Raw genomic sequence first — 129,922 nt, 5'->3', positions numbered from 1 at the left:
GATTTTTTAAAGATTATTTCTTTTTAATAGTATTGATTCGTTTTTAAGTAAAAAGTATATAAAAGTATAATATCTAAACCAATAATTTTCAAAACCGTGAATAATAAATACTGATATCGTGAAGTCGAGTTAACTTTAACAAAACCAATGAATTTCTATATTTTTGTGAAGGTAACATGAATATTCAAAAAACTCATTTTTAAATATGAAAATATCTATCAAACCATAGATGGTTGAAAGTTTAGTATATGATATGAGATTTTAGTGGAAAATTTATATATGATATGATTACTTTATTATAAAGGAAAGAGGAAGTTAGAATGTACACATATATGTCGTGTAACTTCTCTTGCTTTAAATCATATATTATATATATGATAAAAGTAATAATATAAAACATTAATTTCAATGCTTTTACGATTAAAAATCAAAATGGTAAATATAATAATAGTAGTCATAAGGATTTAGGAGTGAAATTTGAATAAATAAATAAATTGAATAAATTATTGTTAGAGAAATATATGGTAACATAGTGTTAGTCTAAATATAAGGTAAAAACAAAAAATAATAAGATAAATAAAGGGTTCAAATAACTTTTATAAGTAGATTTTTTAAGATTTCTTTCTTTTTAATAGTATTGATTTAAAATGATTTTGTATGGAAATGAGATTTCTAACCACGATAAGCTTTTGCATTATGCATATGCATAATTTAATACGTATCACGTATTTTTTTGTGGCTCGTATATTCACGTATATTCGTGCATGAAGACAGGCATCATAATAAAGTTCAGAAGATAGTGTCCTAATATGCATGTCATTGTCTCATTTATTTGACTCGTATACGTACAACTTACTTAAAAGCGGATCATAAAGCATATATTATACACATGCTATTTATTTATTTTTATTTATATACACTTTTTAGTTATTTATAATCACATGTTTGAGTTAAGATGTTTTTTTTTGAAATCTCTACTAATAAAAGGGAGCTTTTGAGGCTCCATAGGGCGTCCACATCAGCGGAAAAAATTTATCCCGAAAGATGACACGTGGCATAAAATATAGTTTTACATTTTAATATTAATTATTTTCGAAAATTGTAAAAAATATGTAAACATACAGCATTAAAAAATGGAATCTAAAATATAGTTTTACACTTTAATATTACTAATTTTCGCAAATTATAAATAATATGTAAACATACAGCATAAAAATAGAAAAACTACATTAAACATATGTAAGATTACCATTTTTCACTTGAAAAAAAGACGGCTTATCTCCATAATGTAACATTACCATTTTATAAAAAAAAACAAAAAAACATTATATATAATTTCGAAAATAATAAATATATGTAAACATACAACATAAAAAATGGAAATACTACATTAAACATATGTAAGATTACCATTTTACATTTTTAATTTAAAAAAAAAAAATATATGTAAACATACAACATAAAAAATAGAAAAACTACATTAAACATATGTAAGATTACCATGTTTCACTAAAAAAGACGGTTTATCTCCATAATGTAAAATTACTATTTTGCAAAAAAAACATTATATATAATTTCGAAAATAATAAATAATATGTAAACATACAACATAAAAAAAATGGAAATACTACATTAAACATATGTAAGATTACCATTTTATATTTAAAAATAACAATAATATGTAAACATACAACATAAAAAATGGAAAAACTACATTAAACATATGTAAGATTTCCATTTTTCACTAAAAAAAAACGGCTTATCTCCATAATGTAACATTACCATTTTATAAAAAAAGAAAAAAAAACATAAATATAACTATTTGACTATTTGTCCAAGTTCTTCTATTAAACATTGCCGTTTTACATTAAAAATGTAAAAATACATTAAGATTTAAACATCCATCTTAAAATATAAAATATAGATATTAACTAAATATAAAGTATAAGAAAGAGAAATACTCAATATATATAAAAATAAATAATAAGTAAATATTATAAATATTTAAATATACGAATTAATTATATATACAATAATAAGTACATGTACAATTTTTAAAAAATGGAAAGAGTACATAAATATTAAACATCTATTTTAAAATGTAAAATATAGATATTAAGTAAATAAAAAGTATAAGAAAAAGAAATACACAACTTAAAAACAATCGAAAAAGTATATTAAGATTTAAACATCTATCTTAAAATATAAAATATAGATATTACGCAAATAAAAAGTATAAGAAAAGGAAATACACAATTTAAAAAATGGAAAAAGTACATTAGTATTTAAACATCTATCTTAAAATGTAAATCTATCTTAAATTATAAAATTATTAGTAAATAGAAAGTATAAGAAATAGAAATACACAATATAAAGAAAAATAAATAATAAGTAAATATATATTATAAGAAAATACCCAATTTAAAAAATGGAAAATTACATTAAGATTTAAAAATATATTTTAAAATTTAAAATATAGATATTACGTAAATAGAAAGTATAACAAATGGAAATATACAATTTAAAAAAAAAGGGAAAACGTACATTAAGATTTAAACACCTATCTTAAAATGTAAAATAGAGATATTAAGTAAATAAAAAGTACAAGAAATGGAAATACATATACAGGAAAATAAATTATAAGTAAATAATATAAATATATAATATATGAATTATATATATAATAATAAGTAAATACACAATTTTTTTAAAAATGGAAAAAGTTCATTAAGCATTAAACATCTATCTTAAAATATAAAATATATGATAAAAGTAAATACACAATTTAAAAAAAATGGAAAAAGTACATTAAGATTTAAATATCTATTTTAAAATATAAAATATAGATATTACGTAAATAAAAAATATAAGAAATGGAAATAAACATTTTAAAAAATGGAAAAAGTACATTAAGATTTAAACATCGATCTTAAAATGTACATCTATCTTAAAATGGTAGTAAATTATATAAAAATGGAAATAGCACATTTAACAAAAAAAAAAAAAATGTATAGTTTTACATCAAAAAGTCCTTATAAAACTCATTATTCCATCAACATCAACCTCACACTATCAAGGAAAACTTCAAAGCACTCGAGCAAAAAAATGGTTCCACCATCAACTCTTGCCGTCCCAAAAACCTTTAATGATCTTGAAAGAGATTTTTTATAACAACGAACTTTTTGTTAGGTGGATTCATTGTTGGAAAACCCGCAACTTTCAAAAACCAAACTTATTCATGGGAATTCAATTGCTTTTCATAGACTCAAAGGTATTCTTACAAATTTAAATTAATCAAATCCATAATTTTATTGTTAATATTCATACTAACTCTTTCATGATCAAACCATTACAGTTAATAATCATTTAAGCGTTTATCCCGAAACACTTCCTTCCTCGCCAAATCAGGTATTGGTTCATGTTGGTTTAGTATTGTTTTTGGTTTATTAACCAGTTTAGGATGGTCCTATTGTAAATATAATTTAAGTTGGTTAGCATATATTATGCTTAAAATAACTTAAATTAAATAATAGTAATATTATGCTTAAAATATAATTTTAGAGAGTTTTCAAATATAGTTTACAGAATATTATAGGTGATGAATTTAATTTATTAAATTCGTTTATTACTTAAAACTAAGTTTTTTTAAAACATACTGAGTTATAAATATGAGTACAACATGAAGACAAAAATATAAATATTTGATTTTCAAGATAAGAAATTCAGCTTTTATTCAGTTACTCAATATATAATATCTTAAATTTTTTTTTAAATATACATAATTTATATATATAAATTAATCTTCCAAACTTAAACTAATATATTATATATGAATAATGTTTTTAAATAAAAATAATTTCTGATTTAAAAAAATAAAAAACAACAAATTGTTATTTTCAAATAATGGATGTAATTTACATTATACTATCATTTAACAAGTATTAGATACTTTTTGATATATCATTATTTTCTATTTCCAGAAAACAATAAATTGTTAAACATCAATATCATCTAGGTTAAGTATACGAACAACACAAATTCAAACATCACAAAAAATATTTACATAAACATTATCATACAATAATTTAATCAAAAAATACAATTAAAAAAACAATATTCAAAAGAATAGTTATATACTTAATATTTGAAAATCAAAGATATTTTTGCTAAAATTTTACTTACCTGGCCAAGGAGATCGTCCATCTTTTTACGGATCGATAGATTGTTGAGCATGTGGTCGAACCGAAAATACTCTGCAGTTTAATTAAATATCTAAAACATTTATTCAAATACTCAACAAATAGTTTTGCTAAATATGATAACTAGATAGCCAACAAAATTACATATAAATATTTAAACAGTAAAAAATATGTTACTTTAACGTGTTAAAATTTAAAAATAAATTTTAATTATGACATGCATCTTAACATTTATATTAATATATATCATAACCTAAATATAAATAATTTAACAACTTAAATTAGAAAAAAATAAAAATCCCGGGCGTAGCCCGGGTTAATCCCTAGTCTCTACTAATAAAAGGGAACTTTTGAGGCTCCATAGGGCGTCCACATCAGCGGAAAAAATTTCTCCCGAAAGATGACACGTGGCATAAAATATAGTTTTACATTTTAATATTACTTATTTTCGAAAATTGTAAAAAATATGTAAACATACATCATAAAAAATAGAAAAACTACATAAAACATATGTAAGATTACTATTTTTCACTTAAAAAAAAAGACGGCTTATCTCCAAAATGTAACATTACCGTTTTATAAAAAAAAACAAAAAACATTATATATAATTTCGAAAATAATAAATATATGTAAAACATACAACATAAAAATGGAAATACTACATTAAACATATGTAAGATTACTATTTTACATTTAAAAATAACAATAATCTCTACTAATAAAATGGAACTTTTGAGGCTCCATAGGGCGTCCACATCAGCGGAAAAAATTTCTCCCGAAAGATGACACGTGGCATAAAATATAGTTTTACATTTTAATATTACTTATTTTCGAAAATTGTAAAAAATATGTAAACATACATCATAAAAAATAGAAAAACTACATAAAACATATGTAAGATTACTATTTTTCACTTAAAAAAAAAGACGGCTTATCTCCAAAATGTAACATTACCGTTTTATAAAAAAAACAAAAAACATTATATATAATTTCGAAAATAATAAATATATGTAAAACATACAACATAAAAATGGAAATACTACATTAAACATATGTAAGATTACTATTTTACATTTAAAAATAACAATAATATGTAAACATACAACATAAAAAATGGAAAATTTACATTAAACATATGTATGATTACCATTGTTCACTAAAAAATGGTTTATCTTCATAATGTAACATTACCACTTTATAAAAAAAAAAGAAAAAAAAACATAAATATAACTATTTGACTATTTGTCCAAGTTCTTCTATTAAACATTGCCGTTTTACATTAAAAATGGAAAAATACGTAAATATTTAAACATCTATCTTAAAATATAAAATATAGACATTAACTAAATATAAAGTATAAGAAAGAGAAATACTCAATATATAAAAAAATAAATAATAAGTAAATATTCTAAATATATAAATATAAGAATTATATATACAATAATAAGTAAATGCACAATTTTTAAAAAATGGAAAGAGTACATTAAATATTAAACATCTATCTTAAAATGTAAAATATAGATATTAAGTAAATAGAAAATATAAGAAAAAGAAATACACAACTTAAAAACAATGGAAAAAGTATATTAAGATTTAAACATCTATCTTAAAATGTAAAATATAGATATTACGCAAATAGAAAGTATAAGAAAAGGAAATACACAATTTAAAAAAAAATGGAAAAAGTACATTAATATTTAAACATCTATCTTAAAATGTAAATCAATGTTAAAATATAAAATTATTAGTAAATAGAAAGTATAAGAAATAGAAATACACAATATAAAGAAAAATAAATAATAAGTAAATATATAATATAATCTCGAAAGATGACACGTGGCATAAAATATAGTTTTACATTTTAATTTTATTATTTTCGAAAATTATAAAAAATATGTAAACATACAGCATAAAAAAATGGAAAAACTACATTAAACATATGTAAGATTACTATTTTTAACTTTAAAAAAAAAGACGGTTTATCTCCATAATGTAACATTACCGTTTTATAAAAAAACAAAAAACATTATATATAATTTCGAAAATAATAAATATATGTAAAACATACAACATAAAAATAGAAATACTACATTAAACATATGTAAGATTACCATTTTACATTTTTATTTTAAGAAAATAATATGTAAACATACAACGTAAAAAATGGAAAAACTACATTAAATATATGTAAAATTGCCATTTTTCACTAAAACAAAAAGACGGCTTATCTCCATAATGTAACATTACTATTTTGTAAAAAACAAATTATATATAATTTCTAAAATAATAAATAATATGTAAACATACAACATAAAAAATGGAAATACTACATTAAACATATGCAAAATTACCATTTTACATTTAAAAATAACAATAATATGTAAACATACAACATAAAAATGGAAAAACTACATTAAACATATGTAAGATTACCATTATTCACTAAAAAAACGGGTTATCTTCATAATGTAACATTACCATTTTATAAAAAAAAAAAAAAAAAAAACATAAATATAACTATTTGACTATTTGTCCAAGTTCTTCTATTAAACATTGCCGTTTTACATTAAAAATGGAAAAATATGTAAAGATTTAAACATATATCTTAAAATATAAAATATAGACATTAACTAAATATAAAGTATAAGAAAGAGAAATACTAAATATATAGAAAAATAAATAATAAGTAAATATTATAAATATATAAATATACGAATTATATATACAATAATAAGTAAATGCACAATTTTTAAGAAATGGAAATAGTACATTAAATATTAAACATCTATCTTAAAATGTAAAATATAGATATTAAGTAAATAGAAAGTATAAGAAAAGGAAATACTCAATTTAAAAAAATGGAAAAAGTACATTAGTATTTAAACATCTATCTTAAAATGTAAATAAATCCTAAAATATAAAATTATTAGTAAATAGAAAGTATAAGAAATAGAAATACACAATATAAAGAAAAGTAAATAATAAGTAAATATATAATATAAGTAAATACCAAATTTTAAAAATGGGAAAATTACATTAAGATTAAATATATTATGCTTTAAAATAACTTAAATTAAATAATAATAATAATATTATGCTTAAAATATAATTTTAGAGAGTTTTCAAATATAGTTTACAGAACATTATAGGTGATGAATTTAATTTATTAAATTCGTTTATTACTTAAAACTAAGTTTTTTAAAAAACATACTGAGTTATAAATATCAATGATGGATTGGTGAGTATAACATGAAGACAAAAAATATAAATATCTGATTTCAAGATAAGAAATTCAGCTTTTATTTAGATACTCAATATATAATATCTTAAATTATTTTTTTTAAATATACATAATTTAATATATATTAATCTTCCAAACTTAAACTATTATATTATATATGAATAATGTTTTTAAATAAAAATAATTTCTGATTTAAAATAAAAATAAAAACAACAAATGGTTATTTTCAAATAATGGATGTAATTTACATTATACTATCATTTAACAAGTATTAGATACGTTTTGATATATCATTATTTTCTATTTCCAGAAAACAATAAATTATTAAACATCAATATCATCTAAGTTAAGTATACGAACAACACAAATTCAAACATCACAAAAAATATTTACATAACCATTATAATACAATAATTTAATCAAAAAATACAATTAAAAAAAAATTAAAAAGAATAGTTATATACTTAATATTTGAAAATAAAAGATATTTTTGCTAAAATTGTACTTACCTGGCCAAGGAGATCAACCATCTTTTTACGGATCGATCGAATGTTGAGCATGTGGTCGATCCGAAAATACACTGCAGTTTAATAAAATCTCTAAAACATTTATTCCAACACTCAAAAGATAGTTTTGCTAAATATGATAACTAGATAGCCAATAAAATTACAAAAAATATTTAAATAGTAAAAAATATGTTAATTTAACGTGTTAAAATTTAAAAATAAATTTTAATTATGACATGCATTTAACATTTATATAAATATATATCATAGCCTAAATATAAATAATTTAACAACTTAAATTAGAAAAAATAAAAATCCCGGGCGTAGCCCGGGTTAATCCCTAGTCTATATATATAAAGAAATGTTCGCCTCTCTCCCGTGAAGCCACGTCATCAATTCGTGCGTTCTGGGAGTGACACGTGTTCCATTTCATATTTAAGGCCAAAATAAATTAATGCAGTTAAGGGTAATCGAACCCAGCACCTCTAGCACTGATAATTTCTCTTAGAACCACTAGGCTAAAGTAACTTTTTATAAATATGTGGCCGCGAAAATACTTATTATCGTGTCAGCTGGAAGCTCATGCTTCTTCTGCTTGTGGCCAGGGCCGACACTGAACTGACGTCAAGATGAAGATCGTGAAGTTAAAAACTTTGCTCCAAACAATTTTGCAGTGTTTCCAACCTTTATAACTTGATGCATATAATATATATCAAAATACATTTGTTGTACACGCTTTTATTAGTTTTGCTTTTTTTGCTTTTAAAAGAAGGTATTTACAGTTATAAATGTTTTGTGCCAGTGAAGTAATGGTTGAAAAATCTCTATACATATGTCATTTTAAAATAACATTCAATTTCTATATATATAGTCAATACATATGTCCATGTTATATTCTAGACTAAATATTTTCTCTTTTAAAAATATAAAAAATAATTTTTTTAGTCTACAAGTAAATGTTGTAGAGCAAGTATGCATTATACAAAATAATATATATTTAAAATCCATACACAAAAACATAAAAGTTGTTATAGGCATCTTTCTAACACATGCACACTCCACTATGAATAAGAATTAAAAAAACAATATTGTCATCAAACTTTATCACAAATCCACATTTGTACATCTATAATTATGAGTTGGACAATTAGTTAATTTGATATAATACCAAAGCAAGAATAATCGAAAAACAACTATACCACCGTATACTAATAAGTAAGACATAACAGATAACCAAATTTTTGAATCTTAAAACAAATTTCAACTCGAGCATTTAGTGAATATCAAATTACTAATATCCCGCCCGTAGGGCGGGCCGACCCTAGTTAGTTTTAAAAAGATTTAGATTTAAAGAGTTGAGATGGTTTTGTTGTGAATTTTTTTTGTATAGATGGTTGGGTTTTGTGTGTCTCGCGTCACTGGCCTTTGAGATTTACTTTTCTTATTAGAATTAAATTCAAATCCATGATATATATTTTAATATTTTAACTATTATTTTTTGCTAATATTTTAACTATTCTTTCTTTAATGCATTTTCACATTTAGAGATAAATGTTCTGCGTTTTATTGGTTGTTGATCGGAATGTACTCCTTTAACTTCTAATAATCAGATGATTATGTGTAGTTTAATATGAGGGATTATATCTTCCAAAAATCACCGTCAGCTTGGTTAACAAAAGTCAAAAACACACAGAAATTACAATCAGTTTACATGAATATATAATTATTTTCTTTCGCATCATAAGCCACGTGCTTGGTGATAAAAGAATTGTGAATTATGATTTCTTTTTATTTGTTTGTCAAAGATTATGATTTCTTATTAATTTGAAAGACTACTCATTAACATATGGTGTAGTTAATGCGAAAGCACATTCTCTTACTTTCTCGACATTAATATTAATCATACTAGTATTTCATAACACTATTTTACTCCACCACTCTTTTCCACGATCTATGAATGATCAGCTTGTCGCCACGCAAGCACAAACAAAACTAAATTAAATTGAGATTACAAAATCTCTTAGTAATGAATTTTCATAAATACTAACGGATTCACTGAAAAACAACTAGTAATAATTTTCCATCTAGTGTAGATGGTGAAATCGATGTAATACTGACAGTGTCTGGACTGAAATTCTGAATATTTTATCTCTCTGCTTACTGCGTCAAAAAATTATGATAAATAAGACAATAAAGTTATACAGTCTAAAAAAACAGTTTCGTGTGTAACAATAATACTTGCACTTCTCCTAAAACAAAGTTTGATTATTTTTGAGATGTGAATATTCGTGCTCATGAGAATATGCCCACTGCATATCGATTCAGGTTCTGGTAAATATAACGAACTAGTAGATGATGTTATGCACTTATACAGTGCTGATAATTTATTGGGCTGATTTAAAAGGGCAATTGTCAATAATAGCACCTTTTGAAGTTTATGTCTCAAAAAGAACACTAGAAGGAGAAAGTCACAAAAATGACATTCATTAAAGGGTAAAATGTCTCTAATATCCTTGGTTTAAATTAAATAAACAAACAAAAATAAATAAAAAAATAAATAAAATAAAAAAATAAAAAAATAAAAAAAAAAATTTATAGTTTCAGATTATATGTTTTCAGATTCGAAATTTTTATAATTTTTTTTTTAAAAAAAATTTTTGAATTTTTTTTATTTTTTTTTCAAATTTTCTTTTTATAGTTTGAAAATAATTTTTGAAACTGTTTTATAAATTTTTATTTTTTATTTTAGTATTTATTTTTTATAAAATTTTAAACCCTAATTCCAAAATCCCACCCCCTTAACTCTAAACCCTAAGGTTTGGATTAATTAACCCAAGGGGTATAAGTGTATATTTACCTCTTTAATGAAACCTATTTTTGTGACTTTGAACCTTGAGTGCTACTTTGGGAACAAAAACTTGGTTTGGTGCTATCCTAGTCTTTTTCTCGATTTAAAATCTACTAAAATACTCGATGGGCCTTTAGCGCATATACGTGTAGTTTTAATTACCAGTCACTAGTCCATCATGAATTCGGCGATGGAAGGAATTCTTCCCTATTTTCTCAATCAAGCGTATATCAAGAACACAAAATAAAATGACAGGACAAGTTTACAAGCGGTGCTAAGAGTTTTCTTTCTGTTATGCTATATATTGATTCAATATGTCCGGTTTGGTTATCTGAATTGGTATATGTCTATTTAGTTTTAGTTATTATTGTAAAAAAAAATTGAAGAGGTGGAATGTCATCCACATCAACAATCATTAATGGAAATTAATACAAATTTTAATAATTGATCATATTTCACAAAGTTATGTAGCAAATTTGAATATTTAAATAGTGAACGTTTTCTATGGTATTCTTCAATAAGTTATCTATATACAGTCGATAAATAATGGATTTTAACAAAAAATAACTAAATTTTTTTTGTTTAAACTCCTTAAACTAAACTAAGTATTCAACGTAAAACTTTCCAAACTCACTTTATTTAACGAATTAGCCAGTCGATCTACAGTGTCGGTTAAACAAATAGGTCATACCAATAAAACATTAGTTTAGGTGTTTTACCCTAAATAACCTTAATTTAGAGGTTTTTACATTAAAAAAAAACTAAATAAAAAGTTAAAATAAAAAATTAATATAAGATTCAAATTTACAAAATTAACACTTCAAACAATTTATGTAAATAGCTGAGTTAGATTTGCTTTAAAATTAACAGTAGATTCAATATAATTTGATATTCTTTATCAAATTACATGCTTTTTTAACTCAAATGGAACACAATATCTTATGTATAAATATATGAAGGAGGCTTAAACTTATGCTCTCAAAAGTCCAAGACAAATGAATTTAAATGAAATGTCTTAGTGAGAGACAATAAATGAGAGACAATAAACTTATGCTCTCAAAAGTCCAAGCCACTCAATATACCACCATGAAGACCATAAGAAAAAGATAGTGATTAACCTATAGGTCGATGCGTGTGGGCATGAGTCTCATACTTGAAATCCTTTATAAGGAGAAGCTTTTATTGGGGGTGAGCGAGCACTCATCGTGCAACTAGGTGTAGTTTTTGTATATCTTATATATTAAAAGAGAAGTCATGACTTCTTTCATGTGTGATTTTTTAATTTGGACCATCACTTATAAATATTATTAAATGTATTTTTATTAAAACTAATAATACATAGAATTTTTAAAATACTTAAATCATAATATCTTTTGATATCTTTTCATTTTAATTTAAAATTTTAACAAATCTGTTTTAAAAGATTTTTACAAGATCTTCATTTTCGAAATTATATTTAAATATTTATACTAATTTTGAAATTAGTTTGAAATATAATTATACATTAATATATTCAGTTATCGTTTATAAAATGAAAATAAAATATTCTATAATATTTGATCTATTATATAATCATAATCAATCATATTAAAAAAAAATTATTATATTGAGGTAAATATAATAAAATTGTATTAAAATTATAAATTTTATTTTCGTAAGTATAAAATGTTTATATTCAAAATTAAAATCTAATATGTTGGTAAAATGGGTTAACATTAGCAAACTATATAATATATGTATAAAAATTAACACGTATTTTTTTAAAGCTAATAATATAAAATCTTTGTAACTACTTTAATCTTAATATATTTTCATTTTAAATATAATATAATAGTTATTATATTTTCATAATATAATATATATTATATTTTCATAATATAAATATATTTTCCTTTATATATTATATTTTAAAATTCTAATAAATCTGTGTTAAAAATATTTTAACAATAACATTATGTATTTTAAGTTATCATTTATAAAATGAAAAATAAATAAATTATATTCTACTTTATCTAATTTATAGTCATGATCATGTTAAAATACAATTATTATACTTAAATAAATATGATAAAAGTATATTCAATTGATAAATTTATAAATTTTATTTTCATAAATATAAACTGTTTATTTAAAAAAATATAATATGATGATAGAACGGCCTAAAATTAGCAAACTATATAATACATGTCTAAAAAATAACACATCTTAGACTTTTGTATATACAATAATATATTATTTAAAATGAATAAGCATAAAAAAGTATTGGTAAAAAGAAATCTACCTTTGAAAGACGAGTTAGAATTTAACATAAATTAAATACAAAATAATTTTCAAATATGTTATCTCATAAATATATTAATTTCCTTAGCAACTAAATGCAAATACAATAAGATAAAAATATAATAAGAATTGACAAATACATACGGTTTTAAACAATTGATTAATTATAACATGTAAATTATAAAATTATTGTATTTGAAATGGTTATATAAATATTTAAGTATACGGTTAACGTTAAAAATATATACACTTATGTTCTACACCAATAATTTAAGTATAGAAAAGTGAAAACAAACACCTGCACGGTTGCGCGGGTCAAAATCTAGTTAATTAAGGTTAATTTATATTTACTATATGCGCTAAGTCTGAATTCATTGACTTACAAGTTTTTCATCCCATACCAACTCCCCTATTACTCACCCTTTGTCTTCCCTTTTCATGTGAGACTGAAAGAAATGTCACAATTTTTTAGGAATACATTCGTTTTGGATTTTAGGAGTATATATTAATCTTCACTCGGATATTTATACATAAGACATTGAGTTCGTTGAAATCCAAAAAACATATAATTTATATATAAGTGTGGATTAAAAAATCTAATTTATTTATTAATTATGAAGTTCTAATTTTGTAAATTTGAATTATTAAAATTTTACATAATTTCTTTTAAATCTTATTTGAGGTTTTAATGTAAAAACTTAAGTTAGGTTAAAAACTACCAATCTAAAAATTTACCGGTATCACCTATTTATTTTACTGGTACTGTAGATCGAGGATCAAATTCATTTAATAAAGTAAATTCAAAGAATTTTATGTTAAATACTAAGTTTAGGGATTTTATCAAAAATAAACTTTGTTAAAAGGGGGTTTATTGTTAAAATCCATAAATAACCTATAAAGAAATAAGATTTTTCCTCATTTTTGATAATTTATTTGATAAATTGTTTTAATGGACGCACCAACACAGTTCAACAAAAAATTTATCGATGGGGAAAAACTTTAAATAAAATCTCCGGCTCAAGCAGTTGTGCGACATATATGATATCCCTATGTTTCTTGCTCCCACAAAGCATTATTGAAAAAAATAAATGTACGATTTAAAATTTCTGGTAGAGTTCAAAATAGTGTTACACTAGTTTTCATAAGATAAAATTTGCATACCCAAAGATATGGCATGGTTAATCTTTCTACATCTACATGATTTCTATGTGAAGCTTCAGAAGTAATTCAATTTCCCTCATTATTATTAGTATGTGCCCATAAGAGAAGATACTGTAATTGTGAGTGTAGCATCATGGATGTTGTGGAAGCTACCTTGATCCAGTGGTTTGACTAAGGATTCATTAATGCTTCTACACCAGTGAGTTTGAGTTTCGATTCCTAAAAAAAAACAGAATTATGCAAAACAATGAAGAAAAGGCTTACAAAAGATCTGCAGTATAGCGCAAAGAGTACCGTCAAGCATGGATTCCATAGAGCGGCTCAGGTGATGCAGTCAGGTGTGGATCCTTACAAGTCAGGTAGAATTGTCGGCTAGGGTTTGGAGTGAGCCATGGGTTCCATATACAACAACTCCCCCCCCCCTCCCCCCGAAGAGCCTTAAAACGCATAGTTTACAAAGAACCCCAAACCCTTATTCATTCCTTTATTAGGAATGCTACCAAGGAGTGTGATCTTCCCTTTTTACATGAGTATTTCTACCCTGATCATATACCATGGAACCTTCGGTTGAGACCTAGTCGCTCTATATCCTTGGATGGATATGCTTGGAATCACATGAAGTCAAAGATTTACTCAGTCATATATGGATATGAGCTACCTAGAACATCTAACATTCAACACAACCGAGAATATGTTCTCGATCCGAGTAGTAGAGGCTTACATATTACATATTTCACGACACACCCGTCATTGAAGCTTAATGGGTCCTTGGGCTCCGTTTTTCTCAGTTACAAAATTATCCATATTATCCTACATATTACATATTTCACGACACAACCGTCATTGAAGGCTTGTGGGTCCTTGGGCTCCGTTTTTCTGTGGTTGGATTTTTTTGTATGTTCGGTGATGTGGCAGGGTTGGCCTCTTCCTCTAGTTCGAACAAAAGCGTCACTAAAGTTTTGGTTGTTGTGGTGTCTTCCGTTTAGAGAATATTTATTAAGTGTTGATATTCAGATTCTTTTCCTCTAATGTAGATACATTATCGTTAGACCACCATTATCCATGGTTGCTTAAGGAGTTGTTAACAATTTTTTAATTAAAAAAAAGAAGGAAAGAGAAGAAGAAGAAGAAGCAGCAGCGTTTCTGATGCTTCTTTAAGCGTCGTTGTTTTGTTCTGTTTGCGGGCCCCACCGACACGTGGCGGCCCGCTATTGGTCGCTTTTTAATATTTTTTTTTTAGTCAGGAAAAAAAACTAAAAAAAAAAGAAAAAATTTAAGCACCTCTAATGAGTTGTTAGGGTTAATGATGCTCTTAGATTGTAACAGCTATTTTAGTGAGTTTAGGCATGCCTAACTCTACTTGCTTGTATATCCTGATTTCATTGAAGCCAATTTCCATTGTGACAGTTGCCGCTGTTTTTTTTGTATAAGTTTCTGTCTTATTTTTACCGTCTACTCGATTTGAATCAGGTAGTCGCGTTTTCAAATTTGTCTTTCAGTATTTTTTCAGCTTATGTTAATTTTGTCCGCTCCCGGTATACTTTGTAATTTCTATAATGAAAACTTAAAATGTATAATATTTAGCATTTGATAAAGAAATTTTATACCGATTAAATTATATATATGGGTAATCCTTAAAAACTTTCTTTTTTACTTTCACAGTTTTTCACCTTCCATTTTTTTTTAAACGTCAAAATCAAAATTAACGGTAGAACAAAAGCTGCAAGGCGGGAATGTCTTTGTAGAACCGATGGTCCCACAAATAAACGTTTTTGCGTAAAGCAAACTCATATATATATATATATATATATATATATATTTTATTCTGTTAAGTTTCCCGTAAAATTTTAGTGTTTCTAAATATAAAATAAAAATAAGATAACCGATAATTTCCCTCCATAATTAGCTTTTTCCCCTTTTTATTTTTATTTTAGGCCAAAACAGAGAAAAGTAACTGGAAGTTTTGAATTTTTTTTTCTGGCAAAATGACCTGTTTCCTCTTTTCACCACACTAATAATTTTTCTTCGAGACCATTCATGTGGGACAAGGGTTGTTTTCTTAGAACTTATTTTCTGCGAAATTTTTGGTATTTTTTCAGCTAATTAATGGTTGATGATTTGTTCAGTATTGGTTATAGTTTTCTGTGAATACTTTTTCTTTTGTAAGATTCTTCCATTAATTTCACAAACATTGATGTTTTAGGGTTTTTTTTTTTTTTTGGTTTTGTTTATACAAATCGATATGATTTGTAATTTTCCATGCAAGTTTACATGACGTCTTCAAACAACACATGCCTCTGTATGATAATTGTTGTTTTAGCTGATATCTGTAATTGTATAGTTTTCAAACGAAAGGGTATATAGGTCGTCAGTTGCTTGTTTTTATAATATGTATGATAAATTTAAGGTCTCAATTTAAAGATATAAAAGTATTATTAATTAAGCGTTTGTATTTTTTTTTTTCAGAAAACACGTATAGAGCTTATATGAGCTCAATTGGTATGAGTTTTGAATGTGTTAGAAAAGTCTGGTTATGCCCATGAAATGATGTATATATTTTTATAGGTCTAGAAATGAACAACCGAATCAAAGGAGGATCCAGCATGATTGGTGTTTATGGTCGACCATATGGTTCAAGTAGCATTTTGAGTTTTGATGGATCAGAAAGTCGTCAAAGTATAGATGATACTAAGCAAGGCAATGTTTTTTTACTATCTTCTTTGATTTTTATGACAATAGTTAAAATTTGTATTTGTTCTTATAACCGCTTTTAATTTGACTCACAGGTCATCAGAGTTTAGTGGAGTGGTTAAATGAGACACTTCCTTATTTAAATTTACCATGGGAAGCTTCAGAGGAAGAACTAAGAGCGTGTCTGATGGATGGTACTGTCTTTTGCAATCTCTTGAATCAGCTTAGTCCCGGTTCAATGAAAATGGTACTTGATTTTTGGGTAAACCTATTGGTTTTTCTATATACTTATGCATATTTTAGATTTACTCTCTTTTGGATTATCGTATAGGGGAATACTTTTGAACTTGCTTCTATAAATATTGAGAGGTTTTTAACAGCTATGGATGAAATGGCCTTGCCCAGATTTGAGGTTTCAGACTTAGAACAGGTTTGAACTCTTTTTGATTCATTTTTATTCATATGTTTAGGTGAGTGTATTTGATCAAACATTTGAAATGATATCATATTTAATAATTTTGTAGACGATTTAATGATTTTGGATAAATTAACGAAATTTATTATGATTATTGATACAGGGGGATATGATTCCAGTTTTACAGTCTCTAAAGGCGCTTAAAGCTAGTTTCTCTGATGCTGGATATGATAAGAATACACTTAGCTCAATGAGAAGGTGGAGTTTGCCTGAGGATCAGTCAAAGGGACTTGATGGCAACTTTAATGATGGACTACAGTCTAAGGAAGTCTCTGAGATCAATACATCTCATGCTAAAATTTTGGACTTACTAAAATCAAACACTTTACAAGTAAAATGTTCTAACAAAATTAAATAAAACTATGTTTTCTACATCACTTTAGTTTTTTTTTTTTTCAAGTTTGCTAATCCAGCCATATTCTTAAACACAAACCCTCAACTTGTAATTCTGACTTCCTTTTCCTCTTCTCTTATTAGAATACTTCTACTCGATCCTTGTTTGATATGCTCGATAAGCTTTTTGACGAGAGTGTATCTAAGATGAATGTGGATGTGTCTCATGTAAGGAAGTGATTTTAAATTATTAGTTCATAATTTTTTTTTAAAAAGTTCTCAATCTTTATTTTTGTTTGCTTGATCTGTTTTTTTTTTTCCAGGATTTTGCATCTATCTTGAGAGGCATTGTGCAAGTAGTGGAACAAAGGATCTCAAATCAAGCTGAGAACCTAAAGAATGTATGATTAACTCAAGTTTTTATTATTACTTTTTCGCTTACACTATCATACCCTAGTACTTACACAATCAGGAGATATGCTTGTGCAGCAAAACATACTCTTTAGGGTTCGGGAAGAAAAATATAGATCAAGAATAAATGTATTAGAAAACTTAGCATCTGGGACAACAGATGAGAATGAGGTACTCTATCAAATACAGTCTCTATTTGCGAAAATTTATTTTGTTGCCATTTTTCAAGAAAATGTTCAAATGTATTACTATCTTCTGCTCTGTAGCTAGGGTCAGAAGAACAAGATGTACTCCAACTGAAAAGGAAAAAAGAGCGCAGTGATGCTGAGCTTTCTAAGTTGAAGCAAGAACTTCAAGTTTTGAAAGAGACACATGAAAAACAATTTTTGGAACTAGAATTATATGCTCAGGAAACTAAAACTGTGTTGGAAAAGCAATTAGAAGAGTCAGAGTTACGTGTAGTAGACTCAACCAATAAAGTGAAAGAACTCGAAAAGTTATGTGAAATCAAAACGAAAATATGGGAGAAGAAAGAGCAAACATACAAGAGCTTTATACACAACCAGTCAGAGGCTTTGCAGGTTATTTGACTTTAGTGATGGTTTTGTAAGCTCTTGTAATTGGGTTCTTAATACAATTGTGTAGTGGACCGGAACCAACAAGAGTTATAATTCTTTACCTATCATCAACTTATGTGATTTCTGTAGGAGTTGAAAGCTACCTCAATGTCTTTGAAACACGAAGTTCTAAAGACAGGAGAAAACTACTTCCAAGATCTAAATTACTATGGTAAGATCATTTTTCAGTTTCTTTTTGACTTCAGTGTTTTTTGATATGTTCTAATGCTCTACTTCTTAGGCTTAAAGCTTAGAGGAGTGGTTCATGCAGCAAAAAACTACCAGGTAGTTGTTGAAGAGAACCGAAGGCTTTACAACGAAGTACAAGAACTAAAAGGTATAAGTTGTAAAATCGTGTTTTGAAAGAACATTTTTGACATATTTTGAAATATAATCTTGACACAAGTATTTCGGAATATTTGAACTTTTTATGTTGAAGATATATTGTTACGTTGCTAACTCTACTTCACTTGTTCAAGCATTTTGTAGACTGATAAATTTGCTTCTTGCCATCTTATAAATTGTATTTCATATCTCTTACATAAAAGGAAATATTAGAGTCTATTGCCGGATAAGACCATTCCTTAAAGGACAAAATAAGAAAGAAACATCAATAGAGTACACAGGTGAGAATGGTGAGCTTGTGGTTGCAAACCCCTTAAAGCAAGGCAAAGACACTCATCGATTCTTTAAATTCAACAAAGTCTTTGGCCCTTCATCAACTCAAGGTTTTAGCCTCTTCTGTAGTTTTCATACGAGGAAAATATAGTTACAAAGCTGTACTGAATCTCTTGTTTATGCAGAGGAAGTATTCTTAGATACTCAACCGTTGATTCGTTCCCTTCTTGATGGCTATAATGTGTGCATATTTGCTTATGGGCAAACAGGTTCTGGAAAGACTTATACAATGGTAAGTAAACATATCTAAATATAAGATGATTTCATTCTTTACGAGTTTATATCTATAATATGTTTTCCATTTTATGTTTCCAGAGCGGACCAAGCATAAATTCAGAAGAACATTGGGGTGTAAACTATAGAGCTTTAAATGACTTGTTCCACTTAACGCAAAGTAGTCAAGACACAGTGATGTATGAAGTTGGTGTTCAAATGGTTGAGATTTATAATGAGCAAGTTCGTGACCTACTTTCTGATGATGGTCCCAGTAGAAGATATCCTTCTCTAATCTAATCTAGTATTCAACATTTACCATTTTTTTATTTTCAAAAGTTAATCTTCCTTAATTTGCACACACTTGGGATTTGGAATACTGCTTTACCAAATGGTCTCGCAGTTCCTGATGCAAGCATGCATTGTGTAAGATCAACTGATGATGTTCTTGAATTGATGAATATTGGATTGATGAATAGAGCTGTAGGTGCAACAGCTCTTAATGAAAAGAGTAGTAGATCACACAGGTTTAAAGACATTTTTAAATATTTTCTTCTTGAAGTGTATATATATGCATTGCATAGCTAAGCCAAAACATTGTTCGGTCCTCTTTTTTTTTTGGCAGTGTTCTTTCTGTTCATGTACGCGGTGTTGATGTCAAGACTGACTCCGAGTTACGTGGCAGTTTGCATTTGGTTGATCTTGCTGGAAGTGAGAGGATCGATCGTTCTGAAGTAACCGGAGATAGACTCAAAGAAGCTCAACATATAAACAAGTCACTGTCTGCTCTTGGAGATGTTATATTCGCTCTGGCACATAAGAATCCTCATGTACCTTATAGAAACAGCAAGCTGACTCAAGTCCTCCAAAATTCCTTAGGTACTATCTCTGAACAATGATGAATATCTTAAGACTATGTGACATTTTTGTTTGTTTTATAACGCTTTTTTTTTTTAATTTGTTAGGAGGACAAGCGAAAACTCTAATGTTTGTTCAGATAAATCCTGATGAAGATTCATATGCTGAGACAGTAAGTACTTTGAAATTCGCCGAAAGAGTTTCGGGTGTCGAGTTAGGTGCAGCTAGAAGCTATAAGGAGGGACGAGATGTTCGACAACTCATGGAACAGGTGCTTCTAATATTTTTTTTTCAAACCCTCAAAAATATGATTGAATCTTAATATCTATAATTGATAATTCTTGAATCTTGATATTGCATTCAGGTATCCAACTTGAAAGATATGATTGCCAAGAAAGACGAAGAACTTCAAAAGTTTCAGAATATAAACGGTACCAAAAGAAGTGGTTTAAACAATCTAAGGTTTGAGTCTACTTCTCCAAGAAGACATTCTTTAGGAGGAGCGTCGCCAAATTCTTCAAGGCAAAGACAAGGATCTCGTTTACTCGGAAGAACAACTTCAGATTCAGCAGATGAACGTATACAACAAAATGAATCCAGATTATCGCCTAAGTTCTCTGGTAAGGCTAAAGACAATAATATATAGAAATATTAGGCCCTTAATTTTTAAATTTTGAAGAAACACTGAGTGATATTTCTGATATTTGTCTTTCAATGGGGACAGAAACTGATGGCTCGAATCTCTTCTCTGAAACCTCAAGTCCTCTTGAAATGTGTGAACAATCAGAACAAAATGAAAAGTGGGTATATATCATAATTAAATGTACTTTTAAATCCTATGATTTAGTTAAGAGTTAAACTTTGTTTGGTGTTCATTGTGTATCTGTTGATTGCAGAGCTAATGTTGAACCATCAAAGGTACTAAAGCATACTCTAAAAGCAGACCAAACTAGACCTTCTCGTCTGTCAATTTCCACATCCTCCTCTAAGGCATTAACAGGTAATTTCACCATTGACTCTTACAACCAATAATGGTTGCGTTGTATGGAACGAACGTAGAATACCCAAAATATCACTAAAATATTACTCCATGTATATGTTGCGAGTTGTAACCATTCAGATCCATAGTGTTCGGCTTGGAGTCATGATGTGTTTTTCTTTTAATCGCAGGTTCTAAAAGACAGATAAATGGTTTTTCAACTTCAGGAAAACCTCTTACCAGAAAGCGATGAAGAATATAATTGCTGTAAATTTGAAGATTCAGGTCTATGCTCAAAGCTTTCTTTCTTCTACACTACATGAACTAACAATGTTTTGTTTATCAGAAACTCGAAAGTAAGTAATGATCAAATGTATCAAAATGGAAAATGCTCTGTGATGATGTGTATGGTGTAACACACAAGCAGAATCTAACAACCTTGAAGGGAAACTAATTGTGTAACATATTTTAGTAACTATTACAGTCTTGGTTCAGTTACTTGGTCAGTTGTTCCTAAATCTTTTCAGATGGAAAAAGACAAATTATTATAAAATTTAATCCTTACAGAAACTGAATATAATCTTGTACAACATTGACCATATTATTAAAAGTACGAGAGATCTAATAATGTTGCAGCTGTTTTGTATTTGAAATATAATTTTTAGAACCTGAAAGCTGGTTACGTATCGTCTACTCTCTAGATATAAACCCATCATTTTATACACAAATATATATTTATATTTATATTTATGCTCACCTCTGATGGAGAAGGAACCGCTGCGAGTAGGGGATGTAGGTATCCAAACTCACAAGACATTTAGGAGTCCAGATCATAGCCCAACGCTTATCACTACAACACTCAGTGATATCTTGAGACGCAAGTTTCAGGCATGTGGTACAGTTTACAGGATCCAAATAAGGAGTGCACTGACTGAACAATAGATTGAAGATCATACAAGTTAACGAACCTAGTCGTATCCATAAGATAATATGGAGTAAGCGACGAAGATAGCATAGATGATCTGACGATAATTTCACCCATTTTATCAGACAATCTCTGTCTAAGTTTGCCAATTGTTTTGGGTATTCGATCGGTAGACCACAAAAGGTATTAGCCTGTGTTCCTAAAGCTGAGAGGAGGAACTTATCAGAGTAGCGAACCATACAATCGAACTAGTAAATAATTGCTTCACGGTTGTTGGTACAGTTTTTGGTGATCTCGATTGTTGCGGTCTTGACACAGGAGTTGCAAGTTGTTCTGTTGACGTCTCCTGTGCACAAGAACATTCCATGGACTGTGTCTGAAGCTAGACCGGTCGTGAGGTTATAATAGTTAGCGAGGGAGGACTGGTTGCTTACTTGCTTAGAGAGGAGAGAAGAGTGTTTGAGATTTGTGTTGTACGTTGAGTTGAGAGTGAAGTTTCCGGATGTTTTGTTGCAGAAAGTTGTCCATGTGGTCGGATCCGGACATAGTTTGGTTAGTTGTGATGAGAAGACAAAAGAGAAAGGAGAAGGAAAATAAAGCAGAGAGTTTCTTTGCGGTTGCCATGCTTTTACTTTTCTGGTTATGAGACGAAACTAAGAAGAAACAAATGATTTCTATAACAACTTAACAAGTTCGCTAGTCCATATCTGACTTGTTTTCTGTTTATGATCTTGGTCTTTGTTTAACGTATAGTTTTGTTTTGTTTATTTTTCTTTGGATTCTCCAAAACAGAGTTGACTAATGGGTGAGCATATATATAAACTTCGAGCAGGTATTAATTAAGGGTCCAAATTAACTGTGAAACCGATATATCTGTAAAATATATGAGAATGCAATGATCTTAAAACCAGTCTAACGTACTTGATGACCTATGAATCTATATCTCAGATAATAATAATTGAGCTTCATATTGATAACTGACCAGGGCATGTAATTTACTGGTCAGTGTTAGTGTCACTAACACTAATATGTACTCCATATACTCGGTTTTACAAATCAAAAGTGAGTTTTATATTGACAACACATTATACTGACTAGGACGTGTAATTGATTAGTCTGTGTTAGAGTCATTAATACTAACAATTAGTAATAACAAATATACAAGAGGTAGAAGGTGATGAAAACAGAGACAAGAGATGGGACTAATTCGAAAAAGCTCATTTTGTGTTAGGTCAGATATCACACAGAAGCAGATCACAAGAGAAAAGGTATTTTAAAGTTTACAGAACTGGAACTCTTGCTTGTTGTTGTAGTCTCAGACAACTCCTTCATACTTGTCCATGCTTTTCTCTTCCTCTTATTCGATCCACCACCACCACCACCAACTGTTGCTTTTTTCTCGGGAACACTTTCGGGCTCAATAGGTTTCTTACTTTTGGATTTCCTTATCCTCTTCTCTCTCTCCAGTGTAAGCATTGGCTTTGGCGTATTCTCCACATTACTATTATTCTCCACCTGATCATTCTCAACTCTTCTTCCAGGTGAACAAGGAAGTGTGTTACTACTTTGGATTCCTTGAGGCACTACCACCATCATCTCTTTATCAATCTTGGGACGTGGACGAGTTGTTTTAGGCTTGGGCGGGTACATGTCTTTCATCTGACCTTTTGTAGTTCCTCTCTTGAGATTACGGTGAGAACACAAGTTGCAGTAGTAAACTACATTGTTCTGAGGGAGAAACATGTTAGGCTTCTTCTTCTTGCACCTCATGTGTTTCTTCTTATTAGCAGAAACCTTCTCGATTCTAACATTACAATTGAAGCCAGGCTGGAGAACAGTCTCACATCTACACGAGAGAAAATACATATAAATCCAATTTCGATAAAAATCAACATTAAAATGTAAAAGATGATATCTTTTGTCAACATTATTAAACAAACAGACTCTCTATCTGAATAAATAAGCAATGTTAGCTAATCGGCAAAAGGTAATACCTTTGACAAGAGAAGAGATCAGGATCATGAGGAATGTCGGAAGCTTCTCCGTCCGCAGCGAGACGCCGACCGAAAAAAGTAGCTAGCGACGGGATGGGAGTATCTCCAGCGGTGGACCAGAGAGCGAGATTCTTCAAGTGGTCGTGTCTGAGCACAGACTTGAGACTCGGTCCTCCTTGAGCTTTTGTAAGCTTGTTAGCTCCCCGTTTCCCCATCTTGCGCAAACCTCTGAGATTTTTCTGAGTTCAATTCGGTTGGATTTTGCAGGAAGGGAAATTGAGAAAATTAGGGTTTGATGGAAAGAACCAAAAAGAAATCGTGCAGCCGCCTGGAAATATGCAGAAACAAAAAGACCTAATGAAGAAGAAGAAAGGTTAATGACTATTTTATCCTTCATTAAAGGGGAAAATTAAAAAAATAAATCAGCAAAAACATGAAAAATGTTACGAAAGTCAGCAACACTTTCGTGTGAGAGTTGATATGGAGCCCATATCATTTAAAACTCACAGTAACAATTGTCGAAACCTCTTCTATATAAGGAATTGTATTGCGATCATTTTATGACGCCCCTTTCGAACGTAATAACATCAATCTCTCTTATTTGGTATACTACTTCTTCTTCTCATTTATTAAGATTATTATTCTTTTCTACTTTCTATTATTTACGTAACATGATCAAACAAATAGACACCTCTTATATATGAAACAATATATAATATAATTATAACACGTTATCAGCACGATCACTCTATTATTATAATTCTTTCTTTTGATTATTATGTTCGGAGTGGGGCCTCCATTTTATTTGTTTATGATTACCGGAGTGCGGCCCTGCCGCCCCGCCTTTTATTGTTAATTTTACAATGGTTGCTTAAGGCACCATGATGGCCGGTATACCGCCTAAACATTTAACTTGTTATTTTATATTTGAGTGCATTATCATAATTTATTATTTTACAGATTTGATCACCTTAATATTTTTGCTTTCAAATTTGACGGATAATTTTATCCCCATAGATAACTAAATATATTTAAGTAGGCACATATATTTATATATATGTTTAAATTGATAAATTTTATAATTGCTCACTGATTGTTTATGATTAATTTTTTTTCTATCTTATGTTTTTCTTTTACCTCCAACGGTCATATATAAATTTAAAAAAAAAAAAAAAAAAAAAAAAAATTACTTTCTAAACGGCTAGTTAACGGCTATGAACAGTGTTTTTATCTATAAATATACTCATTTCTCACTCATTTACTTCATCCAAAACATTTCATCTTCTCTCAAATATTTTCAAATCGCTCCATTACGGTTTATCATTACAAAAAGGATGATTCGCATATTTTTGGTTGTATGTGCAATTCTAATTTTTGCTTCTATGTACGGTCTTTTTATCGGAGAATTTGCTCCTGAGGAATTTACGCTCAATGTCGGTTTACTTTTCTATGCGCTGTTTCTCCTTGTAATTGCGTGTATTATTAATATAAATGGTTCATTTTAAAATTATGAAATTCTAATATATTATTTGATTTTAGAAATCCAATGGCAAACATGGAGAAGCTCCAATTCCCCGCTCTAGACATCACCGGCACCAACTACATTTCATGGGTTACAAATGTCGAACTTCATCTTGAATCTCTTGGTCTATCCGAGACCGTTAAAGAGATTAATACTTCAACGCCTCAAGAAAAGGCTAAATCGGTGATCTTCCTTAGAAGACACCTTGATGAAAGTATTATTTATGACTATGCCAACATGAGAGATCCTAAAGAGCTATGGAAGTCTCTGAAAGATCGTTTTGATCATCAGAAAGACATAACACTTCCACTTGCTCGGGATGAATGGCAGAGTCTGAGATTTCAAGATTTCGACAAAGTGATGAATTACAACTCGGCTGTGTTAGGGATTGTGGCCAAATTGAGATATTGTGGTGAAACAATCACCGAATCTCAAATGCTTGAGAAGACATACACCACATTCCATAAGAGCCACATCACCCTACAACAACAGTACAGGTTGCGGGGATATACCAAATTTTCAGAATTAATTGTGGCGCTTCTCATAGCAGAAAAAAACAACGAGCTTCTGATCAAGAATCACATGACTCGTCCAACTGGTTCAAAACCGTTTCCTGAAGCAAACGCGTTAGATGCAAAGAAACCAGTCAAGGAAAATAAAGCCTATTGGGGTCGCGGTCGTGGTCGTCAAAACTACCGTGGACGTGGACGAAAGTACAATCCACAAGATAGGAAGTCATTCCAGTGGGTCCGCTCTGAGCAAACCCCTAAGGGAAAAGAACACCAAGGAAATACCTCCCAGAAGCGAGAAGAAGCTTGTTTCAGATGCGGTACTAAGGGACATTGGTCTCGTTTATGTCGTACCCCTGCACACCTTTGCGCTCTATACAAAGAGTCCGTCAAAGGAAAAGAAAAGGAAGTAAACTTTGCGGAACATTCTGAGGGTACAACGCACCTCGATGCGTCTGACTTTGTGAATGATTTCGAGGAGACCGCTATCCCGGAAGCCTAAGTGCCCATCATGTGACTCTTGAAATTCCACAATTATACCATAAATAATTGTTGTTTGTGGAAGATTAATGTATAATTATTGTGTGCTTTTCACCTTCTTATGTATAATTATTGTGTGTTTAATGTTTGCTAATGATGTATAATATTTTATGAATAATATTATCTTATGTTAATTCTTTTTGTTTGTCTCAGAAATGGACATTACAAATGGAACATCAACCAAGATCAATGCTAGAGATATTTGTATACCAGATAGTGGAACAACGCACACTATTCTGAAGCACAGAAAATATTTTTCTGAACTAAAACCGACAAATATCACTGTTCATACAATATCGGGTCCTGCAGACTTGATCGAAGGAATTGGTAAAGCCCATTTCACGTTACCCAACGGGACAAAATTCTCGATAAATAATGCACTATTTTCTCCAAATTCTAAAAGGAATTTGTTGAGTTTTAAAGACATATATCTTCAAGGATTTGATACTCAGTCTGCAACTGAGGATGGAAAGAAGTATATGTATATTACTCTTGAGAAATCGGGAAAACAAAAGGTATTGGAAAAATTACCAAAACTCTCTTCTGGTCTACATCATACATATATAAGTGCCATTGAATCACATTTGGTGATTAAGGAAAATTCTAGTGATTTTACACTATGGCATGATCGTCTTGGTCATCCAGGCACTACAATGATGCGAAAAATCATCGAGAACTCACATGGTCATTCACTGAAACCCCAAGAAGTTTATCAAGGGAATAAAATGACATGTACTGCGTGTTCTCTTGGAAAGTTGATTATAAGACCATCGCCAACCAAAATAGATAAAGAGTTACCAAAGTTCCTTGAACGAATTCAAGGCGATATTTGTGGACCTATACATCCACCTTGTGGACCATTCTATTATTTTATGGTAATGATCGACGCGTCGAGTAGATGGTCACACGTTTGTCTATTGTCCTCTCGAAATATGGCATTTGCGAGATTTTTATCTCAGATAATCAAACTAAGAGCTCAGTTTCCTGATTATCCGATAAAGAGAGTTAGACTGGACAACGCTGGTGAATTTACCTCCCAAGCATTCAATGATTATTGTATGGTAACTGGAATTGATGTTGAACATCCTGTTGCTCATGTTCATACACAAAATGGTTTGGCCGAATCATTAATTAAACGTCTGCAACTGATTGCAAGACCATTGATTATGAAATCTAAACTCCCAACTTCTGTGTGGGGACATGCTATTTTGCATGCAGAAGCATTGATTCGAATAAGACCAAGTGCATATCACAAATACTCTCCAATACAGTTAGCCTTTGGACGAGAACCAAACATTTCTCATCTAAGAATTTTTGGTTGCGCTGTATATGTGCCGATTGCACCTCCCCAACGTACAAAGATGGGACCTCAAAGGAGGTTAGGGATATATGTTGGTTGTGACTCTCCATCAATTATACGATACCTAGAACCACAAACTGGTGACGTATTTACGGCACGTTTTGCTGATTGCCACTTTGATGAAAAAGTATTCCCAGTTCTAGGGGGAGAAAATAAACAAGTAGGAAAGGATATCAAATGGTGTGTACCATCTTTACTACACCTTGATCCTCCTACAAAACAATCAGAATTAGAGGTCCGTCGGATTATGCATTTACAAAGCATCGCAAATCAACTACCCGATGCTTTTGCAGACACCAAATTGGTTACAAAATCCCATATACCGGCTGCAAATACTCCTGCTCGCTTAGAAATGCCACATGAACGTGGAGTAGAAGATAATACACGAGAGTCTAAAATACGCTTGAAGCGTGGTAGACCTATTGGTTCTAAGGATAAGAATCCTAGAAAAAGAAAGGAGTCAGAAAAACAAAATTCTTCCAATATAGCAGAAAAGTTGGAAGAGATTAACAGCGAGGTCAATGAGAATGTTGAACATCATGATTCTGAAGAAAATCATGAGATTTCTATTAACTACATTCATAATAGAAAAATATGGAATCGAAACAAAGTGAATGGTGTTGATGATCTTTTCTCATACTTTGTTTCGAAGGAAATAGATGAAGAGAATGATGACCCTGAACCAAAATCTATCTTGGAATGTCAAAAGAGACATGATTGGATAAAATGGAAAGATGCAATACAAGTTGAACTCGATTCACTTAACAAACGAGAGGTATTTGGTCCTATTATAATCACACCTGAAGCTGTAAGGCCAGTTGGTTACAAATGGGTTTTTGTTCGGAAACGAAATGAGAAAAGCGAGATTATGAGATATAAGGCTCGTCTTGTAGCTCAAGGATTTTCTCAAAGACCTGGAATCGATTATGAAGAAACATATTCTCCTGTTATGGATGCAATCACATTTAGATTTTTGATGAGTCTTGCGGCTAATCAAAATCTAGAGATGCGTCTAATGGACGTTGTTACTGCATACTTATATGGATCTTTGGACACTGATATTTATATGAGAATCCCTGAAGGATTTAAAATGCCAGAATCATTAAGTTCTAAACCTAAAGAGTTATGTGCAATAAAATTGCAAAGATCATTATACGGTTTAAAACAGTCTGGACGCATGTGGTATAATCGTCTCAGTGAACATCTAACTAAAGAAGGATATGTAAACAATCCTATATGCCCATGTGTTTTCATCAAGAAAACATCATCTGGATTTGTTATCATTGCCGTATATGTTGATGACCTAAATATTATTGGGACTAAAGTCGAAATACAAAAGGCATCTGATTATTTAAAAGGAGAATTTGAGATGAAAGATCTCGGACAAACAAAATATTGTCTTGGCCTACAAATTGAGCATTCTCAAAAGGGTATATTTGTACACCAGTCTACATATACGAAAAGAGTGTTGAAACGATTCAACATGGACAAATCGACTCCACTTAGTACTCTTACGGTCGTCAGATCACTTAATGTCGAAAATGATCCCTTTCGACCACACGAAGAAAATGAAGATATACTTGGTCCTGAAGTGCCATATTTAAGTGCAATAGGAGCACTTATGTATCTTGCTAATTGTACTCGGCCTGATATATCATTTGCTGTTAATCTTTTGGCAAGATTTAGTTCATCCCCTACGCAAAGACATTGGAATGGGATCAAACATGTCTTTCGCTATCTCCAAGGAACGATTGATTTAGGATTATTTTATCCTAATAATACTAACGGAGAAATAGTTGGCTTTGCAGATGCAGGATATTTATCTGACCCTCATAAAGCTCGATCACAAACAGGGTACGTTTTCACGGTTGGAGGAACCGCTATATCATGGCGATCCCAAAAACAAACACTTGTAGCCACTTCCTCGAACCATGCTGAAATAATCGCTCTCCATGAAGCAAGCAGAGAATGTGTTTGGCTCAGATCAATAAGTAAACACATCCTATCAAGTAGTGGGATCAACGTCGACTCAAAACCGACCATCATATATGAAGACAATGCAGCATGTGTCGCTCAAACAAAGGAAGGATACATCAAAAGTGACCGAACCAAACATATTCCACCAAAGTTCTTCTCATATACCCAAGAACTCGAGAAGAATAAAGAAATTGAAGTGAGATATGTTCGATCCTGTGATAATGCTGCAGACCTCTTTACGAAGTCACTATCCACTACGACATTCAGAAAACATGTTTACAACATTGGAATGCGTCATCAACAAGACCTGTAACGATCGTCTATTCGAGGGGGAGCTTCTGAGTTGTACTCTTTTTGCCTTACTATGGTTTTTCCTACTGGGTTTTCCAAGAAAGGTTTTTAATGAGGCAACAAGAGATGATATACATGAGACATTAATGATACTGGTCTCCAAGGGGGAGTGTTACGAAAGTCAGCAACACTTTCGTGTGAGAGTTGATATGGAGCCCATATCATTTAAAACTCACAGTAACAATTGTCGAAACCTCTTCTATATAAGGAATTGTATTGCGATCATTTTATGACGCCCCTTTCGAACGTAATAACATCAATCTCTCTTATTTGGTATACTACTTCTTCTTCTCATTTATTAAGATTATTATTCTTTTCTACTTTCTATTATTTACGTAACATGATCAAACAAATAGACACCTCTTATATATGAAACAATATATAATATAATTATAACAAAAAATATATTTTAACCAAAATATGACTATTTTTACATATTTACTATTGTATAAATTTTTTATTTGTCAAATATTAACAAATATCTTGGTTATTACATGATTTTCTTTTTCTTATTTTTTTTTTATTTTGCTTACGAGAAAGTATCTTTTAGCATAGTTATATTCATTATCTTTAGCAATTTCTTATAAACACATAATCTTTGCCATAATTTTTTTATTATTAAATCGTAACTACCTAATCAGGCATCATACTATCACAAAGTTATATTTTCAAAAAATTGCTTGAAATGCATTAAGTTAAAATTTTCCAAAAACATTCAATCAAAAATATTTTACAATTCAGATATAGGAATTTAGTAATTTTTATTTAGGGATAATATTTAGAGAGATTCAATTTATAAACTTCTATAAATAATTTTTAAACACTTATAAATGATTTAAGAAGACTAATTTTATCTTTTTTATAATAAATCTAAAATATTATAAAAATAATTATAATTGAAAAGTCAATATGAAAAGTGTATCTTGAAATTATAATTTTCCTATATATTTATTTATAGCTAGTAAATCCCTTATATATTATTTGAGAAGCATTGCAACATTTTTTTGTAGCCACATGTCATCATTAAAATGATTCTTAGAATCCTTAGAGAAATATGTTGGTCAATCTAAATATATAATAAGCTTTTTATAAACCACAATAAATACATTATTAATGTGCTTCATTATTTCCTTAAATAAGATTACGGAATTGCCTAATGTGGCTAAAGTATATATAACAATTAATGATTTTGAATAATAAAGATTTGATAAAAATAAGTGTGTATTATAATTATATTTGTTTCATTTTAAGCTATTAAAATAAATTAAACAATCATAGTAATCATATAATAAAAATTAAAAAATTTATTTATATACTCCCTCCGTTCCTAAAAGATAGACTTTTTAGTATTTTTACACATATTAAGAAAACACATTAAACTACCATAATAAATGTATCGTTTTCTGTAATTTTCGATTTTTAATAACTTTTAACCAATAATAGTTCAATAAAGACAATTAATTTTTTTGAAGTTTACAATTTTTTCATAGAAAACACAAAAATACATCTTTCTGAAACAAACGTTTTTTTTAGAAAGTCTATCATTAAGGAACGGAGAGAGTATTATATTTTGAATTTTTAAAAACGAGTATAAATTACTAAAACTGTTAAAAGTTTCACATTCAAATTTTGTGATCTATGATTTAAAACTTTTGTTATGACATGATACAAATAATTAAAAAATAATATAAGTTGAAAGTCTCATTTAATAAGTATCAAAAATAAAAGATATATAAATATATGTATCATTTTAAATTAAACTATATGCCATATAAAAATACATAAATATCTTAATTTTGAAATTTATTTTGAACATTTTTTTGATTAAAATTTTGAAAAATATTGACAACTTAAGTTTTTAAAATATTATAAATTATTTAAACCATTAATCTCACAGTGAAAATTTTGTTATCACTAATTAGCCTTTTTGCTATAACAGATATAAATGATAAAAAAAATATGAGCAAAAAGCATCATCTAATAAATATTAATATTAAAATATACCACATATATGTTACTATCATTTAAATTTAATTATATATCATATCAAATATAATTTTTTTTTTTTTGATTTATAAAATTTATTTATATGTTCGCACATATTTAATTATATAAGTAGTATATAATGACTTTTTAATTATTCAATATATATTTATTATATCATAATATGTTATAAACATATAATATATAAAATAATTTATATATATAATGTTCATTCCGTGCAAAGCGCGGGTCTTAACCTAGTTAGTAAGTGTTTGTATTACACTTTTCTTTATTGTATTAAACGAGTTAATGAATAGTTTCCCAGAATTAATGAATTATCTCTAATTGTTTATAAAAAAGAAAGAGAGAGAGAGAGTAGCTTTGCTGTTCAAGTCTTTTCAGCCTTCAGTTCAGAGAATGCTTTTAACTCAAGAGAAATTGCATTCTACACACAAAGAGTTTAGCATAATTAAGGGAATACACATTTAGAGTTTGCTTAGTTTGTGTCGAAATTTTTCGGACCGATATACCCCTACTACGTACGTTATTATTATACAGCCTCACTCCTAAACTATATCTTCTTAATATTCACACGCAAAGTACTCAGTCAGACAAGTGGGTATATTAAATATTTTTATATTATATATTTTTACAACTTTTTCCCCATCAGTTTGGTTCATATTTTAAAGATTTCTCTATCTTCTGCTTCACCTCCTTTCTCCATTTTTCTCTCTGTATGTTCCCAGCAACCTTCAATCTTATACAAACATATGAACTTATTCTTATCTTAATTGGTGATTCATTTTTCTTTAACTACAAACTACATGTATTATTTGTGTTGTTGTTTTGGATGATTCGTAGATCTACAACTAACACAGCACCTCTCACTGATCTTCTTCTTTCTTCTTTTTCATCTTGCTGACAACTTGATTCCATCTAACAAGTTAAACTTGGTCGTGGGAAATATGGTCAAGCTTTTGCAATGTGAATCAAGATAAGGGACTCTAGCTTTTAACAGAAACTAATTGAGTACGGAGACATATCCCTTTTATCTTGAGATAGCCACACATAACTTGTTGGTGCATTGTAATAAACCAAAATAGTATACAGTTACGTTATATACTAGACATGATACATAACATTGTTGGATGGCTAATAAAATTTCTTAACCGATTCTGGATTAAATGGTGGTTAATAATTAAAGTTTTCCCAAGTATATCAAAAGTGTCACTCTCTCACTCAGTTTAAGATGAAATTCATGTATTACTTGATTGTCTTTAAATTTGAATCAAAAAGTTTACATATATAGTTTGACAATATATCAGATGCAAAATTAACTGAGTTAGCCGGCAAACATAATTTTGTAGCTTGTATTTTTTACCATTTATATCAAGGGAAATCCAGTAGATGGTTAAGTAATTTAAGGACAATAAACATATATTTGTTACCCGGCTAAACTCATTTAGTATTCATATTATGTCATATTTTGTGTTCATTGCTATAACAAATTTCATATTTTCTAACAAAGCGAGGTCGATATATGGCGAAGGTTTGAGTTTAATTACAGTTAAAGAAGCTTGAAGCTGCTTATCTTACTAAAGTTAAATGGTATAGGCAACACTTTGCACAGTAAAACAATTTCATTACATGATAATATATTACATCATTAGTTACAAAAAAATTTAACAAACCAAAAAGGAACGCAATTATGCTAAACTTTCTTATAACCGGTTTTTAAAAACCATCCCTCGTTGGGTACAAGAACGTTTCATTGCTATAACAAGTTTCCATATTTTCTAACCAAGCAAACTCGATATATGTGTAAAGTTTGAGTTTAATCACACTTGTAAAAGTTAGGACATGTTATCTTACGGAAGTCAAATGGTACCTACAATAACTTGACAATATGACAATTTCATTACATGAAAATATATTACATCATTGGTTACAAAAAAATTTAACAAGCCAAAAGGGAAAGCAAACAGGCTAAAAATTCATATAATCTATTTTTAAATATAATCCCTCATGGTTATAAGAAAGATTATCAAACCAGAAATAAACTTAACCAGGCTAAACTTTTCCGTAACCGAAGACTACACTCATAAGACATTCTTGCTTGAACAAGATACGTTGAGGGGCGTATAAGAAATTTGAGAAGGAGATTCTCGAGGTCATTGTTTACCATATTCACCATTAATATTATATTCTAATAGATAGCAGCTGACAAAGAAGATCCAACCCACCAGAACTTTCCAATTCCATCACGTGAGGAAGAAGTAGATTCCAATATAAATTTACCAAAAGCTTGAGCCTTTTGCTAGAACCAGTAGGTCGTCCTCTCATCTTCTTAACAGTAGGCGAGGTCCCCCCCCCCCTCTTTCGGAGCCACTACTAGATTGGCGAGCGGTGAAAGAAGGACGTCCGGGAACAAAATCCAGTGATGCCGTTCTTATTCACCGATCTTCATCCACCTACCTTGCCACAGTCGGACACACTGGACCATTTCTTTAAAAATGTACATATAAATGTAGTTATTCAAAGACAAAACAAGAACACAAAATCACCATAATCTGATCGGGAACTATATTTCTGTAAAAGTAAAAAAGAAACAGAGGAAGAAGATGGAGAAGAAAACAAGGACAATGAGAGAGAAAAACGTAATTTTAATTTAATTTTAGAAATTAAAATATGTAGAGAATCTTTACAATTTACGTGACACCTAATAATCTACAAACTCAAACCATGAGTAATATATCATAGGGCTATAAATGTAAATGTACATACTTTTTATGCACAGTCATCGCCTTACTTTCACTGTATTAGGTATATTACTAATTTCCCATTTCTTTATGGGTTTTGAGCAAATTGACTCAACTCAAAAGCGCTCTTCAATTTTCAAAATGTATTTTTAATTTTTAATTATAGTCTCTCTCTCTCTCTCTCACTTTTGTCTCTTCTGTCATCTTCTCCCTTTTTCTCCCCTCTGATGTACATTGCGATTTACATCTCAGAAACCCTAGATTTCGGTGTGTTCTGTCTTGTCTTTTCTTTTCTTTTTCTACTAGTCCTGTAATAGTGTAGGAACAGCTTCACCTATTCGCACTACACCATTCCCGAATTCAAATCTGCATTTATATTGAGCTCAAAGCTCTAGGTTTGGTTTCTTCTTCTAGAATTCGAAACAGATCTTTGATATATTCCCCCAAGGTTTCTTGAATTTTACAATGGTCTTAACAAAAACCCCAGCTTGAAGAATCTTGGGTTCTATTTCAAAACCCTAAAAGTTTCCGACTTTGAATCCTCAAAACCAGATTCCTAAATCTATCGGTAGAAATTTAAATGCATGGAAGGAGGTCGAGAAGCTATGCCATTCCCTCCTCCTTTCTACTTCCCGCGAGGACCTTTCTCCTCCCAATCCGCGAGTGCCATCCACGCGCCGCCGGGTTTCAGGCCAATGTCTAACCCTAATCTCCAGCAGCAGCAGCAGCATCAGTTTCCCTTGGGCGAGCAGAGACACCACCAAGACTTCAGCCATGGGATTCATATGGGTATGGCTGCTGCTGCTTCTTCTTCGTCTCCGACTATGCAACAACCGCCGCCGATTCCTACCCCTCCGCCTCATCACTCGGTAGCTGCTGCTGCTGCGGAGGAGCCGATGATGGTTAAGAAGAAGCGAGGACGGCCGAGGAAGTATGTTGCTGATAATAATGAAGGGTGTGATCTTGAACTCTCTCCGATGCAGTCTTTGCAAAAGCCTAACATCTCTTCTCCAGTCTCTGATCCTAACGCTCCTAAACGAGCTAGAGGTCGACCTCCTGGCACTGGGAGAAAGCAGCGTCTCGCTAATCTCGGTCAGCTTTCTTTTTCCTGAATTTGAGTTTCAAAAAAAAAAATACTATAAAGTTGGATACTTTTGGTTTTGTTGAATTGTGTGACATATTATTTAGCTCTAATTAATAAACTCTTGAGCACCGTTAAATAAGTTGTGTTTAGCTCTCTTGGTTGATTCATGCTGCTGTTTTGGAAGCTGGGGGTTCCACTAAGTGAGCTTTAGTGTTAGGAGGTCTGGGTTGCTTGTAACATGTGATTAGTTGAAATTAGGACACTAAAGGCTTAGATATGTTTGAGTTTAGAAGTTGCTTTTTAGCTTTGTTATTTAGAGACTTAACTTTGGTTAAAGCAATATGATTGTTAGTTAACTGCACTTGAATGCATGTGCCTAATGAGTGAAGCTTTTGTAACTCAATCTTGGTAACCTAGTGATTTGTGAATTTGAGGAGAATTGATAGGGATCCAGAATGTGATTTTGGTATAAGGAATCATAAGACTGTTTATGTGATGAAAATTTCCGGTTCTCGTTTGCTTGTGTTATCTTCTCGTTGAGCTTCTACAAAAAGTTTTTAACTTGGTTGGCTTTACTATTATTAGGTGAGTGGATGAACACTTCAGCTGGATTTGCTTTCGCGACCCACGTGATCAGTGTTGAAGCCGGAGAGGTACATTTAAACTCTCCATTGATTTTAAATCATACATTTTGAGTTTGCTTAATTCTATGATCGTTTTTCTTCTTATTTTGTAGGACATTGTCTCAAAAGTTCTTTCGTTTTCACAACAGAGGCCAAGAGCCCTTTGTATTATGTCGGGAACCGGAACGGCTTCTGCATTTACGCTTCGTCAAACCGGATCATCAGCTCCTACTCTGTCTTTTCAGGTTCAAAACTTTCCTCTTTGGTCTCACAAACAAACTCCATTTTCATCTTCTTTGTATTTTTTTTGGGGTTGCTGTGTAGGGGCATTTTGATATACTAAGTGTGCAAGGATGTTACTTGGTGAATGAAGAAGGTGGGTCTAAATCTAGAACTGGAGGTATTAGTGTGTCTCTCTCCCGCCACGATGGTTTTCTGATTGGTGGCACCGTCGGAACGCTTATTGCAGCCAGTCTCGTTCAGGTATATATCATCTTTAGTATCAACCTCAGAAACTTTTTAATTGGACTTAAAAACCGAAACTTGCATTGTGGGTTTTGTAGGTGGTGGCGTGTAGTTTTGTATACGGAAGTGCAAAGGCTAAAGTAATCAAGCAAGAAAGCGGGTCAAAGGAAGACAACACCACCAAAAAGGAAAGCAGCCTGGAGACGCCGGCCAGTGAACAGCAGCGGTCGCCACGAGCAACAGAATCAGCAGCAGAGGCGGCTCAGACGCCATTGGACTACTCTTCTCCAGGATGGGCAGGACCTGGTGGTGGTGGCAGCAGAACAACTGACTCAAGAAACAATAACCACCTCACTGATATTGACTTGACACGAGGATGATTCAGTCAGTCTTGTCTTTCTACTACTTATTAGAACATTGCAGCATCATTCAGATATCGTTTGGTGCTGTGCATAAACTGTTGTTGTAGATTTATTTTCTTAGTTTCGGATTTTCTTGGGAGTAAGATATTACCAGAGAGACTTCAGGATTTGAATTTTTTTTCTTCCTTTTTTTTATCTTAACATTTGATCTGTTGTATTGTAACATAATTCATTTTCTATTTCTAAGGAATTTATTTATATAAATTGTTGGCTACATCAAGCTTCTTAATAATGACTGGTTGTGATTAATAATTTGATTTTTCAAAATTATGTTGTTGGATCACAAATCTAACAATAACGAAGTTGAAGGAAACACATGAAAAAATAACCAAGTCGTATAATGATTTTGTTAAATAAATCGTTTTAACGGAATGAAAATTTATTCAACTAAAACACCTTTTTACAATGATACAACATTTGTTTGAGAGTTTGAAATACATTTGACAGTAATAAAGATTAACGGATTGTTTACAGTCTCGCGTATCTCAGTTTGGGACACCGTATACGCTCGGCTCCTGTATCAATACGCAGGGGTAGATATGCTTGTTTGTCGTTTTCAAAAATAAAACGGCATGGAGTCTAAGAATGTGAAGCAGAAACAGCAAGCTAATTTTCTTTGTCGGACACTTCTTCCCAAATAATTAATCACCTTTAAAACATTCTGATCCACACAACTGAAAGATAAGAAGAAGATGAAGCTGAAAGTGTATGCAGATCGTATGTCACAGCCGTCTCGTGCTGTAATCATATTCTGCAAGTAACTTCGTTATCATTCTTTGTTAATTATGGAGATGATTCAGCTTTTTTATTTTTTTATTAATAATCTTATACTTGATGATTTGATTATACCTAAGGGTTAATGGAATCGAATTCGATGAGGTTCTGATTATCTTGGCGAAGCGTCAGCAATTATCCCCTGAATTCAAAGGTTCGTATAACTAATCTGACAAAGGTTCAGTGTTCGTTTTATCTCGATGACAAAAACTGTTATTACTTGCACAAGTTGTAGTAATATGTAACTTGAGTTATGATGGTAGATTTTATTTTCAGTTCTGTGTATCAATCTGTTTCTTGTTCTTGGCAATAATAGCCAATGTTGAGGTGAAGTTGAATCTGAGAATATACTTGTATATATTTGTCTTGATTTGGTCTCAACTTATGAATTGCTGAGACTTTATCTAAATCGTGAAATTTATCTCAGAGATTAACCCATTGGGGAAAGTTCCAACTATTGTTGACGGCAGACTTAAGCTCTTCGAGAGGTTACACACATTTAAATTTCTTCCTTCTCTTTGGCATTTCTTGCTTCTTTTTTTTTTAATGAATCTTAACCTGAAGTAATATTCATCTGGCAGTCACGCCATCTTGATTTATCTTTCCTCTGCATTCCCGAGTGTAGCTGATCATTGGTACGTGGTCTTATTTGTTTTGACACATGTTCTTGAATACGAAGGTCAACGTGTGTTCGTTTACTATATTCGTTCATTAGGTACCCGAATGATCTTTCCAAGAGAGCCAAGATTCACTCTGTCTTGGATTGGCATCACTCCAATTTACGCCCTGGTGCAGGTATATTACACACTTTAATATTATTCATATTCGGTATGGAGTCAATTTTAGAATGACCAGCTTCGTGTTATTGTTTTACTATTTCAGCTGGATATGTAATGAATAGTGTTCTAGCTCCATTTCTTGGCGGTTCTCTGGACTCGAAAGCAGCTGCTGAAGCTGAGCAGATACTAACCAAGTCTCTGTCCACTCTAGAGACTTTTTGGCTTAAGGGCAATGCTAAATTCTTGCTCGGAAGCAACCAACCATCCATAGCTGATCTCAGCCTTGTATGCGAACTTATGCAACTCCAGGTACACAACCATATATTTTCCAAAGTAATCAAAAAGTATATCTTCCTTTGCTATGTTATGGCATCTGATTGTATGTGATATTTTGCAGGTTTTGGATGAGAAAGATCGTCTTAGATTGTTTTCTCCTTACAAGAAAGTTGAGGAATGGATTGAGAATACGAGAAAGGCCACGCAGCCTCACTTTGATGTGGTTCATAAAACCCTTTACGGAGCTAAAGACAAATTTGAGAAACAGCGGAAGATGGGGACAACAACCGTATCTAAACCTGGTTTTCAATCTAAGATGTGAGAACAAATTTGTATCGGAGGCTGTTTGTGAAAACCCCGGTTTAGGGGATCACTGTAATAACTCGGTTCAACATTTACACTGTAATCGGAACCAAGGAATGTATTTGTAATCACTTATCAGGGCTGTTTCAAAATAAACATATAAGTGAGACAAATATTTACCCATTTGTTTGAACATGCGCAAAATAAAGCGAGATATATGGGCTTTGACACCATAAACAAAGAGAAAAAGATTAGGATAGCACCAAACCAAGTTTATGTTCCCAAAGTGGCACTCAAGGTTCAAAGTCACAAAAATAGGTTTCATTAAAGAGGTAAATATACACTTATACCCCTTGGGTTAATTAATCCAAACCTTAGGGTTTAGAGTTAAGGGGTGGGGTTTTGGAATGAGAAAAAGACTAGGATAGCACCAAACCAAGTTTTTGTTCCCAAAGTAGCACTCAAGGCTCAAAGTCACAAAAAATAGGTTTCATTAAAGAGGTAAATATACACTTATACCCTTTGGGTTAATTAATCAAAACCTTAGGGTTTAGAGTTAAGGGGTGGAGTTTTGGAATTAGGGTTTAAAATTTTATAAAAAGAAATACTAAAATAAAAAATAAAATTTTTTAAAACAGTTTCAAAAAGTATTTTTAAATTATAAAAAGAAAATTTGAAAAAAAAATAAAAAAAAATTTCAAAAAAAAATTTCAAAATCTTTTTTATAAAAGTTTCGAATCTGAAAACATATAATCTGAAACTATAAAAAAAAAATTTTTTTTTTCATTTTTTTATTTTTATTTTATTTATTTTTATTTATTTTTGTTTGTTTATTTAATTTTAAACCAAGGGTATTAGAGATAAAGAAAAAGACCAAAATAGCACTAAATCAAGTTTTTGTTCACAAACTAGCACTCAAGGCCAAAAGTCACAAAAATAACACTCAAGGGGTGAGGTTTAGGGTTTAGAATTTAGGGTTTATGGTTTAAAATTTAGGTTTTAGGGTTTAGAGTTGAGAAGTGAGGTTTTGGGGATAAGATTTCAAATTTTGAAAAATAAAATAATTTAAATTTTTCAAAAGATAAAATGCTATTTTGGTCATTTTAGTTTTTAAGTGCTATTTTTGTGATATAAATTTAGAAATGTGCTATTTTGGAGATTTGCCCTTAGAGATATTTTACCCTTTAATGAATGTCATTTTTGTGACTTTCTCCTTTTAGTGCTATTTTTGAGACATAAACTTCAAAAGGTGCTATTATTGACAATTGCCCATAAACAAATGTACGCCCATTTATTTGGGCCTAACGGAAGCCCATTCAAATATTTGAACTAAAACGAGGACGTTTTTCGTATCCCTAGGGTTTTACCTCTCTTCTTCGTCGCTTCTCTATCTCTCAGCAAACAAACGAAACTCTAACGGGAGCAATCATGGATCCGAAGCCAGCATCGATGTGGAGTTCCATAGTGAAGAAAGATCCCCCCGCAAAGCCTCCGACCACCGACGTAGCTCCGTCGGCGATTCTCGGCATGGTCGGAAACTGCAAATCCACAAAGGGGATATCCGTGGCGGTTGTCGACGCCAACGCCGTCATCGACGGTAGCCAGAGCTTAACCAACTTCGCCGACAAATTCGTAACCGTCCCGGAAGTACTCTCGGAGATTCGCGACCCTAACTCTCGCCGTCGTCTCGAGTTCATCCCTTTCGTTATCGAAACCATGGAGCCTTCTCCTGAATCCCTCAGTAAAGGTAAAGCAAATTGATTCGTCGTTTTTGAGGTGGTTAGATTGGATTCGTTGGTTGAAATCAGTTTTTTATTTGTGCAGTTATTAAATTTGCTAAAGCTACTGGTGATTTGCAAACACTCTCTGATGTTGATCTTAAGTTGATTGCTTTGACATACACGCTTGAGGCTGAGGTTCATGGGACCAAGAATCTTAGAGATGTTCCTCCGCCTATTCAAACTGTTAGGGTGAAGAGATTACCTGAGAAGGAGCTTCCTGGCTGGGGATCTAATGTGGCTAACTTGGAGGAGTGGGAGGCGCTTGAGAACGAGACTGAGGAGAAATCGAATACTACTTCCAAGATCCTTCCGCTTAAAGACCTTAACATGAACATTCTTCCTCCCTCGGACAGCTGTTCTGAGGTTGGTGATGTTGCGTCTCAGACTGAGGGTCAAGAGGAGGATGAGGAGGAAGGCGGGAGGAGGCAGAAGAGGTACCCGCCTAAGAAAACAGAGGTGAAGATTGAGGGTAAGATGGTGGTGGAAGGAATAGATGCGTCTCAGGGGGGAAATGATGATGATGAAGATGGTGGTGGTGAATGGAGGCCTGCGGTTAGTAGCAGTACTCACAGGAAGTTCCTTAGGAGAAAGGCCAAGTGGGAACATTACAATGCCTTGGCTGAGCAAGAATTTCAGAAAGATCAAGAAGCTGACAAAGCTGGTGAAAAGAAGTGTGCAAAAGATAGCGGAAAGGATGATGAAGAGCTTTCGTCCATCTTGAACGATATGAGGGTGGAGGAAGACTCATTAAAGGCTCTCCAAGAAGAACCTGAAGAGACGAATGGTGAGGATGATACTGAAGTCGACATTGCTAGTGAGGGTGGTGATACCTTTGAGGCATCATCGATGGCAGATGATGGTAGCAGCGAGCAGAGTTGGTCGTTGAGAGCCTTATCTGAGTCCAGTGTAGCTTGTATAACCGGTGACTACGCGATGCAAAATGTTATTATTCAAATGGGTTTGCGTTTGCTTGCACCCGGAGGTATGCAAATTCGCCAACTAAACAGGTACAACTTTATGAATCAGATGTTGCTCTTATCCCTCAAACACTTTTCATTAGCTGAGGGGGAAGTCTTATACTTGATTGCACTTGGATGTTCAGGTGGGTGTTGAAATGCCATGCTTGCTACACAGTAACTCCTGAAATTGGAAGAATCTTCTGTCCCAAGTGCGGTAATGGCGGCACTCTGCGCAAAGTAGCGGTTACAATAGGCGAGAATGGCACCATCGTAGCTGCACGTAAACCACGTGTAACACTTCGAGGGACTAAAGTAAGTAGTCGGTTATAAGCAGAAACAACCATGTTTTGCTGTTCGTTGCTTGCTCTGCATTTTAACAAGAAACCCTCGTTTTCTTTGTGCAGTTTTCGATACCGATGCCTAAAAGCGGAAGAGACGCAATCACCAAGAATCTGGTTCTAAGGGAAGATCAACTTCCTCAAAAGTACCTCCATCCGAAGACCAAGAAGAAAGCAAGCAAAGCGGTTAGTAACTATAGAAACTCTAATGGAGGAAAAGAACATTTTGATTTGATTATAGTGTGGTTTTTTTTTTTGTTGTTCAGGGAGATGAGTATTTTATATCAGACGATGTGTTCATGAACCATCACAGTGATAAAAAGGCACCATTGCAGCCTCCAGTGAGAAAAGCTATGGCGGTTTTCAGTCAGAAACGGAACCCTAATGATAACCATTACTCGCGTTCTATGCACTGATCTATTTGTTTCTACCCCATACCAAGCATCTCTTCTATGAGAACAATTGTATTGTGGTTATATTTGCTATTTTATGAATTATACTTTTGGCTCTGTTTTGTTTTTCATTTTCTTTAGAATTGACTTTCAAATATTTACCCATGCTTTCGGCACTGTTTTGGTCTCAATACTATTATTCTTTTAAGAACCATAAACCAATAGTTTATATTCAGGGAAATTTATTCAAATATATAATATTTTAGGACAATTAACTAGAACCGTACAAATCTTTTTTTCATTACTGCCATTTTTTTATATCAAGCGTGTTCTTTTTTTTTTATGTTATGAGAAAAAACGTATTTCCAAGAATGCCTTTATTTTTTAGTGCCACATAAGCAAAAACTCGGCGCCACGTAGGAATTTGGTTCTGTGTTTTCATTAAGTCAGCCGTAAAGCGCTATATACATCGTTACAACTGAGTTGTTGCTACGTTACGGCTGAATTAAACAACGCGGCTGACTTAAGAACAAAGTCAGCTGTTAGTAACGGCTGATTTACAGAAATCTGGCTGATTTATGAGGTAACAGATGACTTATGTACACGCGTTACAGCTGACTTATACATCGGCGGTTTGATTTCTGAAAAATTCGGCTGATTTATAGTTAAGACATGGCTGAGTTATGTTTCCACGCCTGAGTTAATGAACATCGACTGGATGAGTTATTCCGACTTATGGGATGTTGTTACGGCTGAGTTATATTTAATCAGCCATAATTGGATGGATTAACAGTAAACTCGGCTTATTTATGGCTGACGTATTAGCGAAAGATTAATTACTAGAATATCATTCATTTGACGGCTGATTTATTTGACGATACAGCTGACTTATGATTTTGCTACCTAATTACGACTGATTTATTAGCAAAATATTAATTACTGAACTAGTATCCACGTTTCGGCTGACTTACATTGTACATGAGGGCAGACTTATTTAGGTTGAGTTATATATTCGTTTGGTGGCTGACTAACCAATTTTTCATGTCATATGCCATGTCATCAACTCGGATTTACCTTGTCATCATTAGTCTAATATTACAACAGTAAAATAAGAGTCTATATTATCTTTATTCTTCATATTTTTTTTATCTATCTTCTTCATCTTATTCTTCATCTTTCTCTGAGATCTTATGGATCTGGTAATTATTGTTTCCGCAACATGGAGTTCGATTGGTATTGGCTGTAGCTTTAAAATTTTATCTGTAGAAAAAAATCTGTAGACTTTTTGCTGTGGTTTTAGATTTTATTGCTATAGAATTTTATGGAAAACACTAAACAATTGCTTTGGATATTTGGCTCTGCAGAACACTTGTACAGCTGTAGGTTATTTCAAAAGCCGTGGTTTCAAAAAAAAATTAAAGCTTGATTGCTCTGAATTTAGTGATGTAGAAATAAATAGGGCTGTGGACAGCACCTACAGCAACTATCAATCACCTCCTAGGTCTATAAACATAGATTAAAAAAATTAAAAATCTGAGACAGATCTACTGCAATCTTTGTCGTTTTCGATGATGATCGGTTAAAGAGAAGCTTTCTCTCCTCCAGTGTCATGTATGGCGGTCCAACATCCTGCAAGAATGCGTCCGACATCCTGCAAGAATGCTCCCTCTCTCATTGGATTTGTCGTTTTGCATAAGAAGAAAGACTCAAAGAGAAAGATGAAGAAGCTAAGTTAATTGTAAATTGTAAGAAAATGAGAGAGTTGAACAAAAAAGTAAGAAAATGAAAGAAGACGAAGAAGATGATGAATTTGAAAGCTGATTATATATGTTTTGATGATTCAGATGGTGCGTCATCTGAATATGATAACTTTAGTTCATACAGTGAGTCTCCAACACATACGTTATGGCCGAGTTATGCATACATTACGGCTGAGTTTATAATTTTTTATAACTTTATAGTTCTATAGTTTAGGGTTTGAAGTTCAAATTTACGAAAAGATTAAAGTTTTAATATTGTGTTCAAAAGATAAACTTTATAATTTTATAACTTTATAGTTCTATAGTTTAAAGTTTTAGGTTCAAATTTAAGAAAAGATTAAAGTTTTATTATATTCAAAGTTGAAGGAATGATTTTGTTCCCGCCCAAAATATTTTGTTCCCGCCCAAAATATGAAACGTCGCGAAACAAATTACACTCGATGGCTGAGTTATATGAACGTTACGGCTGGCTTATACTATTCAGATACGTTACGACTGAGTTATGCATACTTTACGGTTGAGTTATGCATACGTTACGACTGGCTTATACCATTTAAGAGAAAAGTCAGTCGCATAAACAACATAGATCAAATCTGAGACAGATCTATAGCAGTGGTTGTCGTCTTTAATCATGGTCGGTTATAGGAGAAGCTTCTCTCTTCCAGTGTCATGTATGGTGATCCGACATCCTGCTGCTTCCTCACTCATCGGATTCGTCGTTTTGTAGAAGAAGAAAGAGTTAAAGAGAGAGAGAGATGAGGAGGCTAAGTTCCGTTGTTTTGTATAAATGATTGTAGGAGAACATATATAAGTGAACACATATCAGCTGAATTTGAGTTTAGGATATATTTGTATAAGTGATTGTAAGAGAACATAAATCTCAAGATCAAATTAAAGTCTCAACTTGAAAATTCAAGAAACTATACACATTCAGTTGATTTATATTCACATGATATTGATAAGATGATCTTCAATATAACTTTTTAAAGTACTTGAATTCAATTTTTCCATTCTAAACGACACAGCTGAGTTATAGAAACGATACAGCTGAGTTATCTAAACAGCACGGCTAAGTTGTATAAACGATACGATGATTTGGGATAAGACGCTTGCGGAAATGATTTCAGAGTTGAAGGAATGATTTTGTTCCCGTCCAAGATATGAAACGCTGCGAAAAAATTACCGTTGACGGCTGACTTATAGGATTGACTTATAGAAACGTTACGGTTGAATTATGCATACTTTACATAACTCAGCCGTCAACTTCAAGAAACTATACAATTCTTATCAACAAGAGTGAAGTTAGAGTCTTGTAAGTAAGAATTGTATAAGTGATTGTAAGAGAACATATATTTCAAGATCAAGCTAAACCTAATTAACCCTAACTAAACCTAATTTACTTCTTCAGTCGCCGCCGCACTCACCACACCGCGACCATGCTGCTCGCATCTCCAACGCACGACCACCACCGGCTTGTACCACCATGCTCGACCGGAGACGCTGGCTATGTCACCCCACTGCTTCTTCTTCCCTGCTCCTTAATAAATCTGTAAACAAAGTAAAATCAATCCACTACAATTTCCCTATCTCAGTTTACGCTAAACCAAATTAAAAAAAAAAAACTAAAGCAGAAATTAAAAGTAAAATCAAACCACTACAATTTCCCTATCTTGGTTTACACTAAACTAAATTAAAAAAAAAACTAAACCTAAAAGAAAAAAAAAGACTCCAGCCGCCACATGTTCTGTCTTCTCCAGCCTCTGGCTCTGTCTTCTCTCCGACCTCCTCTTCGCCTCCGGATCTGTTCTCTCCGCCTCAACCTTGAGCAAAGAACAATCCAAAGTAGCAGACTTTAACAACTACAAATCCCACTACAATCCAACAATGTTATGAGATGAAGATAAGTAAAAAGAAGTGAGAGGAGGGGGAACAGTGACCTTGGTCTGTGGCACTTCGGTGATGGAAGAAAAGAGCGACCTCCAGTCACCTCGTCTCGTCAGGCCTCTTTTGCTTCCTCCAACTTCCTTTACCAAAAAAACAAATCAAAATCAGATTCAAAGGAGAGAAAGAGAGAAGGAGAGAGCACTACAAGAGTGGAAAAGAAGAAGAGAATCAGATCGTTGAGAGAGAGAGAGAGAGAGATGGCGGATGGTGGTGGTGACGAATCTGAGAAGCGATGGTGGTGGTGACGAACGATGACGGATGGGAAAGATGGCGATGGTGGTGGTGACGAGTGAATGAGCGGTGGTGGTGGTGGTGACGAGCGGAAGGAGAGATGGTGGTGGTGGTGAGGAGGTCAAACGTGATGGATTGGACGAGAAGAGGCGTCACAGAGAGAGAGAGATTTGCGTGTGTTTTTTTTTGGTCAAATGAGATTTGTGTGTTAGGTTAAGAAGTTATAAGATAATCAAACGATAGATTTGTTGATGTGGATTGTTATTATTGACGTGGATTTAATGTTTAAAAATAATTTTAGTTAAAAAAAAAACTAACCAAATATCTTTATTGTCTAAACATAAACTAACCAAAAATAATTACTAGGGATATCTAAACATTGTACTAATTTTAAAAAGATGCATAACACTTTAGTAATAAACCAACTTTTCTATAACATTCTAGTAATTTTCTTTTATATTTATTTAAGAAATGTTTTGAAACGATTAGTCGATTCCCCTGCCGAGGAGAAGGAACTGAGTCCCTTCAGGAGATAATTGGAGAAGGGACGAAAGTAAAAGTGGAACAGAAAGTATATGTAATACTTGTGATTATTAAATAAGAGGGAATCTAAACATCGTTGATGTTTAAATGGTGGCCATGTCCTTTTGGACAGATTGATCCGAGTATCTACGTCGGGAGTTTTAACAAAAGGTGTTTGACATATCAAGTAAGTACTAGAGCACAGCAGATGGAAAGGCTCCTCGTGAACATGTTGATCTCAACAATTTCGAATCTCAAGGACTCAAAGCAAAGAGATAACAAAGGTAAAAACATGTCTTTATCTTTGATGAATCTCTTACCGATCCAGGGGCGAAGCTAGGAGTTAATTATAGGGGGTGCATAATTCATAAAGGAAAAAATAAATGGTTGAGTAGATATCGAACCTTGGATGTTTGGGGGTGCACATAAAGACTTTAACCATTTAGATAACTGGAACTTACAACTTTTACATACAAAACTTGTTAATATTGATAAAATTATGGGTGCACTTGCACCCACAACTGTCTTACTAGCTTCGCCCCTGTACCGATCTGTGAGAAGTATGTGTAAACTCGTCCATCCATATCTCATTCATCCACAACTCATTAATCCACAATTTTTCTTATACATCTTATCTTTGTTCTTTTTATAATTATATATGTAATTGGATATATATTTAGTGTTTATTTGTTGTAATTATCTGTTTGTCCATATAATATACTACTGTATAGTGTTATTTAACAAATGGGCAATTGTCAATAATAGCACCTTTTGAAGTTTTCCTTCCCAAACTAGCACTCAGGATTAGAAGTCACAAAAATAGGTTTCATTAAAGGGGTAATTTACCTTTATACCCTTTGTTATAAGAATAGAAAAAAAAAACATTTCATTTCATTCGATCGCGAATCTTCTCCGGCTCCTCTCGGGAATCTTCACCCTCACCGGCACTGTCGTCTCCGACTCGGGAATCGTCGTCTCCGGCTCGGGAATCATCTTCTCCGACTCGGGAATCGTCGTCTCCGGCTCGGGAATCATCTTCTCCGACTCGGGAATCGAAGTCTCCGGCTCGGGAATCATCTTCTCCGGCTCGCTAATCGTCTTCTCCGGCTCGCTAATCATCTTCTCCGGCTATCTAATCATCAGCGTCACACTCTCTACTCTCAAAATCGGTAACTTTTTAAAATTAGGGTTTTTGAATTAAAATTTGGGAAGCTTGCGTTTTGATTTTGATTTGTGTGTTACTCGTTCTTATTAACAAGCGAAGCAAATGAAGACTTTTGTGTTGTTTTGTATTTGTGTTATTTCAGGAAAGCCTTCCAGAAAAGTTTGAAATTTTTTTTTTCCTTGTTTACGCAGGATAGAAACAAGATGGGAGATTCAGTACCTCTAAAACTAGCACTGCCAGAGCTGAAGTATCCTATTGGTTCACAGCCAAAAGAAAAGTCAGCAATCAACCAATACTCTGGTTCAGATTATATCTCTATTGTCAAAAGCATCCTAAAACCAGATGAGATGATAAGAGTCCGAGGATCATTTCTGGGACCTGTAATGAAGCTCAGTGAGAGAGGATTGAAGTTATCAGCAAAGATAGTCTACGCCATTCTCACTAGAAGCATCGTTTCTGTCAAGGAGAATGAAGGCTGGTTCCATTTCGGTGCGCAGCCAATGAGGTTCTCTATAAGAGAATTTCATATGATGACAGGCTTGAAATGTAGTGGTGCATTAGAAGGACCACGAAGGGAAACCGAGAGATTTAATTGGGAATTGCTAAAGGGGCGTAGTCATAAGTTAAGTGACGTGGTGGACCAGCTCAGAAACACAAGAGAAGATGCTTCTGAGGAGAGAATATGCCTCGCAATGCTCATCCTGGTAGAGAGCATATTATTGCGGAAGAGCAAAGGAGGGAGTTTTCCTTTGGAATATGCGAAAAATGCACAGGATATGACATATCCATGGGGAAAAGAGGCTTACATTGTGCTCCTGAAGTCAATTCAAAACGCTGTCGCGAATCATTTGGAGAATAAATCCAAATTTGAGTTGCAAGGTTATCCTCTAGTATTCCTTCTTTGGATACTAGAGTCGATTCCTTTGCTAAGGAATAAGTTCAGTAAGTGTGTACCAACAGTTGAGGTTCCTGGGCCGACTTACTTGTGTGAAAAATACACTGAGATAGAGAATCCATCACTTGATAGGGTTTTACAGGTTGAAGCTGATACAAAGGTAAGCTTTTCCAAGTATATGTTTCTCAGTTTATTTGGCTTTTCTTTTTAATATGTTTCTCATTGGTCTTTTTTTGAAATATTCTCAGCTGAAGGTCCATTGCATACTACCTTCTATTCCTCATGATCCAGAAGATGATATCTCCATGAAGACAAATATAGTGACGAGTTGGAAACAGTGAAAGATGTAACAAAGAAAGGGTACAAGATTACAGCCGATGACTGGGAAAATAGGTGTGTAGACACATTTGACACATTGGATGCTCTTATTCAAATGATGGCAAATAAGGAGACTGGCCAAGCTTCTACTCCGATTGATGAGGATTCAGTAAATGAAAAAGTGAACAGGATCATCACGGTAATGGAGGAGAATCTGAAGAGCATGAAGGATCGAATGTCATTACTGGAAGAAGAAAACATACATCTTAGAGCTCGTGTGTCAGAGTTGGAAGGAAACAGCAATGTTTTTCCCACTAACGTGACACAAAAGGTAAATTCTCAAAACATCTTCTTTTACATTTGCATTTTCAAGTATTTTTTGGAAGATCTTGTACATATTCTTGAATGCCTTCCTAATATTTGACAAACAGCGATCCAGTGGGACACCTTTATCTCCAATGTCTCACACGCAACCATCGAGTGAGACACCTTTATCTCCAATGTCTCAACAGCCTAATTTGACACATGAGGTATGTAACCAATAAATATTGTTGAGTTTTGAAGTAATATTTGGAAAGCTTTTGTACTTCTTGAATGCATTCCTGATTTTTGCAGGAGACAATGATTGAATCAGCTGCATCTCCAAAGTCTCAACAAAATGAGGTATATGCTCAAAAATTTTAAGAAAATATTTGGAAATTCTTGTACAAAATCCTGAATGCCTTCCTGATTTTTGCAGGATTACACGCAATCATCGAGTGAGACGCCTTTATCTCCAATGTCTCAACAGCCTAATTTGACAAATGAGGTATGTAACCAATAAAATATTGTTGAGTTTTGAAGTAATATTTGGAAGCTTTTGTACATATTCTAGAATGCATTCTTGATTTTTGCAGGACACAATGAATGAATCAGATGATGAAACTCCTGCCCTTGATACTCAAGTATTCTCTCCTAATCTGACAAAAGAGGTATATGCTCAATGATATTGTTTTCACAGTTGGAGTTTACAAATTAGTTTTGGGTGATTTTTTTTTACATATAAAGGCTTTTCTGATTTTTGACAGAAAGAAACAGAAACGTCTACCGGTGAGAGGCCATCCAATCCTAATCAAGATGGAAAACCAGATGATGAGGTAATATTTATTCTAGAAATTATAGTTGAATGTATTCATGATGGCCATTCCTGATATTTTTTTGCAGATTGTGAGAGAGAAATTAACAAGTGAGTCACCTGCTAGTCAGAGTCAAGTTTTGCAGAAAGAAACAGTAGAAATGAATGAGACACCTTCTTCTCCAATAGCTCCAAAGAGTATTGAAACTCCCGTTTATACTCCAAGTCAGACTCAGCAGGTACATGGTCAAAAAAAATCTTGGATTTTTAAGTTAATGTTTGAAAGCTTTAGAACGTACTCTGGATTGACTTCGTGATAATTTTTACAGATTGAGAGAGAGCCATCGGATGACACGCCTGCCCTTGATACTCAAGTTTTTACTCCTAATCTGACAAAAGAGGTATATGCTCAATGACAGTTGGAGTTTACAATTAGTTTTGGGTGATTTACATATATAGACCTTTCTAATTTTTGGCAGAGGGAAACACAAACCTCTACTGATGAAACGCCACCCAAAACTAATCAAGGAGAAGGAAAACCAGATGATGAGGTAATATTTACTCTAGAATTATAATTGAATGTATTCATGATGGCCTTTCCTGATATTTTTTGCAGATTGTGATTGAGTCACCTGCTGCTCAGACTCAAGTTTTGCAAAAAGAAACACTGGAAATGAATGAGACACCTTCTTCTCCAATATCTCCAAAGAGTATTGAGGCTCAAGTTTTTACTCCAATTCAGAAACAGCAGGTAAATGTTCAAAAAATCTTGGAGATTTCAAGTAATGTTTGAAAGCTTTTGTACGTGTTTTTGATCCCCTACCTGACTTTTTTTTGTTTTTTTTGCAGACGGTAACAGAGGAAACGTATGAGGCTACACAGCCATTGACTGAGATCATTTCAGCAAACAATAAAAAGGTAAGCATAGAAATGTCTTTCATAAGTACAACTTGAATTTTAAATTGTAGAAACTTCTTCATAACTACCTCTTTTATTTTACTGTTATTACAGGAGGATACACATGCTGTGCATTACAGACCCTCCTCTCCATTGTCTTCACTAATTGCACTAGTTATTGAAGAAAATAAGAATGCTTTGGTAAGAAGAAATATTTAAAATGTTTAGGTAATATTTTTCTATTCAACTAACTCTTACCATTTACTTTTGTCTTATAGAGTGAGACAGAAACTGCGACCCAATATTTTTCTACAAGTGAAGGAGAGCATTCACAATCAAGCAGAAAGAATCAAGCGGAAGAATATCTCAAGGATACTACAGAACCTACTACTGAGCTAGTTTCCACAGATGTTTCGAAGACACAGCCTCTTACTCCGCAAACACAGCACCTTCAGACAAGTGAGGGAGATCAATCCGATGAGACACCATCAGAGCAGAATCAAGCAGAAGAAAATCTCAAGGATACTACAGAACCTACTACTGAGCTAGTTTCCACATATGTTTCGAAGATGCCGCCTATTACTCAGCAAACAGAGCATCTTCAGACAAGTGCTATAGATTTTTCAGAAAAAAACGAGGTATGCATCGAGTATATTTGATCTTAAATTATTATTCTAACAATTTAAAACCGCTGATGTTACTGAATCTTCATTTTTAATAGGTTGAAGTAAGCAGGCTTCTAGCTCACTTTCAAATAGGCGCAGAGGTTGAAATTTTGTCTACTGATGACGAAATATGGTATCCAGGAAAGGTTGTTGATCTTAAACTGTGTGAAGGACTAGAGGAGCTGACAGTTGAGTACACGACACTCTTCACAGACCAACATAGACTTCAGAAACTTCAGGATACTATCACGGCTGACAAAATACGTCCTGCAACACCAACTAGTGACCAAAAATCCTTTGAGATGATGGATAAGGTAGAAGCCTTCTACAACAATGGCTGGAGCAGCGGACAAATTAGCATGGTACTTGGTGATAACACATACTCGGTGTGTCTCTATACTTCTATGGAAACTATTCTATTCAAACATTCAGATTTGCGAATTCATAGAGAATGGAAAGATGGAGTCTGGAAGATGGCAGATAAGGTAAATCATAACTAGAATTATACTTCACGTGAATTGTTTGATATACATACATTTTAGTTTCAGGAATGGTTTCCAGAAATTCCGATTGCAACAAATTTGATAATATTTTGCTTGGTGTCTATTGTTTGATTAAAGGTGAAGCCTGATAAGAAAAGGAAAGCTGCTGCCTCATCACAAAATTCAGGAATGGATAATGTTTTCCTAAGAAGGAGCGAGAGGGTGCCTAAACGATCTAGAGACACAAAAACTCCATTCAAGTCTGACAGAAATCCGGCTTTAACTGTAATACCTGAGATTATACCTGCAGTTGATCCGTTTTCAACTCCTGCGGAACATAAGCTTTCAAGGCTTCAAAATTGGATGACATTAAAGCCCGGCATGCATGAAACGTAAGCATGTTTCTGTCCTTGTCTATATATTCTTATATTTATGTATAAGAGGTTTGGTAATTCCTTTGAATCTTTAATCGACTGCAGGTCCCTATCAATCAATGATAATAAGATAAGGAAATCTTTCTTTCAAAGCATGGAAAATGCAAAAAAGGACCTTAAGAAAGAGGTAATTTGTTTACATATGTTCTTGCCTTGAGCTTTTTTTTAAAAAAAAAATTCAGGAAGGATTTGTTTAGTTTCAGGAAATTATATAGTAACAAATTAGATAATGTTTGCCTTTTTTTTTGCAGCACATTGATGGAGCCTTTGCAATGCTAAATTGCAGAAGAAATGAGAATGCTGCTTGGTTCCACAACTACAAGATTCCAAAGGCGTGCTTCCTACCTATGGAGTTCTTGCATTGCTTGCTCTCTGATGATTTGGCTTACAAGAAAGAAAAGGTCAAAGGTAAAAAGATTTTCAACGATTTATTTAAAGATACTGTGAGAGGGAAGGTATATCCAGAGAAGACATGGGGAGAAGATGTTGATGTTGTGTATGGGATTACTCTTGGAAAAAAAAGCAATGTCTGGATTGGGATGGAAATTCATTTGAAGAAGAAAAGAATCACAGTATATGATTGTTTTCAAAAGGAAAGCAACAGCATTGATATTCCTCAAGTGAAAAAGTTGGCAGGTATGTATAAACAATCTGTATTTGATGTATTCATCTGTTTCTTGGTTTGAAATATTCAACTGATTCTATCTTGATATTGATTTTTAAATATGACAGTGTTGATTTCTAATCTGCTGGTGGAATCTTCTGGTGATGAGGTAGATAAGGTGAAGATGATTCCATTTGAGATTGAGCAGGCACAAGGTTTACCCAAGACAAAACATCCTTTCAACTGTGGGATATTTCTTGTCAAGATTCTGGAGTGCCAGTCATTGAAGATAGGAGACATGACAAAGATTAATGATGACAATGCATTGGAGCTAAGGAGAACCTTGTCTTGTGAGATCTTCAACCAATTTGTGGATGAGAGCTTTGGGAAATGAGAATGATGCATGAAAACATTTTTTGTTTTAGTTAAGACTCGGTTTTAGTTATGACTGTTTATTTTGTTATGTTGTTGGCGTCTGGTTACATAAGAAAGATTGGAAGGATATCAAGTATTTTATTTGGGTATCATATATCTTGGAAGGTTAAAATATTGTTTCTGGATGGGTTTCCAGAAAAAAAGTTAAGTGTTTCAAATGTAAAAAAGAATGAAATGAGATTATATACTAAGGATTGGACATGTATATGGTAAGCTTAAAATTGTGATGTTTACAGACAACAAAAATTTAGAACCACAAAGGATCGAACCCAGAGGGAGAGAGTCTGCGTATTTGGATAGTGTGGGAGTTTAGCCACTAGGCCAAGAAGAATCATCTGTTATGGATTACATTTAATTTTATTTAACTCCAAACTGTAACACAAAAAAGAATTAAAATAGATTTTGAATCCACCACATATCGAACCCGGGGATAGAGAGACTTTTGAGTTATAAAAAGCCTTGGTTTAACCGCTGGTCTGAGGAGAATCATCTGTTAAAGAATATTACATAAGCATACTTAACCCAATTAATATAGGATAGGTTTCCAAAACAATACATTTCGATTGAAAAAAAACAAAACTCTTGCCGTCTCAACACTCTCGCCGTTTCAAACTTCTCGAATCTCACTCGTCTCCGCCTCTCGAATCTCTCTCTCATCTCCATATCTCTCGATCTCCGACGAAAACCCATCTCCAGAACTCTCTCTCTCTCGATCTTTTACGCGAGCTCTCTCTATTCTCCGAGAAAAACCATTTCTAGAGCTCTATCTCTTGAAGGTATGTTGCAGATTCAACCTTATGTGTGTTTTCTTTCTGAGAGATTGGTCTCCTGTTTTTGCTTGTGTATAGACTTGCTCGTTTTAACCTAATATGATTCGTAGAATTCTAGTTCATGTGAAAGCATGTGTATAGACTTCGGGAAGGATTTGTATTTTTTTCAGGAAACCCTTCCTGAAAATTGGATTTTAATTAATTTAGACAAATAAAATTTTTCTTGTTTACGCAGGATAGAAACAAGATGGGAGATCCATTACCATTAAGACTAGCACTGCCTGAGCTGAGGTATCCGATTGGATCAGAGCCAGAGAAGACGATATCGATAAACCAACACTCGATAGTTGCTTATATCAAAACTGTTAAGGAAATTCTAGGAAATGATGAGTTCAACAGAATAAGAGGGACGTTTTTGGGACCGGTGATCAAGCTTGGAGAGAGGTCTTTGAAATTATCAGCTAAGATAGTGCACGCAGTTCTCACCAAAAGCATCAAGACAGTGAAGAGACACGAAGCATGGTTCCATTTTGGTGCTCAGCCAATGAGGTTCTCTATAAGAGAATTCCACATGGTGACTGGTTTGAAATGTAGTGGTGAAGCAAGAGAACCACGAGAGGGAACCGAGAAATTTAAGTGGGACTTCCTAAAAGGGCGTACTCATACAGTAAAGGACGTGGAGAAGCAGCTCAGAAACACAAGAGAAGATGCTTCTGATGAGAGATTCTGCCTTGCAATGCTCCTCCTGATTGAGAGCATACTACTACAGAAGAGCCTTCTCGACGGTGGCACAACTTTTACTTTGGATTATGTGAAAATAGCGCAGGATATGGATGTCTTGATGACATACCCATGGGGGAGAACAGCTTATAATTTGCTGTTAAAATCACTTCAGAGAGCTGTCGACAAAAGCCTCGACAAAAACAATTATGATTTGCAAGGGTTCCCTATGGCATTTCTTATATGGATACTTGAGTCAGTACCTTTGCTACAGTATGCATTCAGTCAAGTTGTTCCTATTCTGAGCGTTCAACCGTCTACCCCAATATTTTTGTGTGAGAAGTACCTTCAAATAGCTTCTCCACAGCTGATAGATGTTCTCCTAATTGAAATCAAAGATCATGTAAGTTTTTACATTATTTTTTTCTTGTTTCTGTTTTGCCTTATGATTCTCCATTTAAAAGCTAATTATTTTTATGGTTTCAGCTTAAGGTCACATGCATCCTACCTCCTATTTCTAATGATCCAGAAGATGATGTTTGCATGGGAGACGAAGCTAATAAAGATCTGGATGACATGGCCGATTTATCCAAGAGAGGTTATAAGTTTAAAATTAGAGATTGGCGAAACATGTCAGTAGACCTATACGGTGCTAATGAAGAAATAAGAAGAGCATCTTTACTGTTTGGGAATGGAGGGATGAGTCAAGCTTCTACTTCGTATCAGGAGGAGTCTTTGGAATCAAAGATCAACAGAATCAGCGAGATGGTGGGAGATAATTTAAGGATCATGAACGATCGTTTGTGTTTGATTGAAAAAGACAGGAAACAGATTAAAGAACGTGTGACAAACCTAGAGAAACTACAAAGAGTTACTTCATATGAAACTCCAAACAATGAGGTAACTTTTTTTTCGGAAATTAAAATTAATGTTTATCTAGTTCTTGATTCAGTTTTGAGTTGTCAAGTAATTTTGGAAGATGTTATACATATTTAGGCTTGCCTTCCTAATTTTTGTTGTACTTGCACAGACTGACACAACTCCATTTCATGAGACGGCTTCCAGACAAGGTGAAGCCAATGCAGATCAAGCAGATGAACAACTTAACAATGAGGCAAGTATAATTTTGAAAACTGTTGGTATTTATAAAATTATGAATTTGGTACGTGTTCATAATCCCATTCCTGACATCAGGATACACGAGAGCCTATGAATGAGATCACGAAAGAGACACCTGGTTCTCCAATAGCTCAACAGAATATTGAGACTCCAGTCCTTACTCCAATTCAGACGCAGCAGGTACCTTCTTTAAAAAATTGGACTTTTCAAGTAATTTTTGGAAGCCCTTGTACGTGTTCATTCAACCATTCCTGAATTCAGGAGACTCACGAGCTTATGAATGAGATCATTTCACCAAACATTTCCGACACACAGCCAAATACCCGAGCTCGCAGAAATCTTTTAACAGAGCAAAATAAGGTATTACTTTCATTAAAACCTTTAATAAATACTCAGCAACTATCAAAATGACTGGATATCCTTGAATCTAAACCATCACAGGATGTAGAAAGCAGAGTTCAAAATCCCTTTGAGATCGGAGCAAATGTGGAGATTTCATCACAAGATGACAATACTTGTCATAAATGGTATCCAGGAAATGTGTTGGCAACATATTTGGTTGATGGGGTTGAGATGGTGAAAGTTGAGTACTTCGTCCCGTCTCTGGACGAAAAGAAGAGGAAAAGGAGTGTTGAGACACGTGTATCAATTGACAGAATACGTCCTCAACCACCACCTGAGAGATCTGGAGCGAAGAAAAGTTATGAGCTAATGCAGGACGTGGAGGCGTTCGACAATGGTGCCTGGTGCGCTGGAAAAGTTAAAGTCATTTTGTTTGATGGCTCGTGTTTTGTCTCTTTGAACAATTCTAAAGAACAAATTTACTTCCACCATTCTGAGATTCGAAAACCAAGAAAATGGGTAGATGGTGTTTGGGAGATGACAAAAAAGGTAAAACAAATGCCTTGGATCACTTGAATTGAAAAACAATGTCATTTGTTTAATATCTCGGTATTGATTTTCAGAAGGAAGAAGAGCAGACGCAGAGTGTGAATCCAAGTGAAGGAGATGGTGATAAAAAGGTATGAAATATTTATACATCATACTAGGAATTAAGATATAAATGTATCTGAATTTTTGTCATTCAAAAAGGGGAAGGGGAAGGCTGTCGCTTGTAAGAAAAATGAAGCAGCTGGTCCATCAGAAGATGTTGTTGGGAAAATGGCAAAAGAGGTAATAAAAATGAATAAGATCCACTTGAATTGAAGTTCAGGTCAATAGTTTGATATATCGGTTTTGTTTCACAGATGGAAGTAAAGCAGGGTAAGAGTGTGAAACCAAGTCAAGACGATCATGCAAAAAAGGTATAAAAAATATTTTTACTTCATATTAGGAAGGCATTCAAGTATAAAGATAAAAACGATCCTGAATTTTTGTCTTTATTTTTAATTAAAGGGGAAGCCACATGTTGGTAAGAAGAAGAAAGCAAATGCTCAGCCAGTAGATTTGCTTCCTTTTCTACAGCGAGAAGAGAAGAGGCCAATACGACCTAGAAACCCTCCTATACCTGTAACACCTGAGGTAATCCTTCCAATTGATCCATTTGTGACACCTGAATTTCCTCGGTTTTCAAGGCTTGCACACTGGATGGATCTACGGGGCATATATCGTGTGTAAGCAACTTTTTGTCCTCGCATAAATATTCCTAATTTATTTTGTAAAAGTTTCGATTGATACTAGTTAATTTTATCAACTACAGACCGTTTTATATCAATGGAAAAGAAATTGAAAAAGAGTTCTTTCAAAAAATGGACGATGCAGAAAAAAATCTCAACAAAGAGGTAATCAACACTCTGTTTCTGTCTTTCTATTTGATTGTGTCATATGTTTAGGAAGAGGTTGAGTTGAGCTATGCTAGATGTCCATGTTATAGCAGTTCTATATGAAGTTTCTAACTATATTGTTACATTGGCAGCACATAAATGTTGCATTTGAAATGCTAAATTGTAAGAGGGTTGAGCAAGGTGCTTGGTTCCGCAACAACAATCTTCCAGCAGCATGCTTTGTACCAGTCGATTTCTTAGAAGTGGTTGGGTACGCTTATGAATCTGTCAGGAAGCCACATAAGAAAAAAAAAAGTTATTGGAGGGCTGTGTAGGCGAACTTGTGAAAGGTTTAATACATCCAAAGAAGGTATGGCTGGAAGATGTTGATGTTATATATGGTGTCATTGAAGATAAGTTGAGCTGTCACTATATTGGGGTGGAGATACAATTGATGGACAACACAATCACACTCTTCCATTGTGGTCTTCCAAAAGCAAATATCAAACGTGCTCTTAATAAAATCCAAGAACTGGCAGGTAAAAATATTAGCTAATTTAGAAAATAAAAGTTTGTCACTTGCTGCTTGTGATTGTGATGCATTTTTACATATTCATTTTGTTGTCTGTTGGTGATTGATTTATTGTATAATTTTGGGTATTTATGACAGTGTTGATTAGTGCCATAAAGATGGAACTTCTTGGTGAAGAGGTTAATTTCGAAGATATCAGTCCATTTGAAGTTAAGTTTGCAGAAGGGCTTCCAAAACAAAATTTCCATACAACTGTGGTATTTTTGTTGTGAAGATGCTGGAATGCAGGTCACTGGGATTGAAGAGCATGGCTAATATAAATGATGAAACTGCGATGGACTTACGAAGCAAGCTATGTTGTGAGATCTTCGACCAGTTTATGGATAAAGATTTCCAGGAAGGTCAAAGGAAGTGAAAATGTCATATTTGTTCTGTTTTCTACACTGTTTTTCTACTTTGATATTAATTATCCCTAACGTTTAAGTTTAAGTTTGTAATGAATTATCCCTAACGTTTTTTTCATTTAGATTGTTATTGAAAAATTTTTTAGGATGTATTGATGAATTGTCAAATGCTTATGGTACTTTTAGGATGGGTTTCCAGAAAAAGAGTGAGAAAGCAAAATGCACCAAAGCCTAGCATATTCCTTTAAAGTTTACAAAAAAAATGAAAAAGAAAGTGATCCGATGTTGATTGAACTCGTGAACTCTCGAAAGATGAATCAAAGTGTGCAGCCGCTGTGCCAAGGGTGTTATACTTGCCAAAAGATATAATAAAACGATAATAACTTGTAACTTTTGAATATTTAATTAAAAACAGAAAAAAGTGAAAATATACACAACGGGAATCGAACACGGCTTATTGTGTGATAAGGGTACACTAAGAGTAGAAGGGCTTGCCACTAGGCTACGTTGGTTATTCGATAACAGAGTAAATGTGAACTCATTTATTCACAGACGATAGATTTATATAATCTGGATATCATTTTATGTATTCAGGATGGCTTTCCAAAAACAAATAAGCAAATCAGATAACCAAGTTATAAGAACACTAGGCCAAACCATTACAAAATAGTGAAAAACATTGAACAAGTTTTTTATTTAGGTTGTTAATTGAAGAAACAACACAAGAGAAACAAAAGTGCTTATTCATTTAAAATAAAAACTGAAAATCAAACATAATGTGGTCCTTAAAAACATAAAAAGAGAAGACGATAACATGAAATTACTCATGATGGAGCCAACTTTCGCCAAGTTTATCCCAATCAGGGACTTTGACCTTCACATCAGCAAGCATTCCTTCCGCTTCCGAGTGCTCTTCTTTGAGTTTCTCCAACTCAGCAGTTAAATCAAATTTTCCATCAGCTTTGATAATATCTTCAAGCAACTCGATTTGGACAGCAATTGAATTTGCTTTGCTGGATGCAAGATTCCAATCATTCTCAGATAGCCTGTATTCGTTGGACAAACGAAGAAGAGCCCTGTAATGTTCCACAGTTTCCTTCTTCCCCTTCTTGAAACCTTCGGCGGCATCACATCCGTAAACCTCCTCTATGGGACGCTTCATCATCTTCTTTGAACTTCCTTCCATTGAAACTTTGTCCTGCAACAAAATCGAAACTAAGATGTTACGATAAAATAGAAATAGAAAAAAGTTCATGAATTGAATGGAAAATGAGAAAAATCGAAAACTAACTTGTATTGCAAAAGGATATATCAAGCGAAATGAAGTGAGTGAATAAAAGGTCTGATATCGTCCCTTATATTTATAGAACAAAAAGGAACTCTTCGATTATTGAAGTCAGTTAAAATAAACTCTTGATTATTGTGGAACTCTTCGATTATTGAAGTCAGTTACTGAAATAACCAATCATATAACACCCAATCTTGACGAAAAGAAACTCTTCGGTGACTGAGTTACATGATGTCGTTTGGAAGAGACTCTTCGATTCCTGAGATATATGTTTGAACAAAAAAAAAAAAATCACCCATTACTCGTAGGAGAGTCGAACCCGGGTCGATCAAATGTTTCGGTATCATAGGTTTCGTGGTTTAGCCGCTAGGCTGAGGAGAATCATCTGTTAGTTGCTTCCACATAATTGAATTTACCCATACAATTTATAGTATAAATACATTGGAAAGATCTTTGATAGTTCAGGATGGGCTTCCGATTGCGACAAATGTGATTCCTGAGATATATGTTTGAACAAAAAAAAAAAAATCACCCATTACTCGTAGGAGAGTCGAACCCGGGTCGATCAAATGTTTCGGTATCATAGGTTTCGTGGTTTAGCCGCTAGGCTGAGGAGAATCATCTGTTAGTTGCTTCCACATAATTGAATTTACCCATACAATTTATAGTATAAATACATTGGAAAGATCTTTGATAGTTCAGGATGGGCTTCCGATTGCGACAAATGTGATTCCTGAGATATATGTTTGAACAAAAAAAAAAAAATCACCCATTACTCGTAGGAGAGTCGAACCCGGGTCGATCAAATGTTTCGGTATCATAGGTTTCGTGGTTTAGCCGCTAGGCTGAGGAGAATCATCTGTTAGTTGCTTCCACATAATTGAATTTACCCATACAATTTATAGTATAAATACATTGTATATTTGATAGTTCAGGATGGGCTTCCGATTGCGACAAATGTGATTCCTGAGATATATGTTTGAACAAAAAAAAAAAAAATCACCCATTACTCGTAGGAGAGTCGAACCCGGGTCGATCAAATGTTTCGGTATCATAGGTTTCGTGGTTTAGCCGCTAGGCTGAGGAGAATCATCTGTTAGTTGCTTCCACATAATTGAATTTACCCATACAATTTATAGTATAAATACATTGGAAAGATCTTTGATAGTTCAGGATGGGCTTCCGATTGCGACAAATGTGATTCCTGAGATATATGTTTGAACAAAAAAAAAAAAAATCACCCATTACTCGTAGGAGAGTCGAACCCGGGTCGATCAAATGTTTCGGTATCATAGGTTTCGTGGTTTAGCCGCTAGGCTGAGGAGAATCATCTGTTAGTTGCTTCCACATAATTGAATTTACCCATACAATTTATAGTATAAATACATTGGAAAGATCTTTGATAGTTCAGGATGGGCTTCCGATTGCGACAAATGTGATTCCTGAGATATATGTTTGAACAAAAAAAAAAAATCACCCATTACTCGTAGGAGAGTCGAACCCGGGTCGATCAAATGTTTCGGTATCATAGGTTTCGTGGTTTAGCCGCTAGGCTGAGGAGAATCATCTGTTAGTTGCTTCCACATAATTGAATTTACCCATACAATTTATAGTATAAATACATTGGAAAGATCTTTGATAGTTCAGGATGGGCTTCCGATTGCGACAAATGTGATTCCTGAGATATATGTTTGAACAAAAAAAAAAAAATCACCCATTACTCGTAGGAGAGTCGAACCCGGGTCGATCAAATGTTTCGGTATCATAGGTTTCGTGGTTTAGCCGCTAGGCTGAGGAGAATCATCTGTTAGTTGCTTCCACATAATTGAATTTACCCATACAATTTATAGTATAAATACATTGGAAAGATCTTTGATAGTTCAGGATGGGCTTCCGATTGCGACAAATGTGATTCCTGAGATATATGTTTGAACAAAAAAAAAAAATCACCCATTACTCGTAGGAGAGTCGAACCCGGGTCGATCAAATGTTTCGGTATCATAGGTTTCGTGGTTTAGCCGCTAGGCTGAGGAGAATCATCTGTTAGTTGCTTCCACATAATTGAATTTACCCATACAATTTATAGTATAAATACATTGGAAAGATCTTTGATAGTTCAGGATGGGCTTCCGATTGCGACAAATGTGATTCCTGAGATATATGTTTGAACAAAAAAAAAAAAATCACCCATTACTCGTAGGAGAGTCGAACCCGGGTCGATCAAATGTTTCGGTATCATAGGTTTCGTGGTTTAGCCGCTAGGCTGAGGAGAATCATCTGTTAGTTGCTTCCACATAATTGAATTTACCCATACAATTTATAGTATAAATACATTGTATATTTGATAGTTCAGGATGGGCTTCCGATTGCGACAAATGTGATTCCTGAGATATATGTTTGAACAAAAAAAAAAAAATCACCCATTACTCGTAGGAGAGTCGAACCCGGGTCGATCAAATGTTTCGGTATCATAGGTTTCGTGGTTTAGCCGCTAGGCTGAGGAGAATCATCTGTTAGTTGCTTCCACATAATTGAATTTACCCATACAATTTATAGTATAAATACATTGGAAAGATCTTTGATAGTTCAGGATGGGCTTCCGATTGCGACAAATGTGATTCCTGAGATATATGTTTGAACAAAAAAAAAAAAAATCACCCATTACTCGTAGGAGAGTCGAACCCGGGTCGATCAAATGTTTCGGTATCATAGGTTTCGTGGTTTAGCCGCTAGGCTGAGGAGAATCATCTGTTAGTTGCTTCCACATAATTGAATTTACCCATACAATTTATAGTATAAATACATTGGAAAGATCTTTGATAGTTCAGGATGGGCTTCCGATTGCGACAAATGTGATTCCTGAGATATATGTTTGAACAAAAAAAAAAAAAAAAACCCATTACTCGTAGGAGAGTCGAACCCGGGTCGATCAAATGTTTCGGTATCATAGGTTTCGTGGTTTAGCCGCTAGGCTGAGGAGAATCATCTGTTAGTTGCTTCCACATAATTGAATTTACCCATACAATTTATAGTATAAATACATTGTATATTACAAAAGTTGGATGTTACAAAAGTTGGATGGGATTCCAGAATAGTTGAATATTACTGTGTTTTTTTCTAGCAAAGAAGTTTAAACTAAAAATTGAAATGAGATCAAAAGATAATGTTGTATATTACAAAAGTTGTAAGAAATCATACTTATTCAGGATAGGGTTCCAAAAGAAAAAATGTATATGGTCTTGTGCATATCATGTAACCATCAAAATAGCCAAACATCCAAATAATAATCGATAAAAATGTAAAAATGTAGAACTTCATCCTATAGGCCTCTGGCATGTGATCTTGTTGTGCCCTCCTGTGCCACATCTGCTGCACTTGTGGGACTGAGATTTAGATCCAGGAACCCCAAACTCGCCAACGGATCTCTTTCTCTTTGTAGGAGGGCGTCCACTTTTCTTTTTGGTAGCTGGAGGTGGGCAAGACAGTTCATCAATATTCTCTGGATAGGTGGACGTTGACAACTCTCCACCAGGATGTATGCTTTCAGCATAAGCTTTAGCCCACGTTTCTGTCAAGTGAGAAGCATCAACAAAACGGTTTTCATCTCTCTTGATATGCTTAGCAGCAGCGATGGCATGGATGCAGGGGATCTTGTCAATGTCGAAAACATTACATGTGCAATGCCGCTTCTCCAAGTCAACAACAAACTTCATTGTTTCATTCTTCACCTCAAACTCGCTTCGATCAACTTGATACACATTCAACAACATTGCGGCCCCTAACCTAGATACCAATTTCTGAACAACTTTTGGAGTAACCAGGTGCTTATGTTTCGCAGCCGCTTCGCGTCGCTCAAAAAACCAAGTGGTCATCGTCAATCTGATAGTTTCAAGGAGAGAGATAATGGGCAACTCACGAGGCATCTTCAACATAGAATTGAGAGACTCTGCAATGTTGGTAGTCATGATATTATACCTGTTCGCAGGCGCATAGCTTCGTGCCCACTTCCTAAAATCAGACTCTTCCAGATACTTAGCCAATTCAGGACATTTATCCTTTATGTCCTTGAAGATTAACCAGAACTCGTGACACGTATAGGCATCAGCAGCGCTTTCCACCAGAGGTAGCAACCCAGTCTTCGCATATGTAGGAGTGATGTTGCGGAGCAGATGGATCCTGCAAATTCCATGGTGAGATAAGGGATATACATCCTCCAACGCTGAAGAAATGGAGTTAGCCCTGTCTGATACAAAAACAAGATCCGAAGCGTCCGGGATCTTCTGGCTCAAACCTCTAAAGAACCATTTCCAAGAGGCGCCGTTTTCTGCGTCAACCACTGCAAAAGCGAGAGGATATAGATGATAATTCCCATCTTGAGCACAAGCTGCCAATAAAGTCCCATTGAATTTTCCCTTCAGAAATGTACCATCTACTGCAATAACTCTCCTCATCAATGAAAATCCCCTTATCGATGGACCAAAAGCCACAAATGCATACTTGAACTTTCCTGCAGCATCAACATGTTGATAAGTCAAGGAACCAGGGTTTGTTTCTGTGATTTTATACAACCACCTAGACAAATTGTAATAGCTGTCTTCAGGAGTCCCTCTAACCAAAATCTGAGCTTCTTCTCTCACTCTCCAAGCTTGTTTGTAATTGATGTGAACACCATGCAGCATCCTGACCTGTTCAATGATCTGTTTCGGTTTGAGACCTTCCTTTTTTTCTCCATAATTGCTGGAAATCAAAGAACCCAACAACTTTGCAGATGCTTGTCTGTGGTTGGCTTTCCTGTGTGTTGTATCGCATGTATGCTCATGAACATACTTTTTAACAACGAAAAAATCTGAAACAGGTAGCTTGATAGCACGCATCCTCCACGTGCAATTTTCATCAACACAACTCAAAAGCACTCTTGACTTGTTAGAAGAGACAGTCTTGTACTCAAACTTCCACTCTAAAGCCCATTTCTTCATCCTCAACATCAACTCTCTCTTTGTCTTAAAATAGCTATTCACCTTAATATCGCCAGCTACTCTCGTGTTTGGTGAAAGTCCAATATGGACAGGGCTAAAATCCGGAAGAGCATTCAGAGGAACTGTAGAAACACCTTCATATAGAAAACTCTGCAAAAGTCAAGTAGTTCTGTAAGGCATAATACTTGATTATGAAGCATATCATGCAAACACAAACAGAAAAAGGGAATTAGGGACAATGTACCTGTTTTTCACTCTGCACAGTAGGAAGAATCACTGGATTGGCATTCAATGGAACAGTAGAAGCAAATGTATCAGAAGCTTGAATGTTACAGCTAGCTGAATCAGTACTAAAATCCGGAAGAGCATTCAGAGGAACTGTAGAAACACCTTCATATAGAAGACTCTGCAAAAGTCAAGTAGTTTTGTAAGGCATAGTACTTGATTATGAAGCATATCATGCAAACACAAACAGAAAAAGGGAATTAAGGACAATGTACCTGTTTTTCACTCTGCACAGTAGAAAGAATCGCTGGATTGGCATTCAATGGAACAGTAGAAGCAAATGTATCAGAAGCTTGAGTGTTACAGCTAACTGGATCAGTACTAACCTGCATAAGTCAAGTAGTTCTGTAAGGCATAATACTTGGTTATGAAGCATATCCTGAAAAGTCTAAGAAAAAATCATACAAACCTTAACACACAAACGACAGGTTCCATCAAATGCTCTAGTCTTGGAAATGAAAGTTCTGAGCTGACGAGTATTACCTATCGAGAGTGGGGGGAAACTTTCAATAATACATTTCATATCCAATGAAAAACCATAACTCAAACTGATTTCTTCCTCTTTAACACTAAAATCTTCAGAGACAATCTTCATCAAATCTTCATACAGTAGATCTTCTTCTATGGAAATGATTGATGCATTCCTCTTCAAATCAACAAGAAACTCCCACTGGAGAGATTCTTTTGAGATCCATTGTCCACAGATGCACAAAACTTCCATTGTTCTACAAAATCAACTTCAAATCATCAACAAATGAATAATATATAACAAAACCTAGATAATGTATAACAAAATGAAATGATTCAAACCTTAATCAAATCAGACACACGAGAGAGAGAATGAGATGAATAGACGTAGAAACGACAGATCAATTGAGAAACGACGACGACGATAAAATAAACGGAGAGACGACGACGACGGATCAACGGAGAGGCGAAGACGACGACGGAGAGACGACGACGACGACGACGACGACGACGACGGAGAGACGACGACGACAAGGACGGGGAGACGACGACGGAGAGACGACGACGACGACGACGGAGAGACGAGAAGAAGAAGCGATGAAACGAGGACGGCGACAAATTGATTTCAAATTTGTTTTTTAAATTAGTTAAAGAAGGGGGCATAAGGGTAAATTGCCCCTTTAATGAAACCTATTTTTGTGAATTCTGATCCTGAGTGCTAGTTTGGGGAGGAAAACTTCATTTAGTGTTCTTTGTGTCATTTTCTCTTAACAAATTAACACAAAACATATTCAAAGAATCTTAATAACCATCCACATCCACACTATGTTAATATCCATATTATGTATATAACTCTTCTATCCACAATATGATGTCCACAATAACACGTTAAAAAAGTAACTATATAAATATATACATGTGGATATCAAAATAGAAAACAAAAAATAGACTTTATTTTGTATATATATATTATATATTTATATATTAAAATGTTAAATAATTATAAACAAAATTGTTGGAAAACAAAAAAAACTGTTTTTAATTAAAAGTTAATTAAAAAATTAACATATCTATAAACCTAACACAAAATAAATATCCTAACTAAATTGTGAATATATATATATATATATATATATATATTATATATATACTTACTAAACTAACACAACTAGGTAGGCCTGGGCGTTCGGGATTTCGGGTCAGATTCGGGCCGGTTCCTCTCGGGTCCGTGTCTTTCGGGTCCTAAATATTTAGATCCAATAGGTACTTAGAAATTTTCGGTTCGGGTCGGTTCTTCTCGGGTCCGGGTCGGTTCGGGTTTATAATTAAAATACTCATAAAATATCCGTAATTATTCGGGTCCATATCGGATCCGGGTCGGGTTCATGTATTTAAGATCTGAAAAGGACATGACATATCCAATTCCGTCAAATTTAGTTGATATTTGTCATATATATCTAAAATTTTAAAAAATAACTTAAATGAAACTATTAATAATAAAAATAAAACATTTTTAAACTCTAAATTTTACATTTTAAAGCTTTATATTACTTAAAAATGTTAAAAAATAATAACAAATATTGTTAACAAAAGATATTTCAACTAATCATAAAATAATATATATAAAATAGAACACAAAAACATCATAGTTTTAGATATACATGTTTCTAAGTCGGGTACAAATCGGTTTTTATCGGGTCGGGTCTATTCGGGTCGGTTATTTTTTGGTCCGGGTCTATTCGGGTCGGTTCCTTTTGGTTCCGGTTCTTTCGGGTAAAAAAAATTTAGACCCAAAAGGTACTTGTAATTTTTGGTCCGGTTCCGGGTCGGGTATTTTTGGGTCGGTTCCGGTTCGGGTCTTCAGGTCCAGGTTAAAAAGCCCATGCCTACAAGGCTACAACTAGGGATGAGACAGATCTGGATATCCAACCAATTTTGGGTATCCGGATCCGGATATCCATTTAGATATCGTACTATAATATCTGGATCCAGATTTGTAAAAATATTTTAATACTATAATTCTAAAAATAATACTTAATTTAAATATTATATGTATATATAAAATATAATATTAAAAAATTATTATATCAAAAAATAATTTTATGCATAAATACTAATATATCAATATAATTATTAATAAAAATTAAATTTAATATATTTGAAATATGGATCCGGTAATCTGGAAAAATTAAGATATTCGAATCCGGATTTAGTTTTGATGGATCCGAAGTTTTACCATATTACCGCATTCAAACTCCCCAAGTATTCTCATAGACACAAAAAATACTTCTCAATTGGAATGTGACTTTGGATCTTAAAGAAAAGACAAAAGTATCTTATAGTGCAATGTAGGGCTGGGCATTTTATCTGACATCCAAATCCGAATCCGAACTCGATCCGAAAAACTGAACCAGAATCCGAATCGAAGTAGCAAAATACTCGAATGGGTTTTGTATTGAACAAGTTTGGATACCCGAACCCTATCAGGTATATCCGAAACCCGAAATAATATCTGAAGTCAACCGAAGATATGTATACTTTAACCCAAATCTATATCTTTCATCCAATTTATGTAATGACATTTTTCCCTTAATTAATATTATATAAAATCAATACTAAATCACAATTTTCCCTAACCTAAACGTGTCCACATATATATAAATATGTATCTTTTTCTTAAATGTGAGATATTAAGGCACCATCTGCATCTCCCATTTCTCATCTTCTCTCCATACAAGATTTTATTTCCTAAAATATTGTTATTCTCATGATCTATGAAAGGTTTCTCGGAGACATTAGTTGTTACCGCCATCAACAATAACCACCATAAACGTCACTGTAACAACCAGAGACACCTTGAACCATCTTGTCGTTCTTCATACAGAGGGATAGTTTCCATACATGGAGCTTTCCTTGTTACTCTTGGTCGTGTTACGTAACAAAAGCAAGAGAAGAAACAGTGTTTTTTTTGCAATAATTATGTGGTTTTTAAAAAAAATTATCGGTAGTTCGAAATTTTTATCAAATGCTTTGGCTTTTCGGTTATATCCGAAATACCTGAACCCGAACTAAAAATATCCAAAACCAACCCGAAGTATAGAAATATCTGAACGGGTTTTATACTTCTATACCAAAATACCCAAACATCCGAAATATCCAACCTGAATCCTAACAGCTATCCGACAGCCACCCCTAGTGTAATGCATTCTTTAAAAGTTGAGCGTCAAGGCACAAGACGCACCATGGCGACTGTCATAACGGCATTAACCTTTATGGCGATGGTAATTTGGCAAGGCCCTCGCCATGGTGCGCTTTTGATTGAGTCTCGTGGCGCCTTGGACGCAACAAGGTGAGAGCCTTTGAGTTTGTTATTTTCACGCTAGTATAAAGCATAAAATAGTAGGGCCTATCTAGGACCCGAATCCAATCCGAGATCCGCTCTGAAAATAGGGTATCAAGGGTGACTGGATCCAAATTTGGATAGTAAAATGTCAGATCCGCCGAAAACGGATCTGAATCAATTTTTAAATCTTGATATTCTGATCAGAATCAGAATTTTTTAAATATATTAAATTTTATTAATAATTGTAGTTGATATATTAATATTTATACATAAATTAGTCTTGTAGTATTATATTTAGTTTTGTAATCATATATATATATATAATATAAATTTTGTATAGATATTTAATTTATGTATTATTTATTAATAATTGTAGTTGATATATTAATATTTATACATAAATTAGTCTTGTAGTATTATATTTAGTTTTGTAATCATATATATATATATATATATATATAGAAAATATAAATTTTGTATAGATATTTAATTTATGTATTATTTTTAGAATTTAATATTTTAAAAATATTTTTTATTTCTATACGGGTCCAAATCCGGATCCCGATACTCACGCGTAATACAATATGTAGACGAATATCCGAGACCTGGATATCCAGAAGGCACATATCCGGATACTAAAATCATCGATCCGACCGGATCCAGTACCCTAAACTTTCTGTATATCTGTCACTCAAACCCCATATATATCATGTTTGTGAGGTGTCCTTTTGGACCTACATACCTCCGGTTTCACATGTGAAGATTCTACGACTCTTATGTAAATCTAATTGGTTATCTTCTTGAGAAGATGAAAACAACCTCCTGCGTTTCTTGAATTTCTTAGAGTTGTACTTTACTTCCACTGTTCTTCTTGGAAAGAAATTCTCTTTATAGAAAACGCTACTTCGAGAAACAAACACTTTGTCTCGGTGGAGTTGTAAAAGTAATAACATGGTTTCTTTTGGATAACCAACGAAGTAGTATTTATCAGATTTGGGTCCAAGCTTATCAGTAAACATACGTTTGACATAAGCATCAGAACTCCAAATTTTGAGAAAAGACAAATTTGGAACTTTTCTTGTTTAAATCTCATATGGTGTCTTCTCAACTTATTTTGATAGACATCTATTTAGCATAAATGCATACGTTATAGAGCGTATCCCCAAAAGGATAATGGAAGATCTGTATGACTTATAATAAATTGAACTATATCTAATAAAGTCTGGTTCCTTCTTTCGTATACACACACAATTGTGGTATTCTTGGAGGAGTGAGTTATGAACCAATTCCACATGCTCTCAGATGATCATTAAACGCTTGAATCAAATATCTTCCACCTCGATCAGATCGAAGAGCTTTTATTTTCTTGTCAAGCTGATTTATACTTTACTCTGAAATTCTTTCAACTTTTCAAAAGATTCAAACTTATATATCATTGGATAAAAATAACCATATCTACTGAAGGACTGATAGTTTCCTCTAGCAATTATACTCGTTGATCAACATACTTCAGTATGTACAAGTTCAAACAAGTCTTTAGCTCTTTCACTATGTCCAGTAAAAGGAGCCTTAGTCATTTTACCCAATGAAAAAGTTTCACATTTGTCATATGATTCATAATCAAATGAGTTCAAAAGTCCATCATTATGAAGCTTTTGAATGGGCTTCTCATTTATGTAACCCAAACGACAATGCCAAAAGATTTGATTCATGTCATTATACTTGAATCTTGTGGTACTAATTAATGTTATAGACAGACATGCTTTGGTCTAGAATATAAAGTCTATTCTCTAATGAGCCGCTACCATAAAAATATCATTACGATCAAAAGAACAATACATTTTTTAATCGAAAATTGAAATCCTTCCAAATTCAGACAAGGAATGAAAATAATATTCGTACTTATAGTAGATACATAGTAGCAATTCTTAAGTTCTAATACCAAGCTTAAAGTAAAGACAAATGAAATGTTCCCACGGTAATGCAGCAACTCTTGCTCCGTTTCCCATGCGTAGGTCCACTTGTCATTTCTCCAAAATTCTATTGTTGCTTAGACTATTCATATTTGTACAAATATGAGCACGAGAACCGATATCCAATACCCAAGAAATAAAATCAGTAGTGGTAACATTTACTTCTATAACATAATACCCGAATACGATATTTCAAAAGTCTTCTTCCTTTTTAGATATTCCAAATAAGGATTAAACTTAAAAGAAGGATCAGACTTGCTAGGATTCACAATCCAACTTGGCCTACCCTTTCTTTTGTTCTTACCCTCTTGTTTGAGAACAATTCTCGGGTTTCGATACTATTGAAGGAGTTTAATCCATTCAGTTTTTTCTTCTTGAGAACATATCTCACTGAAAAAAAGTTGAGAGGAGTTAACATTGCTGGAATAAAAAAAATAGAAAATGTTAATATAATGTTCAGGAATTTGAAAAATTCAACAATTAATAAAATTTGTATTATATTCAAAACATTTTCAATCAAATGAATATAATATTTCAAGATCCATATATCACTAAAATCCGATTGAGCTTCGGCACTGTCACTAACCCTCCATTTTCTCCATTCGCCATTGTTGCTCCTTCCACCTGTTTCACCACAGTCTCTTCTCTTGTTCGTCTTACCATCATGACGCCTCGTGTTCGCTTCGTTACTGTCACTGCTTCCTCTTGCCTCACTGTCTCTCCATCTGCTCTCCTCGCCACCGCCACAGCACTGCTTAGGTCGAGTGGACACTCCGAAACTGCTCAGCTCAAGCATGTGCCTAACAGATCTGCTTGCTTCTCTGTTTTTGACGCACCTCCACCTGCACTGTGTTGGTGCTTTCGTCGGCCGGAATGAGCCACCACTACCACGCCCCATACAGTCGTGATGGTTCTTACTCTCCAGCTGGAGATTGCTACTATCTCCGGTGAATCTTTTGTGTCTGGTCCACGACTGTTATCTAGTTCCAATCCTTTGTTCCCCTCCAACCCCATTGTCGCATCTCCTTCAACGCTGCTGCCATCATCACACTTTGTCATCTATGCACCACCAATACCATTTATGTCACCTCATCTCCGTCATTCCCTGCCGAGACTCTATAGGTCTACGACCAGCTTTTGGACTTTGGTTAGTTCGCTGAATCTTCCATTGTGAAGCTTTCGTTTAAAGCGACGACCCCTCTGCTCTGAATCAACATTTTTCTATTCAACTGTCGTAACGTCTTCATGATCTACTGTGCAAGAGTGTAGATTCGCCAAATTTGTTCGCTTCTATGTCACCACTGCGTCTCCATCACACTATGCCATCTCAAACATCGACGGTTCTTCAAAGAGCCGGCCTCACGATCCTCCCATCCCTTTCCTCGTCGCCAGTAGTTCTATGTAAGAGTGTGGACTCACCAGATATTCTCGCTACTGCATCACCGCTGCGTTTCCATCACAATATGCCGTCTCAAGCATCGACGGTTCTTTATAGAGTCCGCTCTATGATCCCCCACCCCTTTCCTCGTCGCATGAACTACTGTGCAAGAGTGTGAACTCGTCAGATCTGCTCATTACTACGTCACCGCTGAGTCTCCATTACATTACACTGTCTCAAGCATCAACGATTCTTTACATAGTCGTCACTGTGAACCTCTCACCAGAGCTGTTATCCTTTACGGAGTTTCACAGACTTCTTACTCTCTAAACCTATTAGTTGGGTTCTTCAACGTCGATCTCGACTTCTTTGCGTTTCTTCGAACTTGGGTTTTAGGATTACAAGTGAAGCTTCTCTATGGATCTCTTCTCTCCATAGCCACATCTATCTTTCGTCATATCTTAGTTATATTCATTTATCAGTTTGCCGTCGATGATCTCTTCGGTTGTAACTGACTTAGTCCATTAATTGGGCCTTTAATTTTAATATAAGCAATTGGTGTAAAAAAAAGTAAGCAACACTTTGATAACTATATGAAATACAATTATTGGTTGTTAGACGACATCTTATTTCTTATCCAACCTATTTCTTCAAGACGAAAACCGTTTTGGTAGCTTAGTCAACTAAACCAATCTTATTTCACATGGTAACCGTTATCATCCACCTCACACATTTAATTGCAGATACATTGCTTTGTCAAGCCAATCTTACAATGAAACGAACATTGATAGTTGATAAGATTGGGTAAACAACAAAAATTACTGAAATTTATTGAGAAATTAATTTTAATCCTATTTAATTTTCTACTTAAAATTTATATCTAACTAGGTTTTTTCCTGCACCATGTGCTGTAAGAAATTTTTTAAATCTAACTTATAATTAAAAATAAATTTTATTAAATATTATAGATTTTACTATTTTTTACTAATATTTAGTATAGATTTGATATATATTAAATCAATTTGTATCAAACTAATAAAAATGATATAAAATTGTATAATTATCAAAAATTTAGCCTAAACATTATTTATAAAATTTGTATATATATAAAAAACTAATGGTCTTACGATTTGATATTAATTTTTTTTAAAAGTTGTAGAAATTTTTTAAAGCTTTAGTAATACAAATTGTATAATTATAAAAAATAATAATATTTCAAAATTTGAAATTTTATATTTGAATATATTTATTTTATAGATGAGGTATGAGCTATTACCATATTTAAAAAAAGTTTACCAAAAAGAATATCAATATTGAATGTAATATATGAATTATTCTCATATTCTAATAAGTTTGTCAAAAATATAAATCAACATTAAATGAAATAATCCATGTCATATTTTTTTTAGGAAGTCATGTCATCAATTTCAGTAGCCATGTCATATTTGTTTTGTTAAATTGATTATAAAGAGGACATGTGGCAAAATCACTTCGCAAATATAATCTAGGGGATCGTAAACAATGTAAATAAAATTGTATAATTAAAAAAGATATAATTAAATTATATTTCGAAAATTTTAATGCCATATTTGAATATATTTATTTTAATGATGATTTATGAGTTATTACCATATTCTAAAATAAATTTCAAAAATATAAATTGACATTAAATGTAATATATGAGTTATTATCATATTTTAAAAAATTTACCAAAAATATAAATGAACATTAAATGCAATTGTCTATGTCATATTAAGCTATAAGACATGTCATCAATTTCATTAGCCAAGTCATATTTGTTTTGTGAAATTGATTGCATAAAGGACAATAGGTGTCTTCCTACACCATGTGCAGTAAAAATCTAAAATATTTTTAACAGATAAGTATAAATTATATTTTAAAATGAAATTTTGTTAATATTGTAAATTTTCTTTTCCGTATCAATATTTTAATATAAATTTGATTTAATTAAACATAAAAAAATATATTTAAGAATATGCATGTATATATTTGAAATTATAATCTTAGATAGATTTGCTATCTATTTATTATAATTAAATATATTAAATAAATTTGTAAAATTTGCATAATTACCAAAAATTAAAACTAAATAATATTTATAAAATTTGTAGATATATTAGAAAATAATGATTTTACGATTAAATTTTTATAATTTTCCAAAAAAATTGTATACATTTTGAAAATTTTAGTAATAAAATTTTATAATTTAAAAATATATAATTAAATTATATTTCGAAATTTATAATTCCATATTTGAATATATTTAGTTTAATGGTGATTTATGAGTTATTTCCATATTCTAAAAAAATTTCCAAAAATATAAATTGACATTAAATGCAATTGTCCATGTCATATTAAGCTATAATACATGTCATCAATTTCAATAGCCATGTCATATTTGTTTTGTGAAATTGATTGTAGAAAAAACATGTGGCAAAATCACTTCACAAATATAGTCTGAGGGATATAAAAAAATAACTAATGCATATCTTATATGCATTTTAATTGAATTAAAATAATTAAATTAATTTTAATCTAAATAAATTATGAATTATTCTTAGATAATCTTAATTTTAATTCTAATCAAATTAAGAATTAAAATTATCAAAGCTTTTTTTATTCAAAACTGATTTAACTAAATCAAGCATATCTAAATCCATATCAACACTTTGATATAATCTGGGGATTTTAAAATACATATTTATTTACACAAGTAATCATTTATTAGTAATATAAAAGAATTATTACTATATAATTGTGATAAATAATATATTTATGTATCTTACATATACGAGACATGCAAAAATACTACAAGACAACATCATGCTGAAAACTAATCGATAACAATAATTCTAATTTTATTGATTACAATAATTACCACCTTGTATCAGATATTATTAGGGTCATTTTCCTTAATATTCATAACAACTCCATTTATTAAGAATATAGCCATGCATTGATATCTGTGTCAATTTTATATGAATATGGATAACGTTCTCTTTCCCCACGCAAAGGAGAAAGAGGAAGCGGCGGGGATGGTAGAAAGAGAGAGAGAGAGAGAGTGAGAGAGAGAGAGAGAAAGAGATAAAATAGTATAGATTTAAAATCACGTTTATGAAAAATTGTACTCCCTCCGTTTCAAAATAGATGATGTTTTAGTGAGTTTTTTATATTTCAAAATAGATGATGTTTTCATATATCAATGCACTTTTTCACTTTATCAAAAACTGTGTAACCAATGATATTTTGTAGTATGTTTTCTTTGAATAACTTTTAATTTATATTTTAATGATATTTTTAAGATAAAAAACAATTTTTTTAATAGTTATGCACAATATTAAAACTTCATGTATTTTGAAACAGAGGGAGTATAAAATTTATAAAATATATGTTTGTTTTGAAAGTTTTAAACCTATAGATGGAGAAATCATAATTGTTTTAATAGGAACTGAAACCAATTAAAAATTGATGGAGAAATCATAATTGTAAAAATAAAAAAAAATTGTTCACACGTAAAAATAAATGTGTTCATGTCAAGGATAATACATCAATTATTACACAAACATTATAGCACTTTATTTATTATAGGTATACAATCAATTTAAGTCCTACTATGAATATAGGACAAAATTTCTCATATTATTATTTTGAACACAAGCGAATTAGTTTTATACCATAATCAAATTAGGGTATTTATTAACAATTGAATTGCCAGCAGTAGCAAGCTTTTTTTGTAGTCTTTGGAAGTAGTAGACATTTTCCTTCAATATAAGTTTCTTTCGTCCAACAAGTGTTTTTGCACAATGCATCAGCATCTTTTTTATTACAAGTGTCAGGTGGAGCCCTCTTGCTTCGTACTTTCTCACAATATATATCCCGCCTTTGAGCATGTCCATTTTGTATTTCTGGAAAGTGAGAAATATGTAAATCATATTGATTAAATATATAATAAAGTTGTGCGGATTACGTTTAGATCAAAAACAAAAAAATAATTGTATAAGAAATTACATAGCAGTTGTTAGATTTGTGCATGTGATATTTAAAAATTGTTACAAAATTAACATACTAGAAAAATAAAACACCTTAATTCCCTGATGATATATGTTTGCAAACATTTACAGAAATATGTTTGCAAAGTACGTAAATATAGATGTAAAATAAAAATAAAAATTATCCCTATATATCATTTAGTTTTTTACCTTTTAGCACTAATATGCCATCTTAACTTTAGATGCTACAATTTTGAATATATTATATAAACAAATACATATAAAATAATCTAATGGAGACACCATAATTTTGCTTATTTGGAATGATTGTTTTTTTTTTAGACCTATTTGAAATGATTGTTTACCTGTAGAAATCAATAAGATCATCAAAAAAACAACGAACACAACACTGTTTACGCTGCTGGCCATTTGTATATTTTTTCTTTTCTGATTGATCTCTTCTTTTTGATTTAGATTTAGTAATTTGTGAATTTAAAAAATCATCTGATTCTTCAATATAAAGCATTTTCAATCTTTTTTTAGAAAGAAAATTACAGGGCCTTCCACAAAAATGTCTGTGAAACACTAGCCAGGAGAGAAAATAGGAAATCAAAGACTTCATATTTTTCACATTTATGGTTTTTCTTTTACTTGGAAATTAATTTTGTTTGTAGGTTTTATTTTTTTTTCCTTAAAGTTTAATACATTTTTAATTTTCTTTGGATTTTCAAAAGAAGAAGGTTTATTGAAAGCAAAAGATCCTAGTCGACAATTTGGCATATTATCTAGAGTTATTTTTGGGTTCACTCTCTAGGGTGAACTTCTAGATTCATCAATTAATAGTATTTTGTTATTTCATATTCAATATCTTTAAAAAAATATTGTAGGTATATTATATTTTTAATATAAAAAGGTAAAATAAATAAAAATAGTAGTAGTTGTAAAAAAAGAATTTTTTAAAAATATTTTTATCGCCGTCAGCAAAATACTAAACTCTAAACCCTTGAAATATCCTAAACTTTGGATAAAACCTAAACCCTAAATCAAAACACTAGACACTAAATCTTGAAAATACTAAACCCTTGATCCTAAACCCTAAAATACTTGGACAAAAATAATTAAAAATAACAGTAATTGCTAAAGTTCTTTTTTAAAAAAAATATTTTTAACGCCATAAACAAAACACTAAATTTTACTGATATTTTAATAAAAATGATTCTCCTTAAGAAGTTTTAGAAAGCAGTGAATTTTCTCGGGATGGCCAAACACTAAGGAGCATCCGCGTCTCCCGGCAAACATAGGTTTGCATGACCTAAAATAGAGGATCATGTTTTGATATCATCGATGTGGAGTTTGTTCGATTAGTCAAGGACTTCATATGCTATGCTTTTTCCTGAATAGTTAAATTAATTGCACATGTAGTTTTGCTATCATTTGTGTTCAAATTAATAGACAGATTGTAAAAGTCAAAGCAATATTGTGAAAATTCAAAGCGTATATGGTCAACTGAACTTAGTGTAGAACAAAAATATATATACCGTCAATGACTAAACAGCACAAAAGTAAACAAAAAAAGAAAAAGAGAGATGAAGGTACGTTTTTTCTTCATCTTAGTTCTCCATCTTTCCTCAAAATATGATTCGAAAATTGTATCGACAGAGCCGTTTAAGATATCTACTCGAAGAAACATCTTGTCCCCAGAAAAAGTCTTTGTGTTTGGTTTCTTTAAACCGTCGACAACTTCCGGAGTAGCTGACCGCTGGTATCTCGGCATATGGCACCACAGGCTTCCTCAGGAAGTCGTATGGGTTGCGAATAGAGACAACCCAATGTCGAAGCCCGTAGGAACCCTCAAAATCTTGGATACCAACCTGGTACTCCTTGATCAACACGGTACCCGCGTCTGGTGGACCAATAGGACTAGCACAAATCTCATGAAATCACTAGTGACTGGAGAGCTTCTTGACAGTGGGAACTTCGTGTTAAGGTACTTCAACAACGACTCATCAACTGGGTGTTTGTGGCAGAGTTTCGATTTTCCGACGGATGCTTTAGTGTCCAATATGAAACTAGGGTTTGATGCCAAATCGAATATAAATAGGGTCTTGGAATCTTGGAGAAGCTCGGATGATCCGTCATCAGGAGAATTCACCTATGGAGTGGAACGTCATGAGCTCGTGCAGAGTGTCACTCGGAAGAAGGGTCTGCCAACATTCCGGAGTGAACCCTGGAAGATTAAAAATGAGAGTGGAAATTTCACCTACGTGACGTACAACATTACCGTAACCAGAGAAGAGGCCACATATTTCTTCACTGTCACTAATAAAACCTTCTTTTCCATATTGAGATTGTCCTACAACGGCGTGTTGAAGCGGTCAACTTGGGTTCCAAAACCACAACAATTGTGGAAACGCGTAGATCGTATTTTACCGCATGATACATGCGGGTTATACAACAAATGTGGACCTAATGGTATATGTGATACAAGCAGATCACGAATCTGTGGTTGCATTCATGGATTTAAGCCGAGAGACCAAGAAGCATGGGGTTTTCAAGACTGGACAGGTGGGTGTATGAGGAAGACTAAGTTGAATTGCTCTGGAGATGGGTTTGAGAAGCTTAGGAAAATGAAGTTGCCGGATATTACAAAGTCTATTGTGGACATGACTATTGGGTTGAAGGAATGCAAAGAAAAGTGCAATAGGAATTGCAATTGTACTGCATTTGCTAACCCGGATATGCAAAATAGCTGTGTGATTTGGGTGGGAGAAATCCTCGATCTTCGGAAGAGCATGATTGCCGGTCAAGATCTATTTGTTAGATTGGCTGCTACTGATATATGTAAGTTATGCTAAAAAGAAAGATAGAATGTAGATATGTTTTCATTTTATAATCTATCATTTTAACTTGGATTCTTTTACTTGTTTCTTTAGCGGTGACAAATTCAAACAAAAATACAAGAAAAATGAGTGCAAAAAGCATAATGTTGATTATTGGAATCTGCATTGTGTTTCTTCTGGGTGTCATCTTCATATTGTTCTGTTTCTGGAAAAGAAAGAAGAAGATTCCAACAAGAACCGTTGCACCACCTATTGGTATTCCTGAGATTATCTTTCTTAATTTTATTTTTATCTTCTGTCTGAATAGATAAAAAGGTTTTAAATGGTCATAATTAATACATATATAGGGAATTTACAATGTGTACCGATGGAGCTAGTAAAGGTTGTCAAGGCCACAGAAAACTTTTCTGATTGCAACAAGATAGGAAAAGGTGGTTACGGTATTGTTTACAAGGTATAAACGTATATAGAAAATATATTACTGGGCTAAGCTAAACTCCCTGAAACTTATATATAACACGTACGTGGTAACTGGAAACAGGGGATTTTACCAGATGGGCAAGCAATCGCAGCTAAAAGGCTGTTGGTGAGATCAGCTCATGGGATCGAAGGTTTCACCAACGAGGTGAATTTGATCGCCAGCGTTCAGCATGTCAACCTCGTCCAGCTACTCGGATACTGCTTTGAGGGAGAGGAGATGATTCTACTCTTTGAACTAATGGAGAATTCCAGTCTCGATACGTATATTTTCGGTACTTTCTTTTTTTCTTTTTCTACAAACTAAGTGTATACTAAAGTTGAATGCTAATTATTTGGAACTAAAATTAAAATTAATTTGGATTTGATTTTGTAGACAAAACCAAAAGCTATAAGATTGATTGGGAGAAGCGATGGGATATAACTAATGGTATTGCTCGGGGACTTTTATATCTTCATCAAGATTCTCGGTATCGGATCCTCCACAGGGACCTGAAACCGAGCAACATCTTGCTTGACAAAGATATGGTACCAAAAATCTCCGACTTCGGGATGGCTAAGCTATTTGCAAGGGATGAGACAGAAGCTACTAGTACAACGAATATGGTCGGAACTTTGTAAGCACCACCGCCAACATTTTGGAATATATAGAAATATAGAATATCATTCTGCTTTTTAAGTCTCACAAGTGTGTTTACTGTTTGGTTACTCAGCGGCTATATGCCTCCCGAATACGCGATAGATAGGATATGCTCTGTCAAATCAGACGTTTTCAGTTTTGGAGTCTTGCTTCTCGAGATAATCGCTGGAAAGAGAAACAACGAATTCTTATACTACAACGAAGAAAGCCTTCTTTTCTATGTGAGTCTGACAAATCAAGTTCTATTGTTCTTTTCTTTTTTTCTGATTGATCAAAATGCTTTGGTTTTTTTTTTTTGAACAGATATGGAAGCTCTGGTTGGAAGGAAAAGGGCTCGATATTGTAGATCCTGTTATCGTTGATTCCTCATCAACATTTCGACCAAGTGAGGTTCTAAGATGCATCCATATTGGTCTCCTGTGTGTTCAAGAAACTAAAGATAATAGACCGCTGATGTCGTCTGTTATGTTGATGCTCACAAGCGATAAAACAGAGATGAATCAGCCTGAACGTCCTGGTTCTTTCGTCATTCGAAATCGTTTTGTGATTGGTTCCTCATCATCAAACCTGCCAAACAAAGAAACTTGCACGCCGTTCGATATAGCCGACTGGACGCCCGTTAGTGCTGGGTAATCAGCTCTTCACCTCAGGCTAAGACAGTCTTTTCTCGTCTAAATTTTATTACATAGTAAAACAAATGTATTATCATAGTAAATACATGCACTGTCAAATAGTAAGCCTTAATAATGGGTTCTTTATAAGAAATGCTGTGACTAAATATGTTGACTTTATAGTTTGTTATTATTCCCTCTCAAATTATGCAACCCACTTTATTTCCTCTTAAAAATGTTGACTTCTTTAGAAAACTCCCCAAACATCACATTAAAATCGAAGAAAATCAAACTTGTAAACCTATCATTAACTTTGTACCCACACTTTTTGACCAAAACACATCACCAAATCCAACTGACCTAGTGACTAATAATATACACCAATTATTTGTCTGAGAATTCATAGTGATGCAATGGTTGTCATGAGGCCCGGCTCTGAAACTTCTGAAAAAACATTGGGCCGGAAGCTTAAAAAAAAAATTGGGCCGGAATAAATTATAAAAACAAGGAAAACATTTGCAGTTTCAAAGAATTGAAACCATGACAGCCACTTACTTACTCTGCATGTTTTGTCAGTTGAACTAATGAAACTTTTGAAAAAATAAAGGCCGATAAGTTATGTATTTTAAAAACGGCTGGAAGCTGATGCTTCCTCCGTTTCCTACCAGGGCCGCTACTCTCATGTATATATCTTTCATACACATATACAGACCACACGGTAAGGTTAAATGATTAATACAACAGAGAATGGTACGGTTTAATTATAGTAAGTCAAGTCACATGCATTATGACCTTATAAATCTCTTACTTATTAATAGAGAAACATTACTATGGAGTAATTTTTGTTTTCTACTTTAATTACAACAGTGTCATTTTGCTGACGTATCAAACTAATTGTCCTTCTCAGCCCAATTATTTAAATTTCCTTTCATTACTAGAAAATTTACATAAAATGCCACTGGTCTAACTATTTCGTCCGACATGATTTTTAAAATATGTCTATTGTTCTATGTTCAAACTCTTACTAACCGCCAATTTATTAAAACATACCCATTCGGTTCTCACTTTATTTGATCAGACCAACACCAGTTTCAACTAAAGATTGTTCTATATTCACTCTTACCAACCGCCAGTTTATTATAAAATACCAACTCGGTTCTCTATTTATTTCATCAGACCAACACCATTGTCAACTGATGGTGCTTCCGTGCATCCCAAACTACATTTGTTCCTACAAAAAGACAATTTTGATTTTTTTTTTGCACAATGTCATTATTCTATTAAAAAGGTGTTATGTGCCAGAACTCCACCATTCTATCTTCGACTGTTTCAGCCATTTATGTCACTATTGTGTCATCGTATAATTAATTGTATTTTATATGTACCATCATATGAATAATCATAGAATTGATAGTATTTTATATGTATAATCATATAAATAATCACATATATTATATTTTAAAACTTAATGTGAAATAAAAAAAACCATAATTTAAGTTAGTGTTTGAAATTGAGCTTTGTATTTTATATGTACAATCATATAAATAATCACATATATTATATTTTAAAACTTAATGTGAAATAAAAAACCATAATTTAAGTTAGTGTTTGAAATTGAGCTTTGTATTTTATTTTTTTACACATGGAAAACATTTTTTATAAGGGTTATTGGAAAATCTTTTAGTAAAAATCAACTTTTGAATATATGTATATTTTAAATCAATTTTTGATATATATCAATTTTAAATTATTATTTTGATTTAAAATATTTATATAAAGTTTAAATTTTAATAATGATTATTTTAGACAAAAAATGTTTTTAGTTAATTAGATTGAGCCATTTTCGTATATGTTAAAGCTAGCCCATATAATTTTTTTTAACACTTGTAAGTCAATCAAAATATTCTTACATGAACCAAACAGGCCAGCAACATAAACACAAAGAAAAAATACACCAGTAGGCATCCTTAAATTAACCCGCGGCGTATGCTTGCCGCCAAGCGCCTAGACGGCCGGTTACGCGGCTAGGCATCCACGTTTTCGAACAAGGGATTAATCCTATACAAATGTGGGGAAGAATTAAAGTCAAAGATCCGAGAAGGATCATGGACACTGAGAGAGCCATGCACACAAAGCTGCTTTTTAAGCTTTCTCACGACGTAAGATGCCATCTCTCCATCACCAAGAACTCATGGCTTCATATCCAGCAAGCTAAGACCTATTGATCTTCAAAAAACTTCTGAATGCGACGAAGTCGGACAACAAAAGACACGACCAATTAACGCCTCGGTATACCATATAAAACAAATATAATGATTATTTTGATTTATTTACCATAAATATATCTATACATATATAAAGTTAGTTTTTTTTCTTACATAATCGCATTCGCTTAGAGATTCCAGTCAATGATTCATTGGTCTTTCCTTTAAGATTGAGTCATTGTTGGTTGCTCGTATGTTTGTTGTTTTGGTTTTGTTTCCAGAATCCAGAAACTATTGCTTTGACCTTGTGCCTTTTTGACATTGAAAAAAAAAAAATTTCAAAATAGTAAAAAAATACTTTGTATATGATTTAACATAAAATATAAATAAAGCATATACATGTTATTTCAAAATTATTAAGAAATTAAATTTATTATTAAAATAAACTTGTGCGGAGTGCAAATTGAAAATCTAGTTACTTATATTAATTAACCGTACGAAAATCAAATATCAACTACAACCTTAATTTGAACAAAACAATCTAATTCAAACGTAGCAAATCTAGCTTCGACGCATTCCGCTAAATCGCTTCGTGATCATTAAGATTATTTTGCTGATAATATTTTCATGTTCTTTTCAAGGAGGCTTGAATTTGGATAAATCGACAAATAAGTGAAGAGCAAATGTGAATGATATCGTATTGCTGAATAAATGGACAAAAAAAAAATAACATTTGTAAAATTTTGTTTCCAATTTTTAGTACTCTAGTGGCAAAAAGTTACACATGACTGACCAATATCCATGTTTCCGAATAAGCCGCTAATGTCGCGTAACAGAGATGAAAGAGAAGAATAAGTACACTTTGTCGAATACAGATATGCGGAGGAAGAGAAGCGTGTAGATGCAATTGCTATGTCAAAGTCGAAGTCATATTCATCTACTCGTCGTCCGATGGCAGCTGGAGATGATGGAACTCGATTTGGAAAGAGGAGTCTTGTGGTTTGGACTTGTGCCGCCTTAAATACCTCACGAGTCTCCCTCTAGTCCTTGGGAACATGTTCTCGTCGTCGTCGGCGATATTCATCTCCTCCGCCTTGGAATCCTCTATCTTCACGGCGTCTCCACTGTCCTCTTTAGACTTCAAAGTCGAAATCATATTCTCCATGAGGCGTTTCACTTCCGCCAGGGAGATGTTCATCTCCTCGTCTGAGTCACTACTACTGGTAAATGATTCCTCCTCCTCTGATTTGAATTGCTTCTTCTGCCTCCTCCGCCTCAATTGCCTCATTAACCTCTCTCTCCGCCTTCGAAGCATATTCATCTCCGCCTCCTCCTCCCTCTTCTTCGCGCCTCCATCGTTCCTGTAGATGGCCCGATCCACCTTCTCCCGACTGTTATCCTCCATGAACCGTATATAATTCTCTCGGATCTGATCCAAATACGCTTGCTTCGACAGCTCCTCTTCGACTTCCGATTCCATGTCGTCGGGAAAGTGAGATCGCTTTGAGTTCGTGAGAGTAAACAAGTAAAACAGGAAAACCCTAGATGAATCATTCCATGTTTGGTTGCACGGATAAATATTTCCCTGTCCGCTTATGCATAAAAACATCACTTCGCCGAAAAGCCCATTTATCGTATCAGTGAATCGGCCTGGATTACTTATGTTGGTTTTGTGTTTCTTCCCTGATCAGTAGATTTTGTATAAACTAAACCACGGGAAAATTATTCTTTTGTTTTGTCATCTGGTAATCTGTTAACCACGATCCAAATTATACAACAAAGGCCCAATAAGAAGGGAAGAGTACCAACATAAGGGTAGCATGTTTTTTCATAAAATGGTGTGATTGGATTGACCGTAGAAACTGATTTTACCTCTAAAATTAATCTACCGCATTTAAATCATCAATCATGTTTTACTTTTTTTTAAGCTACAGCCAAAAAATAAAAAACAATAACTGTAAAAACTTGATTTTCTAAAGCCTCATCTTTTTGGATGTAGAAAATATATTGTTGTATCAATCAATTTTAAAGGTACATCATAAATCAAAAAAAATTCTACCGTAGTTTTTACAGTTGCAGTCCAACTAATCACCAATTTTGATCTTTTTTCTTATCTCTTTTAATATAGAAATGCATGTATTTTTTTAGACAAACCTTTAACTATTAAAAATAGAGGGACAATTGATTGAACCCAAAGCGGTCACACCGTTTGTTTCTCTATCTAAATTGACACTGCTTAAGAGAAATTCAACTGAGCAAACCATCGAGACCTTTAATTTTAACGATCGGAAAACGACTGATTCCAAAGTAACAACGACGATCTAAAACATCAAAATGTTACCAACTGATGTAGCGGAATCAAATAAACATAAAACAAGATTCATTGAATCTAAAAGTATCCGGAAATTATGGTTTGAAAATATGCTCTTGTCAGCGCTTTAACAAAAGCTCTTGATTTGGAAATACTCTTTCCAAAGCAATAAAGCTCGTTCAGAAATTATTATCTTATTAAATCATCAAAAAACTGAATATAAGTCTAAGCATAAAAAACCTATTTATATGAAATTAAAATAATTTTAATTTTTTTAAATCCGACAGATAATAATAACTAATTAAGATAAATACCAAACTAATAATAAACTAAATAATTAAAATATTTAGAATATATAGTAGAAACTCTATAAATTAATACTCGATAAATTAATAAACACCATAAATTAATAAATTTCTCGAGTCGTATGACACAAATGGATAAAATAATAAGATAATATTTTTGTAAAACATTTACTGTTAACTACTATGTTTATTCGGTGACAATACATGCTTACTAGTAGATACTAGTTTGGAAAAACTCTTTGGGTGAGGACATTACAATTTTAAGAGTTTGATTTCATCCTAACTTGGGAAGCAACTGTTGTATGGCCTGCCGTGCGAAGGCATGTAGAAACTAGAAACTTAAGGCAGTGTCTAAAATCGGGGCCCTTTTAGTATTGATTAACAAAACATATAATATTTATTAATATAGTATTATAATATACAAAACATTAATAAACACATCCATAAGTTAACAAAAGAGAAAATACCAATATGTACAAAAAAAGTTGATGTGCCCAGTGAACAAAAACGAGACAGCAAACAGCATTACGTTTACATTACTGGAACATTTCGTTTTTTGTAAACGCTTCTGTTCAAAAAATTTACAAAAACACACATAAGAGTAGTGTTGTCAAACGGGTTGTTTCGTCCCGTTCCGGCCCGGACCGCTGCGGATTAAGGCGGGTCAGGTCCGCGCGGGATGCGGTCTCCAAAAGTTTGGCCCAAGCCCATCCCGCCGAAATGCACAGGTCTTTTCAGGTCGTCCCGCGGGCTGCGAACCATCAGGTGCACCAATCGACTTCTAAGCGTTGTGTGCTACTCCATAATACTTATTGACGCTGCATGCTGCTCCAGGAGACCAGAACGCTTCATCTACGTACTATATTCCAACTTGTTAAATATAGGAGTTGATTACATATTAAGATACATTTTGTCTTTTTTTTCTTTTACATAGAGAGACACATTCCACATATGGCACACTTTCTAGTGGGTCCAAGGAGTTGGTTTGACAAAATTGCCCTTCTGAGAAAGGGGATTGAATACTGTTTCGCTGGCAGCAAGTCTTGTTTCTAATTGTCTTTGCTTTTAGACATTGGTTTAGTTAAGCTTTTATTTTATTATTATTCATTCAATCTTTTGTTTTCAATGGTTTTTTTCTCATTTTTCAGATATAGAAAACAATGACAATTATTACAATAAATTGTAATTTTTTTTTCTCTACATTTTAACATCCACTTTTATATATGTATTATATATTTTATAACAATTATATAAATTACTTGGACATACAAAAATGTGGACATGAATATCAAAATGTAGACAAACTTCTCTGTTTTGATACCACAAAACGTAGACATGGATTCGTGTAATAAAGAAAAAAGAGAGATTTGGACATGGACATATGTTAACAAGATGATTCATGTTAACAAACAAAATATGTGAACATAGATAGAAAAGATGTGGACAACATAAGCGTGGGTATAGATTATTTTGTGGACCTTGCACATAAAAAACAGATGAGTTTTGTTGATTAGAGAAATGTGAATACAAACTCAAATTAGAGATAAAACAGAGCTATTTTAATAATATGCTTTTGTAGACATGATCTTGGGAACAAGATGTTGTGGACATGATCTTGGGAACAAGATATTGTGGACAACATCTAATGAAAAAAAATTTGGACGTGGACAGTTGAAAGTGAAAGCTCATAAAGGAAGCTCTGCAAGATTTGTAAAACCATGTTGTGGTGTATGAGTTAATATACAACCTCTAAACCTTCAACAACTCGTGAAACATTCACAATAAAGCTAAAGCCAAATCTTTTTTATGATATCATAGGATCTGGGTTGTGTGGAGGATTTAGTTGAAACTTGGAAACAAGAAAACAATGTCACTGTAACAAATTCAGAGCTTTCAATAAACCAAGAAAACCAAAGCACTAGACAATAGGATTTTGAGAGCTTTTAAAAATTCTGTGAACACAAAGCTAAACATGAAGGAATAAGATGCAATTTAAACAGTACCCATAAATGCCAAATGAGTTTAGCATACAAATTACCAAAATACCCTTATGTTGATTTAATCATATGTTTGATATTAATTTTAACTATATTACATTTAATTATTTAATTTAATATATTTACATTAGAATTATTTTAAAATTAACGAGTTTTCTTTTTTTGCGGTTTGGGCGGGAAAACAAGATTTTTCGGTTTTAGCGGAAAACGAGATTTTTCGGTTCTGGCGGGAAAACGAGATTTTTCGGTATTGGCGGGGAAATACAAATTTTCGGTTTTGGCGAGAAAACAGGTTTTTGCGGTTTTGTCGGGAAACACGTTTTTGGCGAGAAAACACGTTTTTGCGGTTTTGGAGGGAACCACGTTTTTGCGATTTTGGCAGAAAACACACATTTTGGCGGTTTTGGCGGAAAAACGCGTTTTGCAGTTATGGCGGGAAAACGCGTTTTTGCGGTTTTGGCAGGAAAACACGTATTTGACGGGAAAACGCATTTTTGCGATTTTGGTGGGAAAACGTGCTTTTGCTGTTTTGGCGGGATAATGCGGTTTTGCGGTTTTGGCGGGAAAACGCAGTTTTGGCGGGAAAGCATGTTTTTGCGGTTTTGGCGAGAAAATGCGTTTTTGCGTTTTTAGCGGGAAAACACATTTTTGCGATTTTGGCGGAAAACGCGTTTTTTGCGATTTTGTCGGGAAACACGTTTTTGGCGGGAACACATTTTTACGGTTTTCGCGGGAAAGTAAGATTTTTTTCGGTTTTGGCGGGAAAATCCAAATTTTCGGTTTTGGCGAGAAAACACGTTCTTTTCTTTTGGCGGGAAAACACGTTATTTTGGTTTTGGCGGGAAAGTACGTTTTTGCACTTTTGGCGGAAAAGTACGTTTTTGCAATTTTGGCGGGAAAACATGTTTTTTGTGTTTTGGCGAAAAAATGTATTTTGGGGTGTTGGCGTGAAAACATTTTTTTGTGATTTGTGCATGAAAACATGTTTTTCGGTTTTTGCGGGAAAACACGTTTTTGCAATTTTGACGGGAAAATATTTTTTTGCAATTTTAGCGGGAAAATGCGTTTTGGGGTTTTGGCGTGAAAAAATAGTTTTTAGCACGGGAAAAAGTGTTTGTAGTTTTGTCAGTTTTCGTTTGTGACAAAAATGATTTTATTTTTAGGTTTGTAATTTGTGAATTACATTAGGGGCACAATAGACTTTATACCATTTTGAATGAACCATCTCCATTCAAATGATCCAAATTGGTTCAGCTGAATGGACTTTAAAATTAAGCCTAAATTTCCAAAAGTCATCCGGATGATCCATTTGAATGAATTGCACTTTTAGTGGCTAAACAAACAAAACTCTCATCTTCATCCAGATGATCCATCCAAATGGAGAAACAAACACGCCCTTAACCAAAAAGTCGAAAACTTTACCTTGTATGTGAGCAATTGTTGGTCTCGGAAACAAGGATGTGTGGAGTGTGTTGTTCAGCGGTGGTTAAGAGATGACGGCCGCGAAACAGATACCGCCGATTAGGTCGGAATGAATTAAAAACAATGGAGATTGGGTTTCAATCGAGATTAGAGTTTAGCAAACTCCATCTTTTTCTTCTTCTTCTCCATCACCATTACTCTCTCAGCAAAAAAAACTAATCTCAGAAGCTACGACGCTAGCTCTTTTCCTCCTCTTCTCACCATCTACGCCTTCATCTCTCCTCTTCCTCATTGATATCTCCTTGTGTCTCAAAAGCTACAGCTCTCGCTCCTTTTCACCTCCATCTCTCATCTTCCTCTTCGATCTCTCCTTGTGTACCAACTGCTACTACATCAAATCTGTTAACCGTTTCTAATCGTAATTGATATTCCTAAATTTGAGTTCTTGTAGGAAATATGAGATTAAAATCATGATAATCTCAAATCAAAAAATTAGGTTTCTTGTATTTGGGAAAGTGGTTTAGATTCGAGATAGGAGAGATAATGTTTATTCATGCCTTTTTGTTTTACGGGATCAGTTTTCGTTTAGTTAGAAAATAAGAAAGTGTAGAGTTAGCTTAGTCTAGGGGTAGAATAGACAAACGACAAAGAAATTGTGTGTCACATGTGAGATGTGTCTGTAAATGTAAATTGAAATTCAAAATGTGTCTCTAGATGTAGATTTTTTTCCAATCCTATATTTTACATGACCACTGACTGCATTGAGTGGTAAATTTTCTAGTTTTACAGATACACTACTATCATATTCATCTTTTAGTTAGAGTTTAGAATTTAAAGTTAGTGATATAAAATTATAGTAATATTATTTATTTTATTTTAGATACATACTTCAAATATTTATTTATATTAAATACATTATTATTCAGTAAAAGTAATAGAATTTTGTTTACTATTTAACGAATGCCATTTCCTTTGTCATAGTGCTATTTAGGGAAAGCCCTCACAACATTAATTTAATTTAATTTAATTATTAAAGTAATATAAACCCTCCTTTTTTTTGTCAACTAAATTCATTAAGACCAGTGGGAACATATATTGGTTTCTTTACATAGCTCAAAGTTTTAAATTACAATCCAATACAAGAAAGCGGTTTGTATCTTACTGTTTATCCACATGTTTACTTCTGAAGCATCAACCGCACACGCGTCCTCACACGTGGATGCAGAGCCGCCGATTTGGTTTACATAGTCTGTATGAAACTGTTTAAGTTGATGACAAAAAAAGATAATATAAACTCTTCTTTTTTTCTTTCAACTAAATTCATTAAGACGAGTGGACTAAACATACATTGGTTTCTTTACATAGCTCAGAGTTTTAAAATACAATCCAATACAAGAAAGCGGTTTGTATCTTAGTGTTTTTTCACATGTTTATTTCTGAAGCATCAACCGCACACGCGTCCTCACACGTGTTCATCATGCCTGAAGCGGCTTCCATGTTGCGCCTGGAGCTTCAGCGACCATGAATTTCAAGAGTCGCTCCGCTGCCTCTGCCGTATCTTCTCGACGGAAATCATCTATATTCTGCGAGATTTTTCACCGACACCATATGTAGTTTACCCTTCCTTCATAACAACCGTACAATTTGAAGATACATCTTGCCGTTCTCTAGATGTGTTCAACAGTTAGAAAGCTTCAGAAAATCCTGGAATTTTTTCTGTTAAAACGCATCTCTATATGAGAAGTTCCAACTCTGCTGAATCCTCCAAAATTTCCATGCTTAATCAATCAACTCAAGGTTTTAATCGATTAGATACTCTGTCTAAAGCCTTTCGGCTAAGCTATTCTTCTCAAAACTAGACCCCAAGGAAGACCAGAGAAGAACAATCATCCCACGATATCAAACGGGATTGCACATCACACATGAAGTAAGAGCCAAAGCTTTTTATTCAACCTTAATCGAAAAGAAGAAGATCCCTTGAAAATCAGCTCCGATTAGGTTGAAATAGATACAAACAAATACACCTATGCAAAAAATACTCGCCATAGCGAAAAATAAGTTCAATCCAAGGACCAAAGAAAATATATTTACATAAAAAACAACAACAATCATCTCTTCTTCCCCTTTTGAAAAATTGGATTTTGGTAAGTGGGGAGGAAGTAGGTCTGGGTGTATTATACTGAACCCGAAGCCCACACCCTAGCCCGAACCGAACTCGTGGGTCCGGATCGGTAACGAATCAGTTGAGAATACCAAATGGATTTTAAAACCCAACGTTTTGGACTATGGGCCGGGTCGGTACTAAACCGATATCCATAGAAGGTAACTGCTTAAACCGAGCATTTATAACATGTCACTTATATACATACATTCATAATACATTTACACATATATTGAGAATCTCTTTGGTTCTTGGATTTCTTTACGGCGACGACGAAGCGAAGAACCCTAGTTACGAAAAAGCAATCTCGATTCGTCATTTTCTTCATTAAGCAGCTCAAACTGGCTACTATAAATCACCTATCCTCACCATCTCATGTTTCATCAGACAATTCGAAAATCATCATAGGTATTATCTCTCTCTTTCTTTGACTCTTATTCGTCTTTGTTACGAGTTGATTCGATTAAAATTAGTGTTTGATTATACATCTCTAACGGCTTGCATGTGTACTTAGTGGAATATCAGTTGAGTTAAATTAGTTTTAAATGCGCAAATACTTGTTGATCGAAGAAGTGGACATGCTTGAAAGAGGTAATATCCAGAATTCCAATATTCAATTTTTGTACTACTTTGACTGTTCGACAATGGTTTTTATTCTCTTTTCAGAGTATAGGGACACAATAATTCCAGAAGAAGACTAAGCAATTAGAGGCATGAAGCATGAGAAGAGAAGTCAAGTTCAAGAATTTTTTTTATGTTTGCAATTTGAATGTTGGTTTTTTTAAGTTTGCTATCTGTTTTATTGTTTTAAACTTATGCTATTTATTTTTAAAGTTTGCTTTCTCAACTTGAACTTATGTTATGTTATCTATTTGGTTTTCATTGGATGTTTTCGGATATGTATGGTTATTTTTCGGTTAATAGTAGTTAAATTTGGTTATAATTGGTTTATTTCATTTTTTGGTTATTTTTTTGATTAAAATCCAAAACCGAATCGAATCCAATATGTTATCGGGTTTATGCGGATTTTGAATTAAACACCTGTACCGATCCGAACCGACCCCGTATTAGAAATCTACAATAACTGAATGGGACTTATATGCTTAGATCTGAAAATTCGATTACACCGAACTGAATCCGAACCCGATGAGGGGAGGAGACCGAACGCCCATGCCTAGAAGAAAGAGATACCGTTGTTTAAGTAATATATTATTTTTTATTTTTTTATATATTTTTTTTTTTGTCTGGTTGATTATGATTTTACAAATTATGAAAAACATTAAATAGATGATATTACAGCCGACAATTCTACCTGCCTTATGAGGATTCACGCCAGACTGCATCACCCTGAGTAGCCCTATGAGATCCATTCCTGACGGTACTCCTTGCACCTTGCTGAAGATCTCTTGTAAATATTTTCTCTAATCTTCTGCATAATTCGTCTTCTCCGAAAACTGAAATCCAGATCTCTTCCTGTAGAAATTGCGTTGTCTGGGGTTTGAATCCCAGACTTGGTGTAAAAGCCTTTAAACATTGACCATTAGGTCACGGTGCTTCTACCTATTTTAATTAGCTAAAAGGTTATCGAAAGACTGGTGCTTTAATGGGCTTGATAACTTAAGGCTGGAGCGTCTAATACGGTCCGTTTTAAAATCCTAAAAAGTAAATACTTATCACATTGTATCTCCGATGACCGTACTGGACTTTTTGTTTTTTTTTGGGGTATTTGAGATTCGGAATTTGTTTCGGGGGATAGTGGAGTAGATCATGTTTACGGGAGGAGGGACGGTTGGACCGAAAGCCGAGGTGGTGGACCGGGAAGGGATTAGCGAAGGTTACGATGTTAATCGGTCCGAGGGCAAAGAAACAGCCGGAGCTAACTCTGTGTTGATGGGGACGCAGATGCATGATTCTCGTTCTGCTACTCTCTCCCGGACTGACATTTTCCAAGGTTAGATTCGATTATCGCTATTGTAGTTGCAGATTGTTTGATTCGCTTCGAATTGGTATTTAGGGCTTTGATCAATGGTTATAGAACCCATAACTCATATTTGGAATTATGCTGTGTAAACAAACACATAAAAGCTGTTTCTCTGTGTCCTTTAGCTGATGATATCGAGAAAATCGATCTTATTTGCTTAAAATCGATTTATAATGATGAACTAATGTTTTTGTGGGCATTTCTTAGCTGTAGATACCTCAGAAGTATCTGAGGTCAGTGGTTCGGACGAAGAAGACTTGGCATGGACTACCTGGTTCTGTAAACTACCTGGAAACGAATTCTTATGCGAAGTCGATGATTATTTCATCCTAGATGACTTCAACTTGTGTGGACTCAGACATCAAGTTCCTTACTACGACCACGCTCTCGATTTGATTCTCGATGATGATTCTTCTTCTCATGGTAAGATGATTACAGATGAACAGAACGAGTTGATCGAGTCATCGGCTGAGATGTTATACGGATTGATTCATGCTCGTTACATATTGACAAGCAAAGGATTCCTTTCTATGGTAAACAAATACGATAAGCATGAGTTTGGAAGATGCCCCAGAGTTTATTGTAGTGGCCAATCTTGTTTACCTGTTGCTCTATCCGATGTCCCTGGAGCAAGTACCGTGAAGATATATTGTCCCAAGTGTGAAGACATTTATCACCAAGGAAGTAGTAGTATCCTTTTGTTGGTTCGCATTCGGTATTTTTCCCATCTTTGTGTTTTGGTCTTCTTTATACATATCAAAACAGATATAGATGGAGCTTACTTTGGGTCAGCGTTTCCACATCTCTTTCTCATGTATTACCCATCTAGGAGGCCCAAAAAGGTGTCGTCGCAAAGCTATGTTCCAAGAGTGTTTGGGTTCAACTTACACAAGCCGTGAAGAGAACACCAAAAGGAAGAAGATTATTACCTAGAGACTTGTCCCTGTGATCAAAAACAAAATTGTATCACCAAGTTGACAACTAGTTTATATATAGAATAAACTCTATAAATTAATATTCGATAAATTAATAAAAAATATTAAAAAATATCTCTAGTTTCAATTTGGGTTGGTTCAAAATATGATACAAACCAATAAAATAAAAAGATAATAATTTTTTAAAAACTTTTATTTAAATATACGATCACACTAAAATTATAAATTAATAATTTATATATGTATATGTATATACATTTTATACCACTATGAACCTACCATTATATTATTCACAATAAAATTATTTTAATTTTTTTTTATTGCTCAATATATTTTTTGATATTTAGTAAAATTTTATCTAAAACAACAATTAGATTTTATGAAACATATTTTATATACATTAGTTAATGTAAATGTTGAATTTTAAAAAAAAAACTAGTTAATGGATATATACTAAAATAAAATATTTTTCTTATTCTATATAAAGCTATATTTTTAAATTTTTAAAGAAAACTTTTTGTAATTAATAATAACTTAATAAAATATTATAGTTTCAACTTTATAAATTTATAGAGTTTTTACTGTATGTCTTTGTGTTGTCTCCTGCACACACGTTTTATATTTGATTTACGGATCTACAGAAAATTTTATTGGTAGAACAGTATTTTCTTTTTATAGAGCTAATGTGTGTGCAGGTAAACAAATTGAAATTTGCTCTCTCTAGAGAGGTTCACATATGTCAAAATAATATACGAAAGCTTGACTTCTATCTTTTTGCTATAAAAATGCATACAAAATAGGACTAAGTTTCATCTATTCAAATAGACTTTGGGATATCATAATATTAAATGTAAATGTGTTTATCTTTTCCCACAAGAATAGCTTTTTTCGGTTTACAAAAAAAGAAAGAATAGCTTTTTACCTTGAGAATAATTTCATGTCTGTGCAGTACTCTGTGAAACAACTCCGTTTTTCATCATTTTGTTAAAAATCAAACTACAAAATAGATATATCAAATCTTACACTTTTATTATGAAGAAAGAATCACAAATATTGTTTCCAGGGAAACAAAGAAGAAGAATGAACAATAAAGATCTTTTCCACACTGAGAACTCAAATAAAACAAAAAGAGAAGATGAAACTATTGAAAACAAAACGTGAGAAAAATATAGAAGAAAAAAACAGTTGATTGAATGTTATATAGAAGATACAGAGATGATACAGTTGATATTAGAAGTTACTGAATTTTAGAACGTGTGGTTTGATTGTGGTAGACCGGAAGTTACAGAAAAAATAGGAAAATAATTTTTGCAGTTCCCTTCAATTTTTTTAATAAAAAGAACGTGATATGACTTTTTGTTTTAAAAATTTTGTTAAAAAAATTTAAAATAATGATATGTGTCAGAATGTGATTGCTCAAGTGACTTGTGATTTAGTATATAAAAGATAATTTTTGCAGTTCCCTTCAATTTTTTTAATAAAAAGAACGTGATATGACTTTTTGTTTTAAAAATTTTGTTAAAAAAATTTAAAATAATGATATGTGTCAGAATGTGATTGCTCAAGTGACTTGTGATTTAGTATATAAAAGATTATATAAAATAAAATTTAATAAATTATCAAAGATAAATACTTTTAAAACAGAATGTTATTATAGACAAAATGTTATAAAAGATAAATATATTTATGGTATTTGGGTATAAAACCGAATAAACTGAAAACCGATGATATATAAACCGAATCAAACTAAATTTGATATTGTTTTAATATGGTAGTTATTTTTTATAAATTAAAAACTAAAAATTCGAACCGAAATCGAACCGAACCGGCATCCGGATTAAACGCCCAGAGGATAAAAAGATTGGTTCAGTTACTATCCGAACCAAAATCTTTCGGTTTCGGGTCGGGCCCTGGTAAAATGCCGGGTTTTAAAACTTTCTCCCAACGGAGCGAGAATCGAAGCTCCACCGAGGATTCTGAGGAGGATCAATCAAATCGATTTGGTTGCGTTTAATGGCGACAAGGCTTCTTCATCATCTTCATCGACATCGTTTGGAGAAAGGTGACACCCTTTCCTTTAACCGCCTTTTGAGCCTCTCTCTCTGGTTTCGTGCTTTCTGCGATTACCGAGCGATTCTGAGAAACAGTCTTCCCTTCAACGAAGCTCTGGATCTCTTCACTCGCATGGTCGAGTCCCGCCCCCTTCCTTCCACCGTCGATTTCACCAAGCTACTAACCGCTATCTCCAAATCTAAGAGATTCGACGTCGTCATCGCTCTCTGCAACCATCTGGAGACGTTAGGGATTCCGCACGATCTCTACACTTGCAACCTCGTGATGAACTGCTTCTCCCGATCCTCTCAGCCTCATCTCGCTTCGTCGTTTCTCGGGAAGATGATGAAACTCGGGTTTAGCCCCGACATCGTCACGTTCACATCTCTCGTCAATGGGAATAGACCCGAGGATGCGATGTACATCGTTAATCAGATGGGAATCGAACCTGACGTTGTCATGTACACCACGCTCATCGAGTCTCTTTGCAGAAACGGACTTGTGGATAACGCGATGAGCTTGTTTAACCAAATGGAGAGCAACGGCGTTAAAGCTGACGCCGTTACTTACACGTCTCTCGTGAACGGTCTTTGTAACTCCGGTAGGTTGAGTGACGCCGTTAGTTTACTTAACGATATGATGAGAAGGAGGATCAACCCTGATGTAGTCACTTTCAATGCGTTGATCGACGGGTTTGTGAAAAAGGGGAAGCTTCTGGAGGCTAGAGAGGTCTACAGCGAGATGATTCGAGTCTCTGTAGCTCCTGATGTTTTCACTTACACTTCGTTGATCAATGGATTATGCATGGAAGGCCGCGTCGACGAGGCCAAGGAAATGTTTTACTCAATGGAGGACAAGGGCTGCTTTCCGGATGTAGTGGCTTATACATCTCTCATCAACGGGTTCTGCAAATCGAGAAAGGTTGAGTACGGGATGAAACTCTTCTACGAGATGACTCAGAGAGGTTTACTTGGTAACACCGTCACTTACACGGCTCTTATCCAAGGTTTCTGTCAAGTGGGGAGACATAAGGCTGCACAAGAGTTTTTTAGTCAGATGGTTTCTCGTGGGGTGTCTCCCAGTGTTAGGACCTACAACGTTTTGTTACATGGACTGTGTTTGAACGGGAAGCTAGGTAAAGCGTTGTTGATATTTGAAGATATACAAAAGAGAGAGATTGATGTTAATATTATCACGTATACTATCATCATTCAAGGGATGTGCAAAGCTGGTAAACTCAGAGATGCTGTTGATATGTTTTGTAGCCTCCCTTCCAAAGGGATGAAGCCTAACGTTGTAACGTACAGTACAATGATATCAGGGTTGTTTAGGGAAGGTTTTAAGCTTGAAGCACATGTGTTGTTTAGGAAAATGAAAGAAGATGGGGTTCTACAAAATTAGGTGGAAATGTGAACTGATCATAGTATTGATGAGGGATTGCTTCTTCTACTCGCACAGTTACAGTTTCTAACTATGATGCAACTTTCATAAGAACATGTTGCCTATATGTGTAGGATGATGATACAGCCTGATAATGTCACATTTGTATCTTTGATTCTGGTTCCAAGGAGATGCCTAACATAGGCTCCTATAAAGATGGGAGTTTCATACACGTAACTAATTAGTGAAGCAGCAAGGATTTGATGAAGCTGTGAGATTGTTTATACATACGGTGAGGACTTTTTTTTAGAGTAGTGTATGTAGACTCATTTAGGTAAGTGCATACAATTTATAGATTGATTTCTTTCATATGTATTCTTTTGTACCCTTGTAATTCAAGAAGTCTCTCAAAATAAATATATGTTCTCTTTTTGCTTTGTTGGGAAAAATGAGAAAAAAGAAAAAAAATCTTGGGAAAATTGTTTTTTAAGCCAAAAAAAAATAAATACAGTAGAATCTCTATAAATTAATATTCGATAAATTAATAATTTCTATAATTAATAAAATTTAAAACTTCCATGTAAATTTTTGGTCCCAAAAATATCATAAATTAATAAATACTATATAAGAACTTATGCATATATCTAAGATAGTCTACTAAAATATGAGACTATTGTTCTCTATTTCTTCTTAAAATTAAAATCTTTTTAGAGCTCGTCTCTGATTTTTCTTATTACATCAAGAATTTCTGATGTTGTCTTCTCGAACTGCATCCAAAAATTGTAAAGAGTTTTGGAGGCGACAATTGCTTCCTTACGTGTAACTGTTTCCAAAAGTATCACAACATCACAATTGCCGATCTTTTTTAGTACATGAAGTATGATATTTTTTATACTCGCATAGTTCTCTGTGTATTTTATCTGTCATTGTTGATTTTGGAATATTTTTAAAATGAGAAGACATTGTTGAAAGCTTAGCAAAGAAAAATAAAAATGATTTTTTGTTTGATGCTTGTCAATTTACGTGACATATAAAATGGTATATATAATAATTCTCTTAAAGCAACAAAAAGAAAATTTAAATGAGAAAATATGAACATTATGTAAAACATGAAAATATGTAAATGTAAAAAAAAGAAGACAATTTTAAATAAAAGGAAAACATAGAAGAATATACATTTACATTAAAACTTCTTATTCAAATAAAAAGAATATTTGGAAATTTGTTAAACTTCACTATATCTCTATAAATTAATATCTCTATAAAATAATAAAATTCCAAAGTACCAACACTATTAATTTATAGAGATTCTACTGTATGTCCTATTAGGCTAATTCATATTTCATACCACTTTTGATTCTAATGCCTTTTAGTATTTTCGAAAATAAATCAAATAAATAGTTTTACAAAAAAAAAATTTAAAAAATAGTAACTACCGATGAAATACTTATAGTAAATACCAGCTCTAAAAATGTTTAAATCATAATTTCAGATTAAAAATATTTGGAATATACATTACTATAAATCAAAAACATGTAGAAATCAGAATCTACACATTACTGTAAATCTAAAACTTGTAGAAACCGAGTTCAAACATGTTTATTGTATTCTAACTATAATAGAATACATATTCTATGGATATGGATAATCAGTTCCAAAAATATGGAAATAAAATATTTTGAAATGTTCAATTTCCATATATGGAAAAATCGAAAATAAAATTAAAATATATCTAAATATATTATAATATATTTTATTAATTTTTATTAGTTATTTTAATTATAATAATATATTTTATTATAATATTAAATATATTATAATTATTTACTAATTGTAATTACGAGTTTAAAATTGATATTTTAAGGATGTTATTGTCATTTTGAAAATAATTAGCCTGAGATATAAAATATATAAGATTAGTCTAAGAGCACGATTATCGCATCAGTTTCTTAATTATTATTTTTTTGTTTTTTTTTTGGTCTGAAAAAAAAAAAAAAAAACGAACCAATTGCGGACTGTCACGTGTCGGTGTGGCCCGTGAACAGTGCAAAAACTCCTCCTAAGATCGATCTTTTTTTTTTTATAACATCTTTACTTTATTGATATCAAATCAATGTAACTGATAACATGAAACATAGATTACAACAAACATGCTGTTATTAAGAATTTTAAACAGAGACAACGTTAACACGATGCTTCCTAACACATTTGTAGGATAGGCTGACTCGCTAGTTTTCCTCCATTTTGTTCTTGGTCTTGTATGATCTTTCTTGTGGCTCTCAACTATTGTGAGTAAACACTTTTCTCTGAATAGATCATTGGATGCGATCCATCTGTTACATCGCAATCCGTCCCAAACACTCCCAGTGCAGGAGATAACATGTTCTTTTGTAACTGTCTGTAACATTGAAATTCTTTTGCTTTGAGACCAATAAAGCAATATCTTTGATTCGTTTTGTTGCAGAAATATCTTCAGACTTCTTGTTCCTAGTCTTTCCCCTCCATTCCTCTGTATTTTATTCTCAGATAAAGAAATTGTTTCCATCAATTCCTCAGAGAAAAGTAAGACCCTTGTATCCGATAGTGAACTCATTGCTTGACAACAAACTTTGACCTTTTTCACCGTAACAATCAACACCACAGAATCTTGAAAGAATGTGATTGGCATAAACAATATGAATGGCACTTGTCGTCTTACAAGTCCAAACATGAAACCCCAAAAGTATAAGTCACCGTGTACATACCATATCTTCAATTCTGAGTGTATAACACGCATCCATCTCTTGAAATCCCCTGGCCATGGCGGTTTTTTATGTCGATTCCTTGTGTACACAAGTCGAGATCCTTGAAGGATTATACCATCTTGCAACATGTACAAGGGAAGGCCATCGATATTGTCACTCCATAAAAATAGGAATTCCAACACCGGAGAATAACACTCCCATTGGGAGAAGAGAGACACGCCAAACACTCGACCAAAGCCCTTTAATCTTCTCAGCCAAATCTTGAGGATTGTTTGCCGGTGAAGAGATCCGGATGATCGCAAGCGGTGAGACGCCAACAAAACGCAATTTGGTTTTTTCCAAATCGAAATACTTGATGTCCAAATCAACATGATTTGGTTTGATTTCTAGACTAGCCCTAACTGTAAAGAAAAAACAGGAAACTCCGACGGCCGAAGCCGCCGGTCACGGATATTCCCGGTGAAAACTAGAGTGGCGGAAGTTTTCTTTAGAATCGCCTTTGGCGTCGCTTCTTTTGAAGAATAAATAAAAATCCTTTATTTCGTAGTTTTTGAGACTGAATTTTAACTTTTTTGCGAGATTCACACCTAAAAATCTCTCTAAGGACTCCGCCTTGATTATGATCTAATGAGACATGGTTATCATTTCTTTGGTCTAAAAAAAATAATTTTGCCGAAAATCTTTTATACCTGGTGAATAATGATCCGGTCTAGGAATTTTGATACTTGAGTTACTAAACGGCGTCGTTGTGAAGTTTGAACGTTCTCTATCGTATAAAGAGGTTTTTTATCGTCGTCAAAAGTCGTTATCTCCGACTTGCGTCGTTCTTCTTCTTCAATGGCGCTGAAATTTCATCAGCAGATCATATCAGACCTTCTCGAAGACTCTAACGGCGGACTAGTAATCCTCTCTTCCGGTCTCTCCCTCGCTAAGTTAATCGCTTCCCTCCTCATCCTTCACTCACCCTCCCAAGGAACCTTACTTCTCCTCCTCTCTCCCGCCTCACAATCCCTCAAATCCAGAATCCTCCACCAACTCTCCTCCCTCTCATCTCCTCCCCCGGCGGAGATCACCTCCGACCTCCCGGCGAACCATCGCCACTCCCTCTACTCCTCCGGGAACCCTTTCTTCATCACGCCGCGGATCCTAATCGTCGATCTCCTCACCCAGCGCATCCCGGTCTCCTCCCTCGCCGGAATCTTCATCCTCAACGCTCACTCCCTCTCCGAGACCTCCACCGAAGCCTTCATCGTCCGGATCGTCAAAACCCTAAATGCCTCCGCCTACGTGCGCGCCTTCTCCGATAGACCGCAGGCCATGGTCTCCGGCTTCGCCAAGACGGAGCGCACCATGCGCGCTCTCTTCCTCCGGAGGCTCCATCTGTGGCCTAGGTTTCAGTTGGATGTGTCTCAGGAGCTGGAGAGGGAGCCGCCGGAGGTTGTGGATATAAGAGTATCGATGTCGAGTTACATGGTGGGGATACAGAAGGCGATCATTGAAGTCATGGACGCTTGTCTCAAGGAGATGAGGAAGACGAATAAGGTGGATGTGGATGATTTGACTGTGGAGAGTGGTTTGTTTAAGTCCTTTGATGAGATTGTGAGGAGGCAGCTTGATCCCATTTGGCATACTCTTGGGAAAAGAACTAAACAGCTTGTTTCTGATTTGAAGACTCTGAGGAAGTTGCTTGATTATCTTGTTAGGTGATAAAGTACTTCTCTTTTACTTCAATTTGGGTGTTGTGCAGTTTCTGACGGCGCTTTTTGTTATTGTGTTTCTGTGTAGGTATGATGCTGTGAGCTTTCTGAAGTTCTTGGATACTCTCAGGGTGGCCGAGAGCTATCGATCTGTTTGGTTATTTGCAGAGTCCAGCTATAAGATATTTGAATTTGCTAAGAAACGAGTGTATCGTCTCATCAAGGCAAGCGAGGTTAAGTCGAAAGAACATGTTAAGAATACAAGTGGTAAAAAGAGAAAGTTAAAGGGTGATAATGCCTCTGTAGAAGCAGGTAATAATAAATGGTGATTCTCATGTTGTATGTAGTTTTATAATTATTTTGCTAATAATAAATGGACCTCTTAATCAGTTGGTGGTGCAACGGCTACGAGTGGGGATACTGGCGTTGTTATTGAAGAAGTTCTGGAAGAGGCACCCAAATGGAAAGTCTTACGTGTGAGTGTCTGAGTGAGTTTCAGTTTTGATGCCGTTTCTCTTTGGATTGATTTGAATGATGGAATTTGGGTCAGCTAGTGACAATATTTGTTTCTTTGATTTGGCTGCCACACTACTTAATGGCGTGTCCATGTTTAATGCAGGAGATTTTATTAGAGACACAAGAAGAAAGAGAAAAACAGACTCTTTCTGAGGAAGACAACAGTGACAACTATGGAATGGTTCTTGTGGCTTGCAAAGATGAACGTTCCTGCATGCAGCTTGAAGATTGCATCACAAACAATCCACATAAGGTATAGTCACTTAGTCAGATAACTAGAGTTTTTTTTTAAATCGTACGGCATGCATTGACGACTGAGAAGTACACTTTCCTTACTTAAGACAAATCCGTTGTCTTTGTTTGCGTTATACTTGTGTAGGTAATGCGGGAAGAGTGGGAAATGTACCTGCTGAGCAAAATTGAGATCCGCAATGTGCAGACACCTCAAAAGAAGAAACAAAAGACTCCCAAGGGTTTCGGGATTCTTGATGGAGTAGTTCCGGTAACGACAATACAGAGCTCGGAAGGTAGCAGTGTTTGCAGACAAGAACACGAGGCTCTTATGGCTGCTGCATCCTCTATTCGTAAGCTAGGGAAGACAACTGCTTCGGGAGATAATAATAATCCAGAGGCTCAAGTTGATAAGGCGTCCAGTACCAAAGGAAAGGCTAAGAAGGAGTCATCAAGTCTTCGGAGACCCATAAGAAGTTGCAGTAAGAAAAAGAAGAACAGTGAACCTGAAATAGTAACAGGCTCAGAAAATGAAGAAAAGGTTAGTGAAGCGAGCACATCAGGACCTCGAGAAGCCAGTGATGCCCACCCTGACGGTGCTAAGAAGCTACCGCCTGTGCATTTCTATGCCTTAGAAAGCGATCAGCCTATACTAGATGTCTTGAAACCGTCTGTGATCATTGTCTACCACCCTGACATGAGTTTCGTCAGAGAAATTGAGGTGTACAAAGCAGAGAACCCTCTGAAAAATCTGAAAGTTTATTTTCTTTTCTATGATGAGTCCACAGAAGTGCAGAAGTTCGAAGCAAGCATCCGCCGGGAAAATGGAGCGTTTGAATCATTGATTAGGCAGAAGTCTTCGATGATGATTCCCGTTGATCAGGTTTATATCTCAAATCTCAATGATTCAGTTTATATATCAGACGAAGTAGATGAAACTCCAAAACCGGGGTTTACGTTGTGTTCTTGTTTCCATTATCCTGCTTTCTTCTCATCCGCTGTTTGCTAATGACTTGGAATCAGGATGGGCTTTGCATGGGGTCGAACTCATCTACAGATTATCCAGCTTCAAGTACTCAAAACTCATTAACCCGTAAAGCAGGTGGAAGAAAGGAAATTGAAAAAGAAACACAGGTAATAGTTGACATGAGGGAGTTCATGAGCAGCCTACCAAATGTCCTTCACCAGAAAGGCATGAAGATAATACCTGTTACACTAGAGGTCGGCGACTATATCCTATCTCCTTCAATATGCGTGGAGAGAAAGAGCATTCAAGATCTTTTCCAGAGCTTCACATCAGGTCGTTTATTCCACCAAGTCGAAATGATGTCAAGGTATTACAGAATACCCGTTCTTCTCATCGAGTTCTCTCAAGACAAAAGCTTCTCCTTTCAGGTTAACCCTCTCACATTCCTATCTTCATGTTTTGATGTCTCTCTCATGTTTCCTTTTTTTTTGGTTATATATGACATGGTTTGATCTGTTTTTCATTGAGTTTGGATCAGTTCTTAAAGAATACAATTTTTGTTCTTTGTTTTTCATGTTTGCTTGCAGTCTGCTAGTGATATATCAGATGATGTGACACCATATAACATCATATCAAAACTATCATTGCTGGTTCTGCATTTTCCTCGGTTACGGATACTGTGGTCTCGAAGTCTACATGCGACTGCAGAGATCTTCACCACCTTAAAATCAAACCAAGACGAGCCTGATGAAAGCCGAGCAATAAGAGTTGGTGTGCCTTCCGAAGAGGGTATCATAGAAAATGACATCAGGTAACAACGTAAAACTCTCCTTTAAACCTGCGGAAAGAACATTTTTCGATTTACATTTAGTAAAAAAATGGAAATTGACTCATTATGCGAACAGAGCCGAGAACTATAACACATCAGCAGTAGAGTTTCTGAGAAGGCTTCCTGGAGTTTCAGACGCTAACTACAGATCGATAATGGAGAAATGCAAGAGTTTGTCTGAGCTGGCGTCTTTGCCTGTGGAGGAATTAGCAGAAATCATGGGTGGTCAGAAAGTTGCTAAGAGTCTCAGAGAGTTTCTTGACGCTAAGTATCCGACTTTGCTTTAAAAGAAGAGGTAAACCTAAAACTAAATTTAGAAGCTCCATCACGCAAAGCTGCTTACTTATTTCTTGTTCATTTGTTGTAGACTAGAATAATATCCATTGATTATTTTTATGGGTTTTGAATTGATTATTGTTGTGTTGTAACAATTACATTAGTGAGCATACTCTGATTTTAAAGATGAAAGTGTAGTGAATAAGATAAATTTGCTTACAATATTTGAGTCGCCAAGGGTTAATAAAAGGTGTTGGGTTGTTTGGTAATGATTTAAAAGAGACGAACATCCTTGTCCAAGTATGGAAATACTACTTGCTGGCTCTCTTAAAGTATTTATTGTCACTTCATATAGAGCCGAAACATTCGTCTTTTGGATTGGAACTGGGAATACATTTTGAATATTATACAACTCGTTGTCTTTATATAAATACACCCAAAAGTAGTCAAAACTCACTTTTCTTTCTCTCAGACAAAAAAATTATAATAGGAAAAACTATATTAAAATCAAACCAGAAAAAAATATATTTTATATGTATTGAAATGAAGATAAATTTTGTACAACCTTGTAATACTTTCAGGTCCTGAGACTGAGAGTACTGATTTTCTTTTTCTAACTCCTCTTGGCATTCTTAAGATTACGTACAGTCATGACAAGTCGTTGTCTCTCACCTTCAACTTCTGCAAATCTTACACTTATCTCTGAATACCTCTCTTGCATCTCCTTCAACTCCATCTCCATCTCTCCATTTTGCTCTTTTAATAATGCTACTTCATTTACCAAATCTTCAAGGATGTCACTGTAAAGAAAATAGAAACATCAGAAATGATCGGTAGTTTTTTCTGTTTGTATTGGTTCATGAACATACCTCTTGTTCGATGACAGTACTTCTCTGTTCTGCAAAGCAATACCTGCTTCTGGACCTTGCAGAGATTCACCAGTCTGTTTACAAAACCAGAGAGTTATGTTATGTTGTTTTGAAGGTATTTGGAATGCAATTTTAATTCTTTTTAAAAGGTTAGTTCTCTTTACCTCTAGGCTATTCAGACTTCGTTTGTTGAGTTCAGTCTCCAATTCTTCGATTCGGCTATTCAATTCCTTTTCCTTTTCGATAAACATCTTCGAAGAGGCTTCTACAGCATTCTCCTTTAGTTTGATGTGTTCCTGGATCACAATATTTTTTGGTATTAACATCAAAATATTCAGCAAGTAATGACTGTTCTAGTGTTAAACGCATACCTCGAGCAGTATTATTCTTTCCTTGTTGCTTCTGTGCTTCTCGATCTCTGATTCATTCTTTGATAAAGAATGCTGTAGATCACCACATTCCCCTCTTGCAGTTTCTAGTTCTGATTCTAAAAGCGTAACGACTGCTTCTTTTTCATCTTTGATACGCTGCAACTCCTCTGCCAAAGACTCTGATTCTTTCTTCATCTCTGCAATTGTGCTTGATAGCTCATCTTTCGTTCCTTTCAATTCAACTCTCAAGATCTCAATCTCATCCTCAAGCCTCGTGATCACCTGTGTTAAATCTGCATTGACATCTTCTTGTTTCCTCTTCTCACTCTCTAGATTTTTGGATTTCTCCACAAGTCCTTCCAACATTCTCTCCATCTCGTCGAGCTTTGCTTCATACTCTACCTTATTCGCTCTGAGTTCATCCTTAGCGCTCATGAGAAGCTCTTCCAGATGACGCTTCTGTACGCGAAGGTCACGAGTTTCTACCATTGCTTTCTTAGTCATCTTCTCATTCGCTGCCAACGTGTTAGACATCTGCTCAGAGATTCTCTTGAACTCATCTTGTATCTTCCCGGCTACGCTAGCGTTTTTCCACCTCGACTTCCTCAAGGCTTCTTCCGCTTCGATAGCTCTCTTCTCTTGCTCCACTTTAGCCCTCGTGACAGCTTCAATATCCGCCTCAAAGACCAGAGCCTGTTTCTCTAGTTCATCTTCCATCTGAGTTTCAAGTTCTTTAATACGGCTCAAAGACTTGGAGAAATCCTCCGACTGCTTCTTGAGCTTAGCTTCTAGCCCCTCTATTTGACTCTCAAGCTCGTTCACGTTTACAATAGAAGGCGAACATTCATACTGCATCTTCAGCTGTTCATGCACTTGACTTTGCTCTAGCTTGTACGAGATATCGTGGTTCTCCTGCTTAAGTATCTCGTAATCGAGAGCAAGCTGCTCCACCTGTATCTCAAGGTCGTCTTTGTCTCGTTTATGGATCTCTATCTCGTTGTAAAGGTCAGTGATCCTCCGCTCCAAGACGTGTGCTTCTTTCGCGTCCATGTGTCCCTTCACAATCTCGTCCAACGCCTTTTGATCCTCGTCTTCATCTGTCTCACTTGTGCAGGACCTTCTCCTTGGCTCTTCAGCTGCTCTTTTACGTCTTTGTCCCAACATTGCTTCTAGATCTTGCACGGCAAGGATCAACTCCGTGTTTGACTCTTGTGTCTTCTGTAGTTGTATCCGTAGACTGGAGTTCAGATCCTTCTCGTAATCCAGTTCTTCTAGAAGAACTTGCGTGTCCTTTCCTTCACACTGCAACTTGTTCCTGACTTTTGAATCTCTCTCCTGCTTCAGGCAAGTCACTTCTCTGAGGAGATCCTGACTTCTTTTGGTCTCTTTAACAATCTGTTTCCTTAGGCTCTGCAGCTCTAGTTCTGAAAAATCAGCTCGCCTTGCCAAAGCAACGAGCTCGGCTTTAAGCTTATCTACGTCATCACCCGAGGAAGTAGTCCTTGTTTTATCTCTCGGTGGAATGGTATCACTCGAAGAACTATTCATTGAGTCGTCAGTGCTGATTCCTTGATCAGAGCTGCCTGACCACTCGGATTCTGATACATGAGGCTCTTCATGATACACATTTGTAACCGAATGGTGATGATGCATAATAGTTGGTTGGTTTTGCTGAATGAGATCTCCTCTGCTTCCAAGTTCCCCCAGTGTATCTACTTCGGAGACACTGTCAAAGCTTGACAGCGTACTGTCTGATTCAATGGAAGCTCGACGCCTTAGTTCAGCGATCCGGGAAGCTTTACCAAATGGTCCTTCCTATAAAAGAGCAGGCACAAATAGAAATTAATGATGCACCAATGGGTTGAGAAATAAAAGAATACGGAAAATACCTCTAGTGAATCACATTTAAGGCTTTCGTCTGCTTCAGTGCTCAACTGGGAGTTTAAATCTAGACTCCTTGAGCTTTTCACCACTCTGTAAAAGCACACAGACAAAAAATCAGAGACTCCAAATAAGATCACTCTTAAGAAAAGAGTTGCAAGAAGTTTGGTGTACCTTTGCAGATCCACATTTTGTAGCTGCTTTTGTATTGATACCTAAAAATGAACAAACAAACCCCAGTTCAAAGAATCAAATTAAATATCTTTCAAAATATAAAGTAGCAAAAATCTTGTGAGCTTTTTTACAAATCCTAAGTGTCTCATGACAAACATTAATGCAAGAAAGAGAAAGAGAGAGAGAGAGCTAACGTGCAACAATGCTTTTGAAATTGAATTCTGGAGAGGAAGAGAGACGTTGCAAGTCTTAATTGCATCAACGTAATCAGAAAAATCAATGGAAGTCTCTCCCACCAAACCAGACTTAGTAGATCCCTGGCAACAACAACAAAATAAAAGCTAAGAAGAACACACAAACTTAAATGAAAAATATAAAGTATTGTCGTCACTCCTCACCGTGGTTGAAAGAATAAAATGATAGATTCTTTGATTGACTTTCCCTGTCTTGACATCCTGAACAAACTTCACCGTCTCGTACACCGGAGACTCCCACCGGCAGTAACCGTCGAGCACCACCGCCTTCTCTGTCTTCCCGGTGGGCTTCCCAACATCTCCGGGAACAAGAGAGATTGTTAATCCTTCTCCCTTCAACTCACTCACCTGACAACAACAATCAAAGATCCAAAGTCCAAAAAAATAAAACTAAATTTCACTGTTCATATTGGTCAAATCAGGTTGTCAGATTCACTATTTTTACTTTTTCAAAATTCATTTTCGCAGACAATTTATGTTCTGGAGAAAAAAAGAATTTACCAGAGTGGCATGAAACTGAAGCTTGAAGACGATTTTGATCTTGTTCTTCTCGCTCCTCCATCTCCCTGACTTAAACATCTTCTTCACCTTCCTTGTATATTATTCGATCGCCGTGATCCTTCTTCTTACCGGAGCTCAGGGCATTCTCGCTGAGAGTGAGAAGAAACAGCCATTTTCAGTCCAATGCAGAGAGCAAAAGAGGATCTATCTGCAAGAGAGTTTTGCTCCACCAGTTGGATTTTTTTATAAATGGGACAAAGAAAATGGAAATAAGTGGATCTACTCTACATTATTATTATTATTATACTAAACAATTAATTTATCAGCTAACGTCAATTTCTTAATTAATTAATTTTAGGATTTATTAACAAACATAGGCTCTCAGGGTTGCCAACCCGATTCTGTTTTCTAGCTCACTATTATAGCTTTTTTACTTTTTTTTTATTATGTTTAAACAAAACATAATTAAAAAAAAATCAAAATTACTAGTGTGTTATTTATTAAATTTGTATAATATTTGTAGTACATTTTTTATCATTTCCTTAACTTGATTTCCCTTTTATTTCAGTATTTGACCCTTTTCTCTGTTAATATTTCAGCCATTGTCATTACAAGATCATAGTTTTCTTATTATACTATATAATACTTAAGCTTTTGTTTCTCAAACAAGTACTGTTGTTTTTATGTATAAAATATTGTACCGACAGATTTGGGAAAAAAAGATTCTTTATATAATAGATTAAAATAATTACTCTTACACTCTACTGAAACGGTCGGCACCAAAATTCTTTTTCCCATTAGTAGTGGAAATTAGCTTTGTTAATCTTTTTTGTGAACAAAAAAAGCTTTATTAATCTAAAATTATATTTTTTTTTTTTTTAAAATGCTGCATGTATTGGGTGGAGGGAACAGTGACTAGTAAGCAATGTAATGACTTGCTTACCCTTCAGTGACTAGTAGAGTATCTATTTCGTAAGCTGTGTAAGTAGGGGTGATACGGTCAGATACTTAAATATATGCATGCGGCGTTTGTCCCGGTGATAGTAACAAAACAATAAATATAGGCAACGGTTATGTTTTCCAAAAAAAAAAGAAATAGTCAACTTTTCTAGTAGTCAACTTTATTAATGTAAATCTCAGCATATTATTAAGTTTTACTTGATCATCATTTTTAAAAAACGTTTTGATTAACCATCAGTATTTAATTTTTTGTATTTACTTTAGGTTTTATTACTAGAATGGGTTATAGTCACATTTAAAACCATCATTGACATGGAACATGCGAGTTTTCATAAGCTGTGTGACATGAAGACATTATAGTTATTATTTTGTCTTTTCGCTGTACATTCCAATGCTTGTGGGGTATATAAGCAGCTGTATTTTTCTTTTTAGCTAACACCACAAATCAATAATAAGTAACAAAAAGAAAAACAAATCCCACTATATAAAAGCAACTAATTTCAAGCCTTTTTAAGCATGCCACATATGATAAAATATTTAGAACCAATCATTTAGTCATGTCATTATGAGTTTCTTAATGACAAATTGTTGTGCCTCACAAAACCTTCACACCAATTCAATGTATCATTCCAGCCAATAGCATATCATATTCCTCCCTCTTCGTTAACCCTAACTTCCACAATTTTTATACGCTTAAAATAGTTAAGGCAAATCACAATACACCATTAAATAATTCATACCACCATCTTTCAAAATTCTGGCTAGATAGATACACTTTCTCCACTGTTCAGAGCCATTAACACCTTAATCAGATAAAAAACCCCAACCTGACGACTCTCTTCAACTTCCCCATCTCCATCTATATAACCCTTTGGCCACTTACGAAGTTCAAGTATTCTCCAAAGCTATATGAAAATACCTACCGCAGCTATGGCTGGACAAACTCCAACTCAACTGCACGAAACCCAGTCGAGGCGTGTTGAAGAAGAGTTAGAGTTTGTATTATGATCAGAGTACGCAAATTTCTGTCTAAATCGGCCATTTAGATCCCTGCAACTGAATCGCCACTGCCGAAGAACGACGTAGCAGAAGATGAAAGATGTTTTTTCGTTCGAGAACTTTCGTATTGAATCTCTTCATAAATTCTTGGTAAGCTTATGTTAAGTTTAATGTTCTAAATCTGATCTGATTTGATTCGATATTATACATCGACGAAATTAAGCTTTTAAATTTAGTCATGATAATTGATACTGTTATGAAAAATTCCTTTGAGATTAGGAAGCATAAGTATATTGAAGCTCCAGATTGGTAATGATTTGTTTTTTTAAAAAAAATATTGCTCGAATGTATGGTTTGTCTATGCTCTTTCTTGATTAATAGTGTTTGTATGATTTTTTGCAGAAATGACAAAGCAAATCTGCTCAAATATTAGCCACAGACCTGAATGTTTTTGCGGCTTTCAACTAACTTTACAAAGAGATCACTCAGCTTCTGACTCTAGAGAATTTTAGGTAAATTTTCTGTTCACTTTATATAACTGAATTTTCTGGAAAGCATACACTTTGGTGTTTAAGAGAGAGAGTGTGTGTGTGTGTGTGTGTTTGATATCTCGACAAGAAAAACGAGAAATTGTTATAATATGGTGATACAAAATCAGCCAGGAATATAATGTATACTGAGTTGCAGAAGCTGATCGAGGGAAATCCTTTGTTTGATGTGAAGCTTCCCATTCCCAGTTTCAAGGTTTCTCAGCTCAGAACTTTGATCAATCAAAAGTGAATTTCCTATATATTTCTTCAAACAGAAGGGTCAAGTTTTCAATGTTATTTTGTGCGGAATATTACATCTCGAATTGGCAGAACCAGCTATGTCAACGAGGCCAGATCTAGAGTTCAACACATCAACCAAATTGACAAAATTATCCATCTTTTTTTTGATGTATGCCATCAAAATTTAATCTAATCTTTAACTCGAGTCCTGAAATGGCTTTTTGTTGCAGGTTGTACAAAGTCTTGAACATTCTTGAGTTCAATAGCACGAGGCAAAATATGCCAATAATAGTGCATGATAAAGATGGGAAACTCTGACTACTTTTTGAAAAACCAAATAAGTAAGTGTAACTGGTGATTTCATATAACAAAGTATACATATCTTCCTTTTCAAATTATTTTATGCCACTTCCTTTTCAAAAAATTTGGAGAATGCATGCTTGATCATTAGTATATTATATACATCTGGGATTGGTCATATAATACACTGAAAACGTAACTCCAGTTGCTGACTCTTTATGGGATGTTAACGCAACGATATTGCTATCTTTATTGCAAACTCATGTTGGATGTGATCTTGACTTCAGGAATCTTTTCTTTTTCTAGATTGATAATTCTGGCAGCAGAAGCATGTAATATAAAGTTTGGATATTTATAGTTAATTAACTAACTTGTCATGATCTGTGTTTGTACCAGTTCAAAGTTGGGTGCACAAGGCAGGAAGCAACTGTGCTTAATAATGATTTACTATACACATGCTTTACTATATTTACTCTGAAATTCTATCTGAATAAAATACTTTCATATCTTTTTTTCATTAAAACATATATATTTCATTTTTTCATTAAAATAAACATTTTGAATATTTAAGTAATTTCAAATTTATTTAAAATAAATTTATATTTTATTTTTCTTTTAAACAAAACTTTTAAATATTTAGTTAATGTCGTATTTATTTTAAAATTAAATTTATATTTCATTTTAACTAAAACAAAATTTTAAAATATCTAACTAATTTTGTTATGGGCAATTCTTTCAAATAGATCTTTTTTATTTTGAAAATTTTAATATTTTTTAGTTTTTAAAATTTGAAATCATACCTCCAAACCCCCCCCCCCTTAACTCTAAACCCTAAATCATAAACCCTAAATTTTAGATCATAAACTCAAAAATACACCCCTTAATAAAACTTTTTGGTCATTTTGATATTTGAGGTCTATATTTGTGATAAAAAAAAATTTAGGTCTATCCTAGGGAATTTCTCTTTTGTAATTACAACTAAAGACATGTATAGTTTTGTATTAATCTGTGATTTAATTTAATATAATATAATACTTTTTAAAAAAAATTGATCTTTCACCAGTAAAATTTTTCAATTTAGAATATTGTATCACATGATTTAAAATATGCTTTCACTAAAAATTTAAAACAAATAAAATAAATTATTGCAAATGAACTATAAAATTATTGTATTTTAAAATGTTTTATAAACAATTAATAATATTGTAAATGTAGTGGAAAAATTTGTAAATTAACAAATTTGAATCATGTAATCCGCGCGTAGCGCGGAAAACGAATCTAGTTATAAGTAACAGCAATTACAGAAAAGAACAAACAAATAAAAAGATGATTTTCTTATTTAGTTCAGAGATGGACATATTAAGATACCACCAAAGCTCGGTGTCCTCTGTGGTGTTATTCAAATTTTTTTATATGTCATCTAACATAAGATCATTAATTTAGTCTAAGAGTATTTTTGATGGTTACCTTCATTTTTCCTCTTAAAATGAGATAAACTCAAAATGAATTTAGTTCCTTTCATTTTTTCCTTAAAAAAATAATTTCAAAAATATCATGTTATTACAATTTATTATTAACTCTAAATAATGGTTATTATTTTATAAAAATTAATTTTTTTATCCAAATATGATTTTAATTTAATTAAATCTTCATTATGTATATAAGTTTAGTTTCTAAAAAGATAAATGAGTTTATTTAAACTTATAATTACATTATAAAAGTATTAATAATTTCTTTAAATTATAAAAAAAAATTTAGTATAAAATAAAATTATATAAAAGTTTAGAGAATAATTTATAAATTAAAAATATTAACAAGAAAATGAGGAAAAACATCAAACAATGAGGAAAGGCTTCTCAAATGGTGCATCATTTTTAAGACCATTGGAAAAGTTTTTTCATCATTTTTTTATATTCTCCTTCATTTTTGAGGGATCATTAGAAATGCTCTAAAAAATTCTCACTGCTTTACCATAGCTCGTTCGAAGTATATAACTTTTTGTAGATTTGTAAGTTAATATATATATATATATATATATAAATTTGAAGTACTTTCTAGAAACAATATATTTTTCATCATAAAAATTACAATTTATGCCACTTAATTAGTAATTATTTATTAATGAACCATAAATTATTTATCTTGTTAGATTAGTCTCTATCCAAACTTACCAAGCTTAATTAATTAAGCATAAATAATTTATTTTTTTAGATTATTTTCTAATCAAAATTTACAATAAAACTAAACAAATCTATTGAAAATTTGACTTCAAACTTTAAATTTTATTTTTCATGTATATTATGATTTCAGTTCACTTACAAAATATAAATTGTAGATGCTGACAATATTTTTAAATAAATTATAGATGTTTTTATCAAAACTTATAAATTTATTTTCAAATAAATGTTAAATAATGTGGTGATTAATATAATTCACACATATATTTTAATTATAAGAACACAACAAATAAATTTCAATTTAATATTTTTCAAAAATAAAAAATAGAAGTAGAATTTAGTTGGCATATAAAAAAGTTTGAGACATATCTATCTATCTTATTAAATAAAAATACAGTTGATTTTAGAAATATAGCTTTATTAATATACGTAAACATAATAATTGGTGCTTTAACTTATAAATAAATACATCAAAATAGTTCATATAGTTAAAAATATTAATTGACAAATATAACATATTATTTTGATTGGTTTTGTATCCAAGTGCAATATGAGAAATCAACAAATTATACACAATTAAAATGGTCAATCTATCATAATAAATATTATATATTACAAATCGAACAAATATCCATATAAATACATGTTTGTGCAACTATTACATTTTTTGTATTGTAAAAAATTATGTCTATTTTATTAAAAAAAAACATCCGTACGGGATACACAGATTAAGTTTTAGTTACCTTTTAAAAATCAAAAATTGTTTATTCAATGCCAGATATATTAATATATGGGTCAATTAGCCAAATAGCTAAAATTTGAAGTGAAATTAAGAGAATGGCATTGATTTTGACGTAATTGGGTAACTAACATTTAAGGCCCATTTGATCCGGTAATACCTTTGGTTGGTGCAAGTAACCGGTGAAAGATAGAAAGTTAGATGACGTAAACAAATTGAGGTATGGCTAATATTTAAATCACATCTGAGTGAATATAAGGAACCACGTCACATATTTATGACCACATACATATGTTTCAGTGTTCTATTCCACATCACCGAAATAAAACAGATTTCTAACCTCACTCACATACTCTAATACTAAACATTATCCCAAATCTAACCCATATATACTAAACATTATCCAAATCCCACCCCAACCCCTTAATACTAAATCCTAAACCTTAATCAATAAACCCTAAACTCAAATACATAACTCTAAACCTAAATATAAATTCTAAACCCAAATATAAATTCTAAACCCAAATAGAATGAAACAAAATAAATAATATGGTATATATTGGTAAAATTATGAAATGTCTATAATTTCGTAGAAGAAGTTGATGTTGATCCCAACTATACCTCCTCATCTTCTAAATACTAAAACCTAAACTATATTCACTAATCCCTAAACTCAAATATAAACCATAAACCCAAATAGAATGTAACAAAATAAATAGCATGGTATATATTGGTGAAATTATGAAATATCTATGATTTCATGGAAACGGTTAATGTGACCCAACTGTACCCAACTATACCCTAAACTTTAATCCCTAAACCCTAAATATAAACCCTACACGGAAATATAAACCCTAATCTAATGTCAACCCCAATCTTTCATAAACTAAACCCGAATGAAACAAAATGATGAAATATCTATGATTTCATGGAAGAAGTTAATGCTGATCCCCCAACCATATCCCTCACCTTCTAAATACTAAACCCTAAATTATATTCACTAAATCCTAAACCAAAATATAAACCCTAAACCCAAATATAAATCCTAAACCCAAATATCAAAGTCTAAAAAATTACATATATTATGTAAAATTAAATTATATTATGTAATATTAAACTACACAATCTAGATCATAGCACGATATTTACTTGTTCCAAAACTATATTTCTTAACAAAATAAAACACTCTTTAGTAATCATCAAATGGAATGGAACATGATAAAATAGAAGAGTAGCAGAATATATCGCATTTCATAACAGGAATAGAACAAACATAACACATATTATTTTACATTTCTATTCCATATGCGAATAGAATAGAACAAACATAACACATATTGTTTTACATTTCTATTCCATATGCGAATAGAATAGAACAAAATAAACAGACACTGTTTATCTTCTCCGATCAACTTCATCCACGGCGAAAAAATGTAACTGTATCTCGCAACATCAGTGGAGATAATACATATAACCGTATCAGAGAGACAGATTTTGTTGTTGATACAGTAAATATAAGAGAAGAACATACGGTGGTGACGGAAGATGGTGCTGTTTGCATAGATGGAGGTGATCGCCACTACACAGGTCTTTTCGGCTAGGATCAACACAAATTGGAATGTGAATGCGAATCAGCAAGGGATTGTAATCAGAGAAAACGCGGTGGAGAGAATCTGGAGTGAAACTATTCAAAGGGGTGTGAATCTGGAAGAGACACGACATATTTTTGCAAAATAGTAATTTTTAATTTTATTTTTTCTAGCAGGTTTCTCCGGTTTCAAGCAGGGGTAATACATCAATATTATATAAAAAACATGTGAAACAGTGAAAAGTTAGGGTATCTGGGTATTCAATCAATTATGTTTTTTTTTGTAGCGTCATCTCACATAATTTCCCTTAATATATATATGCTGGAGTTTAACAAAATAAATCATAAATGAAATCACATAAGCAGCCCCAACCGTCAAATACCTAACTGCTTCGTAAAAGGTCTACCTGCTTTAATGTGACACATACCTTCTTCATGTTTACTCGACATGACACCACATTTTTTTTTTTGTGTGTGCGCCATAAATAGATTTATTTAAGGTTTCTACAAAGCATTAATCCAAGCAATAAAACACAAATAATATACCAAACCTGTGGAACAAGTCGAATTATATTACTCCATCAGTTTCAAATTAGTCGTCATTCTAGAATTTTTCACAAAAATTAAAAAAACCAGTTAAAGGTTCAAATTTACCTTGTTTGATCATTATAATTATATATCATTTATTATTTATCTTTATTTAATTAGGAGTAAAAAATAATTTAATAGAAAAAATTGTACTGGAATCATAAAACAATATTTATTTTGTAACAAAAATTATATGTTATAACGACAACTAATTTGAAACGGAAAGAGTATACACTTGTAACACGTTTTTTTTTAAAGTACACTTGTAAGACTTTTTTGGTGGATTTTCATATATTATTTTAATTTTTTTTTATCAAAAAGATAGTTTACTTTTCATAGAGTTTCATTGGGAGATACACATAGCACACTCATAAGTATTAATGGTAAGACATCAATATTTGGTATATCTCCAAAACACCTTATTAATTTGTTCTGTAACTTGCACCCAAAAAAAAAGTTCTGTAACCGCTTAGAAATTTTATGCTAGCTACTGTATGAAATTATCCAACATTTAGTACTGTATTAACAAAATGAATATATACAATGTTGAAGTTTTAGCTGTAGGATGTGCTTGTTTAAGAAGGCATGCCTCGAAACAATGAAAAATATCGAACTTTAGAAGCTAACAATTTAATCGAAAATCAATATCTTATACTCCATCCGTACGAAAATGTAAAATGTTTTAGAAAAGATTTGATGTTATAAAATATAAGATATTTTGCTCAATAATATTTTACTGCATTATTTATTATCAATTTATTTTAGATTTATATTATTAATGATATCATTTTTAAATTAGTAAGTTCTTTTATCTTGTGCTTTTATTTTTCCAAAACCAACAGAAGGAGTAGATATCTATACATGTTATTAACATCTTGATTGCACTATATATTTTAACGTAACAATTAATCGTACCAGTCATATCTATATTGATTCATTGATCACACTAACTTCATCTGTTTTGAATTTTAGTAAGCACTAATCACACCAACTGCATGCAATTTCTATATTTAAATTAGACATATATTAATTGTACTCTTCTATAAGTACGTTTCATCTTAAAATTCTTAACAAATATTATTACAACCTGCCTTTTTTGACCTATCAGTCCATATATATATTATTTCTTCTATATTTCAAATCTATATGTGCCAGATCAGAAGCCGAGTGGCTGGCTATAGGCCTATGGCACTAAACCACCAACACGAGATTACGTATAGTCATTTTCACTTTCATTTATTATATAGTCTATTTTACATCGATCATACATGTTGGGTTTATAAGACACTTTATTTAAATAAAACGAAAGTAACTAATTTATCCGGATCGAGATCGTGTGATATGCATTGCAAAAAGGTAATCTATGCATTGCAAAAAGGTAATCTTTTATTTATCTAACCAAACTATCACGTGATTATCAAAACAAAAATTATGGATTGACGAAAAACTATCGATGGCATGCTTTCCAAAAAAGGAAAGATATTTTAAGCCTTTCAAAACTAACGGATAATGGATAGAGAACGTCTATCACCTCAACACAAGTACCATATCAAATAACAGATTAAATGCTTCAAACATTTATGAAGATCATCTTTATTTTAGTTGATGGCTTGAGAAATAAGATAAGTACTATAATTGAGCAAATAATTATCTTTTTTCACTCATTTCTCACTGTCAGCATGTGGGAATGAAAGCGACAGTTTCATTTGCTTTATAAAGCACAAACCCTCTTCTGATTATGAAAGAATATGTTAGTATTGGTTTTCTGCGGTGTTCCAAAAAAAGAAGTAGTATTAGTTTTCTTTCTGTAAATATGAATAGATATTGATGAATTTATTTTTTTTTTGGTAAAAATGTTAAAAGAAAAGGTGGTTTCACCTCTTTGTTGGGAATCCAAGCATTGTAAATAGTCTCTCCCAACGTGAATTAAACCCGAGTGATGGTAGTTACAGCCGTAACCCCTTTACTACTAGGCCAACTCAGCGTTGGTAAACAGATAGTGAAAATGCTAGATGAATTTCTTACACGTATATGTTACGTCATATAAATGTCACCCCAGGTCAAACATAATGATGTTAAGAGTTTTCAAGGCTCCTAAGACAAATGTTGTAGTATAAAAGATTGTCGAACCAGTTCTGAGGGATATCAAAGCACTGAGAATGCAAGTACTCACTTAATCTAAGTGCAACCAATGATTTAGATGGGTTTTAAGCTATGACTAAAACTAAAAAGCAATAACAGAATGATACTTTCTTGACTAAGGGAAAAGAGAATTCATGGGCATAGGGATTAGACCTTGGGTGATCAAGTATCGAACTAAGGATGGCAAATGATCAATCAAACTATCAACCTTAAGCCTAGACACAATTCTAAGCAAGCTCTATGTCTAGATGAATGCTCATTTGCTAACACATCTCAAACATCAAATGTCTTTGGTTGAATAATATGAAAGCAATCATTACTAACAAGTCTATTAGCTATCTTAGCACCTTTAACAACAAATGTCTTTGGCAAAGTATACTAAAAGCCTAGGAGAGTTGTCTCGGGCATTTCATCGAACACCTTTCGGGTGAGAAATGCCTAAGGATCAACAACTGAGTGGCCAACTCAGAAGATGCATTATGATTACTCTACTAGCAAGGAAATATGAATGATCTACACTAAAACATCCTAGCTCTAACCTAATCACCCTTAATCTCCCTAACCCATGAATTCCAAAGGTGATTACTCACTAATCTCCATGATTCCTCTTAAACCCATATTGGATTTCAGATTAACCATGTAGAGAAATAGATAAGAAATTAACAAGAACACAAGAACATAACAAATCAAAATCCAAGAGATGAACTTCTCAAGAGAGTTCTTGTGTATTTCTCAATAGATCCAAAAAAAATCTGCCCGCTGGCTTACAAAGTATTAAAAAACATAGGTTTTTAGAAGTGCAAAACGTGCCTTTAAATTGCAAAAAGGTCCCCGAAAAATTGTAAATTTCGGCAGCAAAATAACGCGGAGCGACTTGCAGGTGTCGCTCCAGCAAGTCGCTCCAGAGCCACTTTTAGTGTCTCCGACAGCACAAACGCGAGCGACCTTGGTGTGTCACTCCAGCAGGTCGCTCTGAACATCGGGAGCGACTTCAGCACGTCGCTCTGGAAGGTCGCTCCAGGGTCAAATATGTGTGTCTCCGGATGTGAAAACGCGAGCGACTTCGTGCAGTCGCTCTGGATGAGTCGCTCCGGGATGTGGTGCACAGCGACCTCATGTAGTCGCTCCGAGAAGTCGCTCCAAGCAGTGCTCGTCCAAAGACCACTCTAATCACCTCCTTTGAGCTCCAAATGCACCCAAATGTCTCCAGAAACTCCATGTGGTACTCAAATACCTGATAGAGACATATGCATGCAAAATGCAACCTAAACATGTCTAAATCCTAATCTATATGATGAAAATGTTTATGAATGAATGGATAAAACAATGTAAATATGCAAGATATCAACTCCCCCAAACTTGTTCTTTTACTTGTCCACAAGTGAACTTTCTAGAACTCATAGGGAGAGAGGTTGAAGGTGGGAGCATATAGCCAAAAGAAACACAACTAGCACACTCTCTTATTACACTCTAGCTTCTCTAGGCCTATCTTAACTCTTTTTGTTCTTACACTCATCATCAAGCATCCACACATTCAAATCAACCAACTCTCACATTCATTAAGCACAAAACATCAGGTGAATTCTTGCAAATGGTCAGTTGGTCCAAGTCATTTGGTTGGGTAAGGGAAGACTTTTATTCAAGTGATTCAAGAGGTTCAAAACATATGATCTTTAAGGTGGTTTACTCTCGAAACAAGTAGCCTTGACATTGCACATAATATATCTAAGAAAGGGATCAACTCATGCATACAATGCTCAATCTCCATTGTTCTACCCTTTTCCCAAACATACAATTACACAATCATTCCCAAATGTCAAACCCAACTCACATCTCTCACCAAAAGATCCTAAGAACTTTAACTCCTTCTCTTTGAAATCTACAAGGGATTTTTCACAACCTCAAAACATTTCCTAGCTCCTAACAACTTTGCTAGCCCCCTTTTTCTTTTCTTTTCCTTTTTTTTTTTTTTTCTCTTTTTTTTTTTTTTTTTTTTTCGTTTTTTTTTTTTTTTTTTTTTTTTTTTTTTTAGGCTGGGGGCCAAGACTTTTCAAAACTTGAGCTTGAGGCTTCTATACTGGTCCCAATAGAACAATTCACTTAAGCACAAAGAGTCTATTCTTTTCCTTTTTCATTTCTCCCAAATCATAATCACAACACTCACCCCCACCTATAGCTAGACAATAGAGTGCCCAATCTAGCAAGAATGAAGATCAAGCATTGTCGTTCCCGATACTCTCAACATTATGCACATGTAAGACTTTCCGAAGAAGGCCTCACTCATCAAACAATGAAAGCTTAAAAGGAGGGAAGGGTTTTGGGAGTGGTCTACCACTAGAGTTTGTCAAAATAAGATTGGCATAAAGGATGTGACAACTCAAGTGTGTATAGCCATGACTCAGTACACAAGGGACCATGAGCAAGAAGCATTAAGTTCGTTCAGTTCAAATAAGGTTGTAGTTGGCTTCAAAGACTGAGTTTCAGCAATCAACAAGTTTCAGGAAAAGTTTTCAAGGCTCGAAACATACAAGTCTTTTTGAGAGGTGCAAAAGCTACTCAGGTGCAACGTAGTGTTCTTTACAAAGCATTTAAAATCATTGCTCCCAATGCAAGTGAATGCAACCTATATGCTCTAGACTCTCCTAGAAATGCAAATGATGCAAACTAAATGATTGTTTTTTTTTTTTTTTTTTAATATGCAAATAGGTATGCAATGCATGACTCAATGAAACAACATCAAAGCAAACATGATCAAATACTTGGTACCTCCCCCAAACTTGAGTTACACAGTCTCTGTGTTGTCAAGTAGAGAGAGATACCGAAAAGAAGACTAATATGCAAAAATGAAATGGTATATACAAGGGAGTGTGGTGGTTTACCTTCTATAGGGAATGAGTAGAGGGAGATGCTCCCTCCTCGTCGTCCTCAGGTGGTAACTCTTCAAGATGCTCATCAGCAGGAGTGGCCATCTCTTCAATGTAGAAGGCTTGCCCGAACACAGTTGGTTTCCTCATTTTCTCCTTGATGTCAAAGTGGATGATGTTCTCTTTACCCAAATGGAGATCAATCGTGCCTTCCTTCACATTAACAATAGCTCCTGCTGTAGCTAAGAATGGCCTTCCTAGAATCAATGGGTCTTGAGCCTCCTCACCCATCTCAAGCACCACAAAATCTGTAGGTATCTCATACCTTCCAATCTTCACAGAGAGGTCCTGTAAGATACCCACAAGATACTTCACTGAACGATCAGCTAACACCAGAGAGAGTCTACACTTCTTGTACTGAGTGAATCCAAGCTTCTTTGCAACAGACAAAGGCATCAAGCTGACACTAGCTCCCAAATCGCAGAGACATTTCTCAAATACCATAGGTCCAAGAGCACAAGGTAGTGTGAAGCTTCCTGGATCCTCTAACTTCTCGGGAACATCAAGCCTCTGGATGATGGCACTGCACTCATGGGTAAGAATCATCATGCCTTCCATCTCCTTCTTCTTTGCAGCTACAGTATCTTTCAAGAACTTGCTGTATTGAGGAATCAACATGAAAGCATCGATGATGGGCATTGCAACCTGAGCTTCACTCATTTGCTTCTCAAACAGAGCCTTGTACTTCTCTAGCAGCTGCTTCTTGAATCTACCAGGGAATGGAAGTTTGGATTCATAGGGAGGAGGAACAAAAGAACTTTCACTTGCTGGAGTAACAACTTCACCATCTTTTACTGTCTTCTTCTCTTCCCCAACCTTTCCTTTACCTTTGGCTTCTACTATCTTTTCCAAGATCTCGTCATTGATCTTCTCATCAACAATCACCACTTCATCATCTATGTTGATGGCAACCCCCTCACCTAGTTTCTCAGCATCCTTGGTGAGGGTTTTAGGAGGTAACTGCTTACCACTCCTAAGGGTGATAGCTTTGGCCTCCTTGGGATTTTGGTCAGACTTTCCAGGTAGAGATTCTTGCTGGCGATTCTGGTGAGTGTTCATGGAAGCAAACTGATTCTCTAAATTGCTGACTGTAGAAGCAAGGTGTGAGAATTTGTTGTTGAGCTCATTGTAGCTCCCATCAATCTTGGTATGAAGGTTCTTCAACTCATAACCAACATGCTTCTCACTTCTAGTCTGAGACTCCAAGATTTGTTTCAGTAAGGTATCAGTGCTGCTCTCTTGAGGAGCAGAGGAACCAGACGAGGGATTTTGCTGAGGCTGATAGCTGCCTTGCTGGTTGTTTTTTGGCGGATAGCCACTCTGTTGGTTGTTGGGATAGGATTTCTGTTGGTAGTTGTTGTACTGAAAATTGGGCTCCTTTTTGTACCAGCTACCATTGTTGTTGATGAAACACAACTCCTCTTGACCTTCCAAACCCTCAACCTCATTGACAACAAGTGGATCTTCCTGCTTGGAGTTACCAACAAATTTCAGCTGCTCTTGGGTTGCTTTTTCAGCAATGAGTAGGTCGATCTTGTCTTCCAAAGCTTTGATCTCTTTCCTCGTCTGCTTATCATCTGTTCTACTGCCTCTGTCGTGGTCTCCACTGTAGACTGCATCACTCTTTACCATGTTGTCAACCAGCTCCTCTGCATCTTTCTCAGTTCTCCCCAAGAAGAACCCATTGCTAGCTGTATCCAGTCTGGCTCTGTACTTAGGAAGAGCACCACGGTAGAATGTGCTCAGCAAGCTCTCCTTAGAGAAACCATGGTGTGGGCATTGAGCTTGGTAGCCCTTGAATCTCTCCCAGGCTTCACTGAAGCCTTCCAAGTTCTTCTGTTGAAAGCTGGAAATCTCGTTTCTCAGCTTAGCAGTTCTTGAAATAGAGAAGAACTTCTCCAAGAATGCTTTCTTGCAGTCATCCCAAGTGGTGATGGAGTCGCTGGGTAGAGACTTCTCCCACTGACGTGCCTTATCCCCCAAAGAGAAAGGGAATAGCTTGAGCTTTAAGGCATCTTCGGACACACCATTGGTTTTTGACAACCCACAGTAGCTGTCGAACCTGTCCAAGTGATCAAATGGATCCTCTAGAGCCAAGCCATGATACTTGTTGTTCTCGATCACGTTGAGGAGTCCTGATTTGATCTCAAAGTTGTTGGCTGCCACAGCGGGTGCTCGGATTCCCAATCTATGACCATGAATGTTGGGGCGGTCGTAAGTGCCAATGGGTCGAGCTGCTCGCTGTTGGTTTTGAGGTATGTCTCCCATATCAGTACTCAATCTCTGCAAGTGAGCCTGTTGCTCTTCTTCTCTTCTATTTCTAGCACACTCTCTCTCTAAAGCTCTGATGTCTGCAGCTATTGGAACTAGGTTTGATGGACCCCTGCTCCTCAAGTTCATACACCTGTAGATTAAAGGGAGGTGAAGAAAGAGAATCAGTAACAAAAGAAAATAAAAATGACTTAGTCTCAAGCAAGTGACTAAATCTCAATGTTCAAATCTACTCAGAATTTGGCAACGGCGCCAATTTGATGTTAAGAGTTTTCAAGGCTCCTAAGACAAATGTTGTAGTATAAAAGATTGTCGAACCAGTTCTGAGGGATATCAAAGCACTGAGAATGCAAGTACTCACTTAATCTAAGTGCAACCAATGATTTAGATGGGTTTTAAGCTATGACTAAAACTAAAAAGCAATAACAGAATGATACTTTCTTGACTAAGGGAAAAGAGAATTCATGGGCATAGGGATTAGACCTTGGGTGATCAAGTATCGAACTAAGGATGGCAAATGATCAATCAAACTATCAACCTTAAGCCTAGACACAATTCTAAGCAAGCTCTATGTCTAGATGAATGCTCATTTGCTAACACATCTCAAACATCAAATGTCTTTGGTTGAATAATATGAAAGCAATCATTACTAACAAGTCTATTAGCTATCTTAGCACCTTTAACAACAAATGTCTTTGGCAAAGTATACTAAAAGCCTAGGAGAGTTGTCTCGGGCATTTCATCGAACACCTTTCGGGTGAGAAATGCCTAAGGATCAACAACTGAGTGGCCAACTCAGAAGATGCATTATGATTACTCTACTAGCAAGGAAATATGAATGATCTACACTAAAACATCCTAGCTCTAACCTAATCACCCTTAATCTCCCTAACCCATGAATTCCAAAGGTGATTACTCACTAATCTCCATGATTCCTCTTAAACCCATATTGGATTTCAGATTAACCATGTAGAGAAATAGATAAGAAATCAACAAGAACACAAGAACATAACAAATCAAAATCCAAGAGATGAACTTCTCAAGAGAGTTCTTGTGTATTTCTCAATAGATCCAAAAAAAATCTGCCCGCTGGCTTACAAAGTATTAAAAAACATAGGTTTTTAGAAGTGCAAAACGTGCCTTCAAATTGCAAAAAGGTCCCCGAAAAATTGTAAATTTCGGCAGCAAAATAACGCGGAGCGACTTGCAGGTGTCGCTCCAGCAAGTCGCTCCAGAGCCACTTTTAGTGTCTCCGACAGCACAAACGCGAGCGACCTTGGTGTGTCACTCCAGCAGGTCGCTCTGAACATCGGGAGCGACTTCAGCACGTCGCTCTGGAAGGTCGCTCCAGGGTCAAATATGTGTGTCTCCGGATGTGAAAACGCGAGCGACTTCGTGCAGTAGCTCTGGATGAGTCGCTCCGGGATGTGGTGCACAGCGACCTCATGTAGTCGCTCCGAGAAGTCGCTCCAGGCAGTGCTCGTCCAAAGACCACTCTAATCACCTCCTTTGAGCTCCAAATGCACCCAAATGTCTCCAGAAACTCCATGTGGTTCTCAAATACCTGATAGAGACATATGCATGCAAAATGTAACCTAAACATGTCTAAATCATAATCTATATGATGAAAATGTTTATGAATGAATGGATAAAACAATGTAAATATGCAAGATATCACATAACTATTTGCCTACTACCACTTAGGCTCTCAGTGTTGTACGCAGGACTGGAAGAAGCACACAGCTGTCTAAAAAAGTGTCGCCATTCAACTAACTTCTTTTGTTATTAAGTTTAATTAAAAAATAATAATAAAATAAAAACAGAAAGTGGTGCGGGAGAAATTTATGACAGACTATGCTAACTAATATAATTAATTACAACATACTTATTCTATTAAAAAAGTTTGGATATAATCTGAAATTTTTTAAACTATTAAAAATATTATATGCATTTTATTTTTGTTATGCACAATAATTAACTTTGTTACCATATAAACTTTTTGCATCTTTTAGTTTATCCAAACATTTTCTACAAATATTAAAAGTATTTGAATTATTTAATTTTAATCAAAAATATTATATATAATTAAAAACTGAAATTTTCTTCTTCTTTTTTTTTTAACTTGAGTTAACAGTAAAAACATAACAAAATCAGAACTAAATGAAATCCTAGATTATCTTGGATATTAGGTAGTTTCTAATCCGGACCGAATTAAAAACCAAAAAAATATTGAGCTGAAACTAAACCGAATCTTCTAAATATTTTCTAAATATTAATTTTGATATAAACAACCAAATTATAATATTTTAAATAAAATATGATATTAGCTATAAAATCTCATTAATAACATATTAAGTTTCATATTTCACATATATAAGATATCTTTTCAAAATTAATATTACAAATCTGTTATGGAAAAATTAATAAATTAAATTTATCTTTTGATTGTAATTTATTTGTACTTTATAAAAATATGTAAAATATATTTATAATATATATGAAAATATTATTTTATATTTTTCCCGCACTTTTAAGTTCATAATCACCATTCAAACATACGTTCCGCACTATCTATTATTTTGGTCACCATTCACATATTGTTTTGAACCACTTTTTTTAGACGAACCGCACTTATCCTGCAGTATGCGTTTTGTTGACATAAACCGCATTTAAACCGCACCGCACTAACCAATCTGTTTGTCCCGCATCACCCAACTCGCTGTTACCATTTGGAGCCTACAAGCGGTTTAACTGTGGTGCGGTTTTAACAGTTATAAAAACGTATAGATATATAGTATATGTAGAGATTTTTGTTATTGTTAACTGCGGTGCGGAGCGGAGCGGTTCGTAATATTTGAAGCCTTAGTTATTATTAGTTATGTGTATTTTGCAGTTATATTAATGATATTAGTCACATAGAAAAAACTACCCTAGACCCTAGTGTATTTTCTTTCACGTCAAAATCTTTTTTACTATAATATCATAATCTTACCAACAATTCTAATGATTTGCAGTGAGAAATATATTTAGTAGAAGAAAAAGTAAAGCTGTGAAATGATTACATGCATAGTAAAGTAATGCTCACATGCGAAAATCAGTTACGAAAAAAAGTAATGCTCACATGAGCGACAAGACATTGTGCCCACGTGAAGAACCATTACCCCCATTTTCTGAGCCAACTCACGAAAAATATGTTCAAAAATGAAAATGGAAATTACATATATATAAGTTTTTTTGGTAAAAATGTTAAAATTATCATTACCAATTTTAATTTTAGACAGAATACAGAGATCACAAAGAAACAGAAAATTAAAATGCAACTAAACAGAAGCTCTAACTGGAAAAACAGAGGAAGATACATCCGGCTACAAGACCAACACGCTGAACACATCAGACTTGGTACACTTCGCTTGCCGCAAAAAGATGGACCGCTGTGAAAACGAGATCTTGAGCCCGGAAAAGTTGGCGTACCCGATGAACAAGTCTTTAAGATAAGGTCCATCTAAGAACAGCTCGCTAATGACCTCCTAATCCGAGTCCAACATGAATAGACCGGCAGACCAGAGACCTAACACACCCGCTAGACCGCCGAGCCTTATTCAAAACAAACACAGGCTGTGATGGAGACAAACCTGAGTAGAACACTTCAGAGGCCGCTAAAAGAAAAGGAACGACCTGCTGAGAAAACCAAAAGGCCGTCCAAGCACTGGGATGACCATTCCTTAACCAGGTGACCT

The 129,922-nt window shown here is 33.7% G+C and overlaps 14 protein-coding genes, 1 long non-coding RNA gene, 1 other non-coding gene and 2 pseudogenes across 19 annotated transcripts; 13 read left to right on the top strand and 5 right to left on the bottom strand.

Moving 5' to 3' along the window:
* The first annotated feature begins 13,032 nt into the window (after positions 1 to 13,032).
* LOC106446200 lies at positions 13,033 to 22,148 on the top strand (annotated as a pseudogene).
* Positions 22,149 to 22,243: 95 nt separating this feature from the next.
* LOC106448351 lies at positions 22,244 to 23,308 on the bottom strand (annotated as a pseudogene).
* A 228-nt stretch (positions 23,309 to 23,536) lies between these two features.
* Positions 23,537 to 24,781, bottom strand: LOC106446203. The gene is made up of 2 exons (XM_013887904.3): positions 24,410 to 24,781; positions 23,537 to 24,261 (listed from the first exon to the last, which is right to left on the bottom strand). The coding sequence occupies exons 1-2, from the start codon at positions 24,622 to 24,624 to the stop codon at positions 23,670 to 23,672; spliced, it is 807 nt and encodes a 268-aa protein (XP_013743358.2). The 5' UTR covers positions 24,625 to 24,781; the 3' UTR covers positions 23,537 to 23,669.
* A 1,174-nt stretch (positions 24,782 to 25,955) lies between these two features.
* Positions 25,956 to 26,942, top strand: LOC125608175. Its single transcript, XM_048778137.1, has one exon. It carries the CDS (start codon positions 25,956 to 25,958, stop codon positions 26,940 to 26,942), a length of 987 nt encoding a protein of 328 aa, XP_048634094.1.
* Positions 26,943 to 35,532: 8,590 nt separating this feature from the next.
* LOC106446202 (AT-hook motif nuclear-localized protein 5-like) lies at positions 35,533 to 38,208 on the top strand. Its single transcript, XM_013887903.3, has 5 exons — positions 35,533 to 36,502; positions 37,080 to 37,147; positions 37,231 to 37,362; positions 37,442 to 37,600; positions 37,681 to 38,208. Exons 1-5 carry the CDS (start codon positions 35,995 to 35,997, stop codon positions 37,960 to 37,962), a joined length of 1,149 nt encoding a protein of 382 aa, XP_013743357.2. The 5' UTR covers positions 35,533 to 35,994; the 3' UTR covers positions 37,963 to 38,208.
* A 398-nt stretch (positions 38,209 to 38,606) lies between these two features.
* LOC106446204 (glutathione S-transferase T1) lies at positions 38,607 to 40,271 on the top strand. Its single transcript, XM_013887906.3, has 7 exons — positions 38,607 to 38,761; positions 38,859 to 38,932; positions 39,206 to 39,266; positions 39,360 to 39,413; positions 39,494 to 39,573; positions 39,661 to 39,866; positions 39,955 to 40,271. Exons 1-7 carry the CDS (start codon positions 38,697 to 38,699, stop codon positions 40,153 to 40,155), a joined length of 741 nt encoding a protein of 246 aa, XP_013743360.2. The 5' UTR covers positions 38,607 to 38,696; the 3' UTR covers positions 40,156 to 40,271.
* Positions 40,272 to 41,492: 1,221 nt separating this feature from the next.
* Positions 41,493 to 43,723, top strand: LOC106446201 (RNA-binding NOB1-like protein). Its single transcript, XM_013887901.3, has 5 exons — positions 41,493 to 41,883; positions 41,961 to 42,924; positions 43,020 to 43,188; positions 43,281 to 43,400; positions 43,481 to 43,723. Exons 1-5 carry the CDS (start codon positions 41,565 to 41,567, stop codon positions 43,628 to 43,630), a joined length of 1,722 nt encoding a protein of 573 aa, XP_013743355.2. The 5' UTR covers positions 41,493 to 41,564; the 3' UTR covers positions 43,631 to 43,723.
* Positions 43,724 to 46,535: 2,812 nt separating this feature from the next.
* Positions 46,536 to 48,413, bottom strand: LOC106446205. The gene is made up of 2 exons (XR_001288661.3): positions 47,304 to 48,413; positions 46,536 to 47,186 (listed from the first exon to the last, which is right to left on the bottom strand). It is a non-coding gene; the product is annotated as an uncharacterized LOC106446205 (long non-coding RNA).
* Positions 48,414 to 49,431: 1,018 nt separating this feature from the next.
* LOC125608174 lies at positions 49,432 to 55,277 on the top strand. Its single transcript, XM_048778136.1, has 20 exons — positions 49,432 to 50,283; positions 50,372 to 50,384; positions 50,435 to 50,772; positions 50,873 to 50,971; positions 51,057 to 51,104; positions 51,181 to 51,249; positions 51,338 to 51,412; positions 51,509 to 51,577; positions 51,645 to 51,794; positions 51,885 to 51,956; positions 52,035 to 52,106; positions 52,172 to 52,306; positions 52,405 to 52,473; positions 52,567 to 52,653; positions 52,731 to 53,090; positions 53,174 to 53,602; positions 53,738 to 53,991; positions 54,079 to 54,160; positions 54,285 to 54,669; positions 54,766 to 55,277. Exons 1-20 carry the CDS (start codon positions 49,432 to 49,434, stop codon positions 55,029 to 55,031), a joined length of 3,924 nt encoding a protein of 1,307 aa, XP_048634093.1. The 3' UTR covers positions 55,032 to 55,277.
* Positions 55,278 to 57,262: 1,985 nt separating this feature from the next.
* Positions 57,263 to 59,079, top strand: LOC125607943 (protein AGENET DOMAIN (AGD)-CONTAINING P1-like). The gene is made up of 3 exons (XM_048777511.1): positions 57,263 to 57,861; positions 57,943 to 58,041; positions 58,123 to 59,079. Exons 1-3 carry the CDS (start codon positions 57,772 to 57,774, stop codon positions 58,597 to 58,599), a joined length of 666 nt encoding a protein of 221 aa, XP_048633468.1. The 5' UTR covers positions 57,263 to 57,771; the 3' UTR covers positions 58,600 to 59,079.
* Positions 58,669 to 59,513, top strand: LOC125607944. The gene is made up of 5 exons (XM_048777513.1): positions 58,669 to 58,703; positions 58,774 to 58,854; positions 58,929 to 58,985; positions 59,077 to 59,294; positions 59,381 to 59,513. Exons 2-5 carry the CDS (start codon positions 58,843 to 58,845, stop codon positions 59,511 to 59,513), a joined length of 420 nt encoding a protein of 139 aa, XP_048633470.1. The 5' UTR covers positions 58,669 to 58,703; positions 58,774 to 58,842.
* A 5,284-nt stretch (positions 59,514 to 64,797) lies between these two features.
* Positions 64,798 to 68,179, bottom strand: LOC125607942. Its single transcript, XM_048777510.1, has 2 exons — positions 67,339 to 68,179; positions 64,798 to 67,255 (listed from the first exon to the last, which is right to left on the bottom strand). Exon 2 carries the CDS (start codon positions 66,651 to 66,653, stop codon positions 64,983 to 64,985), a length of 1,671 nt encoding a protein of 556 aa, XP_048633467.1. The 5' UTR covers positions 66,654 to 67,255; positions 67,339 to 68,179; the 3' UTR covers positions 64,798 to 64,982.
* A 10,349-nt stretch (positions 68,180 to 78,528) lies between these two features.
* On the top strand, positions 78,529 to 84,158 carry LOC106449652 (receptor-like serine/threonine-protein kinase SD1-8). Its single transcript, XM_022718089.2, has 7 exons — positions 78,529 to 80,942; positions 81,035 to 81,196; positions 81,289 to 81,395; positions 81,483 to 81,693; positions 81,795 to 82,035; positions 82,132 to 82,279; positions 82,362 to 84,158. The coding sequence occupies exons 1-7, from the start codon at positions 79,688 to 79,690 to the stop codon at positions 82,689 to 82,691; spliced, it is 2,454 nt and encodes an 817-aa protein (XP_022573810.2). The 5' UTR covers positions 78,529 to 79,687; the 3' UTR covers positions 82,692 to 84,158.
* A 10,524-nt stretch (positions 84,159 to 94,682) lies between these two features.
* Positions 94,683 to 96,099, top strand: LOC106446206 (casein kinase II subunit beta-2). Of its 3 annotated transcripts, none has more exons than XM_048777509.1 (3): positions 94,683 to 95,020; positions 95,264 to 95,740; positions 95,816 to 96,099. In XM_048777509.1, exons 1-3 carry the CDS (start codon positions 94,837 to 94,839, stop codon positions 95,947 to 95,949), a joined length of 795 nt encoding a protein of 264 aa, XP_048633466.1. In that variant the 5' UTR covers positions 94,683 to 94,836; the 3' UTR covers positions 95,950 to 96,099. The 3 variants fall into 3 exon arrangements, with proteins under 3 accessions (XP_048633466.1, XP_048633464.1, XP_048633465.1); XM_048777508.1 differs by having other exon boundaries at positions 94,704 to 95,020; positions 95,258 to 95,740; XM_048777507.1 differs by having other exon boundaries at positions 94,698 to 95,020; positions 95,258 to 96,099.
* A 428-nt stretch (positions 96,100 to 96,527) lies between these two features.
* Positions 96,528 to 99,847, top strand: LOC106446207 (pentatricopeptide repeat-containing protein At5g41170, mitochondrial-like). Of its 2 annotated transcripts, XM_048777506.1 has the most exons (2): positions 96,529 to 99,172; positions 99,303 to 99,847. In XM_048777506.1, exons 1-2 carry the CDS (start codon positions 97,999 to 98,001, stop codon positions 99,320 to 99,322), a joined length of 1,194 nt encoding a protein of 397 aa, XP_048633463.1. In that variant the 5' UTR covers positions 96,529 to 97,998; the 3' UTR covers positions 99,323 to 99,847. The 2 variants fall into 2 exon arrangements, with proteins under 2 accessions (XP_013743363.2, XP_048633463.1); XM_013887909.3 differs by having other exon boundaries at positions 96,528 to 99,847.
* A 3,058-nt stretch (positions 99,848 to 102,905) lies between these two features.
* Positions 102,906 to 106,901, top strand: LOC106446208 (DNA repair endonuclease UVH1-like). The gene is made up of 8 exons (XM_013887910.3): positions 102,906 to 103,864; positions 103,947 to 104,170; positions 104,249 to 104,334; positions 104,478 to 104,627; positions 104,754 to 105,488; positions 105,629 to 106,000; positions 106,160 to 106,383; positions 106,478 to 106,901. Exons 1-8 carry the CDS (start codon positions 102,999 to 103,001, stop codon positions 106,686 to 106,688), a joined length of 2,868 nt encoding a protein of 955 aa, XP_013743364.2. The 5' UTR covers positions 102,906 to 102,998; the 3' UTR covers positions 106,689 to 106,901.
* A 128-nt stretch (positions 106,902 to 107,029) lies between these two features.
* LOC106446209 (putative leucine-rich repeat-containing protein DDB_G0290503) lies at positions 107,030 to 111,009 on the bottom strand. The gene is made up of 9 exons (XM_013887911.3): positions 110,728 to 111,009; positions 110,371 to 110,574; positions 110,167 to 110,289; positions 109,973 to 110,013; positions 109,807 to 109,891; positions 107,918 to 109,732; positions 107,711 to 107,842; positions 107,547 to 107,620; positions 107,030 to 107,477 (listed from the first exon to the last, which is right to left on the bottom strand). The coding sequence occupies exons 1-9, from the start codon at positions 110,803 to 110,805 to the stop codon at positions 107,291 to 107,293; spliced, it is 2,739 nt and encodes a 912-aa protein (XP_013743365.2). The 5' UTR covers positions 110,806 to 111,009; the 3' UTR covers positions 107,030 to 107,290.
* Positions 111,010 to 125,676: 14,667 nt separating this feature from the next.
* On the top strand, positions 125,677 to 125,783 carry LOC125608489. The gene has a single exon (XR_007339380.1). It is a non-coding gene; the product is annotated as a small nucleolar RNA R71 (small nucleolar RNA).
* The last annotated feature ends 4,139 nt before the right edge of the window (positions 125,784 to 129,922 follow it).

The sequence above is a fragment of the Brassica napus genome, chromosome A4 (genome assembly GCF_020379485.1).
Source record: "Brassica napus cultivar Da-Ae chromosome A4, Da-Ae, whole genome shotgun sequence".
NCBI lineage: Eukaryota > Viridiplantae > Streptophyta > Magnoliopsida > Brassicales > Brassicaceae > Brassica > Brassica napus.
The sequence above is the reverse complement of the archived record's forward strand: the minus strand, read 5'-3'. Positions and strand labels throughout refer to the sequence as shown.

Coding starts and splice junctions, on each gene's coding strand:
- LOC125608175 (XM_048778137.1), top strand. CDS start 25,956: ATGGCAAACATGGAGAAGCTCCAATTCCCCGCTCTAGACATCACCGGC.
- LOC106446203 (XM_013887904.3), bottom strand. CDS start 24,624: ATGGGGAAACGGGGAGCTAACAAGCTTACAAAAGCTCAAGGAGGACCG. Junction 24,262..24,409: donor GATCTCTTCTCTTGTCAAAG/GTATTACCTTTT, acceptor TCTCTCGTGTAG/ATGTGAGACTGTTCTCCAGC.
- LOC106446202 (XM_013887903.3), top strand. CDS start 35,995: ATGGAAGGAGGTCGAGAAGCTATGCCATTCCCTCCTCCTTTCTACTTC. Junction 36,503..37,079: donor GCAGCGTCTCGCTAATCTCG/GTCAGCTTTCTT, acceptor TACTATTATTAG/GTGAGTGGATGAACACTTCA. Junction 37,601..37,680: donor TTGCAGCCAGTCTCGTTCAG/GTATATATCATC, acceptor TGGGTTTTGTAG/GTGGTGGCGTGTAGTTTTGT.
- LOC125607944 (XM_048777513.1), top strand. Junction 58,986..59,076: donor AAGACGATCATGCAAAAAAG/GTATAAAAAATA, acceptor TTTTAATTAAAG/GGGAAGCCACATGTTGGTAA. Junction 59,295..59,380: donor CTACGGGGCATATATCGTGT/GTAAGCAACTTT, acceptor TATCAACTACAG/ACCGTTTTATATCAATGGAA.
- LOC106446206 (XM_048777507.1), top strand. CDS start 94,837: ATGTTTACGGGAGGAGGGACGGTTGGACCGAAAGCCGAGGTGGTGGAC. Junction 95,021..95,257: donor CCGGACTGACATTTTCCAAG/GTTAGATTCGAT, acceptor GGCATTTCTTAG/CTGTAGATACCTCAGAAGTA.
- LOC106446204 (XM_013887906.3), top strand. CDS start 38,697: ATGAAGCTGAAAGTGTATGCAGATCGTATGTCACAGCCGTCTCGTGCT. Junction 39,574..39,660: donor CAATTTACGCCCTGGTGCAG/GTATATTACACA, acceptor TTACTATTTCAG/CTGGATATGTAATGAATAGT. Junction 39,867..39,954: donor GCGAACTTATGCAACTCCAG/GTACACAACCAT, acceptor GATATTTTGCAG/GTTTTGGATGAGAAAGATCG.
- LOC106446209 (XM_013887911.3), bottom strand. CDS start 110,805: ATGTTTAAGTCAGGGAGATGGAGGAGCGAGAAGAACAAGATCAAAATC. Junction 109,733..109,806: donor TTAAATGTGATTCACTAGAG/GTATTTTCCGTA, acceptor GCTCTTTTATAG/GAAGGACCATTTGGTAAAGC. Junction 107,478..107,546: donor GTACTGTCATCGAACAAGAG/GTATGTTCATGA, acceptor TTTTCTTTACAG/TGACATCCTTGAAGATTTGG.
- LOC106446207 (XM_013887909.3), top strand. CDS start 97,999: ATGGCGACAAGGCTTCTTCATCATCTTCATCGACATCGTTTGGAGAAA.
- LOC106449652 (XM_022718089.2), top strand. CDS start 79,688: ATGAAGGTACGTTTTTTCTTCATCTTAGTTCTCCATCTTTCCTCAAAA. Junction 81,396..81,482: donor GTTACGGTATTGTTTACAAG/GTATAAACGTAT, acceptor AACTGGAAACAG/GGGATTTTACCAGATGGGCA. Junction 82,036..82,131: donor ACGAATATGGTCGGAACTTT/GTAAGCACCACC, acceptor TTGGTTACTCAG/CGGCTATATGCCTCCCGAAT.
- LOC106446208 (XM_013887910.3), top strand. CDS start 102,999: ATGGCGCTGAAATTTCATCAGCAGATCATATCAGACCTTCTCGAAGAC. Junction 104,628..104,753: donor TCACAAACAATCCACATAAG/GTATAGTCACTT, acceptor ATACTTGTGTAG/GTAATGCGGGAAGAGTGGGA. Junction 106,001..106,159: donor ACAAAAGCTTCTCCTTTCAG/GTTAACCCTCTC, acceptor GTTTGCTTGCAG/TCTGCTAGTGATATATCAGA.
- LOC125608174 (XM_048778136.1), top strand. CDS start 49,432: ATGGGAGATTCAGTACCTCTAAAACTAGCACTGCCAGAGCTGAAGTAT. Junction 52,107..52,171: donor AAGGAAAACCAGATGATGAG/GTAATATTTACT, acceptor TATTTTTTGCAG/ATTGTGATTGAGTCACCTGC. Junction 52,654..52,730: donor AAGAAAATAAGAATGCTTTG/GTAAGAAGAAAT, acceptor TTTGTCTTATAG/AGTGAGACAGAAACTGCGAC.
- LOC106446201 (XM_013887901.3), top strand. CDS start 41,565: ATGGATCCGAAGCCAGCATCGATGTGGAGTTCCATAGTGAAGAAAGAT. Junction 42,925..43,019: donor CAAATTCGCCAACTAAACAG/GTACAACTTTAT, acceptor TTGGATGTTCAG/GTGGGTGTTGAAATGCCATG. Junction 43,401..43,480: donor AGAAGAAAGCAAGCAAAGCG/GTTAGTAACTAT, acceptor TTTGTTGTTCAG/GGAGATGAGTATTTTATATC.
- LOC125607942 (XM_048777510.1), bottom strand. CDS start 66,653: ATGTTGAGGATGAAGAAATGGGCTTTAGAGTGGAAGTTTGAGTACAAG.
- LOC125607943 (XM_048777511.1), top strand. CDS start 57,772: ATGAATGAGATCACGAAAGAGACACCTGGTTCTCCAATAGCTCAACAG. Junction 57,862..57,942: donor CTCCAATTCAGACGCAGCAG/GTACCTTCTTTA, acceptor TCCTGAATTCAG/GAGACTCACGAGCTTATGAA. Junction 58,042..58,122: donor TTTTAACAGAGCAAAATAAG/GTATTACTTTCA, acceptor AAACCATCACAG/GATGTAGAAAGCAGAGTTCA.